Source organism: Panthera pardus, unplaced genomic scaffold (assembly GCF_024362965.1).
Source record: "Panthera pardus isolate Hobbes unplaced genomic scaffold, ASM2436296v1 HiC_scaffold_27, whole genome shotgun sequence".
NCBI lineage: Eukaryota > Metazoa > Chordata > Mammalia > Carnivora > Felidae > Panthera > Panthera pardus.
The window spans coordinates 2054123-2187838 of record NW_026526843.1 but is presented as its reverse complement, the minus strand read 5'-3'; the positions used below and the strand labels follow the sequence as shown (position 1 = coordinate 2187838).

Here is a 133716-nt window from a genome sequence, read left to right as displayed (position 1 = left end):
AGCAAAAATAATATAAAAAGAGGGAAGGGGACAAACCATAAGAGACTCTTAAATACAGAGAACAAACTGAGAGTGGCTGGAGGGGTTTTGGGTGGGGGGATGGGCTAGATAGGTGATGGGCATTAAGGAGGACACTTGTTGGGATGAGCACTGGGTGTTATATGTAAGTGATGAGTCACTAAATTCTACTCCTGAAATCAGTATTACACTAGATGTTAACTAACTTGGATTTAAGTTAAAAATACATTAAGTAATTAAATAAAGGATGTAGGCATAGAGTACTTAATGCTCCAGAATTTTTTTCTCTTGGGGGGACTAAGGGGCAGTCCTCTGGTTGGGGGCACGGCTCCTGGATTTGTCTTGAAGCTGCATTTGGTTAGTTTGCGCACAGATTTTACTTACATTGCAATGGCCCAATAAAAATAGCAAAGTTTTAAAAATACATTGTTCAAAAGTTCTAAAGGAAGTGGTCCAGAGGGAGTATTGCCCAAGAGCGCCTGGCAGGAGTGAACACAAATCCCCCATGCTGGGAAGCCCTCTAGGGCGGGCTGGGATGGCTAGAGAGGCTGGGCTTGGGTATTTGCCTTCTGTTAGCCTCTGGCACGACCCCAACAGCTGGCGCCATAGCTTGTCTCGAGGGCAGACCTTAGTAAGAAGGGTGTAGCACAAAATCTGGTGTATTTCAAAATGTCTACTTTCCCCCTCCCAGGACCAGAAGCATGACATTTTTCTCCAGTCTCCGCTGTGGGAACCTGGTAGGACTCCCGGAGATACAATTTATAGAAGTGTGGGAGCCTCCATAAGATGGCCCCACCCCTGGATTTGTTTTAACTCTCAGATATGTCCACACTGAGCCTGAAGCAATTCATCAATTCAAGTTCAGGTGTTCCTACCCCAGCACTCTTCTCACTCATGGGTTTTGGCTCCAGGAAGCGGTGGTTCTCTGTGTCTGTCTCTCCAGCGTTTGGAGAAATGGTTCACCCCGGGACCTCACTTCCCCGGTGGATCTAAGAAGAGTTGATGTTTCCGTTTTCTTCAGCTTTTTACTTGTTAATAGCAGGGAGTGGCGACTTCCAAGCTCCTTACATGCTGGACCAGAGGCTGGAACTCACCGGGGTCTGTTTTGATTGGCTGACTTTTATCATTATGGGTTACATCTTATGTTTTTTCTACTTGAGTCAGAAAGTCTGGTACCACAGGATCTTCACCAACTGTGGTCCCCCTTCTGGAAACAGTTGATGCATATATTTTGCCAGGTTTTCCAGTTATGTACGGTGGGAGGGTAATTCTGGACCCTCCCTCATGGCCATGTCAGTATTGAATCACTTGAAGCTTTGTTAGGATAAATATGCTTGCTAAATTTTCTAGAGTAACTAATAAAAGATTATAGAGCATACTACTTCCAAACTGGTAGAGGAAAAAAATCTCAAATAGTGAGAAAAATCTGAATCCAAAAGAGGTCAAGGAGGAAAATAAAGAAAAAATAAAGAAACAGGATATTGGAATAAGTAGAAAGTATCAAATAATAGTTTAGAAATTAATCCAAACACACTGAGGAATATAGACTAAATTGTCTAGTTAAAGACGGGATTTTTAAAAATCCAGCTATAAGCCATTTATAAGAGACACATCTAAATAATAGAACCAAAAAAAAAAAAAAAGATTGAAAGGGCAGGACTTCCAGCTATGGCCAAGTGATGATATCAAAAATAATCCCCAGGGGCGCCTGAGTGGCTCAGTCGGTTAAGCGTCTGACTTCAGCTCAGGTCACAATCTCATGGTTTGTGAATCCAAGCCCCGTGTTGGGCTCTGCATTGACTGCATGGAGCCTGCTTGGGATTCTCTCCCCCCTCTCTGCCCCTCCCCCTCTCTCTCTGAATCTCTCTCTCAAAATAAATAAATAAATAAATAAATAAATAAGAACTTAAAAAACATAAAATGTGTGTAATGAGATGCTTTGAAGAAGAGACAAAAGGGGGCAGAATACACATTTGAAGATATAATGGTAGAAATACCCAAAATTTTATGAGAAACATCAGTCAGACCCAAGAAGTCCAATGAACACCAAGTAAGATAAACACAAACAGAGCTAGTCGTAGGCACTTCATAGTCAAAGACAAAAGCCAAAGATAATCCATCCTGAAAGCCATAAGAGAAAAAAGACCCAGGCAGAATGGAACCACAATGAAATTAGCAGTTAATTTCTCACCCAAAACAACAGAGGCCAAAAGACAGTAGAATGACATAATCAAAGAACTGGGAAAATACCCTATCAATCAAAAATTCTATATCGAGTAAAAGTTTCCTTTAAAACTTGAAGGTTAGGGGCATCTGGGTGGCTCAGTTGGTTAAGCATCCAACTTCGGCTCAGGTCATGATCTCTCAGTTCAAGGGTTCGAGCCCCGCATCGGGTTCTGTGCTGTCAGCTCGGAGCCTGGAGCCTACTTCCAATTCTGTCTCTCCCTCTCTCTCTGCCCCTCCCCTGCTCATGTTCTGTCTCTCTCAAAAATAAATAAACATTAAAAAAAATTGTTGGGGCGCCTGGGTGGCTCAGTTGGTTACACGACTGACTTCGGCTCAGGTCATGATCTCGAAGTCTGTGAGTTCGAGCCTCGCATCAGGCTCTGTGCTGACAGCTCAGAGCCTGGAGCCTGCTTCAGATTCTGTGTCTCCCCCCTCTCTACCCCTCTCCTGATCACGCTCTGTGTCTCTCTGTCTCTCAATAATAAATAAATGTTAAAGAAAAAATTTTTAAAAAATTGTTAAGTTGAAGGTTAAATGGGGCGCCTGACTGTCTCAGTCAGTAGAGCATATGACCTTGATCTCAGGGTTGTGAGTTCAAGCCCCACGTTGGGTGTAGAGATTACTTAAAAACAAAATCTTAAAAATAATTAAAAGTTGGAGGTTAAAAAAAGAGACATTCCCAAATATACAAAGACTGAGAAAATCCACTGCTAGTATAGTTCTTTACAGGAAATACTAAAAGAAGTCCTTCAGGCTGACACCAGTTGGTAACTTAATTCACAGGAAGAAATGAGGAGCAGTGAAAATAATTAATATGTGTGCTAATATAAAAGTCTCAATATATTTTTCCTCAATTGTTAAAGGACATAAGATTGCATAAAGAAAGCAATAAACATTGCACTGTACTGTTGGGTTTATAACCTATATATGTAATACACATAACATTAACAGCACAAAAAGGAGGGAAGGAATGCAGCTATAATTGGAGCAAAGCCTCTACTTTTTAATAAAATTGAGTATTGATACAAAGTAGATTGTGATCAGTTAAGATGCATATTATAATGCAATTGTAATTCAAAAAATGTACAGTTAGGTGAGCCTGGGTGGCTCAGTTGGTTAAGCATCCAACTCTTGACCTCAGCTCAGGTCACCATCTCACGGTTCGTGGGTTCGAGCCCCACAGCAGGTTCTATGGTGCAGAGCCTGCTTGGGATTCTCGCTCTCCCTCTCTCTGTCTCTCCACTGCTCTCTCTCTCTCTCTCTCTCTCTCTCAAAAAATAAACTAAAAAATTCTTTAAAATATATAGTTAAAAAATCAACACAGAAAATAAAATGGTATACTAAAAAATATTTAACACAAGAGAAGGGAGTAAGAAGAGAGGAACAAAGAAGAACAGAGATATGTAGAAAACAAATAGCAAAATGGCAAATGTAAACCCAACTATATCAATCATTACATTAAATGTGCATGGTCCAAACACCCCAATCAAAAGTCAGAGATTCAAAAAAGCAAGATTCAACTAACTAGACGTTATTTTAAAAAGACAAATCTTAGATTCAAAGACGCAAATAGATTAAAAGTAAAAGGATAGAAAAAATATATCATGGGGCGCCTGGGTGGCTCAGAAGGCTGAGCATCTGACTCTTGATTTGGGCTCAGGTCATGATCTCTCAGTTCATGGGATGGAGCCCCGCGTTGGGCTCTGTGCTGACAGTGAGGAGACTGCTTGGGATTCTCTCTCTCCCTCTCTCTCTGTCCCTCCCCCCATCTCAAAATAAGTAAATAAACTTAAAAAAAAAGAAAAGTAGATCTCGCAAATAGAAACCATAAGAGAGCTGGAGTGGCTATATTAATATCGGATAAAATAGACTTTAAGACCAAAGCTATTATTAAAGAAAAAAGGGACATTCCATAGTGACAAAATGGTCAATGCATCACAAAGATATAACAATTATAAACATATACGCATCTAACAACACATAAAGCAAAAACTGGCAGAAAGGAGAAAGAGACAATTCAACTATGACAGTTGGAGATTCCAATACTCTGCTTTCAATAATTGATAAAACTAAAAAGAAAATCAGCAAGATGCAGAATATTTGAACAACGCTATCAGCAAATCTGATCTAGCTAAAATCTATGGAACACTCCACTCATCAAATGCATTGATTCACTCTTTTCAAATATGTACGGAACATTCTCTAGGACAGACTATAATGGAGACCATAAAATAACTTTCAACACATCTAAAAGGATTGAAATAGGGGTGCCTGGGTGGCGCAGTCGGTTAAGCGTCCGACTTCAGCCAGGTCACGATCTCGCGGTCCGTGAGTTCGAGCCCCGCGTCAGGCTCTGGGCTGATGACTCGGAGCCTGGAGCCTGTTTCCGATTCTGTGTCTCCCTCTCTCTCTGCCCCTCCCCCGTTCATGCTCTGTCTCTCTCTGTCCCAAAAATAAATAAAAAACGTTGAAAAAAAAATTAAAAAAAAAAATAAATAAATAAAAGGATTGAAATAATACAAAATATGTTCTGTGACCACAACAGAATTAAATTAGAAATCAAAAAAAGAAAGACATCTAGGAAATTCAAAAATATTTGGAAGTTGAACAAAGCACTGCTAACTAACCCCCACAAGTCAAAGAAAAAATTACAAGGGAAATTATAAAATACCTTGAACAGAATGAAAATGAAAATTCAACATATCAAAATTATGGGATACAGCTAAAGCAGTACTTAGAAGGAAGTTTATAGCTTTAAATGATTCTACCGGCAAAACAGAAATATCAAGTCAACAGCCTAGTGATCTACCTTAGTAGCCTAGAAAAAGAAAAGCAAACCAAATCTAAAGCAAGTCAACATAAGATTACTGTAGAAATGAATGAAATAGAAAACAGAAGAAAAATAGAGAAAATTGATGAAAACCAAAGTGTGTTCCTTGAAAAGATCAACTAAATTGATTTTACCTAAACGGATAAAGAAAAAAGATTACCACGACCAGTGAAAAGGGGGACATCACTACTGACCCTACAGAAATTTGAAGGATTCTACAGCAACGTTTTGACAAATGTATGGCAACAAATCAGACAATGCAGATGAAATGGACAAATTCTTAGAAAGACACAAATAACAAAAATTGACTTTAAAAAATAGAAAATCTGAATAGATATAATAAGCAAATAAATTGAATTAGTAATTTTAAATGTTTCCACAGCAGAAGACATGAACAGACACTTCTCCAAAGAAGACATCCAGATGGCCAACAGACACATGAAAAGATGCTCAACATCACTCATCATCAGGGAAATACACATCAAAACCACATTCAGATACCACCTCACACCGGTCAGAATGGCTAAGTCAACAACATAAGAAACAACAAGTGTTGGCGAGGATGTGGAGAAAAAGGAACCCTCATGTACTTTTGGTGGGAATGAAAACTGGTGCAGCCACTGTGGAAAAGAGTATGAAGGTTCCTCAAAAAGCTACAAATAGAACTACCCTACAATCCAGTAATTGCACCACTGGATATTTATCCAAAAAATACAAAAACACTAATTCAAAGGAACACATGCACCCCTATGTTTACAGCAGCATTATTGACAATAACCAAAGTATGGAAGCAGCCCAAGTCTCCATCAATAGATAAATGGATAAAGAAGAGGTGGTATATATACACGGTGGAATATTATTCAGCCATAAAAAAGAACAAAATTTGGGGGCGCCTGGGTGGCTCAGTCAGTTAAGCGGCCAACTTTGGCTCAGGTCACGATCTCACAGTTTGTGAGTTCGAGCCCCACGTCGGGCTCTGTGCTGACCGCTTGGAGCCTGGAACCTGCCTCGGATTCTGTGTCTCCCTCCCTCTCTGCTCCTCCACCGCTCGTACTCTGTATGTGTGTCTCTCTCTCTCAAAAATAAATAAACGTTAATTAAAAAAAAAAAAAGAACAAGATCTTGCCGTTTGCAACTATGTGGATGGAGCTAGAGAATACAATGCTAAACACTGCCAGGAATTTACCCAAGGGGTACAGGAGTGCTGATGCGTAGGGGCACTCGTACCCCAATGTTTATAGCAGCACTCTCAACAATAGCCAAATTATGGAAAGAGCCTAAATGTCCATCAACTGATGAATGGATAAAGCATTGTGGTTTATATACACAATGGAGTACTACGTGGCAATGAGAAAGAATGAAATATGGCCCTTTGTAGCAACGTGGATGGGACTGGAGAGGGTTATGCTGAGTGAAATAAGTCATACAGAGAAAGACAGATACCATATGGTTTCACTTTTATGTGGATCCTGAGAAACTTAACAGAAGACCATGGGGGAGAGGAAGGAAAAAAAAAGTTACAGAGAGGGAGGGAGGCAAACAATAAGAGACTCTTAAATACTGAGAATAAACTGAGGGTTGATGGGGGTGGGGAGAGAGGGGGGAGAGGAAAAGTGGGTGATGGGCAGGGAGGAGGGCACTTGTTGGGAGGAGCACCGGGTGTTGTATGGAAACCAATTTGACAATAAATTTCATATTTCTTTTTTTATGTTTATTTACTTTTGAGAGAGAGAGAGACAGAGCATGAGCAAGGGAGGGGCAGAGAGAGAGGGAGACACAGAATCCGAAGCAGGCTCCAGGCTCCGAGCTGTCAGCACAGAGCCCGACGCGGGGCTTGAACTCACGAACTGCGAGATCATGACCTGAGCCGAAGTCGGACGCTTAAGCGACAGAGCCAGCCGGGCGCCCCAATAAATTTCATATTTTAAAAAAATAAAGCTGTTATACACACACCAAAAAAGAATATAACGCTAAAGTGAAATAAGTCAGGCAGAGAAAGACAAGTACCACAAGATTTCAACTCACATGTGGAATTGAAGAAACAAAAACAAAACAAAACAAAAACCGAGCAAAATAAAAAGAGAGACACAAACCAAGAAACAGACGTTTAGCTATATCTGAGACTACACTGGTGGTGACCAGAGGGGAGGCAGGTGTAGGGATGGGTGAACTCGGTGATGGGGGATGAAGAGACACACTTGTGTTGAGCACTGGGTGGGATGCCGTTGTTGAATCACTGTATTGTACACCTGAAACTAATATAACGCTGTTAGCTGTGCTGGAATTAAAATAACTAATGTCTCCACAAAGAAAATCCAAGCGCGGAAGACTTCATAGGTGAATGCTATCAAATAACATAACTGAACACATATGTCCACACAAAAACTTGCATAGAAACGTTCACAGCGGCACCATTCACAATCGCCAAAAGGAGAGAACAACCCAAGTGTCCACGAACGGACGTGCGGATCAACAAAATGTGGCGTCTCCATATAGTGGGACATCACTCCGCTATAAAAAGCGAAGCGAAGTACTCTCGCAACGCCACGGTGTGGATGACCTCAAAAACGTTATGCTAAACATGAGGAGCCAGACACAAAGGGTCACGTATTGTACGATCGCATTTCCGTGGAATATCAGAATAGGCAAATCTGCAGAGACAGAATGTAGGTTAGTGGCTGCCGGGGGGCTTGGGGAGCGGGGGGTGTTGGGGAAAATGGGGAGTGACCGCTAACAGCGACAGGGGTGTTTTGGGGGGAGGGGGGTGACGAAAATGTCGCGGAGTTAGATCGTGGTTGACGGCTGCACACGTTTGTAAATACACTAAAAACCAATACGTCGTACATTTGAAAGGGTGAATTTTATGATACGTGAATAATAGCTCACTAAAACTAAAACGAATCCTAACTCTGAAAGGAAGAGGCTTAAACAAGATACACCAGACAAATATTAACCAAAAGGAAGTAATAGTTGCTATGTTACTATCAGGCGAAAGGACCATAGGGCAAAGCATGACAGTATTAAAGCATCAGATACTCAACTACCCTGAAACATAGAGCGATTCTAAATTCATCTGCGCTCAACGACCTAACTTAAAGGACATAAAGCAACAGTTGAAGGAACAAGGCTAAACTGAGAAGGAGCCATCGGGCCTCTACGCGGGGCGTCGTGGGAGGAGGCAAGCTGGGCTCCCTGGCGTGAGGACAGCTACCAAAATCCCCAGGAGGCCTGGAGACGAGATCTGCAGGCGAGGCTTTTGTACTGATCGCCAAGGGCCAGATAGGGTTGAAGAATACTGAAAACCTCTCTTCAAGCAAAAATCTAATCCCGTCGGCGCACTGCCTCCAAGTAGCCCTCCGATGGCTCCCCGGCGCCCTCTTGAGAGAGTTCCGTCTCCAGGCCCATCTCTAGCCACTTCTCGCCACTGCCCTCAATCAACCAAACCGGGCTACGTGCTCTCTCCGAATACTCCGCACTTCGTGTCTTGCCCACCTGGGCAAGGAGACGGGGATGGAGGCAGGACGGCCCGGACGGAGCTGAGATTAGGTGGAGAACGTGGCAGCCATGTGCCCGCGCAGCGGCTGGCAGGAGGGGCTGAGTCCCGACCGGCCCCTTCGTCTCCCGAACGGGCCTGCTTCTCCCCCGGGTTCGACTCCTTCGTACTCTCCCCTCCCATCCAGTCCCCTACAAGAGATCTCCATCTTTCCAGTCCCACGTGGCCCCCAGACAGGTGTCCCTGACACCAGTCCTGCCCCGAGTCCCCGCGTACACCCTCACGCTCCCGGCGAGCCCTCCTCCCTCGCACAGAGGCGGGCAGGAGGGCAAAGCACAAGGCCGTGTGGCCTTGGCTCAGTCACTCGGCCTCTCCGCCCGTTTCCCCACATGTAAAGTGAAGATGATACAGAGAGGTTGAGTTAATACATGTGAAGTTCTCTGAAACTGCCTGGCACGCAGCAGATGCTCAATATAAAGCTGGGCCCACAGTTGCAAAGAAGGATGAGAAACAGTCTCTTTGGCACCCCTTTGGGCACCTCAGATTACCATGTCCAAAACCAGTCTCGTCTCTCCCCCAAACCCAGCCGTCCAACCCCTCTCGGCGAATGGTCCCAAACGTATGGGCCAGCGGGGACGGCTCCTGCATTCCCCACCCCCAGCCTATCGCTGACCCCTGAAGGCCTCCCAGGTCCATCCCCACCCCCACCGGCGTCCCCACCGGGAGCGCGAACCCACAGGCTGAGCATCTCCAGAAACCCCGCCACCCACAGGTTTGCTCCAAGACAGAGCGCGCGGCCCGCCCTGTGCGGTCCGGAGCCTCTCATTTCTGGACTGGTCCCCCCGACACCTGGGCCCCATTCCCAGCTCACAGCGCCCCGCTTCTTCCAGCTGTCCAAGCTCAGCACCTGCTATCCCACCGGCGGCTCGCCACCACTCACAGACTAGGGCCCAGCCCTTACCCTGCCGGGCCTGGGCACCTGTTGCTACCCAAGGCTGAAACGCTCTCACAGAGCCCCCCAGGCTCCTCCACCCCCTCGCCCCCAGTTCTTGTCTTTGGCCGCACCAGCCCCTCCTGTCTCCCAGGCGGCCAGACTCATGGCCTAGGCACCCAGGAGACCCAAAACTTTCCTCTCACAAACTGCCCCCTCGGATGGGAAGGCCTGGGGGGGGGGGATGAAAGGATGCCGCCTCTGCTTGACCTGGGGGTCCCCCTATCTCCTGGCTCCCGGATGGGCGGCGCAGCACTTCTCTCCCGAGTGAGGAGTTTCCCAGAGCCCGATTTCGGGGTGCGGGTGCGGGATGGGGGGCACTGGAGGAGAGGAACGGTTTTGAGCAGCTGCCCCAGGTGGTGAAGAACAGGGAGGGGCTGATGGACGGTTTTTCGATGTAGCCATGGCGCCGCCTGCTGTTCGGAGGCCAAATCGCACCCCGGGTCAGGACGGGCGGAGCCGCAGCCCCAAGCGCAGCGATGATGTGGCCATCTCCGAAGCAGGGCGACCCCGGCAAGGCAGGCTCCGGCACTCGTGCTCGGGCTCCCTCAGCAGCCAGCACACTACTTGCCCAGCTCAGGTCTTTCTTATCATCTGAGTAAGCCCACCCCTCCATCACAGGGCCTCCATGAGGGCAGGTGCCTCGCACGGTGGGCCGAGAGGCTGGCACAAAGTAGAGGCCGAATCAGTATCTGATGCACAAAACAAGAACAGGTAGGCGTCACGAGAGTCCAGTGTGAGGATGTCAGAGGTGGCGGGACAGGGGATGACCGGGGCCCAAACGGGAGCTAAGCGGAGGCCAGACAGCTCATTGGAGGCGAGGAGACGGAGCCGTCGAGACCTGGCCGTGGCGCTGCCTGCCTCCGGTCCCCTGGAACGTGGGCAGAAAGAGCAGGCACGGGAGGACTGGATTATGTGACCCAAAAGCCTGGAGCGAAGGATGGCCTAGAAGTGGCCATGGGGACAGGAAAGGAAGCTGCCCACCCGCGCCCCCAGACCTGCCCTGGGCTCAGGGCCCCGTGGGGGCTGCGCATGGGGCACTACAGGGCAGGAAGGGGGCCGGAGGAGAAAGCTGCAGAGGGATTTGTGTGCCTGGGAATGAGCGGGCGGGCGTGCCCACCCCGGGCGGTGCCCGTCCCCGGCTACCTGGAGGCGCCCTGCACCTGGCCATTCTTCTCCGCGGAGGCCAGGCCCCTGGCTCCAACCCCAAAGGCTGCTTCAGGCCTCCCCCCTCTCCCCCCACCGCCGAGACCCAGGCCAGCGCTGGGGTCTAACTGCCCACGGGTCTAACGGCCTCCCTTCAGGTCCTAAAGGCTGACAAAGAGAAAGGTCTTCTCGGTCAGGCTCCGCAATGGGGGCTGACAGGGAGCCGCAGAGGAGGGGTGACCGGGGCGCCCAGAACTCTGAGAGCTCTTCCCCCCGTGGAGGAAGGAAGGAGGCATGCCTAGCAGGGCCAGGAGAGGCTTGGGGTCCTGGCCAGCAGGGCGCCGGAGCCCTGGCTCACCCACAGTGGGGTTGCAAGGGTCAGGGGCCGCAGAGGACCCGCCGCACAGGCGGCGGAGGACCGGCCGCCGCCCTTCGTGCCATGTGCCACAAGCCGTAACCAACCCAGCCTCCGTGTCCTGGGCTGTCTTCCCCTCCCCGTCGCCGCCCCCAGCGCAGGGGTTCCAAAGCCACAGTACAGTACAGACGTTGAGGCCTCAGTGGCGCCCTCTCCTGGCTAAGGAGCCCCGCCTCCACCTTCTGACCCCGGGGTTCCCCAGGCTTCCGCACAAGAAGGTGCCCGCTGGAACCCCTCTCTGTCTGGCCAGGGCCGCGGAAGAGTGGGGGAAGGAAGGGAGAGGCTGGAGGCCACAGCCCAGGGCTCTGGTCGTCCTCCAGCTACAGCGGGCCTCCACTTGCCCGTGAGCCCCTCCCAGTCTGTCCTGCAGCCCACCCCCAGGGGCCCAGAGACAGCGACCCCCATTTGGCCTCCCGCCACCGCCCTCGGCTGGCAGCCCGCCAGGCCTGAGCCGCCTCCGTTTTCTCCCAAGGAGCCACAGCCGCGTGCAGGCCGACTGCTGGGGTGGCGGAGCTGGCCAGCCAGGCCGCCTCTCGCCGGTGCTTTGGGGGGACCGGGACAGGAAATTCTTGAACAACTTGGGAGCTCGCCTGCCATGACGGGAGGGAGCAGAAGTTCAGGGGGCCGTGGGCGAGGTCGCGTGGCCGGGTCCCGCGGGCAGGGGGCCTGCCTCCTTGGTCTCCTTCCCACAGGTGACATCCATCCCCTCTGCCCTCGTCCCCCCATCCCTGTCCCTTACCCCTCCCTCCAGCTCACCACTGGCCCATCGCTCTGTCTGTCTTTATTGATTTGGGGAAAACTCGAGGGCCACGACACAAGCAGGACCACCACGGTCAGCAAAGCACAGAACAGCGTGCGGGAAGAGCTGCCCCCGGAAAGCCTCTTCGGCGTCTAGAGCGGGTGTGGCGGTGACAGTGGAGCGGGATCTCCGTGGACGCACCCCGCCAGCCCCCAGGCGAGGGCGGAGCCTGGGTGGCAGAGGGGGGAGACCCACTGCTGCCCCAGCGCCATGCGCCACACCCACACATCTCCAACTTTCCAGTAGAGGCCAGCCCGGGGTCCTGGGGCTGGGGAAAGGGGACTGAAAGGGCCCGCCCACGGGAAGGGAGTCCAGGAGTCAGGGCACTCGGCCTCAGCATCTGCCTGGGGGCAGCGGGGAGGAGAGAGGAGCACGGGGAAGGGGGCGGTCAGGAGGCTCCCCAGCCTGCCCCCGCCCCCCCCATCCCAGTCTCGGTTCTCAGCAGCAGTGCTCCCCGCCCCGCCCCGGGTCTTGCCATCAGGCTCCTCATGATCCCTGCAGCCACCCGCCCCCTCTGGCCTCCATCGTCTGCTTCTGCCAGAACCCCGGCTCCTTCCCTCCACCTCCACCTCCGGTCCTCAGTCCTCTGCTCTGCGAGGTGGCCACACAGAGCCCGCCCTCCTCTCGGTTCACTTGGGGGTCAGCTCCCAGTGGGTGCAGGGCCCACACCCGCACACCTGAGCGTCACCACTTTGGGGGCTGGCCGGACCCGAGGCCAGGGTGGCTGTGACGGGCCATCCTCCGCCCTGAGGCCTCCTCGCTCTCCGGGCTCTGCCCCAGCTTGCGGATGTGACGCAGGAAGGAAGTGGCATTGAATGCTCGCTGTGGGGAGAGAGGGCCATCAGGCCATGCCCCGGCAATGGCCCCAAGACTCTGAGGGCCACAGAGGCCACTGGCAACCAAGGCTGTCCCCTGAGAGGCGGGGACAGCCTCGAGCCAGGTCCACAGGCCCCTCTCCACACTGACCTTCCAGTGAGTCCGGGCAAAATTCTTCTGGATCTGCTCGCTGACTGAGCCCAGGATGTCCTTGTCAAAGGCTGCGTCCCCAGAGATCCTAGGGGGAGGCCACGGGTCAGTGGCGGGGGAGTGTCTGAGAGTGTGGGCCCTCTGGTCCCGGGAGAGCTTGGCAGGGGCCCCACTCACCAAAGATGCTGTAAAGCCTGCTGGCAGGTGAACCTCTTCTGTGGGTCTCGCTCCAGAAGGTGCCGGATGAAGTCTTTGGCTGGAGTGGGGACGCCAGGTCAGCCCACCCCGTCCCCGCTGCCCTCGTCACTGCCCCCTCCCTGAGCTCGGGGCCAGCTTCACGTTCACCTGATTCTGAGATGTCATCCCAAAAGGGAGAGTCAAACTCATAGCTGGCCCTCAGGATCTGGCTGAAGAGTTCAGGGTCGCTCTCGTCGTAGAAAGGGGGGTACCCACACAGCCTGGCACCCACACATGAATCACCCAGCTGCCGGGCCCTCCCCGACCCAGCAGGAGGCAGGCAGGCAGAAGAGGAGCCTTCCCAGCGGTCACTCACAAGATGTAGGAGATGACACCCAGGGCCCACACATCCACAGCCTTCCCATAGGGTTTCTGCTCCAAGAGCTCCGGGGCTGGGGGCCAGAGACAGACAGACACGCACCCGCACGCACACGCGCCGTGGCTTCAGTGCCGCCAGGCTCAGCCTGGTCGACCCCAGGGATGACCCACTGCCTACCCTTCCCCTGGCACCATGTCCCCCAGCCCCCTCAAGCCCCGGTGAGTCTCAGGGCGCGCCCCCCTCACTGACCCACATATCCTGGGGTCCCGCAGGCAGTGCCCAGCACGTTGCCAGTCTGGATTTTGGAGAGGCCAAAGTCGGAGACCATGATCTTGGAGTCCTCAAAGGGTGTAGCGTAGAGGAGGTTTTCCGGCTACGACACACGGGCGCCGGAGAAAGTGCCAGGTCAGCCCTGGCACGACCCCTGGGGCTGGGCACCCTCAAGTCCCCCAGACCCTCGGTGCACAGGGATGCCGGGCGTGGCCCCGGGCGGGCAAGCAGGAGGACGGGCACCTTGAGGTCTCGGTGCACGATGCCCAAGCTGTGCAGGTAGGAGACGGCGCCCAGGACCTGGCCCACTAGGTGGCTGGCGTCCTTCTCCGTGTAGGAGCCACGCTCCATGATGCGGTCAAACAGCTCGCCCCCCGTCACCCTGAGGGCAGCGGGGACTCGGCTAATTCAGGCCAGTCGGCCCCCACTCACCACCCAGCGGCAGCCCCAGCCGCCCCCCCCCCCCGCCCCAGCTTGCCCCTGCCCTCCTCACAGCTCCATGGCCAGGTAGAGGTGGGAAGGGCTCTCGTGGACGTCCTCCAGAGCCACAATGTTGGGGTGGCTGACCCTGCAATGGCAATAGAAAGGCCCGTATGGGCCACCGCAGCCCCCTCTGGGCCTCTCGGGGCCTCGGAGTGCTTCGTCCCGGGGCCCCAGGGAAGGCTCCCTCCCTCTTCTCTTCCTCTGGCCTCTGCCCCGCTTACCTAGCATAGGCCACCTCTGCCTGGTCCAGCAAGGCAGAGCCCCGGGGCCAGGCGGTCGTGGGGATGCACTGAAGGCACAGGCCTGGCCAGGGGCGAGCACGCACCTGCGGAGCACGGCGATTTCGTTCTCCACCAGGGCCTCCTTGCCTCGAAGGGCCTTCTTGGGGATGCACTTGAGGGCGACGAGGTGTGAGGAGCCCCGCTCCTGGGCCAACACCACCTCAGAGAAGGCGCCCCTGAGGCAGAGAGGGGGAGGCAGGCAGGGAGGGGGAGAGGCGAAGAGGAGGAAAGGAGGGGGCGGGGAGGGAAAGCAGAGGTGCGGAGGGGGAAGGGCCCTCCTAGCTGAAGAAGATGGGGAGGCCCTCCCAGTCCCAGGCCACCCATCCGGCCCCCCCACACACACTCACACATTCGCTGACACACACACACACACACACACACACACACACACACACACTCACGAGCCGAGCTTCTCCCGGATCTCATAGACGCTGCTGATGTCTTCCGTCTGTTTCTTGAGCAGCAGCATGTCTGTGGGGGGTCGGGGAGAGATGGAGAGAGGCCCCCTGCGTGAGGCCACCCTCAGTGGCAGCCCTGCTGAGAAACGCATAAATCGCCCCCAGCCCCAGGCCGGCAGCATTTCGCCCCTCCCCCACCGCCCAGGCCCGCACTCCCAGGTGGGCGACTCCCAGCGAGGCCACCGCAGACCTTCCTCCCCTCCCAGATACGAGGCCCCCATCCGGAGCCCCCACCCCACCCCGGCTCTGGCACCTCGACGGCGATCAGCGCCCAGACACCCCTTCTCTGCCTCCATACAACCATGGCAGCCGCGATCGGCCGGCTTCCAGAAGGCTCCGTGCACCCCCACCCCGTCCCCTCTGGGCCCACCCCCATCCACGGCGCCCACAGACGGCCCTCCCACACCCCCAGGCCTAGACCTGTCACCCAAGGCCCAGCGCTCACAGGCACTCGCGACTCAGGCCACCAACCCTCCCAAGATGCACCTGCGACCCCAGCGCCCAGCCGCCTGCCACGGCCACGGCCGCGGCCACCCACGCGGCCGCCCAAGTGCAGCCCGGCCCTCGGCGCCTCGGGGCGGGAGGGACTCTGCAGCCTGGGCCTCCCACGTCCCGAGCTGCGTGGGCCACGCCGGGCTTGACAGGTGTGCGCGGGGGCTGCGGCGGCCGTGGCCGGGACTCCCACGCGCCCCCGCCCGCGCGCGCCGGCGCCCGGGAGCGCCGGGTGCGGACCTGGAGCCGAAACTGCAGCGTCGCCTCGCGCAGTGGCCGCCGCGCCGAGCCCCCCGCCCGCGCCCCGCCGGACCCGCCCCCTCCGCGCGCGCCCCCGCCGGCCGCTGGCGACCGAGCGAACGTGCGGTGGCCGAGCGCCGCCGCGGCGCTGCAGGGCGCCTTGTAAGGCAATCGGCCGGCGCGCCGGCCCCCACCGCCTCCCTCCTCAGTCATTCGTGCCGGTTCCTGCCGGCTCCCGGTCCCTTGGCGGCCTGGCTGGGCCGGCCCCAGGGCCTTTGCACCACCGGCTTTTGCTGTCCGAAAGTCTCTTCACCCACATGTTGACATAGCTCGCTGCGTGCTCTCAGGTCTCTTCCCTCGCGCCAGCCCTGCCACTGCCATTTCTGCCACCCTGGCCTGAGCCACCATCCGCACTCAATTGGAGGACAGCAACAGTCTCCCCATTGGGGTCCCTTTGTCCTCGGACCCCACCCTTCGCCCCTCCTACCCACAGTCTCTTTCCCACCGAGCAGCCAGACCATCTCCTATATCTGGAGATCGTTTCACCGGACCTCCGGACCCTTCCACAGCCCTCCAGGCCATGAGGCAAAGCACAAGTGCTTACGGTGGCCTAAGGGCTCTGCATGATCGGTCCCCCTTCCCTATCGCTGCTCTGGCCCCTTTCCACCCAGTCTCCCGCTCGCTCAACTAGCTCTAGCCAGCTCCAACCACACTGGCTTCCTAACTGGCCCTCAAACACACCACACATGCACCTGCCCCAGGGCCTTTGCACTCGCTGCCTCTCTGCCTGGAATGCTCTTCACTCAGATACCTGCTTGGCTTGCTCCCTCACTCTGTCAGTCTCAGCTCAAATTTCACCTCCTCAAACAGGCCTCCGCTGCCCACCCACCCCAGTCTCTAGAACACCACCCTGCCCGCCCTGTCTTCAGGAGATCCACCACTGCAAAATCACCTTCTCTGTCTTGTCTTCCTCATCAAAGAATCCACTCCCAGAAAGTGTCTCTGCTGAACCAGCTCGGGAAATTAGTGCAACAGTCAATCCTTCATGCAACAATTAGTTGATTCCTCCCATCCGGTCCCATCTCGGTTCTGGCACTCCTCCTAGGGGGTCCAGGCCCTGCCAGGGATGGGGGGACAGCTGTTCTGGCTGTTGACAGGAGTACATCCATACAGGTCAGTGCTGCACAGGCTTCATGGAGGCACGGGAACTGCCTGCTGAATGCATCTTCACAGGGGTGTGTCTGTAGTCCTTGGCATGACACAAAGTCTCTTTTTTTTTTTTCTAAATTTTGTTTAATTTTTTTAAATTTATTTTTGAGACAGAGAGAGACAGAACATGAGCAGGGAAGGGGCAGAGAGAGAGGGAGACACAGAATGTGAAGCAGGCTCCAGGCTCCGAGCTGTCAGCACAGAGCCCGACACGGGGCTCAAACTCACGATCTGCAAGATCATGACGTGAGCTGAAAGTCGGACGCTTAACCGACTGAGCCACCCAGGCACCCAGTCTCTTCTTTTTCTAAAGTTTATTTATTTTGAAAGAGAGAGAGAGTGAGCATGAGCGGGGGGGGGGGGGGGGGGGGGGGGGGGGGGGCGGGGATGGGGAGACAGAAGGCTCTGTGCTGTCAGTACAGAGCCAGACACGGGGCTTGATCTCACCAACCATGAGATCACAACCTGAGCCGAAATCCAGAGTGAGACGCTTAACCTGCTGAGCCCCCCCCAGGCACCCCTGACAAAAAGCCTTTCAAGAGAGTCCATGGGGCCGACAGAGGTTTTTCAAAATCATCTTTCCAGAACTCAGCTCCCACCTGTCTCTGTCCAAAACGTGGTAAGTCTGAGATGATCCCTCCAGTTCCTGCTCCCCAGCCCTTTCCCAATCGTCCCCCCAGTTAACTCAAGAAGGTTCCAGGGGTCTCAGCCCTCGGCAGCATGTTCATTCCTAGGAATGGAACCGATACTGAGCCCCGTCCCACACCGACCGTATGTCCTCTTTGTTCCCCGGACACCTGAACTAATAATGGACGCACTGGAGACCCATGTTACTTGCTTGTTTAATGGTTACACGTCAGCAGGTCGGATCCAGGGCTGCTGTTCTGGTCAAGCCGGAAGGAATTTTACCAGAGCCCCGTGGTCACAGATTGGAACAAGAAGTGTAATTTATATACATTTGTGTTTCAGAGAAATACAAAGCATGAGGAATAAAAGCCCGGAGAAAGACAGCACAAGGGGATGTCTCTGAGGGGCAGCGGACAAAAAGTGGAGGCAGGAAGAAAAAGAACTAACTTCCAAAGGGAACATGGAAAGAGTTTGAGATGGACACTGGGATCAGTTCACCGGGTGATTTTAATGCCATTGGCCTCATGTCAAAAGTGGTATCACGGTTGTTGTGTTTTTTTTTTTAACAGTATTTACAAGACACCAGAAAACACACCCTTTGCAACTGTTTGAACATCCATTGAAATATCGTAGACGTCAACTTCAAAATGCACACGTGTGTTGAGTGGTTGGGATAAAGAGCTTTTCAAAATCCTTTCAGGGGACCCCTCAGAGAAAAATTAGCTCAGAGTTGACCACAGGCCTCAATGTAAAATACCAAACCTTTAGAAGAAAACAGAGGAGAAAAATCTGTCTTAGCGTGGGCTTGGCGATGAGTTTTTATTTACCTATCTATCTGCCTGTTTATTTATTTACTTACTTCCTTATTCTTAAGAAGGCTCTGCGCTAGGCATGGAACCCAACGCGTGGCTTGAACTCACAACTCTGAGATCAAGACCTGAGCTGAGATCAAGAGTGAGACACTTAACCAACGAGCCACCCGGGCGCCCTGAGTTTTTAGATATAATATGGAAAGCATGGCCCGTGAAAGAAAATGTGAGAAACTGGACTATCGAAATTTTCAATGTTTGCTCTGCAAACAACACCGTTAGAGAAAGAGAAGAAAAGCCACAGGCCGGGGGAAATGTCTGTAACAGACAAATCTGATAAAGGACTGGTATTCAAAATAAACAAGGAGCTCTTAAAACTCAACATAAGAAAGCAAACAGCTCGATTAAAAAATGGGCAAAAACAAAGAAATGCAAACAAGTAAGCATAGGAAGAGATGCTTGAGGTCGTATGTCCACAGGGAAGCGCAAAAAATATTTTTAATGTTTATTTATTTTTGAGAGAGAAAGAGTACGAGCAGGGGAGGGGCAGAGAGAGAGACGGGGACAGCAGAGAGCCCGATGTGGGGCTCCATCATGACCTGATCGTGACCTGAGCCCAGGTCTGACAGTTAACACTTAACCGAGCCCCGCAGGCACCTGGAAGTGCAAATTACAAAACTAAATGTACTCTTCCCAAATGAGGGAGCAATCGTGCTTCTATTTACCTAAAGGAGTTGAAAACTTACGTCTACACAAACAGCAGCACGGAAATGTTTAGAGCGGCTTTGTTCATCATCATGCCAACAGCGGAAGCCACCCTGATGTCCTCAGGTAGGTGAATGGATAAAGTAACTGCTCGGTGAAACAAGTCGGCCTGAAAACAGCAACATACTGTAAGATTCTCTTTATGTGACATTCCAGAAGAGGCAAAAACGGTAGAGACAGGGACCACATCAGGGGTTGCCAAGGGTTTGAGACAGGGGAGTCCCGGGTGGCTGGGGGAAGCCTAGATGTCTAGGGCTGGGAGGCCGGACACCCTGGGGAAGTCAAGACCCAGAGAAGCGGACAGCAGAAAGAGCGAAGCTTAACATACACAAATTTTAAAGTTTTTTTTTTTTAATGTTTATTTATTTTTGAGACAGAGAGAGACAGAGCATGAACAGGGAGGGGCAGAGAGAGAGGGAGACACAGAATTGGAAACAGGCTCCAGGCTCTGAGCTGTCAGCACAGAGCCCGATGCGGGGCTCGAACTCACGGACCGCGAGATCGTGACCTGAGCCGAAGTCGGACGCTCAAGTGACTGAGCCACCCAGGCGCCCAGAGAAGATCAGATGGGGAGGGACAGGGGAGATTTGTCCAGCGTGGCTGCTCGGGCTGAGAGGAGGAGGCCACTGTGGCCCGGGGCGGGGGGGGGGGGGGGGGGGGGGCATGGTTACCTGCTTGGGTGAGACTGGAGTGGCGGCGGGGGGCAGGGGGGGGGGAGGAAGGCGCAGCCCTGTCAAGTCTGGTCTGGGGGCCTGTTGCACCCCCCAGGTCATGGAGCGCCCCCCCAAGGAGGGTCTAGAGACACCCCATGAAGGCTCCCCCTGGAGGGGTGCCGGCTCGGGTCCTAGAGCCCCGGAGCTCCCCGGGCCCTTCTCAGCACTCACCTCCCCCTCGGGCCTCCCTGTGGCCCCTCTGGCCAAGCTGCCCCCCCTCCCAGCAGCCTCGGATCTCACGAATCTCACGGATCTCATCGGATCTCACGAATCTCACGGATCTCACGCAGGCAGCTCACTCACTGCTCAGCCACTGGCCTTTGAACCTGCCTCCCCTCCCAGGGGAGAGGAGACCCGCCCTTGGCTCCTTCAAAGGCCCTCCTCAGGTTCCCTAGGTCTTGCCGCCTTCACCCTCGGCCCTCCCTGCAGCGGCAGCCATTTCCCCAAGTGCCACCCGCTGGCCCACACCCCCTCCAGCCACTGCCTTCTCTCCCCGCCGCGCTCCTGGTACAAGCAAGATCTTAAATTCTCGAAAGGGTTGCCTGCACCCGGCCGAGTCCGCGCGTCCTCACTTCCCCCTGCTTGTCAGGGCGCTGTCTGACCTCTGCCCGAAGACCATGTCCATCACGGCTACCGCCCTCCCTTCCGCGGGCACCCCCGCCCCCCCCCCACCCGCCGGGACGAGATCTGTGGTTCACTGGGCTACTCGTCTTTCCCCCTCTGCCCTTGCTCCCCGGTGGCCCCCACTTCTCCACGACGCCTACATGTCACACACTTCTCGGTGGCCTCTGTCTGCAGACCAGCTTCAGTCTGACACCGGGCCAGAGAAAACTCCAGTTAGGGTCTTCCGATGAACAGAGCCGCCCTGCCACCTGGCGCATCCCCAAGCCTCACCCCGCTCCCCCGTGCCCTGACCCAACCTGAGCACAGGCCACCTGGCCAGGCTTCCACAAAGCCCCCGCCCCGGAGGCTACTCCAGCCATCCTGGGAGGAGGGCCTGCCCCTCCTCACCCAGCAGGCTCAATCTGGCTCGGGCCAGAACTGCTTTTCTTCTAAAAGCCGCCGGATGGCTGAGGGTTTAGCTTAACAGGATGAGCCATCTGGGACTGCAGCCTGGTGATCGCAGAGTCTGGGAGTGGTGGGGGGCGGGGGGCACCCTTCCCGTCCCCAGGCCGGGACAACGACCCTTTCCTTCCCCACCCCATGGCTGCTCTTCGCCCTGCAAAGTTCCCAACAGGCTGCTCGGCTGCGGGTCGGGAGGCCGCCGAACACCCTTGCTAAAGGGAGGCCTGAAGGTCCCTGGAGAGAGAAGCTGTGCAGGTGGGGGGGTGCTGGGCCTCCCAGCTGAGGCCTTCGGGGGAGGGTCTGTGCACCTGACAGGCACCAGGGGGCAGCCTTGCCCTATTCGTGCCTGAATCTCCTGCACATCTGGCAGGGGTGGGGGCAGCGAGGGTCCCTGCGACCCCTCCTTGGTGACAGTGTGTTGCTTTGCCAGGCAGGCTTGTCCTCGCCCACTTAGGAGACTCAGAGAGACTTCTCACCCCAAGAGCTGGGACGCTGACCTCAAGCTTCCAGGGTTTCGACGCTGAACGCCAGGAGGAGGCAGGGCGGTGCCTCTGGTAAAGTCCCCCCCCCCCCCCCCAGCACACCTGGAGACAGAGCCCCAGTCCAGCCTTTCCCTCGCCCACCAGCTCAGCCCCACTCCCTCGGGATGCAGAAGCAGCCGGCAGGCCTCTGGTGCGGAGCGCCAGGAAGCCCTAGGCCTTGGTACCCACCACTGGCCCAGGCCCTAGCTGGGACTCAGAGAAGGGCCAGAGGGATGGGACAGACTGGAAGGAGGTGGGGAGAAGAGGAAAGGAGGGCAAGGATGGCTGGAAGGCAGCCAGGGAAGTGGCTTTCCTAGAACCAGGAAGGGCAGGTTTAGGAGGGGCGATCTGGGAGGGAGCCAGGCCCAGATAAACTCGGGGTCAGGAGCGGCTCTGTCCCTGGGAAGGACGTGCTGGTCGGCGCCCCAGGTAGCAGCCATCCTGCTTCCCGCCGGAGTGGCGTCTCCTCTTCGGGAGGAGGGAAGGAGGAGGTGGGCGGAGTGACGGGGAGGGCGGGACGGCGGGGGGGAGGGGGACCAGCCCGGTCGTGGGGGTGGGGCGACAGTGACATCACCGGGAGTCGGTTCTTAAGCGGCAGCCGCTCGGACCGGGAAAGAGAGGGACGGTCGGAGCGCGGTGGCGAGTCGCTGAGCCCGCCGCGGCCCCGAGAGCGGCTGGAGCCGCCGCCGCCGGGAAGGAGGGGCGAGCGCGCCTCGGCCGTCGCCGTCGCCGCCGCCGCCGCCGCCGCCACCGCCACCGCCGCCGCCGCCGCCGCCGGAGCCGCGAGCGAGCCGGGCAGCCGCGCCGGCCCGGGCCGGGGCGGGGGGCGCGGGCCGCAGGCCCCTGCTCCGGCCGCCGCTTGCAGACCGTGGGCGCCCGATGCCGCCCGCGCCCCGCTAGGCTGAATTTCGGGCCGGGCGAGTCGCCGCCGCCACCGCCCGAGCCGCGGACAGGAGTCTCGGGAGCCACCGCCGCCGCCCGGCCGGGCCCCGCCGCCGCCCGCGCGCCCCCGGGCCCCCGACACACATGAGATTCTTCAGGCTCACTTTCAAGTGCTTCGTGGACTGCTTCTGACCGCGCCGCCCCGCCTCCCCGACCCCCGGCCCGGCCGCCCCCGGCCCCCCGGCGGGCCCGCGCCTTCGGGGCCCCCCAGCGCCACCGGCGCCCTCCGCCGCCCGTCCGCCCGCCCCCGCGAGGCGCCGCGCCCCCCGGCCCGGCCGCGCGGCCCGCCGGGGCCATGGCGAAGAAGAGCGCCGAGAACGGCATCTACAGCGTGTCCGGCGACGAGAAGAAGGGCCCCCTGATCGCGCCCGGGCCCGACGGGGCCCCGGCCAAGGGCGACGGCCCCGCGGGCCTGGGGGCGCCCGGCGGCCGCCTGGCCGTGCCGCCGCGTGAGACCTGGACGCGCCAGATGGACTTCATCATGTCGTGCGTGGGCTTCGCCGTGGGCCTGGGCAACGTGTGGCGCTTCCCCTACCTGTGCTACAAGAACGGCGGAGGTGAGCGCCCCCCGCCCCGCCGCGTCCCCGCTCCTCCTCGCCAGGGGCCCCCTCCCCCGCCCGCCCCACCGGGGCGCGGGGCCGAAGTCCGGGATAGGGGGTGCTGGAGACCGCCCCTCGCTGGCCGCTGCCGCTCGGTGGCTCAGCCCCGGCGGCCTCCACCCCCCAGCCGGTCATGTGCCTGGCAGTGTGTGGGGGGAGGGGGCCGGCGAGCCAACTGCCGAAGCCCCGGGACTGCCTCCCCCCCGGACTCCTGGCGCAGGGGCCCCGGAGTGATTGGCCATGAGGTGGGAAGGCGATGCCGGCCCCTGGGGGGCTCCCAGAGGTGAGGAGCCCAGGCTGCCCCCGCCGGTCAGGCACACAAGTGGCACATTGTGCGGGGCCCCCACGTGTGCACACACGAACACACACACACACAATGGACTACTCTGTCCCTCCCCCTGCCCCTCTCCTCCCCTCCCCTCCCCTCCCTTCCCCTCTCTTCTCTTCCCCTCACTCCCCTCTCCTCCCCTCCCCTCCCTTCCCCTCCTCCCTCCCTCCCCTCCCCTCCCCTCCCCTCTCCTCTCCCCTCCCCTCCCCTCCAGCCTGGGCCTGGAACACTGGGTGCCTGAGCCAGGCTTGGGTAGCCTGCGGCCTGGGCCGCCTGGCGCCGCCGCTGGACACACTGCACGCATACCCCATGCCCGCCTGCCCCGGGCCCAGCTTAGCAACAGCGATAGCCACCGGGTGTCCTGTGACTGCAAAGCAGCGCTGGGGCTGGGGGAAAGCCATGGTGACTGGATGATGGGTGGGAAACTGAGGCCCAGAGTGAAGGCCTTGGCCCAAGGTCACACACAAGAAGGATGCTTGGGACCAGCAGCCGGACAAGCTGCAGCCAAGCCTGACTTCTGAGTAACGCAGAGCTGAGCTGGGGCAACAGAAGGGGGCCTGGAGAGGACAGGAGAGCAGACGGGGAGCGGGGGGTGGGGGGGGGGAGGCTGCTGATGCCCAGCTCCCCTTACCTCCCACCTCTGGCCTGTGGTCTCTGGCCCGTTGCCTGCAGCCTCCAGAGCCAGGCTCACCAGAGTTTGTACTACCCCACCTTGACTCCCTCTGTCTTTGTTCACCGATACCTCGAGATCCCCCCCCCCACCGTGCCCCCTGGCAGAAGACTGCCACCCACCCTCTTCCCTGGACCTTCATGCTTGCAGGCCAGTGCCTGGGTGCAGGAAAACCCAGGCTTGCCCAAGCCAGACAGGCCCCCAGGCCGGAGTGCCAGCCATGGCGCACACACGCACGCACACGGACGCATCCACATGGCCTCACCGCTCTTTCCCGTGCTGCCTGGCCAACTGCGACACGAGGCCGTATGTGTCCTCCGTGCCTGTTAGGTCACCCTCGGTGACGGTGGGGCCAGAAGCCTTGTGAGCACAGGGCCCCCTACCCAAGAAACAGGGCTGTAAGCCTCGGGGGACAGCCACAGCCCTCCCGACATTCCAACCCCCTCCTCCCAGCAAGGCTGTTCACCTCGCAACTCTGAGTCAGTGGCCACCCCCTGCACTGATTCACCCACTGGGAAGTTAGGATGGGGCCGGGGAGGAGCCTGGAGCTGGCTCCTCCCTGGCCTCCCACGGCTTCCGAAAGCTGGGCTGGCCAGCCAGGGGCTAAGGGGCCGCCCTGGGCAAGTGCCCACCCTTGTGTTCTTCCTCCCCCAGGTGTATTCCTTATCCCCTATGTCTTGATCGCCCTGGTCGGAGGAATCCCCATTTTCTTCCTGGAGATCTCACTGGGCCAGTTCATGAAGGCCGGCAGCATCAACGTCTGGAACATCTGCCCCTTGTTCAAAGGTGAGCAGCCCCAGGCCGGTCCCGTTTGCCCTCTCCCTCAGCGACCCCTCCCCTTTCCCACTGCTAGGGCAAAACTGGCACCCACTTGAGAAATCTTGTCTCATCTGAGCACCAGGCCGGGGACCCGGTGCATACCCCCCCAAGTCACGAGTGGGAAGCCGGAGGATCTGGAGACCACCCAGTGACGTTAGGCATGCGGGGAATGGGAGTCGGGGACTGGCCTCTCTACCAGGGTGAGGGCGCCCAGGCCCAGCAGAGCCGGGAACAGACCCTGCCAAGCATTCTTGGCTCACCGGGGCTGAGCAGAGGGTGCGAGAACAGGAGATGATGTCAAGGGCCAGCTCTCCCAAGGCCAGAGGGCCAGCCTAAGGCGGTGGAGCAGCAGCTATGGAAGTTCAGGGAGGATCTGAAGGGAAGGACTATTGGCAAAAGTCACTTTAGAGCTCCTTCTGCGTGTGGGCAGTGTCCCTGTTATCTCTCAAGGCTTAGGAGGGACCCTGGGGAGGCCAGGGCTCAGAGAGGCAAAGTGACTGGCCCCGGTTGCCCGCCGAGAGAGTGACCATCTCCCACACCACCCCAGGTCACCAGGAAGCCCCCAGCTGCTGAGTACTGGAGGCCACTGGGGGGCCAGCTGGAGGCTTGGCCCTCCATCAACCGCCACGGTGGCAGTGGGACCCAGAAGGGGACCCGTGTGTGAGACTAGGGAATTCACAGGAGCTGAGGCTCCGACTGCAGCAGGAGCGGAGGGTTCAAGGGAGGAACCTTGAGCCAGCCCTCTAGTGTCGGGCTACTCGGACAAGTGAGGGTCCAGGGGCTCTCTGCATCTGCCCTCCCCACCATCCTCCCACCACATCTCAGTCGCGCTCCAAAGACTTCTCTGAGCTCGGTAGGGTACATAAGGGGGGCGGTGGGGAGCAGCCAGAGAAGAGCCCACGCAGAAACTCCTCTCCTTCCCAGGCCTGGGCTACGCCTCCATGGTGATCGTCTTCTACTGCAACACCTACTACATCATGGTGCTGGCCTGGGGCTTCTATTACCTGGTGAAGTCCTTCACCACCACGCTGCCCTGGGCCACATGTGGCCATACCTGGAACACTCCTGACTGTGTGGAGATCTTCCGCCATGAAGACTGTGCCAATGCCAGCCTGGCCAACCTCACATGTGACCAGCTTGCTGACCGCCGGTCCCCTGTCATCGAGTTCTGGGAGTGAGTCAGGCGCCTCTGGGCCAAGCCCTGCCTGTCCCTGTCTGTGGGCTCCCCATATGGCCCGGGTCTGCGTGTGCTGGGGCCCGGCCCCCTGGGGGGCGGGGGCGGGGCGGGATGCTGAGCAGGGGCCACTCCCAGGCCCTGCCTGTCCTCGGGGAGCCCCCACGCAGTCCCTACGGAAGCTGGAACGGACGGGCCTCACTCCCTCACCACTTCTCGGTCCCGGGCATCGTCAGTCCCCTTGTGCCTGCCAGCCTGGGGAGGGGAGACCACCGAGGGCACGACCAGCCTCTGGCCAGGGGCTCCCGGGCTCCTGCCTCCCGCACTGCAACGCCTCCGGGCTGTGGGCTTGGGCCGGGTGCCCGGGTGCCCAGGGGGCCCCAGCTGGACCCGAGGGCTGCGGCACGGGGGAGTACCGCCCCGGCGACAGCTCCCCGGTCGCTTTGCCCTCTGCTGCGGCAGCCCTGACGGGCTGTCCCTCCCCCAGGAACAAAGTCTTGCGGCTCTCGGGGGGACTGGACGTGCCAGGGGCCCTCAACTGGGAGGTGACCCTGTGTCTGCTGGCCTGCTGGGTGCTGGTCTACTTCTGTGTCTGGAAGGGGGTCAAGTCAACAGGAAAGGTACAGCTGGAGGCGGGCGGGTGGGGGGGGTGATGATGGCAGGGGTGGGGGCAGCATGGCCGGTGGGGAGAAGAGGCGTCTCCACTGGGGGCGGGGGGGACACCCCTTCCACGCGAGGTGACCAGGCCAGGGCCTGAGGAGGGGGCAGGAACTTGAATCCAGGCCACTGGATTTCCCACACATGCCTGCGTAGTCAGTCCTCCCCACCCTCGAAACTCCAGCCCAGCTGCCTTCCGTCCTGAGGGGACAGGCCCCAGGCGACAGCCAGCTGAACTTGCCTGTGTCGGGCATCCCCGCCCCGGTCTCCCTCTCTTCCTCACTCACTACTTCCTCACTCTCTGCTTTGCGGCCAGCCTGGGGGACCCAGTCCGTGGCCGTCCCTTGCCTACCTGTCCTGCTCTGCTGAGGGTGGGAGGGAGGCAGAGGTCTTCGCGGTCACCTCGCTGTCGCCTCTGTCTCCGGCCGGCCCAGTCCACTCCGGCCTGCCCAGGACCCTGCCTCTGTGCAGAGAACCACAGGAGGCATGGGACCTGCCTCCAGGCCGATGTCCTGCTCCCCACCCGGGGAAGGTCCTGCCTCCGCCCTCCCTCTACAGCTGACCTGTCATTGCAGGGGCGGCCGATGGCCAGCTGAGCACCCCGCTTCCTTCGGGAGGAGCCTAGGCTCTGAGGAGTAGAAGGGGGGGGGGCTGCAGGCTGGCCTCCCGCTTGACCTCGGAGCGGACCGTACCACAGTGGGGGGAGTGTGGCCCGCCTGCCCCCCTGCTGAGGCTGGGGGCCCCTAAGTGGGGAGGCGGGGGCCGCAGGGCCCCTTCTGAGCAGCGCCCACCTCCCCCCCCCCCAGATCGTGTACTTCACGGCTACATTCCCCTACGTGGTCCTCGTCGTGCTGTTGGTGCGGGGAGTGCTGCTGCCCGGCGCCCTGGATGGCATCATCTACTATCTCAAGCCTGACTGGTCGAAGCTGGGGTCCCCTCAGGTGAGGGGGCGGTGGGCTGGACGGGACGAGGGGCGGGCCAGGCCGGCAGGGCCCCTCACCTCCTCCCCGCCCTGGTCTATCTCCAGGTGTGGATAGATGCCGGGACCCAGATTTTCTTTTCTTACGCCATCGGCCTGGGCGCCCTCACGGCGCTAGGCAGCTACAACCGCTTCAACAACAACTGCTACAAGTAGGTGCCGCAGGCCGCCCCCCGCCCCCACCGCACGTCCGCGGGCAGCAGGCGGCCTGACCAGTCCCCGCGGCCCCTCTGCCCCTAGGGACGCCATCATCCTGGCCCTCATCAACAGCGGGACCAGCTTTTTCGCTGGCTTCGTGGTCTTCTCCATCCTGGGCTTCATGGCCGCAGAGCAAGGCGTGCCCATCTCCAAGGTGGCGGAATCGGGTGAGGACCCCGACCCCTGCGCCCGGCCTTCCGTCCTAACAGACCCCATCCGCGAACACACGTGCACACAGACGTTCTGGGAAACGAGAGACAGATTCACTTCGCTTGTCCCGTCACTCGGGGCCGAGGGAGGCCCGGCCGAGCAGCTGCGAGGCAACAGCTGTTCCGGTCGGCCCCGAGCCGGAGCCTCACGGGCCGGGCCCCGGGGGGGGCCTCGAGCTCTCGTCCCTCCGTCCGTGCATCCCTCCCCGGGGCCGTGGGCTGAGCCCCTCACATTCGGCCGAGTGTTGCAGAGGGAGAGGAGGGGCTTTCCGGGGCGAACGGTGACCGGTGACCACAAGGGCTGCCGGCCGGCAAGACCCGGAGCCTGAGCCAGACACCCCGCTCTCGCGGGCTCGGGCCCCCCGGCAACACCTTGACTCAAGGGGAAAGGCCCCCGGCCACAGCACGCCCCGGCGTCGTCCCTCAGTTTGGAAGCTCAGGGAAGGGGAGAAGGGGAGGGCGGCGGGCAGTGACGAGGACGGACGGAACGGAACGCGGGCGCGGGACACAGGTGTCGAGACCCTGCCGCTTCCCCCTTCAGGACCCGGCCTGGCCTTCATCGCCTACCCCCGGGCCGTCACGCTGATGCCTGTGGCCCCGCTCTGGGCTGCCCTGTTTTTCTTCATGCTGTTGCTGCTCGGCCTGGACAGCCAGGTTTGCGGGGGGGCGGGGGGGGGGGACAGGACGGAGGGTGCCGGGAGCGTGGGGGAGGCCCCGGGGTGAGGGGGGACGGCTGGCAGGTGGCCGCAGGGGCGTGGCCTGAGCGCCCGGCCACAGTTTGTAGGTGTGGAAGGCTTCATCACTGGCCTGCTCGACCTCCTCCCGGCCTCCTACTACTTCCGTTTCCAAAGGGAGATCTCCGTGGCCCTCTGCTGCGCCCTCTGCTTTGTCATCGACCTCTCCATGGTGACCGATGTGAGTGGGGGCGGGGTGGGGGCCGCCCCAGGCCTCCCGCTGCCTGCCACCTTCCCTGACCCGGCTCCGTCCCCAGGGCGGGATGTACGTCTTCCAGCTGTTTGACTACTACTCGGCCAGCGGCACGACCCTGCTGTGGCAGGCCTTCTGGGAGTGCGTGGTGGTCGCCTGGGTGTACGGTAGGCCCGGGCCCCGGGGCGAGCTGGGGGTGCGGGCCGGAGCAGGGGTGGTGGGGTGTCCGGCTCCAGCCCTCCCGCCTCGCTCGCCCCAGGAGCCGACCGCTTCATGGACGACGTCGCCTGCATGATCGGGTACCGCCCCTGCCCCTGGATGAAATGGTGCTGGTCCTTCTTCACCCCGCTGGTCTGCATGGTAAGGGCCGGGGGAGGCCCGAGCCGGGGGAGGGGTGCCGAGGGCCCGCCGCTGGCTGAGCGCGCGGCGGGGGGGGGTTCTCACCCGCAGGGCATCTTTATCTTCAACGTGGTGTACTACAAGCCGCTAGTCTACAACAACACCTACGTGTACCCGTGGTGGGGCGAGGCCATGGGCTGGGGCTTCGCGCTCTCCTCCATGCTGTGTGTGCCCCTCCACCTCCTGGGCTGCCTCCTCAGGGCCAAGGGGACCGTGGCTGAGGTCAGTCCCCTGCACCCCCTCTTCCCTGCACGACTCCCTCCTTCCCTCCCTCCCTCCCTCCAAGTGCCCCTTCTCCCACCCACTGCTAGGATGTAGCATCACGCTAGGAGTCTCTGGGCCAGAAGTCTCTGGGCCATCCCACAGGGGGGTGGATGGAAGGAACCCTGAGCCTCCAGGTCCCGAGGTCACGGCAGGGGGAGGAGAGAGAGGTCTGTCCCCAGCCCCTGCCCCGTTTCCCTAGGACAGAGTGTGGGGTGTGGTCAGTGCCTGTGGGAGGGGCCCCAGACCCCCAACCCGTGGCAGGTGGTGGGAAGTGGAGAGAGACCAAGGGGAAAAAGCGTGTGCGCCCCCTCCCCCCGCCCGGGGACTTGAACGTGTCCCTCTCTCCTGCAGCGCTGGCAGCACCTGACGCAGCCTATCTGGGGCCTCCACCACTTGGAGTATAGAGCTCAGGACTCCGATGTCAGGGGCCTGACCACCCTGACCCCAGTGTCCGAGAGCAGCAAAGTGGTGGTGGTAGAGAGCGTCATGTGACAGGCACCCCGGCTCACATCACCAGCTCACCCTCTTGTAGCCATAGCAGCCCCTGCTTCGGCCCCCAACCCCTCCCGGGGGCTTGCCTTTCCCTGACACTTTTGGGGGCCTGCCTGGGGAGGGGGGGGGGAAGCACCACGAGTGCTAACTAAAATAACTTTTTTTCCATTTTTAATAAAACGCCAAAAATATCACAACCCACCAAAAATAGATGCCTCCCCACCCCCCACCCAAGCTGGTACACACGCTGCTTCCCAGGCCCTGCCCACCGCCCTCCCCCTAGTGCCCGCCGCAGATGCGCCTCACTGGCCCCCAAGTGCGCCTGCCTCTCCGGGCTCTGCCCTGCACACCCCAGGGTGGCCCCTAGAGGAGGCAGCGGCGGCTGCTTGGGGGACAGGACAGGAGAGGGGAGGAGGGAGGTGGGGGAGGGGCTGCAGAACCAGGGCGAGTATTTCAGCCGGGCTAGACCCCCTCTCCCCTCTCCCCGTCCCAGTCCCTATCCTAGAAGCTTAGAGAGCCAGCCAGCAAGGGAACCTTCCGGTTCCCGCGCCAATTGCCACCAATATCAGTTGTGTGAGCTTGTGTACGAATGCATGTGTGCGTGAGTATGTAGGATAAACCTAGATCTCTTAGCAAAGGTGACTACCAGGTGTAAACTGTGCCTGTGGGCTAACGAGGCTTGTATTTTGCACATTTTATAAAAACTTGAGGAAAAGAGATTTCTGCTTGTATATTTCTAAAGAGAAAACTGCCCAGCATCCCTCTCCTTGCCGCTCCCTGCCCCTCTCAGCACCCCTTAAGTCCTCTGCCCCAGCCAAGGAGTGTGAATTTATAGATCTAATTTTCATAGGCAAAAGCTTCAAGCTGTTGAGCGCGAGTCTGTCGTGTGGGTGTGCATGTGTAGCGCCCGGCCCCAGACCGGGTGGAGGAGTGCATGGCCGCGGGGGGTGGGCGTGGGGGGGCCGGAGCATCCCCGCGCCCCCTCTGCCCGCGAGGCGAGGCGGCGGGGTGAGCGGAGGCGGCATCCTGACCCCTGGGGGATCTGGGGCTGCTCACCTGGAGCGCTCAGGCTCGCCCCCGCCCTGCCCCCTGGGCCGGGCGCCACTGCAGGGATCTGAGGTGGGCACCGGCCAGGGAAGGGACCCCGGGCACGGCTCCCACCTGTGAGCTTAAGGCTGATGCACTTTCCACGGCTCAAGTCTTCCATGTAGCAGCTTTAATTAACCCACGTGTGTGTCACGTCCGATTCCGAGACAGCCGAGCGGACCCTAGAAAGGCTTCCCCCACCCCGCGCCACCCCGACGTCGGTCGGAGGGGTGGGACTGGGTGAGGGCAGGGTCCGGCGGGGACATTCTTACTGTGCTAAAAAGCCACTGCAAACATAGCAATAAAACATGTCATTTTCCAAAGCCGGCTCTGGTTCCACCTCTGCTTGTCGCGAGGGGTAGTGGGGTCGGGTCAGGGGTGCTGGGGCTGCAAGCGGGGGGAGCCTTCCCACCTCGAGCTGCTTCCTCGGGCGAGTATTTGTTGTGAGGGTCTGCGCCCGGCGCTGTTCCAGGAATGGGGGTTGAGCAGGTGACAAAGCCGGGAGAAAGGGTAACTGGAGAGGAAGGCCAAGAGCAGGGAAGGTGGGTGGGAAGTGGCCAGCGCGGAGATTCTCCAAAACGGCCCAAACACACACTGCACCCAACAGAGCAGGTCACCTCCTGAGGGACAGGCGGGTGGGGCTGCTAGGAAGGAGGCTGGGGACAAGGCTGCAGCAGAGCCCAGGAAGCCGGACAGGGCACGAGCAGCATACTGGGGGCCTGTCTGCAAGGCCTGCGAGGCCGTCCGCAACAGGGCTGCGGGCGGTTGGGACGCAGGGTCGAGAGGAGCCAGGGAGACGCCGTGAGCCTGAGCACTTGAGCACCGGGAAGGGCAGCACTGCCAGGCCCTCCCTGCACCCAGGGAAACGCGGGAGAGAAGGTCTGGAGGTGGCGGTGGCCACTGACTGTGGGCCTACTGTGCCAGAGATGTCGCCTCAGTGGGAGTGTCTCATCAGCAGGTGGACAAGGAATCTGCAGTTCCAGAAAGAGTCTGGACTGGAGAGAGAACATTAGAGGCTCTCAGCACACAGAGATGGGCCAGAAAGCCCTGAAGCTGCACCAGCTCGCCAAGGGCGGCCGAGAGCCGTGTAGAGGGACAAGCGACCCACGCACCGAGCCCTGGGGTCCTGGGACACCCTAGAGGTGGCAGAGAAGAGAGGGAACTGGCAGCAGAGACTGAGGAGGGGTGGTGGCCAGGGGGGAGGGAGGGACTCCAAGCGCAGGGTGGCCTCCTGGATCAGGAGTCTCTCTCTCTCACACACACACACACACACACACACCCCTAGGGCGGGAGGTGATCAGCTCCCCGGGGTGCTGCTGATGGTCCAGGGCGATGAGGCCCTAGAATGCTCACTGCGTGAGACAGCATCCTGGAGATCTGCACAAGACAGGGTCGGGCATACAGGGACATGCAGAAGCCTGATTGGCGTCGGATTAAGAAAGAAGGGGCAGGGGGACACCTGGGTGGCTCAGTCCGTTAAGCATCTGACTTCAGCTCAGGTCAAGACCTCACAGCTCGTGAGTTCGAGCCCCGCATCGGGCTCTGTACTGACAGCTCAGAGCCTGGAGCCTACTTCGGGTTCTGTGTCTCCCTCTCTCTGCCCTTTCTCCGCTCACGCTGTCTCCCTCTCTCCGCCTCTCCCCTGCTCACATTCTCTCTCTCTCTCACAACTAAACATTAAAAACAAAAAAAGTAAGAAGGGTGGAAGCAACAACCCAAGTGTCCCCTGACGGGAGGAAATGGATGAACAAAATGTGGCCGTTCCATATAACAGAATATTATTCAGTCTTAAAAAAGAAAAGAAAATTGGGGCGCCTGGCTGGCTCAGTCAGAACAACATGCAACTATTGATCTCGGGGTCATGAGTTCAAGTCCCACATTGGGGGCAGAGATTACTTAGATAAATAAAAACTTTTAAAAAAGGTGAGAAGTCGATACCTGCTACAACGTGGCTGAACCTCGAAGACCTTATGCTGAGGGAGAGAAGCCAGACACAAAGACACTGCAGGAGACGGCTTCTGTGAGGTACACAGTCACGTTCACAGACAAAGTAGGATGGTGGGTCAAGGTTGGGGAGCCTGGTGCTCACGCCGGAGGCCGGCCTGCGGAGGGGCGGCGGCCCCTCAGAGTGAAGTACCGGCTTGCTCCCCGCCGCAGTCCCTCCCGGGCCGGTGCCTGCTCTTCAGCAAGGCACAGTCCCCTTACAGAGGAGGGGCTTTAGCGCTCAACTACACGGCCGGGGGGAAGGGGGCCTCTGGCTCATGATGCCGCCACCAGCCATGTTGCGGTGGTCACCGAGAACCTGGATGGGGCAGGTCCCCACAGAGCTCAGAGGGAGCACTGGCTGAGCAGGCCCGACTGCAACTCAACTCAGGCCTGTGCTGGCACGCGGAGGTGCCTGCCCGAGGGACTCGGCACGGCCCCGCGGCACGTGGGCCGTGTCCCAGGCCCTCCCACCACGCCCTGCCCTGTTGACTCCTCCATCGACAGTCTCTGCCTCCGCACCCACAGATTGGAGCCCGCAGCCTAGCGTCACCCTCAGGCCCGCTCTGCTCGCTACCCTGGGCTCACCCCAGCTCCTTACCATCTCCACTCCCCCCACCACGGCCAGGCCTCGGCCCAGGCTTCGGCACCTCTTCCCAAATGGTCTACGAGCCACCTGCCACAATGCCACCGAAGACTCCGGAAACATCGACATCATTCAAAAAGAAGTCCACGGAAGTCGGGACTGCTCGGCTAGGACCCTGAGAGCAGTGGGCAGTCCCCATTTACTCCGGAGTCTGCCTCTGCGGTAGAGGCTCAGGACACGGGGTCTGACAATCTAGTGGGAGGCAGGTAAGGGAAGGAATCAGCCCAGGACTGTGGTGCACCATGGCCTACCACAGCCAGAGGCAAGGGAGAGGACACCATGGGGCAAAGGGGCACACAGGCCTACCGGAGCAGAAGGCTGCTAGCAAAGTTTCCATGGTGGCCCTCCAGTCACGGCTGGTCTACCACCCCCAACACTGTCTCGTTCCCCGTCCCCCAGACAGGGTACTCTGAAAGCAGTCTGGTGCCGCTTTCGCCTCTGCCTGGTCCAGAGCCTGACACTGAGGGGGCCCGGGGGCTGCCCGAAGTTGGCCAGGGAAGAACCCACAGACACACTGCTTGGACTCTGGCCTCTAGAAGTTCGCAGGAGGGCGAGCTCAAGGGAGGGTAAAGTGGTCAGGGAACACTTCCTGGAAAAGCAGGCCTATCCCTCGGCCTCAGCACAGCAACCAGAGAGCCTCACCCATAGTCCCCGCCCCCAGCCCCCATCAGACACCACCTCACTGCTCATGAGAGCATGGGGAAGGGACACTGGAGAAGGCAGCCCAGGCCCAGGCCCAGGCCCAGGCCCGGCCAGGTCAGGAGCAGCGCGAGCACCAGCTAGCCACCAGCACTAACATCTCCAGGGGTGCCCCCAGTTCCGAAAGAAAACCCCTCCAGCCTGCTCCTCCTGCCCTCCTACCATCCTCAGGGCCAGCAGAGGATGAGCACCGCATGGGAGACAGGCCACAGCCGCCCCGCCACCCGTGCCCTGGGCCCTCAGGCTGCTCGAGTACCAGGCCCTGTTCAGCAGAGGGCACCTGCCGAAGCCAGTCAGGGGTGGGGGGAAACGCCAAGGTGGAGCCCACTGCGAGAGTGGGCTCTCAGAGCAGGTAAGCACACCCCACACGGGCCCAGGGTTGCAGGCAGCAGAGGGGGCACCCTCCCCACCACCTAGCTCTACCCTAGGCCAGTCATAGGTGACCGTCAAGGGCAAGTCTCCTGCCTTAACAGGCATTAGTCAGAGGTCATCCCGCAAACCTTCAGGAGGAAGTGGGGCAGGGAGCGACTTGTGGCACTCTGCCACGTTCCGTCTGTCCTACAATGTGATGGAACAGGCTCAGAGGAGGCGGGCAAGCCTGCCACCCGGAAGCCCCACCGGTTTACTGAGTCTCTCAAGCTTCCCTGGGCCCAGTGGCCAACCCAACAGGTCAGACGCACCCCAACCGGCCATAAAATAAGGCCTGCCTGGGGAGCAGGAGGCAGAGGGACACAGAGAGCAAGTGTGGGCCTGGGCGCAGCCTGGGAGGAGGGAGCCCTTAAGGAAGAAAATTTTTCTTCAGGAAGAAAATAACCTGAAGGCCTCCAGGACCAAAGCCTGGGGGTCTCTATCAGAGCCACCTGCTGCTACCTTCCTGGTCACTCCCATGAGGGGAGAAGGAGACGGCCTTCTGGTGGCCTCAGTCACACACATGAAGCGCAGTTGCATAACAACAACCTTTATTGCCCCCGAGAGAAAAATATACTCTGCCTGCTCCAACCACCCGCCTGCAGGACCAGAGACAAGGGGCCCCAAACAACATAAGACACAAAAGAGGCTCAACCCAGCGGGAAGCAATGCCTGCCTCGTGCCTGGCCGGCCAGGAGGTAGCAAACCCATCCTGAGCAGGCAGAACCGGGGTCCCCTGTGGTATGCCGGGACAGCGTGGAACTGTAAGCTGTGCAAGGGGATGGGAAGTGGTAGGGGGCGAACTGAAGTAACCAGTGAGGCCGGGCCGCAGGCGGCAGCAGCGGGCACCGGCCAGGTGGCAGGCAGGGAGGAGCGGCCTCACTCCTCCTTCTTGTCCGTGGGACCATCTACCGCTGCCTGGAAGGGACAGAAACCACAAGGCAAGGGGTCGGCAGGGTGCACCCCTCCCCTTCACCCTCTAGGCCCTCCACCCCAAAGGCCCAGCTTGCTGCCTTCTCCCCAAATGACAGGTACCAGGTGACCAAGGAACCCCACCCTTCAGTGCACTCCAAGTCCTGCCAGGGTGGGAGTGGCCCTGCTCTACCAAAAGCTGTGACCCTAATGCCAAGCAGACGGGTGCAGCTGGAAGCCTCTGTTGTCACTCTTCTCTGAGAGGGGCTGGACCCCACACCAACACCCCGTCTCGGGCCCATGGCAGACTCGGCATTCAAGTCCCCCCCAGGTCCCAGTTCAGGTCCTTCCCAATTCTGCACGCCTTTTACAGGTCCTGCTGGTGAGCATGCCCTACACTGGGGCCATCGGTCCTCCTCTGGGGCCTTCCTCATCACCCACTGTTGCGGCCCAACTCGGACGGCCAAGCAACACGGCAAACTGTCAGAACTCAGGGGTGTTTACTTGCCCCTCACGCCCAATTTCTGGGCCACCTGAGCTCCCGGATCGGATCATCTGAGGACTCAGAGAGGACCTGGGGTGGGGGGGTAGGTGGAGGGCCCTGTACAGGAGAGCTGCCAGTCCTGGACCTTCCCGGTAGAAGACTTGAACTAGAATCAGGGGCCCCACACCACAGACCAGGCGCACAAGTAAGAGGAGCTCCTCTCAAAGGAACTGACACCAGGCACGGGGCTGGGCCAGCCACAGTGCAGAGGACCCATGGCTGAGGCCACTTTAGCAAGTGGCTGCCATCTGCCAAGCCACACCCCTCTAGGCTGAAAACAGGTTCCAGCTGCTGGGCCCAGACTGGCACTGCTTTGGCAGGCTCTTCTCTAGACCCAGCCTCAGCAGCAATGGAGGAAGAGGGGGGCAGCGGGAGACAGAGCAGCCAGTCTGCCACCGGGGTCTCTCAAAGGCTCTGCCGGGCAGGCTAGGCCGGGGATGGGCCTGCTCTGGGCCTGCTCAGGGCGCGGGAGGTGTGGGGGGAGGCGGGAGGTTCTGATCCGACGCAACAGAGCAGACCAGCATGCTGACCTGTAACTTCGCGTGCTCCTCCAGCAGGCGGTCATACTCCTTGGTGAGGCCCTCAGACTGCTTCCGCATGGCCAGAGCCTCATTTTCAGCTTTTTCTAGTTCTGGCGGTGACGCAGGTAAGGAGGAAAGGGAAACAGAAAGACAGGGGATTAGGGAGTAAAAACCCACTTGCGGGAGACACCAGACACAGGCCGAAATCTGTCCTCACTGAGGTTGTCTAGGAGACGGCTCCTTTCAAGAAAGCTCCCTGCCGGCTGTCATGAGAGCCCCCAAAGTTGGGGGGGTGGGGGGTGGGATGGCCACCACGGCTGGGGGAAGCGGAGAAACACGAAGGACCCCCTAGCCCCTTTGATGGAGGGACTCCAAGTGGCTCTCAGCACGGCTGACTTCAGGGAGGCCGAGGGTGTGGGGCAAACAGTCTGAGAATGCTGAGGTGAGAGCAGGAGGCAGGGAGTAGAATCCCATCCTCAGAGCTGACAGCAAAAGGCGTGTCAGGTGGGGCCTTCAGGAAGGGAGCAGATGAGCTCACAGCAGGTTTTTCAGGAACGCTGCAAGCAGCTCTGGCATGGCTTCTTTCTATCCCCGCCCCAAGGACCCTGGGGATGCCACCGCCTGCACAGAGCACCCGTCCCCAGGCCTGGTGCTGGGTGAGGTGCTCCGGAGTCAGTCTACAAGCACCCCGGAGCTCCCCGGGCCCCCAGACGCACACTCTACCACCGAGCCCCGACAGCTGGGGCTGCGCCTGGCTGGTGGGGTTGGACAAGCAGGGTATCACTGGTCTGTTTTCACCCAGCTCCTGAGCCCAAGCGTGCGTTTGTTGTTAACACTTTGGCAAGAGGGGGACAGCCACCACGAGTGAAAGTTCTAGACTCTCAGGGGCCGGGGGACACCTGAGGACAATGCTCACTTTGCTTGCTGATGTCCAGCTCGTCCTTGAGTTTCTTCAGATCGGCCTTCAGGCTCCTGTTCTCTTCTTCCACCTTCTCCTCGGCATCCCTACCGTCCAACTTGACTCCGCCAGCAGCAGCTTCCTAGGAAGAACGCCAAAGGCACGGGTTACTTGGGAGGGAGGGAGGCAGGCAATCCAGCTCTGTCTTCCCCACTGAGTGTGATTCCTCAAGCTGTCCCAGGCACCTGCCCCTTCAGAAATGTCAGCACAGAACTGGGCCACTGCTTCTCCCCAGCCACCAGGCAGAGGGAAGGGCCAGCATGGCCACCTGCTGCACTCCACAGGCCATACACCCAACCTCTCTTTCTCAGCAGCTCTGCAGAGTTTACCTCCGTCCAGTGACTCAATCCGCTGTCATCCGTTTTTGCCAATCACCCCTAAGTGACCAATGCCCTCCCCGCCTCCTCCCAGGCTCCACGGCTCGCTCCGGCCATGGAGCCCCGAACTCATCCCTGCCCGTGCAATCCCATCCTGTCTATGAGCCCAAGTCCATCCATCCATCTCCTTCCCAGCTCCACAGACACCTCACTTCCTCAGACAAACCTTTTAAGACTGGCCGCCCCCCCCCCCATCCCTGCCTTGTCCCCAGCTGATACAGTCCTCCGGAGGCCACAGGCCTTACCGTGCATTCTTCTCTGTTAGCCTGCCCGTGGTTCACAGCATAGGGTTCAGCTCATTAGAGAGTCAGTGTTACCAGGAAAAAGTCTGGCCCGGATGTAGCACGTAGAGACGAGGGAGCAACAAGGGTGTCCCTCTCCCTGCGGAATCCCCCAGGCCCCTCCCATACACGCCCCCACTGAGAACCTTTCCCTTCCAGCCAACCCCTCAGCTTTGCCCACACCAGCACTGTCCCACGTTCCCCAGCCCAAGAGGCCAACAGTGACGCTGTGGCCCGTAAGGAATGTCACGTGACAGAGTCCAGCAGACAGAACTCACCTTTTTCAGCTGGTCGTTCTCTTCCATGTACTTCTTGGCCGCCTCACTAGCACTCTCTGCCTGTTTCTTAAAGGCTTCGTTGGAGGCCAGCAGTGTGGCCTGCTGGGAGATGAGAGTCACCAGGCGTCTCAGCAGGCTATAATTGAGAAAGAAAGGAGAAGTGAACAAAAGAAAGCAGGAAAAATGGCTGGCACGATCTTCTCTTGGTTGTTCCTGCCCCAAGCCTGCCTCCAGCCCAGACCTGTCCTCTTAGATTGCCAGGGCAGCCAAGCAAGATGCCGCCAGCCTGGATCTGGCCACACAAGGGAAAAGGTGGAGCTTGCGAGCTGTCTTCTGCCACCGGAATGATTAATACTGCCCCAAAATGGCTGCTTGAAGCTCTAAGGCCGTCCTTCGGTCCTGATGGTGTGGGAAGCAGCACAGTGACAGGGTACCTTAGGCCAGGCCTAGCTATGGCCGGAGGACCCTGAACCTGCCCCTTTCCGGTCGGCGCTCGGGTATTCCAGAGAAGCCACGGCACCATTTTCCTTGCCGTGAAGTCAGGCTCGTCGTGATAAACGATGAGAGCAGCTAGCATCTGGGGGCATTTCCAACTCATGGGCCAAATCCTCACACCCACCTGATACTGTAGCAGAATCACTGCCCCCGTTTCACAGAGGGGAAACTGGCTAAAGCAACCACTCGACGTCAAGAGCCAAAAACGGACACGGCAGAAATCCCCACTCCAGTCTCTCTGACCACAAGGTCCGAGCTTGGAACCACCACCCATTCTCCATTTGGAGGGAACTGCTCCCAAGCCAAATGAGAGAAACACAGAAAGGACTCCTGGGGCTAGGGAAGCAGAAAAGGAAGAATCAGGGCCCAGACACACACCTCAGGTCCAGACCCGCCAACGAATGGCAAATAGGTGGCAGCTGGGGGTCACGGGCTGCTGCATTTCCCCCGACGGCCACCCCTGCGCTTGCTGTGTTGCCTGATGGGAGGAGAGGGGAACTGGAAAAGGCACGGCTCCAACAGTAACAAAGGAGACGGGTCCCACACACCTGGGACACAGGCCCAGGCCGGCTACAGCTACGAGGAAGGCGCTTACGGGCACCCCTGGGGAACAGGGAAAGACTCCGCTTTGTGCAGGATGTTTCCACAACAAAGTGCTTGCTCAGAAGAGACAAGACAGCCTTGGATGCCTGCTCCCAGACCATCCTTTCCAAGCACCTGCCAGCCTTCGCAGGGTTCTCGTGGATACCTGCTACTCAGATGGCCCGAAGGGATGGGGACAGAAACCACGTGAGCTGCCCTGCTGGCGCTGGCCCCCAGAAGAGTCCCTGTCATGAACAAGCACTTGGGTAAGGGGTAGGGGAGGTGGGCACACAGGGGCCCTCATATGCCCCTCGTGCTTCCTGGTTTGCAGAGAGGCTCCAGGAGCCCCTGGCAGTATGGGGAAAGCCAGGCTGCTGGTTCCTGGCAGGAAGGGAGAGTTTCCAATGACATGTGCTCTCTAAAATTAGCAGCTGGGACCTCGTGGCCCAGGCTCAGGTTTCCCTGTCTCAGCCCCTGACTATACAGGGCTGGAACCCTGGAAGTAGAAGGAACTCCCAAGCACCCCAGAAGCCAGAGAAAAGCAACACACCTGACTCATGTCAGCAGGGCAGAAATCACTGGAAGGACCCAGAAAGAAAGGCAAGTCTGACTAAGCCCCAACCTCTTAAACCTCCCAGCAAGGAGTACTCAGGCAGCTCTGAGCAGATTCTGATGATGTGGAGGAAGCCCCTCCTCCCAGATGGACACGGCCTGGGGGGAGGGCACGTGTGCCACCTGGTGGACCCAGCAGGCAAAGATGGGGCAAGTAAGCCCAAGAGTGACACACCCCCTGTGTCACGACAAGGCCAGGCAGGGGGCTGACGTGAGAGGGACTCCAGCAGCGCTCTAAGTGACCGTGGCTACCACCCCCACCCCAGTCATCCAGGGAGGCTGGGTCCAGAGTGACTGTGGTGATGACGCTAGCGACACAGCAGGAGCCCAGCTCTCCTCAGCACCCTCCCAGCATGTCCCCAGCTATGGAGAAGCAGGGTTACTAACACAGGCCAGGGAAAAACCCCGAAACTAGCACAAGAGCAGTGCAAGGAGCTTCCCGAAACCTCAACCTGCTCCAGCCCCGCCCGAGCTCACCGCCCTTAGTGAGGATCACCCCATTCGGTGCGGGACAGAAACCACCAGGGCAGGCACCCTCCGGTACCCCCGCCCCAGCGCCTGATCTCTCATCCTCTGGCTCCCTGTCAGACCTGTTCCTCCAACCCTGCCCTGGTCGGTTCTGGTAATTCCTCCCTCCAGGAACCTGGCTCTCAAGGAGCTCTCCCTCCTGCTGGCCCAAGCCCCTCCTCCTCTTCTCCCTCCTTTCCTCCCTCCATTCGGCAGCCCACCAACCTAAGACCTGCCCTGGCCAACTCAGGGGCAGGACAGCTTCTGGCCTAACCACCAGATCAAAGGAGTGCCCTGGAATCCCTGGGGCGCTTATTCGTGGCACTCGGTGCAGCTGACAGGTTGCCTTCCTTGTGGGAGTCTCTCCCGCCTCGGACTCAAGCAACCCTCACCACCCACTGAACTCACCACCAACGGGGTTGATCTCACACTAAACCCCTACATCTAACTGCCTGCTAAAGGGCGGCTCCAGAGGGGCCCCGAAACATGCCCCGCTCAGCATGTCCCTGGGCGGGCCGTCCCTGCACCCCATTGTGCTGAAGGACATTGCCAATCTACCCACACTCTGCTTGCACAGCACCTTGCGCCCTTCTCCTTCCACCCCCAGCCCCCACCCAGTGCCATCCACGTCACCTCCAGACAATCTCCCAGTCGTCCCCACTGCCAACGGCGATGGTCTCAATACTCCTTTCCCCGGGTGATTTTAACAGCTCCTGAGAGCCTCCTCCCTATCCACGACCATCCGACTTTGCAATCCACACCCCAGAAGCAAACTAGAGTGGTCTTTCTCCAGGACAATCTGATCGTGTCACCCCTCTGCTTCAAGCCCTCTGATGCCAGACCCACCGTGGGCCCTCTCCCCTCACCACCCACGGAGGCTCTGCTCCAGTAACACCCAATGGCCGGGCATTCTTGGAACACGCCAGGTTCTCTCGCTCGCCTGCTCTCCATGCCACCGCACCCCAGCCTGCGGCAGCCTTTCCTCTTCTGTCTCAGAACGCCCACCGCCAAGTCACATCCAGCTCAACCACCACCTTCCCAAAAAGCCTTTCCTGACCCTCCTGGGTCTTCCTTTCCTGGTTCTCCCACAGAGCCTCTGCACACCCCCACGTGGCCGTGCTGTGTGGCCACGCTGCTGTCACTCTGTTCTCCCCCTTACCACCTCTCCAAGTCGTCATTTGTTCCCCGGGGCCCTGGCTCCCCCCCCCCCCCCCCCGCCCAACTCCACTGTCCCTCAACCCAGCCACACTGACAAGGACACAGGCACAGAACTTGCCACTCAGTCGAGCAACAGGGTGACGGGAAACAGTGGTGGAGAGATGCCATGTAAGACCGTGCTGATGAGCAAGCCAGGCTCGTGACTGCAGTGGTAGCTAAGAGGCAGGCGGAAAAACACTCATCACCAAAGCCGGGGGGCCCAGGGCCAAGCCAAGAGCAGTGAGCCCAGGAGCCGGCCTTCTGGAAGTGCCCCCGCATACTGGGCCCGAGTTCTTGCCTCCAACCTGCCCGTCAAGATCCAGCTGCGCCACTACCCCCGCGGCCCTTCACGGCACACCAATGTGCTCTTTTATGAGTTCCCTCAGTGCTCTGAGTCTCCATCAGGCCCCAGACCTAGGACAGAGCAGACACGGGAGAAGAGCTCAGCTTCAGAATCTCCAAATCTCAATAGCCTAAGAGATGCCAGGCAGGACAAAACACTGATGTACTCTTTTCTGTCTCCTGCCCCTTATCCTCCATCACACTCTGCTCCACTGCCCAAGAACTATGATGCAGGCACGTGACTGTTCTTAGCCATCCACGTCTGGACAACACACGAGAACCCAGGAGCCAAAGGGATTTCCCAAAGGCACAAGGCTGACAGGCCCAGCATCCGGAATAAATGCACTCAGCAACAGAGGGGAAAAGCTGGCACACAAACCTTAAGAAAATCCAGATGTCTCCTTGGCAGATAAACGTCATCCCCAAATACCTGAATTCAACTCAGCTTTCTTACAAAATGTTTTTGGACACTGAGCAGTGCTCTCGTGCTTTTATAAAAGGTTGAGTAAACAGGGAACGCGGGAGAAACAGACTCTCTGTGTGGACACTAAAGAAACAGTGCCAACCATATCAAGTGGGGAAGACATGGTTCTTACGTGCTTTGCACCAATCCTGTGTCCCTCTTCTGGGCAAATGGGGGAGGCAGACAGGGGCTTAACAGGAAGTGGGGTACAAGCAAGGGGAGGGTCCTCCCAAGGTCCAAATGGAATATTCCATGGTTGTGGCAACCCCCCCCCCCCCCCGCCCCCATGACCCTGTTGCTGATCCTGCCCACTTAGCATTTACCAGGCATCTCCTGGTGCCATGCCCTCGGGTGAGTTGCGTCACTGGGTCACCAGGACCCCACTATGGGGACAAGTAGGCAGGCAACTCCCCTTCACTCCGCTGCCCCTGTGCAAGTGGGCACAAGCTAGTGTCACAGTGCCACCTGTTGACTCTCCGGACTGACTGCAGCCTGGTGCCAGAAAGGAGCTCCACAGGGTGGATTCTGGGTGATCCCAGCCTGCCCACCTGTCCAGGAAAAAACATACAGGAGGAAAAGGCCATCATGGAGAGGAACCAAAAGCCAGGTGATGCCCTAGCAAAAGGCTTCGGGGAAAGTAGAATGAAAGTAACAGTGCAGAAGCGGCCCCAGGAAACTCACACCCCAAGAAGCCTGGAGTCATGAAAAGGCGGCCTAGAAAACAGCAGGAAGAGTTGACTCAAGATCCAAGGACAGTCTTTCCAGAGGGCCTACCCGAGAACACCCTTGCATACGTGCCTGACCTTCCTCTTAGCCCTCAAGCACAGAGGCTATAGAAAATGGGGAGGCGGGGCACAAGGGTCAGGGTAAATGCCAGCGCCTGTAGCAACAGCCAGGTGGTGCTCGCCCACCCTGAGGCCAGTGAAGCCAGCTAGAGGGGACCCGGGTGGAAGCATGTGGCTGTCCACCCCAGAGAACTAAAGAGAAGCAACGGACAGGAGCGAGCTGTGCTGCTGGGGGTGGGGGGGACTATCGTGTTGCCTTCTTGCAACCAGCTATCCGATAGGTTCTGTGTAACCTGGAGAACAGAGAGCAACCGAATGAGGGCAGACGGCCAGGACTCAAACATGCCGGTGGTCCACCTGGTGACCGCAGAAGTCAAAGGAGCGGGAGGGAGGGAGCCGTCAGCCCTGGATGTGCCCAGCACGGTAGTAACTAGAGTCCAAAGGAAACAAGGCAGTGCCTCCAGCAGGCAATGTGCCGCGCTGGGAGCGTGGGAAACATGCTTGGACCAGGGCATCAAATTAAAGGATGAGAAGTGGTTTCAGCTACACAGTCCTGTGCGAAGGCCACCAGCCACATGTCCTTTTCAGTTTAAATGAATTAGAATGACATTAAATGGCCAAGTCCAGCTCTTCAGTGCCACCAGCACGCTCTGGCAGCACGAGCAGTTCCGCCCTGCAGACAGCTGGTAGAGGGCAGTGCAGGGAGCCCTACTGGTCCCTTTCCATCCAGAACCCTGCTCCCGGCTCCCACACCCTCTGCCTCAGAAAGGGGCCCTCCTGGAAGGCCAGGCTTTCAATGACCTTGGAGCCCAGAAGGAGGAACCTCTGTGCACTTGGTGCTCTGCCTCAAAGAAGGAGATCATTCACCGTTTGCTTTTAGAGCACAAGGAAGGGAATTCTTCAGGCCAAATCAAGTAGCTGAGCAGACAATCTGGATTTTAAAAGTCCACGCTTGTTCCGCGAGGCTTTTTCCGAGGCGTGTCAGACGGTCCTGCTGGGACAGTGTGTGAAGAAGTCCCCGTCTCCTGCTTCAGCACAGCCCCCCCACCAGAGCCCCTCCTGGCCCAGCACCCGCAGGACACTGCATGCCCCTACAAGTGGGCGGAGTGGGCCTTGGAGGGGGCGCTTCCATAAGACTTCCTCGGTGTCCAGGTCTGCAGCGCTGTCCTGGTGTCCAGGCGTCCAGATCTGTTCGTACCCTCAGAAAAATGACCGCAGCCAATACAGCCACCGATAGAGCAGTGGGGCAAGAGGAACTGAGGACCAAAGCCGCGCCCGGACTTCTGTGACAAGGCCGCCACCTAAATCACTCCATCTTTCAGCAGGCCTGAGCATCAGGATTTTAAAAATCCCTTAGTTGCCTCACCTAGATACCAATTTAAACAAACTATAAAAAACCCCAACCGCGGGGCGCCTGGGTGGCTCCGTCGGTTGAGCGTCCGACTTCGGCTCAGGTCATGATCTCAGTCTGCGAGTTCAAGCCCCGCATCGGGCTCTGTGCTGACAGCTCGGAGCCCGGAGCCTGCTTCAGATTCTGTGTCTCCCTCTCTCTCTGCCCCTCCCCTGCTCATGCTCTGCCTCAAAAATAAATAAAAACATTAAAAAATTAAAAAAAAAAAAACCCAACCCCAAACCTACAAGGCAATCAAGGATACATGAATAGTCACTAACAAGATTACATGACAAAGCTGTTACCATAAAGTCCTTACTATTGCTTATGACTTTAAGTTCCTCTCTTTGCAAAGAGACAAACCTAAATTTTGCTTTGCCCATAAACATGAGATCTGGGATTTGCTTCAAAGTAATCCACGGCGAGGGGACCCTGGCGGTGGGGAGCGGCCACGAGGCACTCACTGCTGAAATCGCACTGGGGCGCTGGGGCGGGGGCACGGCCAGACTCCTAGTCCGCCTCTATAAACGGTCGAGAAAAAGAGCAGCAGCCGGTGCGGTGGCCCGGGCTGAGAGCCCCCGAGCACCACCTCACTGGGTGCCCTGAGGATGCCCTCCCCCGACCTTCTGCTCCGGCTGCAGTGCCTTTCCCGCTCCACTCCACCAGCCCCGTGCCCGACCAGGGTCACGAGGTCCCTGAGGACCAAGACTGGGCCTTCTCGTTGACTCTCCACCTGGGCTTGGCACAGCCTACCGCACAGTGAGGAAAAGCCCACAAGAGTCTAGCCCTCCTCGAGGTGATGCGGAGAACAGCTACTATTTACAAAATACTCCCTACGTGCCAGAAACGAGGCTGAGAACATCTCCTGAATCCCCTCAACCCCCACCCCAAGCACACAAGGAGTACCCTCATCCTCGCTCTACAGATCCAGGGAAAGGCTCAGGGAAGTTGCTTACATGACTTACCTGAGGTCACCGAACAGCCAGGAACAGACCCAGGTTTCCAAAGCCATATCCGATTCCCAAACCCACTATGGTCACAGCAGCCTGCCTCTCAGGGCCGCCATGGGTCATTACGGGGGGAAGGGGAAGCGGCCAACGGTCAGGGCAGGGCAGCAGAGCCCAGGCCGGACGCAGGCCCCTGCCCGGCACAGGCAGGCGGCTCGGCTCCCCTCACCTTCAGCACAAGCCCCGGTAGTCACGCAGGCAGCAACTGTCCGCAGAGCTAGAGGCTGGCGGTAAGCAGGGCTGGCCTGAAGGCAAAGCAGAGCCCTTGCCCGCCTCAGAGGGTCTGGATGAATTCTACCCTGGGGGTTAACAGGGACTCAATCAGCTTCAAACAAGCAACCCAGCCCCTAGGTCAGTGGCCATTAAGGAGAGAAACTTGGCAGAGAAGCAGAGGGGTAGCCCCATCTAGACTAAATGCAGCGACACAATCCAACCCAGAGGGGTACACAGAAGACAAGAGATCCCTGTGGACCAAATTCAGGTCGTTACACGTTGTGGGGTCCAGGGGTCCTGGGTCTGGATGGTGAGCACTACTTTGGTCCCGACCCGGACTGACATTTTAGCAAAAGCAGAGAAAAAAAAAAAAAAGTGTGGCCCTCTGAACACTCAAAACAGCCCAGCAGGAGCTGCTGTGCGGCCACAGTCCCAGCGACTCCAGAGGGATGATGGCCAGCTGCCAGTCTCAAGTGGGGAAGCAAGAACCGAGGAAAGGGGTGTGAGATACCAATAGACTGGACAGAGCCTGCAATTGCCCAAATCTTTACTAAGCAGCAACCTGCACGTATCCTTGCCACAGACCAGAGGACCCAAGTGTGGTGCCGGGGCCAACAGCCATCCGCATCTTCTGGGGGTCCACGCGCTGTTTTCATAACGCCCCTGGGGTCTCTACTGCGGGAGCTCGGAGACCGGAGAGCTGGGCTTCCAATCTAGAACGCCTGCCCAGACAGTCTGCCAGGTTCAACCCGGACAGAGGTCTAAAACTGTCCTCACCTGCCCACAACGCCTTATTCAGTCCCTAGTGGTTTAAGCAGCCCGTGGTGTGCACCCAGCCCCTCGGCACAGAGCTGATCAGCCTGCAGCGGACGAGCCCAGGTTCCCGTGCCACACCTCACAGGCTGCCCGGGGCCTTGGAGGACAGCCTTCAAGGCCAGCGAACGGTGCGGAGCAGGCCTCACAGAGCAGAGTCGGGAGAGAAGCTTCAGGAAAGCATGAAGAGGCAGCAGGCGTTAGCTGGGCCATCAGGGGAGAGTGGGGAGGGGGGCTTCCAAGCAGATGCCACAGAAACACTTGGGAAAGGGGAACCACAGAGCCAGCTCATGACATATAGAGGCCAAGGCAGAGACTGTAGAAGGCTGCAAAGGAGGGGTCACGTCCCGAAGGAGCTGGCTGTCAAGCCTCTACACCAAAGGTGCTGTGGAGGGACGGACTGAAAGGAGGGGGTGGTGGGATCAATCCTCCGTGTCGGGCAGATCACTTGTCTGGGGCTACGGGGGCACAAATGGCATCAGGAAGCCCAGCTGGGATGAGAGCAGTGCCGCCATGGCAGTGGTTCCAAAGATGAGGAAGGCAGGCTCGGGAGGTGGGATCCCTAGGCCATCGAAGGGGGACGGTCTCAGTTCTGTAAGGTGAAGAGTTCTGGAAGGTGGCTGTACGACAGTGTGTATGGACTCAACAGTACTGCACCGTACGCTTCAAAATGGTTCCAACGGTTAACGTTATGTGTACTTTACCAGGATTAAAAAAAAAACAAACCCACAGAGACAGATCACACGGGACAAGGAAAAATGGCAGAGCACCTTCAGGCTTCTGGGTTGGGACAGCAGTTCTCAACTCTGTGGCCCAGCCCAAAGAGAAAGGAGCACGAGGACCCGGGAAGGGAAGCAGCTGCCCACATCAGCGCCGCCATGCAGCAGAGAGGGGACCCATGCAGCAGAGAGGGGACGAAAGCCCAGACCCCGCTCCCACCCCCTGCAGCCCACTGCTGGAGGGAAGAGCAGGCTTGTTTAAGGATGTGATGCTTTCTTTAAGCCCAAGGCCCTTTTCCCCGATTATAAGGAGTGCTCAACCCAATTCCAGCCACCCAACGTGCTCCTGACCCTGCTCGGAGCCAGTGCCATGAGCAGCCTCTCTTCTGAGCATCGCTCTCTTCCTCCGTGGTCCCCACATCCACTAACCTGCACTGCAGTCTCTGGGTCTCTATCCTGGTCTTACCTCTCCTGGCATCTGTTTCCATTTCACTGCATCTCAATCCCAGGGAGCGGCCACCCTGCCGGCACTTCCCTCTACCCATCCGTCAACCCCTCCACGAAGCCGCCCACGGCCCATCCTGCTGACCGGCCGCCCTTTGCCTCCTTGAGCCTGGTCCTCATTCCTTCCAGCGAGCCCTGCCAGCTCCCTTCCTTCCAACGCATGGGTCTTCTGGCACCGCCACTCTGCAAGCGCCCCCAGCACAACCGCCAGCCCCTCAGCCTCAGAAACCCTGCTGGCTCCTCCCCTTCTCACCTGCACCTCTCCGACCTCCCTCAGCACCCCTGCTACTGTGCCCTGCCTCAGGCCACCGGCAGCTCGCTCTCCCACAAACTCCAACTCGGTCTCCCTCCATCTGGACTCTCCCACCCACTCCAACCTTTGCACCGTTGTCAAACACGGACACGCGACTCTGGCCAAGATGCAGTGCCCTCTACCACACAGAGGTCAGGTGCAAACTCAGGAAGCAGCGTTCAAAGCCCCCTACCCTAGCTCTCACCACACCTGACCCATGCACCCCACACTCAGCCGAACTTCCTCGGGTTCAGGGGCCGAGCCGGCACCTGACAGTGCAACATGTGCAAACACGGAACGAAAGAGGCAGAGGCTTCAAACAGGATCAGGAGACCCACAGCACCTGGCCTGAGGTGCGTGCAAAATGGCAACTGAGGGGTGTTTTCACGGTTTATGACCAGAAAAATGGGGCAAGATGGGCTTGATGCTCAACAGTGGATAACTGGTTAGACACGCAATAATGCTGGAGAGGCAGATCAGTTGTTCTAGAACGATGCTCATGATAAACTTGGTAGAAAGAAAATGCAAGTTCCCACATGGCAGCTACTGGTTGAGCCCGCCTTTTAAAGAAAAGTTTTTTAATGTTTATTTTTGAGAGAGAGAGAGAGACCGTGTGAGCGGGGGAGGGGCAGAGAGAGAGGGAGACCCAGAATCCGAAGCAGGCTCCAGGCTCTGAGCTGGCAGTACAGAGCATGACACGGGGCTCAAACTCACAAACCGTGAGAACATGACCTGAGCCGAAGTTGGACGCTTAACCAACTGAGCCACCCAGGCGCCCCAGAGCCTGCCTCTTTTTTTTAAAAAATGTTTATTTAGAGAGAGAGAGAGAGAGAGAGAGAGAACGCACCCACATGTAAGTAAGCAGGAGAGGGGCAGAGAGACAGAGAGAACCCCAAACAGGCTCCTGTCAGCTCAGAGCCTGACGTGGGGCTCAAACTCACAAACGGTGAAATCACGACCTGAGCCAAAATTAAGTCTGATGCTCAACCAACTGAACCCTCCAGGCACCCCTGCTTGGGTGTGGTATATAGAATGCTTAGCAAGTGGTAGCTGCTATCAGGTGTAAAAAACTCTTAGGAAGATACACAGCAAAGGTATAGGTCAACAGCGGTTACGGGAATAATAACATTTCAAAAAATTTATTTTATGTATTTAAAGCCTCATCTTCCTCCAAGGACTATGTGTTACCAGATGGCAATAATCTTCAGCTGTATGAAAGGGACGGAGAGAGTCGTCAGACTCGTGAAAGCAACACTAACAAGGAGGACATGCAGGAAGGTAGATTTTAGCTTATAAACGGCACAGGAGCCTTTCTACCAAAAGCTGGGCAATAACTACTTGGGGGAAAAAACCAGCCCACCATCTGGTCTACAGTCAGAGGCGGGCTGAAAACCGACAATCTGATATTGACAGCTCCCACCAATGCAGATGAGCGGCTATCTGAGCAGAGGATCAGACTAGGTGTGAGCTTGGGCTCGGGCCACTTAGAACTTGTGCGACTCGGGCCACTTGTCTCTTCACTGATAAGGCCCACAGAACAAAGCCGATTATTAAAGTTCTTCCTGGGTTTGAACGGAACCAGAACCCTAATGAGCCACACAAACAGCTCACACACAGAGGTGAGGTCACAGGGCCACACAGTCTTAGAGACAAGCCCTCATTTTAACAGATGAGAACACGGAGTGCCAAGAGGGGAGGAGCCTATCCAAAGCCACACCCTGACCTGGGGGATCCAGTCTCCTGACTTCCCAATGTTGAGTCCTTCTTCAGACGCTGCGACTCTAAGTGTGGATCTGTACGGCGTGGCACCCCAGGCACCCTCTCCAGCCATAACTCCAACAAAGAGCAGGAAGGGCTACTCATGTGCAGGCCTCCCCCAACTGCCTGTCGTCTTCTCCTTTCCGTGGCAACAACCCGGCACTGTCTCGTGGCAAGTAATGCTCACGTGTCCGCTGAGCGACGACTGTGAGTGGGAACACACAAAGCAACTGCCATAATATAACGAAACCCGACCCTGCAGAGAGAGATCTCTCTTGCTCATTCTTTTGGAGGTTTGCATACAGCTGACAGGAGTTAAGTGGTTCCGGGGCGCCACGATGAGTCAGCTGGGAGAACACGCAACTCTTGATCTCGAGGTCATGAGTTCGAGCCCCACCTTGGGTACAGAGATTACTTAAAAAGAAAAGAAAATTCTTAGGGGCGCCTGGGTGGCTCAGTCTGTTGAACGTCTAACTCTTGATTTGGGCTCAGGTCATGACCTCGTGGTTGTGATCAAGCCTAGCATCGGGCTCTGTGCTGGGTGTGGAGCCTGCTTGGAATTTTCTCCTCCCCACCCACCCATTTGTGTATGTGTGCACTCTCTCTAAAAAAATAATTTTGAAGTAAAAAAATAAAAAATGAATTTAAAAATATTAAAACAACATGCTCAGGGGGCCCACAGACAAAAACACGTAGAACAAAACAATACAAGGAGGCAGCCCTCCACGTAGGGCACACAGTAGGTGCTAACAGACGAGACAGCCGTTCTTCAAAGGGGAAAGTGCTTCAAACGTCACAGGGCAGACACAGCATGGTTTCTGAACCAAGCAGATAAACGAGGAGAGCAAGAGAGCTCTCCAAGTGTTTTAAATGCCTTCGACTGTGTCCAGACACAGAGGACTCCTATCCCAGGTAGTGAAACTGCACAACATGGCCACAACTGCCATCCGCTGGTGACCTCTGGGGTACTGCGCCTGGGTAGATGTGCCAGAGCGGTGCCGTCCAAGCACTAATGTGCACGGGGCGGGGAGCAGCCGGGAGCTTGCTCAAGCGCAGGCCCTCACCAGAAGGCCGGGGGCAGGTCTGGGGATCTGCGTTTCCAATAAGCTCCCGCTGGGCTATAGGCGGTCAGAGCAGCGAGGCGCCAGGGGGAACAGGACACCACGGATCCATTTCCAACGACTCGAGAGAGTTCAGAGGCAAAAAGGAACACAGTGCCTGGGAGGACTGACGTGGGAAAGTGGTTTCTAATACTAAATATTTCAAACCAGCTCACGTATCTGGGAGCAGGGAACTGGTTAAACGCACAATGGTCCCCTCACATGACTGACTACACGACCGTTAAAAACAAGAGAAGTCTGCATGAGTCATTTGGAAAAATCACGAAGATAGATCATTGAGTGAAAAGGGCAAGTCAGAGCAGAGCAAAAGAACCCACGGCACTCGTAAGAGAAAAGTTACACGTTACGTAAAACGCTATTTTAAAACTCTGGAAACATCCCAATTATTACCCATCTCTGGGGATGAGACAAGGCACTCCCTCCTGTGCCTGACATTTTTTTTTAAAGATTTTATTTTTAAGTAACCTCTCTACCCGACATGGGGTTTGAACTCACAATCCCAAGCAAGATCAAGAGTCACATGCTCCACCGACTGAGCCAGCCAGGCGCCCCAGGTGCCTGACACTTCTAGATTATTTGGGGGCCTTTATTTTGTGATGAACAGGTATAACTTTATAATAAAAGTAACAAAGATGACAGTTTTGTTTTTATTGAAAGAGTTTCCTGCAAGCCACGTATACGGGTCATGTGGATGTCAAGTCTACACAAGTCACTTCTATGGTTTATGTGCAAAGAGAGAAGTTCCTCAAGGACCACAGCCACCATATAAGACCTCACCCCTAGATTAGGGAAGAGTATGTCTTTCTGGAAAATTTTAGAAACAATTAAACAGACTATTTGTGGGCAACTGGGGAATCCACACTGATCCCTGGGGTTACCGTTTCCTCTTCTAAGAAGCTGTACAAGACCAACCTCACATCTTTTTTAGATCAGCTACTGGACAGGGACATGGGAGGGTGCAGCAGGGGCGGTGAAGCATCTTCTAGCTACAATGGAGAGGTAGGAGGTCCGTGGCTGCCGGAACAACCATGCCCGAGAAGCTACCACAGTCTCTTGTCCGGGCTGACTAGTTTAAAAGGGAACTAGATCAAGTGTTCGGTGCTTGTAAAATGGACAGGTCACGGCAAAGTGGGGGAGATGGCTCATAGGGCAGAGAATAAGAGCAGACCGGAATGGCAGGCTCAAATTTCACTCCATCCTCCTAACTTCTGTGCATCCTTCTGGGAACAGCCTAGCATGTAAACGAGGAGTGCTCTTCTCTGAAGCCGCCCCCTAAGGTTACAAAGGAATCTGCCAACTTCTCTGTATCCCGATGATGATGCTGTTACCGGACTCGGCATTTACCAAAACATCCCCAGAAGCAGACTCGAGTGTGTACTGTCCATGTCAACAAGTCAACTGCAGGAATGACGCTGGAGCACCTAGGTGCGCAGCGCTGCAGAGAGAGGGGACTGAGCCAAGCACATGCTCACTCGCCTGGCACTCTTGGCTACCCACTGCCCCTGGCCCAGCCACACAGCCCTGTCCCGGAGGGTCCCTCTGGAAGAGACTGTGAAAGCAGAACCGTCAGGAGAGTAACTTCAAAGACACAGAACGTGGAGAATAAGCACCACTCTATCCTCCACGGTGACCACCTCTGAATTCTAATCTCGTTAGTTTAGATATGCAAATCTGCAGTTTGCCAGCGTCTAGCAAGAGGTGGGGTCCCAAATGCAACCCTCCAGGTAGCACCAGCCGACACAGGTCAACGAGGCTGGCACCTCCCTCCTGGCAGCCCCAGCCTTCACGCAGGGGGCTAAGAGCTCCTCTTCTTCTGCCACTACCTGCCACTAGGCTGCAAGAAGCCACAACCCCAGGTCCGTAGGAGATCCTGACTGGCCTCTGCCGCCCTTTGTGAACCTACACAGTCGTTTACAAATGTGTCCCCCACTAAAAACTCGAGTCGCAGGGCACCTGGGTGGCTCATGGGTTAAGTGTCCGACTTCAGCTCCAGTCATGATCTCACGGTTCATGGGTTCAAGCCCCGCATCGGGCTCTGTGCTGACAGCTCAGAGCCTGGAACCTGCTTTGGATTCTGTGTCTCCCTCGCTCTCTGCCCCGCCCCTCCCCTGCTTGAGCTGTCTCTCTCTCAAAAACAAATAAAGAGTAAAAAAAAGTTGAAAAACAAAAACAAAACAAAAACCTCGAGTCTTGTTAGACTCGGCCCCATTAGTGAACCCATCTAGACAGCTGTGGATTCCCAGTGGCAGCTAACTTACCTGCTGTTCAAGCCCTCCCAGCTCCCATCTCTCCCAGCACCTGCTCACCGTGACAAGCCCCAAGTGTCCTCCGCAGAGAAATGCTGAGCAGGCTGAGAGTGGAGCCTGTCCCCAAATGGAGCAGGTCCCTGCAGCAGCTACTCATGGGAGTTAGGATCCCATCTGACTGCATACTGTTATGCCAGCACCCTGACCACACTTCGGCATCTGGTCCCTAGGAATCCAAAGACAGCCTGGCAAACACCGTGCTGAGAAAGTCCAGACACACTAAATGGATGGAGGGCAGCTGAGACTGACAGAACTCATGCTCTCTGAGTTCATAGTCACCAATGATCTCGCTCTCTCTTGTCTGAGAGCATACAGGCTATTACTCTTTCTAAAACACGAACTGAGATCGAAGTCAGGCCTGCACACTCTAGTCAGTTCTTCACTAGCCCTCTCCCTCGGCTGGAAACTGGGGTGTTTGTGTGGAGTCTCCCAGCACCTCTCCTACCCCATGGCTCCTCAAGGACCAGCAACTTCATCTGCAGAAGGCCTCAAAGAGCCTCTGGACGGGATTCCGTTAGTCTGAGCAGAAGTTAAGCCTCTCATCACCTGGGATTTCCATTCTCTCGTTCCAAGGCTTCCTTTACCCTTGGCTTTCTGCCCGCCCTTTCCTTACCTTACATAAAAAGGTCAAAGTAACTACCTTTGCCTCAGGTCTTTCTGCGTTTCACCATCCAGCTCACTGCAGGCTTTCGCCTTCCTGACGACACTTTTCTTACAGCTCTGTGTGCTCTCTTGGTGCGGTCCTTAGTTTTCTTTCTGTCCTTCCTATCTTCCACAGAAAACGTAAGCTGGCCTGGGAGTCCCTCCCCACACCCCAAGGCCTCTGTGTGCTCTTTAGACACAGTCAACTCTTCCTCCTCCCAGGGGCTCACCTACAGTTAGACTCAATCTCCCAGGACCTTCTTCCCTTTCAGTCTCAAACCGCAAGATCACGCCTCTTTTTCGGAGCATCCCAAAACCCTCCAACTCCAGGGTACGTATCCTCCCAGCCTTCTCGCTGCTGGACTCTCCAGTTTGAAGACAGCATGCCTGCAGACCCCTTCAGTGATCCAACAGACCACTTGAAAAAGCTCTGCCCTTTCCAGCTCCAACCCTACCACTTTCCAACTTCGACCTGAAGTGGTTAAGGTCACCTGAACAAAGAACTTTTCTTTTGCAAACCTGAAACCCAAGCAGGTAGTCATTCTAATGCCCAGTGAAGAAGGATATCCAGCTCACTAGAGGCAGAAAAGCCCTGCTAAAGAATTCACACGCTACCCTGCTAACCTCTGGAAGCCCTTGGCCAGAGTGCAAGGTTTACTCCCAGCCAGTTAGCATGCCCAAGGGCAGCCAGGCCTTTCTGATGGGAAATCTTAAGAGCAGAAGGCAGCAAACTGGCCTCCAGACTCAAACAGGTACTTTATTATCAGTTTGGTCTTACCCAACTAGCCACCCCCTCAGCCCTGACTGAGGCACTCGGTCTCGCCAACAAAACAACAAAAAAACAAAAACCACCAGAAACACACAGGCTGCTGTGGAGCACAATATTCTCCTGTAACAGATCTACACTGGGGAAGGTGCTGGGCATAAGCATGGTCTCAGCCCCTTCCTGACATTTCTGCCCACTCTTCTCAGGTCAGGTGCCCATGCCCAAAAGGCTCCTATTCAATTAGCCCCTTTAAGTTGGCCTCCAAAGATACTCTCCCAGAGTACGACGCCTCTTCACTTACTCCAACCCATATGCAGAGAGCAAGCTGGGCATGTTTCGCCCTAAAAGAGCATGTAGCAAGTTATGGCAGAGACAGAACACAAGTCTTCTGACCTTCCAGTCACTGATCTCCCACCACCACACTGCCTCTGAAGGTCAGAAGGAAAGCTGGAGGCTCTGGGGAAATCTGGTGGCTTCCAGAACACAGACAAGGCCTCCGGTTCAAGACCAAAGACTGAAGAAGTCAAGGTCACAGGCTAGCCCAGGGCTCCCTTTCCAACCCCTAGCCCCTTGTTCCTCCTCACTCACAAGGACAGCAGCAAGGAAAAGCCAGCAATATAGAGATTCCTCTGGGCACGGAAAAGCTTCATGTGGAAGTGTTCCATGGCCCCGGGATTATTCTGCAGGTTCACCTTCTCTGTCACATCATCATACTTCCGGATCTCACGCACAGCATCTGCAGCAGAGAAGAGACGTGAGGGCATTTAACTCCTACTGACATTGGGGTGTCCAGGGGAGAGGCAGCAGGACTCAAGGTGACCTCACTTCCGTCACACCCGCCACCCCAGTTATCCCCCGTTCTACACACACCTTGGGGGACACCTTCTCAAGAGCTCTGCTCTCAGACCCATTCTCTCCTTTGGTTTTTCTCAGGTCACTCCCTGACCCCAGCCTACACAGACCACAAACCTGCTCATATCAAGGTGCTAACCAAGTCTGAAGTGTTGCTGGCAATGGCCATGGTGCCCCCAACATGTGATTCTGCTTAGCTCAAGTCGGACTGGCCATCAGGTGCCCCAGTGATAAACCAGGGTAATCCCCCACTGAGGAGGTACCAGTGTCCTAGGAGTCAAGACCCTGAGGGCGCCTGCCTGCTAAAGACTTGGGCTTTGGGGCACATGGGGGCTCAGTCGGTTGAGCATCTGACTTCGGCTCAGGTCATGATCTCACAGTCCGTGAGTTCAAGCCCTGCGTTGGGTTCTGTGCTGACAGCTCAAGCTTGGAGCCTGCTTCGAATTCTGTGTCTCCTCTCTCTCTCTGCCCCTACCCTGCTTGTATGTGCACGTGTGCTCTCTCTCTCAAAAAATAAACATTACAAAAAAAGACTCAAGCTTTTCATTCCTAAATTTCGTAATGGGTTTTATTATATAAACAATATTACCCTAAAAATAAATATCGTTAAGATGTCTACATTACCCAAAGCAATCGGCAGATTCCATGCAATCCCTATCAAAGTACCAACAAACAGCATTTTTCACAGAACTAGAACACACACTTCTAAAATGTGTATGGAACCACGAAAGACCTGGAACAGCCAAAGCAATCTTGAAAAAGAAAAACAAAACAGGAGGTATCACAATTCCAGATTCTAAATTATATTACAATGCAGTAGTAATTAAAACCATATGGTACTGGCATAAAAATAGACACACAGATCAACAAAACAGAATAGAAAATCTAGGGAAAAAACCCACAGCTGTATGGTCAATCTTCCACAAAGAAGAAAAGTATATCCGATGGGAAAAGCACAGTCTCTTCAATAAATGGTGTCAGGAAATTCTTCATGCAAAAGAATGAAACTGGACCACTTTCCTTCACCATACACAAAAATAAACTCAAAAATGCATTAAAGACCTAAATGTGACACCTGAATCCATAAAAATCCTTGGACAGAGCACAAGCAATAATTTCTCTGACATCAGCCACAGCAACATTTTTCTAGATATGTCTCCTGAGGCAAATAAAACAAAAGCAAAAGTAAACTATTGGGACCACAGCAAAATACAAAGCTTCTGCACAGCAAAGGAAACAATCGACAAAAACTAAAAGGCAACCTATGGAATGAGAAAAGATAAAAAAAAAACTTGAAAGAAAAAACAAAATGTCTTATTCTGATTACAAAATGAATGCAAACACATCAAAAATTCAAATACAACCTGTATACCTGAAATGTGTAAAAAGAAAGAATCCCATGACGTAATCACCACCAGTAAGCATAATACATTGGTCATCTTACCTAAAGCAGTCACTGTCAGCCACGTTACCCTATTTCCTCTGTAACACACACCCTAATCTAATATTATCCTAATTACAGCTTTATTGTCCATCTCCCCTGAATCAGACTACAAACTCCACTAAGGAAGAAATCTTTTCTTCTACATCCAGGCCCTAGCACAGCTCTGGGTGCACAGGGGGCATGCAAATAACTACTGAATGGCCAATAGCCTCTGCTCCTGGGCGGCACTGTTAGACGTAGAGTGCTCCAGTTTACAAATATACTTATATCTGTTTGCCTGTTATTGTAGAAATGGAATAACCTACTGCTTTTTCCTCCCTTACCCCTGAGACATCTTTTTAAAAGCTGGCACATAAAGGTCTACCTAGAAAGGTCTGTTAACGGACACCCATGGGAGAGGAGCAAGTTAACACTATATGGACATTGTTTGGTTCTTAATGTCTGGTTTGAGACTGCTTGTTTTTTTTTTTTTTCCCAATTAAAAAAAAATTTTTTTAACGTTTATTTTTGAGAGAGAGTGTGCAAGTGAGAGAGAGCACAAGCGGGGGAGGGGGAAAGAGAGAGGGGAAGACAGAGATCACAAGCACTGCAGCACAGAATCCAATGTGGAGCTGGAACTCACAAAACTGTGAGATCATGACCTGAGCTAAAACCAAGAGGTGGATGCTTAACCAACTGAGCCACCCAGGCACCCCGAGTCTGCTGGTTTTTAAGCCGACTTCACATTATAAGAAATATGCTCTTTACTGGCATTGCACCCTTGTGCTAAATCTGGAACATGAAACAAGCATTCTCCAACACTGAGCAGGAGTTACAACCAGGACAACAACATACCCATTTGTTATGAACTGTGTGTTCCTGTTCCCCCCCCCCACCATTCCTATATAACCCCCCATTCCTATAACCCCCAATGGACTGGTATTAGGACGTGGAGCCTTTGAGAAGGGTTAGGTCATGAAAGAGGGGCCCTCATGAATGAAGTTAGTGCCCTTATAAATGAGACCCCCCGAGCGCTCTCATCCTTTTTGCCATGTGAGAACAAAATGAGAAGGTTTTATGAACAAGGAACAGGGCCCTCACCAGACATCAAATCTGCCGGTACCTTGATCTTAGACTTCCAGCCTCCAGAACTGTGAAAAATACATGTCTGTTGTTTAAGCCACACAGTCTATGACATTTTTGTTATAGCAGCCCAATCTAAGACATAAAACTTAAAATGTTCATACCCTTGGGGGTGCCTGGATGGCTCAGTTAAGTATCTGACTCTTGATCTCGTTTTAGGTCATGATCTCAGTTTGTGAGATCCAGCCCTGCCTCAGGCTCTGTGCTGATAGCGCAGACCCTGCTTGGGATTCTCTCTCTCACACTTTCTGCCCCTCCCCTGCTTGCAATCTCTCTCTAAATAAACTTAAAAAAATGTTCATACCCTCAGATTCACCTATTCCATCTCTATGAATTTATCCTACATGAACATTTGCATAAACGTGTAATGATACAAGTGCGACTATAAAGAAAGAATTGAATTACAGCAAAACCATGTGTTAGAATACCACACAATCTTTAAAAAGGATGAGATTGCTGTAAAAAGATATCTAAGACAACACGGAAAACACACAACCAATCCAGAATAGCGTGTACTATAATCTGAACCCAATCCCAAGTGGTACGTAATATACGTATATATTTTTGCTGTTTGTTTATTTTTGAGAGAGACAGCACTAGCTGGGGAGGGGCAGAGAGAGAGGGAGACACAGAATCCGAAGCGGGCTCCAGGCTCTGAGCTGTCAGCACAGAGCCCAATGTGCAGCTCGAACTCACGAACCGTGTGATCACGTCCTGAGCCGAAGTCAGACACTTCACCAACTAAGCCACCCAAGACACCCCTGGTACTTGATGTTTTAACAAAGATGTCAGCATGAAAAAATGCTGTGGAGGGGCACTTGGGTGGCTCAGTCATCCAACTCTTGATTTTGGCTCAAGTCATGATCTCACAGCTCATGTGATTTAGCCCTGCATCAGGCTCTGCACTGACAGTGCAGAGCCTGCTTGGGATTCTCTCTTGCTCCTCCACCACTCATGGCTAGTGCGCATGCGCGCGCTCTCTCTCTCTCAAAAATGTTTTAAAAAAAAGGCAGTTCAACAGCTTAGAAAAAGAGAACGAAAAATGCCTGTCGAAACATACAACAAAATACCAACAACGGTTTTCTGTGAGACATGGAATACTAGGGAAGGGGGAGAATTCCACTTTCTGGGTTAAACTTCTGGATTTTTAAGAACGTGTTATTTTGTGATTTAAATAACACACATTGGAGCTCCTGGGTGACTCAGTCGATTAAGTGTCTGACTCTTGATTTTGGCTCAGATCATGATCTCACAGTTCGTGGGACCAAGCCCCGCATCGGGCTCTGGGCTGACAGCTCAGATTTTCTCTCTCTCTCTCTCCCTCCGCCTCTCCCGTGCGCACTCGTGCGTTCTCTCAAAATAAACTTTTAAAACAAACACACTTTTCTACACCACCATTTGCATCCAGGAACCCCACCGCCCTAAGGACCACCATAGCCAATGGCAGGGAACAGATGGGATGGAGTGTTAGGCCACACTAGCCCAAGTCACAAAACAGAGTGCTGCCCTCCCTGTATCAGGCCCCTGGACCAGGGCAGCTGACCCTGGAAGTTCATCAAGCCCACCCCCAGCCCCAGCCCTGCCCCAGACCCCTCCCAGATAAGGCTAGAGTCCAGCCAGGGCTGAAGCTATAGCTAGTTATGCCCATCACGTTCCACTAGGATTTCCTGTTAACTGACGTTTATATTTTTAGAAGCCTCCACAGACCTATGTTACACTTCTTACCGTTAGAGTAGAAAGCAGCCAGTCATCATAGCTAGTGTCTCTCTACAACTTCCAAGCAGTTCCCTGACCTCAAAAAAGAATAGCACCTTTGCCAACTACTGGATTCTGCAAAGGGCCTCCCTGGCCCATCAGCGATGCTAGAAAAGAGAGCACTCGTGGAGCCTGGTGCAGAGGGGCAAGGCCCTAAGGGAGCACCCCAGCATAGCCCCTGCCACTCCCATTCTTGCCCCTACCCTACACCCAAAGCAAAAGCACACACACTCGGTTCCAATCTAAAGTCCAGCTTTTTTTTTAAGTTTATTTATTTTTGAGAGAGAAGAAAGAGAAAGAGAGAATGAATGAATCCCAAGCAGGCCCCACACTATCAGCACTGTCACACAGAGCCCAACACGGGGCCAGAACTCACGAAGCATGAGATCGTGACCTGAGCCAAAATCAGTAGTCAAATGCTTAAAAGACTGAGCCACTCAAGCACCCCTACAGTCCAGCTTTTTAATGCGCAAAGGCTAACGCAGGTATTCCCTACCCACTCCGTGCTCACAGAACACTCAGGGAAAGAACCTCGATTGGAAAGAGCTACCTCCCGGGCCCCTGCCAAGTATTTCAAGAACAGCACGGTTGCATAGGAGGGCAGCTGGTACCCACCCTACACCGCTGGGAAAGGTAGGCCGCACCTGGCCTGTTCAGAGGAAGTCCTGCCTGAACATATCCCTTCAGGCCCCAAGACATTAGGAAGGAAATGCCTAATGCTCAGCTAGTGGGTGGAACCTTGCACATTCTCCCTGAACTACGGCCCCCTGCCCTTCCACCCACTACCACATTTCTGCCAGAAACTAAGGGAAAGAAGAGCGTTGTGAGTCTAAGCAGGTCACACTCTGGAAACGGGACCGCTGTCTGCAGCAGAGCCCAGCCAATGCTTTCAAAGTCTAAATAGGGGGACGTACTGATCACTTACCACGGCGAAACGCACGTTTCACGGCCGGGTGAGAACTATACTGATTCCTCTGGTCTCTGAACAATCACACCGCCACCACATCACAAGATGCCTGCCTTCCATCTTAATACCACAAGGCCCCAGGCCCCATCCCCGAGCATGCTCTGGAACCAGCTTATCTTTCAAGCCCTGCTGGTGTGCACCTCGATGTGTTTATAGAACTTCACGGCCAGAAGGACCCAGAGAGACCTGGCCTGACCCATCCAGAGAGATCTGGGATATACTGCCAGACCTCTCAGTGCCCCCCCCCCAAGCCACAGGACGTGGCAGCTTCCTCCCCAGCCCCACTCCCTTTTGGTAGCTCAGTTCCTTATTCACAGCCTGTCTGTGGGACTCAAGAGCAGTACTGCTTAAACCAAGGTCAACAAGGACCAGCCAGTTTCTCTTGGTTTCAGTTCTGGAATGACCTCAGGAGCCGCCCCAGAAAAGTGAGGTGGCCGTCATAAAGTGCGTAAAGGCTGCTGGTCAGAATAAAGGCCCTGCCGGCAGTCAGCAGCACCCTCTTCCCAAGGGAAAGACAGAGGCACCGAAGTGGTCTCCTCTGAGAAGCTCAACCTGCAGGCTGCCCGTGGCACGGAGCCTTGCAGCAGAGGCCATGCCATGGCGAAGGGTCTGGGCAGGTGGCCGCCCTCAGCCACGGCTCACTCACCGATGACCAGCAGCACAAGGATGACGATGAGAACTACGAAGAAGGTGTTGCCGTACATCACCACCAGCTCCACCAGGCGGGACTTGAAAATCTTCTGCCATCTGTGAAGACAAAAAGGCTGAAGAAACAAACACACTTGGGACTCAGGCCCCAGGAACAGAGCCAGTCCCGCACTCTTCTCCAATGGCTGAGTATCTTGAAAAGACTCGGCCTCAGTGGCCTGCAGTGCTCCAATTTAGGACAGCTGTTCAAGAGCGCAAAGGGGAAAAAAAAAAAAAAAAAAGGCCTGTGCGCATATAAAAAAATTCTAAAAAAGCACAATCTTAAACGCTAGTCATCTCTAGGGGAAGAAACAAAATCTTTGTTTGATTACTAAGGTATAATTAACACACGACATACTACCAGTTTCAGGGGCAGGAGAAGCGAAAACCGAACCTTTTGTTGCGTTCCTCTACGTGATATTCAAAACGGTGGCCACACGCACACTTCTTCAAACAGCTTCTCCACGTGACCCAAGTGCGTTCATCTAGACTCCCACCACCCTAGGTTATTGTGAAGCAGACCCAAGACCCTTCTTCGTTTCCTTCCATAAGTACTTAAGGATGTAACTCTCACGAAAGCACCTTTGGAAATGGCTAATGCAATCACAATGCCATCGCCAGACCTCAAGAAAATTAACAAGAATCCCTCGTTATCAGAGCCAGAGTCCCAAAGTCCAATTGCTGCATTTCTTTTTAAAGCTTGGTTTGTTTGAATCTGAACTGATGAGGTTGTGACTCTGCATTTAGTTGGTATTTTCAATTTCTCCTCACCCTCTTCTGTCTTCCTTCCCAGACCACTTTTTGCAGAAACCAGGTTGGTTATCTTACAAAGCTGCCCAGGTCACAGCTCCAAAAGGGCCTCTGTCTCTGCATCTCCCCCCTGAACTGTATGAAGTGTGAAGAGACTCAGATCTGGCTTTGGCAAAAACATTTCTTAGACAAGGTTGAACACTTTTTATCCCATCAGCGGTCCGTATCTTTCAATTAAAAAGTTTTTTAAGGGGCGCCTGGGTGGCTCAGTCGGTTGAGCGTCCGACTTCAGCCCAGGTCATGATCTCGCAGTCCATGGGTTCGAGCCCCGCATCGGGCTCTGTGCTGACAGCTCGGAGCCCGGAGCCTGTTTCAGATTCTGTGTCTCCCTCTCTCTCTGACCCTCCCCTGTTCATGCTCTGTCCCTCTCTGTCTTAAAAATAAACATTAAAAAAAAATTTTTTTTTAAAGTTTTTTAAAATACCTGTGAAGAATTAGCCATCTTTGTAATTTTCTAATTAAAATCAGAATGTGTTCACATATTACCTGCAATTAAAAATTAATCTCCAATTAACTCCGAACAGGCCCTCCATTCTTTAAAAGGAATATGGCTTCACTTCTCACTGGCTGAGTAATGCTCATGAGGCTCCTACACAATGCCAGCGGGACTAGTGAGGAGGACAAGAGTCACCAAATCAACTACAACGTGACCCCATGGTGTGTGTCTTCCAGATGCCACACTGCCATCCCCTGAACCCTTGGGGATCAAGGGAAGGCAGAGGGCAGCGTTCCCAGAAACATAACTAGAGACAGCTCTTCCTCCTTTTGGGGCATTCTGAAGGCCAGAAGGCAGGGTGCCCAAGGAGGGAATTCAGCAAGACGTGACAAAGCAAAACCGTGTAGAAGGCCGGCAATAGTTAACACAGCCCCTGCCACCCCAACCCCACCCGGGTTCTACCTGTTTCCATGTGGCCCCGATGCCGGGGTCTTCCCAGCTTTCCGTACACAAGCTATGGGGCTCGGCGCAGTCACCCTCTTGCTCGCCCGCTTGCTCCACGGGCCTTACCTTTTGGGAGAAATGAAGGGAATGCAGAGCAGCAGCACAGCAAAGACCTCTGCGTAGAGGAAGGTGGCGACTGCAGTCCACTGCAGACTCATCCTGTTGCTAGAAGGTTTCCAGCAGTGAGATGTGAGTTTGTTTCCTGGCAGGACAGAAAAGGGACAGAAGTCGTGAGAGCTGAGCGGCCACTCCTGACCCTCTACCCCAGCATTCCACTCGTTTTTCAAACCACTGGCTGAAACTGGGCACGACTCGGCAGGGACACTTGGCCAACGGCGCCCAAAGGCCTGACAAACTCCCGTTCGCCAGGGCGGAGGTACTTGCTGCCTCCTAGCACGCGCATTAAAAGCCACCCTTCTGGAGAATTCCTTTCCCGGTTGAGTTGGGCAAACTCCTTAGGCCTGCCTAGCCGAGAAAGCGTTTTGAATTATGATTATGCAGACGAGACAAAATTCTCGACCTCCATCGGGCCCTCTCCCTTCCCAGCCAGCCCCGGGGCGGCCGCGTCTCGATAACGCACTTTTCCCCAGAGCCGCGGCGTCCCCGCCCCCCAGGGAAACCGGAAGACCCTTCCCTGCCTAGCCTCTGAGCCTTCCCAAACAGGGCCGAAAGAGAACCTGCAGCCTCCCTCCGGGGCGCGAGCAGGGGCTAAAAATGGCCTTCCGACGCCGCATCTGCCTCCCACGAGGTGGGAGAACTCGAGGTACCTCAGAGAGCCCCGAAGAGCGACTCCTACCGGGCGGGAGTCAGGGCCAAAAACAAACGCAGATCCCGACTAAGCGCCTCATGGCCCCGTCCAAAGAAAGTTCTAGAAAAAGCGGTCTTTTCGGAAACCGGAAGAGCCCCTCTCCTCAGCCCTGGTCAGCCCCAGCCCCCACGCGGCTCGAGACCCGCCCTCCTCCGCGCGCCACGCACGCGACCCCCCCGCGACGCGGCCCTAGCCCGCCACGCCCCCCACAGGCCCCACCCCGGCGGCCCCTCCCCAGGGGCTTCGCCACCGCCCCTCCCCCCCGCGGCGGCCCTCAAGCCCCCGGAGCCCAACTGCAGCCGCCGCCCCGACTTCCCTCCCCAGCCCCGTCCCCGCACTCCCGGCTCGGCCGTCGGCCCCACGCCCCGCGGCCCCTCCGCACTACCCGCCGCTGCCCCTCGTCGAAGGCCCGGAAGCCCACGCTCACCGAGCTTCCCACGGCCGACGCACACGCCCCGCCGCCGTCACCGAACGCTCCCACCGCAGCCCTGGCCCCGCCCCTTCCCCCGCGGCCGGAAACCGGAAGCACCCGCCGCGTCCCGCCCCGCTCCCGACCGCACCCAGGCCCCGGCGACTCCGCCCACGGCCGGTTTTCGCCCCGCCCCCGAGCCGTGGCTCCGACGCCCAGGACTGGAAGAGAAGGGGCGCCTCGAGGGTGGGCGGTGGCGCCTCGAGAGCGCGCCGGGAGGAGGGGCGGGGCCTTGGCGGGAAAGCCAGGGGCCGCTTCTCTGGCCCGCGCGGTCCTCCCACGTCTCACTGGTCCGGGGAAGGGGCGGGGCCCAGCCGTGGGGCGAGAACGGGGTGGGGCTCGCTGCGCCCGGGCTCCGCCTTCCGCCCCTCCTCCGCCTCCTCCCCTTCCCTCGACTCGCCCCTGGGGAGGGGTAGGGTGGGTGGGGATTCTGGGCGGGTGGCGGAGTCACTGTCGGCTTCAGCCGGGCTGCGGAACGGACGGACGCGCCTAGTGCCCCGGGGAGGGGAGCCACCAGGAGTGGAGGTAGAGGAGGAGGTGTAGAGGAAGAGACGCCCTCTCTGCCGGGACGCCTCCCCGCCCCCCGAGGCTCTGACCCCAGGGGCTAGGGGCCTGACAAGTTTCTCCACCTTGGCTGCCTGAAGAGGCCGCTACCCTGGAGGGCCCTGAGCCCACCGCACCAGGGGCCCCAGCACCGCCCCGGTGGTCTAACGCGACAGTTTCAGGGACCACTGCAAGGTTTCCAGTGGCCTAGACCAGGAGCCCGGGGTCAGAGCAACAACCCTTCCGGCCACCTGCCTCGACTTCTGCCTCAGGCACCAGTCCCAGCCCCGTGCATCCAGCCCAGGTGACATGCCGGTACTCTCCACGCCCAGGCCCTCTCGGGTGACCACGCTGAAGCGCACAGCTCTGGTCCTGGCCCTCACCGCCTATGGAGCCCACAAAATCTACCCCCTGGTGCGGCAGTACCTAGCTGCAAGCAGGGGCCCTCAGGTACCGGCAGGGGAGTCCACGCAGGACGTCTCTGGGGCCACGGCAGCCAAGGCCAGCGTGAACAGGGTGTTCTTGCGGCGGCTCTTGGGGCTCCTGCGGCTGCTCTTCCCCAGGACCCTGTGCCGGGAAACGGGGCTGCTGGCGCTGCATTCGGCCTCCCTGGTGAGCCGGACTTTCCTGTCCGTGTATGTGGCCCGCCTGGACGGCCGGCTGGCCCGCTGCATCGTGCGCAAGGACCCGCGGGCCTTCAGCTGGCAGCTCCTACAGTGGCTCCTCATCGCTCTCCCTGCCACCTTCATCAACAGTGCCATCCGGTACCTCGAGGGCCAGCTGGCCCTGTCTTTCCGCAGCCGTCTAGTGGCCCATGCCTACAGCCTCTACTTCTCCCAGCAGACTTACTACAGAGTCAGCAATATGGACGGGCGCCTTCGCAACCCTGACCAGTCCTTGACGGAGGACGTGGTGGCCTTTGCCGCTTCGGTGGCCCACCTCTACTCCAACCTCACCAAGCCACTCCTGGACGTCGCCGTGACGGCCTACACTCTGGTTCGAGCGGCCCGCTCCCGTGGGGCCGGCACGGCCTGGCCCTCGGCCATCGCCGGCCTTGTCCTGTTCCTCACAGCCAATGTGCTGCGAGCTTTCTCACCTAAGTTTGGCGAGCTGGTGGCAGAGGAGGCACGGCGGAAGGGAGAGCTGCGCTACATGCACTCTCGAGTGGTGGCCAACTCAGAGGAGATCGCCTTCTATGGGGGCCACGAGGTGGGGCAGGTTGGGGTGCTGGGCACAGAGGAAAGCTCACAGCTGGGAGGCTAGGGGGCAGGCAGCCATGGACAGCGTGGAAAGCTCGGGTCTGGCTGGGGCTCATGCCAGAGGTGTGGGTAGGTCATAGAAGACGAAGACTGGGGATGACAGGGCCTTGGGCGGCCCAGGCTTAGGCACGGAAATGGAGAAGCAGGAAGGCTGGGCCGGGGCTGCCCACATGCTCCAGGCCACTTCTGCTTCCTCTCCTCGGTGTGGTTGGCCTGGGCTAGGAGCTGTGGATCCTAGCGGTTTCAGATGGTAGAGCTCCCTGCTTGCTCCACTCCTACAGCCAGCCAGGAGGAGGCTCCCGACCCTCCGCCAGCAGGGACTGTGGGACTCGGCCTGCTGCCTGGCCCCTCCTGGGCCGCCCCCCCCCCCCCCGCCCCGGGCCCTTTGAAGGCCGGCATCTGGCCAAGCTGGTGGGTCAGGCAGGCTGGCATTATGGGCATGACTCAGCCCAAGCGGGGGTTAACGAGCAGCACCCAGCGCGGTGGCAGCGCTGGGCACTCGGGGTCAAAGCTTCCCCCGCCTTAGCCCCCAGGCTGGCCCCGGCTACCAGCTCGGCTGCCTCCCCAGGCCCCAGGCCAGGGATGCCCGGCCCAGGCCGCCACCGCGGCGGGACGCACTTCCTGCCCGCCCGGCGGCCACCCTGCCCCCCCCCCCCCCCCCCCCCCCCGCATGGCCGCCCTTCCGCCTGGGTCCCAGGCCTGCCGGGAGCCCAGCGCTGGGAAAGGTTACTCGGGGCCAATGCTCCCTTTATCTCGCCTCGGCCCCTCCCCTTCCTCGTGCCTGGGGCTGCAGCTGCCTCCGGCCCTGCTCTCTGCTACTCTGGTTTCAGTTCCCGAGGGCTTCTCCGGGGAGGGGCACAATGGTATCCACCTCCTGAAGGCCTGTGTGTCCTTCCTAAGTGAGGTGGGCTCTTGTCCCTGGGGCTTGTCTCATTGGCTGCATGTGGGGCGGAGGCTGTGATTTAAAAAAAAAAAAAAAGGGTTTGTCCCTGAACTCTGCAGAGGGGGCAGCCCGGGTGTAGGCCGGGCTCCAGATTAAGAGAAAATGCCTGGTCGGCAGCCACAACCCATCTCTCCCGCACGCTGGGCCGCAGGGCCTTGGCAGGCAGCCACGGCCTTGGATAAGGCGCTTGGCACGTTACCCGCAGCTACATTGTCGGCCCCGGCTGGCACGCCTGCCAGCTCCCAGCACGAGCCTGGATCACCAGGGTGCTCCCTTCAGGAACCAGGATTGGGCTGGATGCAAAGCCAAGCGATGTGGCAGACGTGGATGGTGGGGGCAGGAGAGCCCCAGCGTGTGTCCACAGCTTACGTCTTTAGGCTGGACAGCAGTGTGGGGTGACGAGCCCTCACGGGTGGGTTGGTTGCCTTTGCTGTGCGGGCATGTGGCTCACCCCAGTCTCAGCTGCTGATGCCCCTAGGGATGCTGGCCCAGGCTGGGGCACAGGTGACTGGCCGGCTGGAGGGCAGACATCACAGTATTCTGCTCTCTTTGGGATTTCATTGAGGAGGCCGATCTAGATTTCACTCAGGAGGTGGGAGCCTGTACACGCACACACGCACGCACACGCGTGCACAGACTCTTGCTGGCTTGACGACAAGGTAAACCCCTTAGTAAGTCAAAGCATCATTTATGAGAATCTGGTTCTCTTTTAACGGCTCTGCCAGCATGGTCCAAATTCCCCACCTTTTGCTCCCTCCAAGCTGCGCGAGCTCACGCACATCACTTTGCCACTTTGGGCTGGGGCATCCTACGGTACAACGGACGTGAGAATACACGTTCGACAGCACGCGATGATTATCAAGTGGAGAGTCGGGTGTGAAGCACTTGGCAAAGGAAATGGTGCCAGGCTGGGCAGCTGTGGTCAGCCGGGGTGGGAGGGCAGGGCTGCGGCACACACCCCTGTACTGAGCCAAGGAATCTGCAACCTAATGGCCACCTTGCTGTGACCGGTTCCTGACACCCCTGGTTCCCCCTTCCTTCCCTCTCCTGCTCTCTTCTCCAGACCCTGCACGGTCCCCTTTCCCCCAGCGGTCCCCGTCTTGAGGTAGCCGGTGGTGGCCAGTGCAGGAACGGGGAGGGCAGGGCAGGGCTGGCTTGGGAGCCCACCGCCCTGGTTTCTGTAGGAGGACACAGCAGAGGGCCCTTGTCCAGAAGAACTTCAGGCAGGTCGGGGAGGCGGGGCCTCAGTAGGTAGACGCTCTCTAAGCAAGTTCCTCCACACCAAGTACTGCCTTTTACTTTCCTGTGCTGCCCTTTGCTTAGTTCAGGGTGGCACTCGCCAGCAGTTGCCCAAAGATGTCCCAAAGCCGCGCAGGGCAAAGAGAGGGGCACGGTAAGTGTCCCAACTAGACGGGTGGAAAGAATGGGCCTCCGAAGGTGGGGGCAGCAAGTCCCTTCTCTTCCTTGCCACTGTACTCCCGTACTATGACGTCAAGCAGTCCCAAAGTTTGAAAACTGTCCCCTATAAACGTGGCCCAGTTGTAACCCCCAGCCCCTGACCTTGTCATGGCCATCAAATGGCAGGGCATGTATGAGCAGTGCTGGGAGACTTGTTGCCCCCCACGGTGGTCACGGGAAGGCCTCTCTCTCTCTCTCTCTCTCTCTCTCTCTCTCTCTCTGTCTGTCTCTCTGTCGCCCCTCCCCCACAGGTGGAGCTAGCCCTGTTGCGGCACTCCTACCAGGACCTTGCTTCGCAGATTAACCTCATCCTGCTGGAACGCCTTTGGTACATCATGCTGGAACAGTTCCTCATGAAATACGTGTGGAGCGCCTCCGGCTTACTCATGGTGGCCGTCCCCATCATCACTGCCACCGGCTACTCCGAGTCAGGTAGGAGCCAGCTCTGGGGGGCGGGGGGGAGGCAGGGACCCTGTCCTGTCCTCCTGGATCACTGAGTGCTAGGCTTGGAAGGACCAAGAGCTCAGCCGACCCACCTGCCCCTTCTGCTAGGGCCGTGAGGCCCACCTGGCATCCTCGATGGCAACCAAGGTCCCACGGCTCCTGGCTGCCTTCTGCTCTGCGTGTGTCTCCGCTTCCCGGCATTTCACGCTCCTGGGTAGCACTCAGCTGAGCCCGGGGACTGTGAGTCAGGGACAACGCATGTCCCTTTCTCAGGCCCGTGCACCCTTACCCACCTGGCCCTGTCTTCGGCTCACTGCAGCCTGCAAGTAGAGCGGCTTTCTGTGGGCCACCTCAGCGCTCGGGCCTTGGGTTTCCCGTGCCTACAACAACTCTTGTAGGTTGCAGCAGTGGGTGTAGACCTCTGCCCTGTGGTCTGGGGTGGGGGTGGGGGACAGGAAGGCCTCCTTGCTTTTCACCTTAACTACGGGATCATCAGGATTCCCACTTTGTTCCTCTAACTGCCAGTCTTTTCGTGGTTACCAGGCGCACGGGAGAAGAGTAGCCCCTCCCCGCCCCCAGCCTTTAGAACATTCTAACTCAGGGAGGGATCAGCCGCACTGATGTTTGAGGTAGCCCTGTGTCAAGTTTGCTTTCCTCTTGTTTTTATGCTCGGCTATTGCTTTTATCGGGTCGATGTGGATTTAAATTCATCCCTGTTTACCGATTTCTATGTCTTCTAAAAGTTCTTTCTGCAAGGCTTTCATCATGGGAGCTTTGAGATTATTTTGTTGTTTCTTTCCCCCAAAGTTTGGTTGGGTGTGGGAGTCAAGGCGGACTGTCATTTTCTCTCAGCCCCTTGAGAATCTTCCATTTTCTCCAATGGAAAATCTATCAGCTTAACCGCCCCTAGAAGCCTGCATTGTCTCTCGGGTTACTTGGAAACTTCCTTCTTTGCCATCTTCCAGGTTCCCTACGAAGTGTTTACCTGTAGGTTTCTGTTTCTCCATACTTGTATGGCCTTTGTATGTTCACATTTTTTGATCATTCTGGAAAATTCTCAGTTGTTATCTTTCCATATGTTGCCTGGTCTCGTTCTTTTACTCTTTCCTTCTGGAACTTCTGCTAGACATGCAGACCTTTGCTCTCCCCCACCTAGCACTGTGCTGAATCTGGAAGATTTCCTCTGACCTCTGTGCTCACTCACCCATCACTTCGCTTTTCAGCTGCGTCTGATTTGAAGTTTTTTTAGTATATGTGTTGCCGAAGTGAGCGCTGATTTGAAGTTTTTTTAAATTTCAATGACTTTCTTTTTTTTTAATAATTTTTTAAGTTTATTTATTGATTTTGAGAGAGAGAGAGAGAGAGAGAGAGAGAGAGGCACACACAGGAGGAGCAGAGAAAGAGACAGAGAGCGAGAGGGAGAGAAGAGAATCCCAAGCAGGCTTTGCACTGCTTCTCACGAAACACGAGATCATGACCTGAGCTGAATGCTTAACCGACTGAACCACCCAGGCACCCCTGAGTGACTATTTGTATAAGTTCTATTTGATTCTCTTTCACACAGAAATTTGAAAACAGAAATTTTCCTTTTTTTCTTCTTTCCTTCTTCCTTTCTTTCTTTTAGAGAGAGAGAGAGAGTACACATAGGCAGGCAGAGATGGGCAGAAAGAGACAGAATCTTTTTTTAAATTTTTTTAAATGTTTATATCCATTTTGGAGACAGAGACAGAGGATGAGTGGGGGAGGGGCAGAGAGAGAGGGAGACACAGAATCCGAAGCAGGTTCCAGGCTCTGAGCCATCAGCCCAGAGCCCGACGCGGGGCTCGAACCCACGAACTGTGAGATCATGACCTGAGCCGAAGTCGGACGCTCAACCAACTGAGTCACCCAGGCAGCCCGAGTGAGAGAGAGAGAGGGAGAGAGAGAATCTTAAAAGAGGCTCCATGTTCAGCATGGAGCCCAACACGGGGCTCGATCCCACGACCCTGGGATCATTACCCAAGGTGAAATCAAGAAACCGACTGAGCCACCCAGGCGTGCTGAACTTTTTCTTTTCAAATATGAATTCGAAACCGTTTCTAGAAGTGTCCGATTTTCTCGTCTTTTGGACTGCTCCTTTTACGCTCCACGGTCTCTATCCAACTATTTGATTATCTGAATTCTTGGGGCTCTAACTCGTAGTGTATTGTTTTCCCGTGGGCTTTGCAACCAGACTTCCGTGGGAACCCCGAGTGGTCTCACTGGAGGGGTAGTTGTCCAGTGCAGTGTGTGTGTGCTTTTGTTTGGGCCTGCACACCTGGCTAATTGACCATTTGGAGGCCATTTCACGTTAGCTTCTCAGCTCGGGGAGGAGGGGTTTCTGAACTTGGAGGCAGTATTAATTTGAACTGCACACACACAATTACAGATTCTTAGAAGAGACCTTTTGTTCGGTGCATCTAGAGCCCCAGCTGCACAGAAGAAGCTTCCCTGTCTTCTCCCATCTCTGGAGATTTCACAGGAGTACCTGGCTGCTGGCCCCTCTTTGTGCTCCTGGGAATTTCTCTTGTTTTCCTTGGAGCACAGCTCTGCTTTAAAAGGTGTAATGCTGGGGCTCCTAAGTGGTTCAGTCGGTTGAGCATCCGACTCTTTTTTTTTTTTTTAATTTATTTATTATTGAGAGACAGAGCGTGAACAGGGGAGGGGCAGAGAGAGACACACACACACAGAATCGGAAGCAGGCTCCAGGCTCCGAGCTGTCAGCACAGAGCCCGACGAGGGGCTCGAACTCACAAACCGCGAGATCGTGACCTGAGCCGAAGTCGGACACCCAACCGACCGAGCCACCCAGGCGCCCCGAGTGTCCAACTCTTGATTTCAGCTCAGGTCATGATCCCGGGGTCATGGGACCGAGCCCCACGTTGGGCTCCATGCTGAGCATGGGGCTGGCTTGGGATTCTCTCTCTCTCTCTGCCCTTCTCCCCTGCTCACACTCGCTCTCACTCTCTCTCTAAAAAATGAATGAATGAATGAAATAGTTCTACTTTGGGGTGCCTGACTGGCTCAGTCGGTAGAGCATGCAACTCTCGATCTCAGGGTCATGAGTTCAAGCCCCACAATGGGCATGGAGCCTACTTAAAAGAAAGCTTTTTTTTAATGTAAATAAAAGGTGTCGTATTTTGGAGCACCTGGCTGGCTCACTCGGTGGCGTATGCGACTCTTGATTTTGGGGTTGTGTATTGGAGCCCCACGTTGGGTGTGAGTAGAACTTACTTAAAAAAATAAATAAAATGTGGGTGCCGGGGTGGCTTAGTCGGTCAAGTGTCCAACTCTTGATTTTGGCTGAGGTCACGATCTGACAGTGGGCTCTGCACTGGGTGCAGAGCCTGCTTGAGATTCTCTCTCCCTCTCCCTCTGCCCCTCCCCCCACTTGCGTTTTCTCTCTCGCTCAAAAAAAGAAATAAAATACATTTTAAAATTTCTGAACGTAAAAGGTGTCATGTGTTGTGCAGTTCCATAGTAAGAGAATTTTCAGTTATATGTAAAGAGAGGGAGGGGAGCCTGGGTGGCTCAGTCGGTTAAGTGACTGGCTCTTCATTTGAGCTCAGGTCACGATCTTGAGGTTCATGAGTTCAAGGCCCACATCAGGCTCCGAGCTGACAGTGCGGAGCCTGCTTGAGATTCTCTCTCTCTCCCTCTCTGCCCCTCCTGTGCGCACTTGCGTTCTCTCTCAAAATAAGTAAAATTAACTTTAAAAATTTTTTAAAGAGAGAGAGAGAGGCTGACTTGTTTCAGAACCAGAAGCCTCTCTGATTCTCTCCCTATTTGTGTCTCTGCCTTGGGGCTTCTAAACCCTCCACTGTCTGTCCCCCTCTGGGTAACCCCCAAGAGGAAGGATCTATTGGAGGGGGGTTACTGCTTTCTGCCGCAAAGGCCATACGGAAAGGGCGGCCTTGATTTAGACACAGGTGCCAGACCCGGTCAGCACCCCTGGCCTGGAGCACGGGGACCCGCCCACGAGGTGACCTGTGGTTTCCGTGAAGAAGCGCCTGCAGCTACTTTCCTCTATAGCTGGCCGTGGGGCCTGTCTGGTCCCGAGGCTTCTCCCTCCTGTGAAAGCCTAGGACTTTTTGGAGCCCCTGCTACACTAGGCTTTGTGAGCAATTCAAAGAAGAGTGAGCTCTTGTCCCTGGCCTCACGGCACCTGTGAAAACAAAATACTCCTGCCCCCCTGTTCCCTCTACTTCTGACTCACAGCCCCCTTGTTATTCCTCTGAAGCAATGCTTGTGCCTCAGGGCCTTTGCAGGTGACTGCTCTAATGTGCTTCCCTCTGATGACAGCACCCACCCCCCCACCGTCCTCTTCCCCTTCCCCGCCTCACTGCTGTCCTGACACTGAACACCCTGTCTACTCTACTTCTCTATTTGCTTTATTGTCACTCTGCCACTTTAGGCTGTGTGCTCAGTGGGGTTAGGGGTTTTTGTCCGTTTTGTCCTTGCTGCGTCCCCAGTCCCCGGTGGCTAAGTGAGGGCTCTAGGTGCTTCGAGGAGGCTGAGAGCACTGGGGACCAATGGGAGGAGACAGATACTTCCCAATTGTCAAGTGGGGAAAATTTGGATACCTTTGCCCTTCTGGCCTGGAGCTGCAAGCCTGGAGGGCCCAGAGGAGGAGTGGCCTTGCTGTGAACAGCAGCCTGTGTTCCGCTCCGGGGCCCTGGTCTTAGCTGCCTGAGTCTCTGCAGTAACCTATGGAGAGGTCGGTTAGTTCTGCCTCCAAGGAGGTGCCAGCTATTGCCAGGATGCCCCTGGCAGCTGCACACCATTTCCCTGTGTGTGCAGTCACTGCCCAGCTCTTGGGACCTGTGAGGAGGAAGGCTTATGGCCCCCCTGCCTGTTGGGGGCTATGTCCCCCCGGGCACGATGGGAAGTTAGGCCCGGGACCATACGCTATCAGGATTAACAGTCCCGTCCCCTGGATTCCTGGGCCAGGCCCAAGAAAAGGCAACGCAAGGCTCTCAGGCCATCCGTCCCATCCATTTTTCACCGTGTGCTGTTCTGGAGGCCGTCTGCCCTGAACCCGCCTCCCGCCCCTTCCCACCCCACCCCCGCCCATCATAACCCTAGAGTCCCCGGGCTCTTTACAGAATCTTCCTTCCCACCACTTCAGCCCGGGAGCCTCTGCTTCCCCTGGATACCCCCAGCGGGCACTGTTCACTCTCCCACACCCCAGGACCCTCAGACTCGGCCTCCCCCCTTGCTCCCCATCACCATTTCCAGAGCATTCCTTGTGTAAAAGCCCTGCCCCCCTGAGAGCTCTAAGGATCAAGGGAGTCAAGTGCACTGACAGGAGAGGACCAAAGTGCACAACCGTGGGCTCTAGACTGAAACAGACAAGCAAGTCAAGACAGAAACGGGCTCCTGGGGAGAAACAGAGGCATCAAGGATGGCCACGCTCACGGAGGCCAAAGAATGCAGCCTCGTGGGGAGAGATGAGGGAGAGATGGGGGGTGGTGATGGAGGTCCAAAAGGGACGCTCATGTTGGAGAGGCCCCGGGGTACACAGCTCTGGGCGTCTGTAGGTGTGGCCCTGAGAGGGGCTGCTGCCATCAGCGCAGGACACGGAAGGAGGGCAGTTTCGAGGGAAGGAGCGGACTGTGCCACAGAAGAAGGCCAAATGCCCCGTGGCTCATTTTCTCGCCCCCGTTATTGAGATGTAATTAACATACCGTACAATTCAGCCTTTTAAAGGGTACAATTCAGCGGTTTTTAATATATTTGCAAAATGGTGCAACCGTCGCCACTAAGTCCAAAACGTTGTCATCGCCACAGAAAGAAACCCTGGACTCCCCATCCCTCCCCCCACCCAGCCCCTGGCACCTACACCTCTTTCTGTTCCTGTAGATGTGCCTCTGGGGGACATTTCTCATAAACGGAATCATTCAGCATGTGGCCTTTTGTGTCTGGCCTCTTTCGCTCAGCATAGCACTTTCGAGGTTCAGCCACATTGTGGGATGAGTCAGTGCCTCACTGCCTTTCGTGACTGAATAATATTCATATGCATATGTACGTACGTACGTACATACACGGCAGTTTCTTTCCTACCCCTCCGCTGATGGACGTTTGGGTTGTTTGCACCCTTTGGTGATTGTGAATAACGTTGCCGCGATCATTTGTATACAGGTTTCCGTGTGAACGGATACTTTTGTTTCTCCTGGATACATGCCCAGGCATGGGATTGCTGAGTTTTCTGGTAACTCTATGTTGAACTTTTTGAGGAAGCGCCGAACTGTCTTCCAGGCCGGGCCATTTTACAGCCCTCACAGCGGTGTGTGAGCCCATCTTTTCTCTTCCTCACCAACACCTGTTATCATTTCTTTCTAATTCTAGCCGTCCTAGGGCATGTGAAGTGGTATCTCACTGTGGTTTTATTTTTTTTTATTTTTTTTTATTTTTGAGAGAGACAGAGCGTGAGCGGGGGAGGAGCAGAGAGAGGGGAAAGGAGAGAGTATCCCGAGCAGGCCCCACGCTGTCAGCACGGAGCCCAATGCAGGGCCCGAACCCACAAACCCGTGAGATCATGACTTCAGCCGAAACCAAGACGAAGCCAGCCAGGCGCCCTTAGCTGTGCTTTTGATTTCTATTTCTCTGGTGACTAATCCCGTTGAGCATCTTTTCACATGCTTATTGGCCTTTTGTAGATCAAAGAAATACAGTAGAAATGCCAATTCAGATCTTTTGCCCATTGTCTAACTGGGTTCTCTTTGTTTTTGAATTTAAAAAGTCCTTTGCAGGGGCGCCTGGGTGGCTCAGTCGGTTAAGCATCCGACTTCGGCTCAGGTCATGATCTCACAGTCCTTGGGTTCGAGCCCCGCGTTGGGCTCTGTGCTGACAGCTCAGAGCCCGGAGCCTGCTTCGGATTCTGTGTCTCCCTCTCTCTCTGCCCCTCCCCTGCTCACACTCTGTCTCTCTCAAAAATAAATACAACATTAAAAAATACATTAAAAAAAAGAAAAAGTTCTTTACATATTCTGGATATGAGACCCTTATCAGATACGTGATTTGTGAATATGTTCTCTCAGTCTATAGGTTGTCTCTGCACTTTTTTTATGTTTTTTTTCAGTGCCCAAAAGGTTTTAATTTTGATGAAGCTCATTTATCTGTTTTCCTTTTGTTGTCTGTATTTTTGGTGTCATATTTAAGGAGCCAGACCTAATCCCAGGTCACAAAGACTTAACACCTGCTTTCTCCTGAGAGTTTTACAGTCTCAGCACATACGCGCAGGCCAGTGCTCCACTTTAAGTTAGTTTTTGTGTGTGGTGCAAAGCAGGGGTCATTCTCTGGCGAGTGGGTACCCGCCTGTCCCACACCGTCTGCCGGGGAGACTTGTCTTTCCCCTAGTGGGTCAGTTTTGATTCTCCACTGTCCCCTCCCTTCTTCCCACTGTGCTCCATAGACTCAGAGGCAGTGAAGAAGGCCGCCTTGGAGATGCGGGAAGGGGAGCTCGTGAGCGAACGCACAGAAGCCTTCACCATTGCCCGCAACCTCCTCACCGCTGCCGCGGATGCCATCGAGCGGATCATGTCGTCCTACAAGGAGGTACCCCCCCATCCCAGCCGCGGGCCCCTCTCCGCTGTGCCGCCCACCCCACCCCCCAGCTGGCAGGGTCTGAGCCAGCGTCACCCTCCCCACAGGTGACAGAGCTGGCTGGCTACACGGCCCGAGTACACGAGATGTTCCAGGTATTCGAAGATGTCCAACACTGCCGTTTCAAGAGGCCTGGCGAGCTGGAGAGCACTCAGGCAGGAGCCGGGGCTGTGGGGCGCTCTGGTGTCCGTGTAGAGGGGCCCCTGCAGATCCGAGGTAAGGGCACCCTCCCCGCAGACACCCCCCCCCCCCACCCAGAGGGCAGCATCTTCGAGCTGCGCCCCAGGGAGGGACTTCCCCCGGACTGCTGTGGCCCCCTGCAGCCTTCTTTCCCAGAGCAGTAACCGCTGGCCAACCCCTTGCTTGCCGGCTCCTTCCCGGTGCCCTGGCTGAGATTTCTGTTATTTCTCTTTGCAAAAGAGGGGGACGTGGTCCCCGAGTAGAGGGGACCACTCCCCCGTGTGGGCAGCAAGAGAAAGTTCAAGACTACAGCAGAGGCCACGATGCTGTGGAAGAGGGGCCCAAGCGTTGAAGCCGCCATTAAAATGGTAGCAAGATCAGAGGGTTTTATGGAACAAGGCTAGACTCCGTGCCTCAGGTTCCAGAAGCCACAGAACTGACTTCGCCCCTCCCCTGCCCAGAGCTCGGCACCAGACACTGGTTGGGGGTGGACTTCCGGAAGACCCAGCATATTCCCAAGGGGGCCCCGGACCACACACTGGCATGCTGTGAGCGGGTTGGGGGGCACATGGAATCCACCAGAAGTCAGAGGGAGTGCTACTGCTCTCTCCATTCCTTCGTTGCGTTCTCTCTCCAGGCCAAGTGGTAGATGTGGAACAGGGAATTATTTGTGAGAACATCCCCATCATCACGCCCACGGGAGAGGTGGTGGTGTCCAGCCTCAACATCAGGGTAAGTCACGTGGGGGACAGGTGGGGGGATGCCTGGCCCAGAAGTGTGGGCTGGGCTGGGCTGAGCTACCCTGGGCCTGGCCTTCTGCATCTATGAGCCCCCAGTCCTTGGTGTCTGGCCTGCCGGCCTGCATATGTTGTCAGTCCCCGGATGTACTTAGCAGGCAGGCTAAGGTCAAGTTGAGAGGCCAGCGTGTCCCTGACTATTGGCTCTGGCGCAGTGGAGTCAGAGCTCATCAAAGCGACTAGCGACTACTAGGAGTGGCCGAAGGTCACCCGAGGGCTCCTGGCCCCATCCTTGCCACCCTCCCCGGTTCCATCCCTGAGAAGCCTGGGACTTGGGGACTCTGGCTCAAGTCCAACTATGGTAGAATAGATTGCTCCAGTGACCTGGGCTTGGGGTCCCCCCATCTGCTTCGAGAAGCCCCCAGTGCAGGTGTGTGCGGACTTCAGCCTGGCCCGCTGGGAGGGCTCTCAGCCACTACAGAGGCTGTCTGATGGCCAACATCCACCAGTCACCTTGTCGCTAGCCAGAGCTTTGGACAGGGTCAGGGAATGATAGGATGAAGGAGAGACCTGTTGGCAGGGGTGGGGGCAGGGGGTCAGGGTGAGAAGTGAGAGGGAGTCTTTCATTCATTCATTCATTCATTCATTCATTTTTTCATTCGTTCAACCAATATTCCCTAAGCCCTGGGCTGGGCACTGGGAACTAGAAGTAAATTGGAGGGGCCCTGCCCTCTGGGAGGCCCCACTCTGGGGCCCCAAAAGTATTACAAAGGTCCCCAGTTAGCTGCCCAGATCCCGTGCGGGCCACAGTAAGGGTAGTCCCGTCCCTGTGGTGCACGGAGGTCACCTGAAGCTTCACCCAGGAGCCTCGGGACAGGTGGGCTGCATGATGAAGACCTCCCCCTAGGGCAGGCAGAAAGAAGGCCATGAAGTGGCAGGAGCACAGAGCTAAGGGACCTCGGGGCCGGGTCCCGTAGAGGCCTCGTGCACCTGGCCGCAGAGCCGGCTCGGCAGGAGCCGTGGCCGGGCCGGGGGTAAGTGAAAAGAGGCAAGTGCCTGGGGCTCCTTTCCTTGGCCTGCCGGGAGGACCTTGAGAGCCAGTTGGAGGCGGGCACATTTCGTCACCCCAGGCAACACAGGACCGTGGTGTGATCCCCATCGCCCCTGCCTGTGGTCACTCTTGCGGCATGGCAGGAAGCCACCGATGATTGGTTTGCCCAAGGCGAACGATTTCCAGGCAGGCCCAGTGACAGCCAAGTAGGCCAAGACTGGGGGCCCTGGCGAGCCAGGGCGCAGCTGGTTAGAGAGCGTGGCCAGGCGAGAAGGGGTGACCGTGGCAGGCGGGGGGAAGAGCAGGGGTGGGTGGCTAAGCAGAAGCTGGGCTCCGGGACTAGGAGACGTTGGGGGAGAGAAGGAAGCGGTTCCCAGTCGTGATCGCCCAGGCGCAGAAGTGGGACAGGGGCGGGGAAGGGAACCAGAGAGGCAGCCTGGCGCTGGCTGGGGGCTGGGCCGGGCCTGCCGGACTGCTGGGTGCACACTGATGGTCCCAGGCCCCGCTAGAGAGACTTTATAGTGTAACAGAGGACCACAGAGTGAGGGGCTCAAACTACAGGAGTGGATTCTGGAGGCCGGAAGTCCAGATCAGGGTGTCTGGTAGGTGAGGGAGAGTCTGTCTATCCCAGGCCATCGGCAGTGTTCCCGGCCTTGGCTTCACGTCAAACTGTGCCTTCATCTTGACGTGGTGTTCTTCCTGTGTGCACGTCTCTGCGTCCGAATGTCCCCGTGTGATAAGGATACCAGTCACGTGGGATGAGGGGCCCACCCCACTCCAGGATGACCTCATCTAAATTTAATTAATTATATTTGCAAAGACTCTGTTTCCAAATAAGGTCACATTCTGAGTGAGGTCTTGGGGGGTAGGACTCCAACATGTGCATCTGGAGGGACCCCGCTCAACCCACAACGCCGGCGCACTCAGGCCACCTAGGGACTTACGTGGGTCAGCAGGAGAGCGGTGCCACCATCAGTCACGCTCTGAGAGAGTGGAAGTTAACGTGGCCTCGGGCGGGGGGTGGGGGGGTTGTAGGTTGGGAGCTGTGCCCGGGTGCCCTGGCTTCATGCCCCGTACTCTCCCCTGCCTCCCGAGGACGGTGGTCTCCCTGCCATTTGACCCCCTCTTTCCTGCATACGCACCCCCAGGCTACCCCCCCCCAGCCCGCAGCAGGCATTTCTATAAGACCAGCAGGCATCATGGAATCCGGTGACCGGGGAGCCTGAGGCCTTGACACTGAGGCCGGGGGTCACAGAGGCATCTTCCCAGCACCCTAGGACCTGCAGGGACAGTGAGAGGGCCACGGAGGCAGGAGGACTGGCCAGGCATGAGGAACAGAGTTGGGAGTTTGTACCGTCCACCTAGAACTCGAAGGAAACTGCTTTTCTCAGGACAGTCCCTCACGGGAAAGCGAGGGACAGCGACCCTACTAGGACAGCGAGCACATGGGGACTCCTAGCGAGGCGGGACGGCATGGCAGAGAGGGCGACGTGGACTTTCTGAGGCTGGCCCCATGCTCTCCGGAACACGAAAGGGGCTTAGGGGACAGGCCGGGACCCAAAACAGGCGTCAGGTTAGGGCTCTGGGCGCTGGACCTCATGCCTCGGGCCCTTGGCTGGGGGAGCCCCTGAGTGTGGGCCACGGTCAGAGGAGGGAGGGCCCCCGCGGCCCTGCCTCTGCCGGGGCCCCACGCCGCACCGCTGCCCCCACAGGTGGAAGAAGGCATGCACCTGCTCATCACGGGCCCCAACGGCTGCGGCAAGAGTTCTCTGTTCCGGATCCTCGGCGGGCTGTGGCCCGCATACGGCGGCGTGCTGTACAAGCCCCCGCCCCAGCGCATGTTCTACATCCCTCAGAGGTGAGGGGGAAGGGGGCCCGGCGTCCAGCTCTGCCCCTGCGCCCCCCTCCTGTGGGACCCACCGCCCAGGAGCCAGCAGAGCTTGGGGCATCGGGAGAGGACGGCAACATTCTGCCCCGGAGTCCAAGGGCCACAGCGCCTCCACCCACTGCCCCGCCCTCGCCTACCCGCCGGGCGACTCCACCGCATGTGACTGTGTGCACACAGAAGGGGGGGGACCGTGTGTCTGTGCGCGAGTGGGTGTGTGTCTGTGCACGTGCACGAGCGTGCCAGACGTGTGAGCACGCACTTATGCATGCGGGGGGACTGTGCACAGCGCGTGGTGCGCGTGCACGGGGGGGGGGCACGGTGTGAGCACTGCCTGGATCAGTTTGTGGAAGGGCCTGTGGGCTTCGAGTCAGCCCCGAGCCCAGCAGCCAGCGCCCTTGACAGGCCGTCGGTGGGGGTGGGGGCAGAGCCCACTCGGGCACAGGCTGTTGGTGGGGGGAGGGGGTGACAGGACCCACTAGGGCACAGGCCGTCGGTGGGAGGGGGCGGGGAACAGGGTCAACCCTGCCCTTAGCGGACGTGAAGCTTCCCCGCAGGCCCTACATGTCCGTGGGCTCCTTGCGAGACCAGGTGATCTACCCAGACTCTGTGGAAGACATGCGAAGGAAAGGCTATTCGGAGCAGCACCTGGAGGCCATTCTGGACATCGTGCACCTGAACCACATACTGCAGCGGGAAGGGGGTAAGGGAGGGGGTGGCCCGTCCCACCTATCGGCGCCAGGGAGTGAGCCACCTATCAATTGCCCTTTGGCCCAAGACTCAGCCCGGGGACCGGCTGCCACCCCCACCCCTGCCTCCCTCTCGCCCCTGAGGGATAAAGATAGTCCCTGCATCCGAGAGTCCAAAGTGCTAGCGCCCTGGAATGCCCCAGCTGGTGGGCGGAAGTCATGAGGGCAGCCAGGCACAGCGGGAAGCGTGCGATGGGGGTGCTCACTTTTGGCCCGGGACACCTTGTTCAGGCCATCGGGCTCAGGGGCAGGGAGGCTCCTGTGGGCCAGGCAGGGGGCCCAGGCTTTCCCTGACAGTGAAGGAAGCCTTTGGCAGGCCCGAGGCAGGGAAGTGACAGGTCTAGCGAGAGGACGGAGCACGGGTGGAACGTGTGCCCAGGGTGTCCGTGCAGAGCGCCTCTAGCACAGGGAGCAGGACACAGCCAGAGGGGACGCTTGCGTTTCCGTCTTGAGCCTGGGAGGCGCCATCCCCTGGGAAGGAGGCGGCAGAAGTGGAGGGACAAGCTGGTAGCCCAGGGCTGCGGAGCTGCTGGAGGAAAGGGAGGTGGGGCTGGGCTCAATTTTCTTCCTGAAATTTGAGAGCCTGGGCTGCGCTTCCTGCCTCGTCACTTGGGGACAGCTTGGCCGTAAGCAGCGACCTCACCTCTCGAGACTCTTCCCCTGCAAAAGGGGACAGCTCCCTTAGCACCAGCCTGACACAAAATCCGTCTTGTAAGGACTCATAGCGGGTGTTCAGGGCACAGCAGATGATTCATGAGGCTTCTTCCCAGATGTCGTCGCCTGTGTCACAAAGGGGGCTGGGGGTGGTGGATTTGGGGGGGCGGCTCCTCCTGGGCCTACCCTGGTGGCTGTGGTCCCCCCAGGCTTCATCCCCGGCTTCCCTGTGTGCTGGTCAGCCCTTTTCTGTTCCAGCGGCCCCGCGCTGGGGGTGCACCCCTCCTCCTGTCTTCTCTGGCACCCCTGAGTGCGCTGGGCCCTTGAGGCCTGCCATCACAACCTATTAGCACTGAGTTCAGCTGTGAGCAGCAGAACCCCCTTCCCCGAATGAACGTCGGCAAGATCGTTCACAAGTTTATCTTACCGTGACATAAGAGTCCTGAGGAAAGCAGGCCACCACTGATGGAGGCAGCCCTGCGCTGTGAAAGGCCCCTCAGGTCGCTCAGCTATGTTAGCCTCTGCCACTGAAGCCACCTCGTGGTCCAAGATGGCTGCTCCGGCTACCACATAACATCCCAGGCCGTGGCTTGGAGAAGGGGGGGAGGGCCAAGGGCACATGCCATGTGTCTTTTAAAGAAAGTTCCAGAAGCTGCCACACGTGTAACGCACTTACACGCGTCGGCCAGAAATCAGTCACGCGGTCGCCCCTCACCTCCGGGCAAGCTACGGCCTCAAGGCAAGGTGTGGAGTAGAGGCTTTCTTGTGGCCGGGCGTGCGCCCTGACAAAACTTCAAGTCCCGAGGGAGGACCGAGTGGAGGTAGTTGCTTCTGCTCAGACTCGCTAAGGCACTGGCGACAGGCAGTGACAAACACCCAGTCCCCGCGGGTGAGGACCCTCCAGGAGACGCTGCTGCAGTCATCCGTGGGGCTGTGCCACGACTGTCTGCACAATTCTGATCACGTCTTTTTGGGCTATTAAAGTCTTACCTCCAGGTAGGTAAGTAGGCAGGACACGCGTACCCAGCGGCCAGCCTTCTCCAAAGTCAAACGTGCCACCGTATTCCACTCTCACTAGCCTCTCCAGCCCCTCCCGCGTCCCCCGGGTCTGGGCCCCTGCTGATGCCCAGCCCTTGCTGAATCCGACAGAACCCCCTTGTGCCCCGCCCAGGTTGGGAAGCCGTGTGTGACTGGAAGGATGTGCTGTCGGGGGGTGAGAAGCAGAGAATCGGGATGGCGCGCATGTTCTACCACAGGTGAGCTGGGCTGTCCGCGGCGCTCGGGCTCCCTCCCGCACCGAGCCAGCGGCAGAGCCGACAGGGCAGCCTGGGTGATCCCAGCGCGCTGGGTGGGACAGCCAGGTGCCCCGGGACCATTCGGAGGCCTCGCCCCGGGCTCGGATTGGCCCCAAAAAGCAGAATTGGGGTTTGCACTGGGGCGGGGGGCGGGGGGGGGCAGGCCAAGGCTTCTGCGAAGGAGGATCCACAGCCTAGCACGTTGGGCCCTGCCCCCAGGCCCAAGTACGCTCTCCTGGATGAATGCACCAGCGCCGTGAGCATCGATGTGGAAGGCAAGATCTTCCAGGCGGCCAAGGACGCTGGCATTGCGCTGCTCTCCATCACCCACCGGCCCTCCCTGTGGTAGGTGCCCTCCCTTCCCGCCTGCATTCGGCACCCCCCGGGGACATGGCAGTGGGGCGGGAGGAGGGTGCCAAGTGTCTCCTGCCGAACAGCCTCTGCCCCTCCGCCCCCGTCCCTCTCCCGGCCTAGGAAGTACCACACGCACTTGCTGCAGTTCGATGGGGAGGGTGGCTGGAAGTTTGAGAAGCTAGACTCCGCCGCTCGCCTGAGCCTGACCGAGGAGAAGCAGCGGCTTGAGCAGCAGCTGGCCGGCATTCCCAAGATGCAGCGGCGCCTCCAGGAGCTCTGCCAGATCCTGGGCCAGGGCTCTGGGGTCCTCCAGGGTGCCGCCTCTCCCTGAGCCCCGGGACCACGTGGAGGAAACAGCAGCACCCGGCCGCTCACCCCTCCAGCCAGCCCTGCCACAGGCCCACCCCGCATGCCTTTCCCTCCCGGGCCTCCTGGCCGCCAGCGAAAGCACGCACCTGTCCCTGCGCCCCCTTCCCCGGGCCGGGCGGGTGGTCCTTTCTTCTCTTCCAGGAGGGGGTGGGGGTGGAGGTGACACCCCCAGCTCGCACTGCCGGCCAGACTGTGCAGAGCCTGGCATTTGTGGGGCCCTGCCCTCCTGACACCGTGGTCCCCCTTATTCCCTCCTCTTCAGTCCCTCGGAGACCCCACGAGGTCCCCCCGGATGGCCCACCGAGGCTCCCATCCCACGGGATGCCCTTCCTGCCATAGGAACGGGCGAATGGGGCCCACAGCCAGAAGGGGCCCCCAGTGTGAACCCCTTCTCCCCACCAGTTGTTTCCAGGAGCCCTTGGGAGGAAGCGCACAGTATTTCTTAGCAAGCGATGACAAGAATGTGGTCCCTGTCCTCCTCGGCCCCTAGCCTTCTTTCCTTCTACAAGCTAATTTATTGGATCCCTGTTTGTAGCCATCTCGATTGCCAACATGAGCACCCTGCCAGCAGCGGAGGTGGCCCGGGCCACGGTCCTTCCGCAGGTGGCCTAGCCATTGAGCCAGCCCCCAGAGGCCCTGTGCCCCACCAGCCCACACTGCCGGCCACCTCCGGGGGGGTGGGGGTTGCAGACCAACTGAATGGGGGATGACTGCTGGGGCTGCCGGGCATGAGGGCACCTCTGTGCCCAGCTCAGTGCCAAAGAGGGGTCAGCCAGGGGAGCTGTCTCTGCAAAGCCAGCACCCACCCAAGAGGGAGACCCCACCACAGCCACCACCGCATGTGCCTTTCCAGGCCCTCAGCCCTCTGGCCGGGGAGCCTCCCTCAATCCCTCAGTAAAAGCCTCCCACAGAAAGTGCAGTGGTGTCGCCTAGCCTCTTTGTGCGGCAGGGCTTGGGGGAGAGGCGGAGTGGGCATCAGGTCGCCTGGGCTCGAAGAATAAACTTGACCCCCACCCAAATGCACAGCTCGGCGTAGTCTCCTGGGGACATGCCGAGGAGGGAGATTTAGCAACATCTCCCAGACATAATGGCTGAGCGCCAACCGGAGTGCGGTGCAATCCCGGCCTCACAGCGCTGGGGTGGAGGGGAGGGGACTGACGCCCAGTCCCTGCAAAGTGGGCAGAGGGAGGGGGCCACAGAGGAGAAAGCGTCCCGACGCTGCTGGCCTCCGGGCGGCAGGGAAAAGATGGTTCCAGACCTTCTAGGAAGAGGGAAGGCTTGTGCAAAACCCAGAGGTGAATCAGGAGCCAGACGCGGGACGTCAACGTGATGCGGAGGGCAGAGGGAGGGAGGGGCTGGGGCCACGCTGGGGAGCCTGGACTTACCTCGGAGGCTACGACGAGAAGAAGCCAGCAAAGGGTTTTCAGCAGGAGAGAGGGAGGCGGCCCGCAGCTCCGCTTATGGCAGGTGTGTGGAGGGCTGTTTGGAAGGAGACAAGAGGGCGCAGCTTGGTCCCCGTCCCCTGCGGGCAGCAAGGGAAATGGGGCTCCCATACCACCCAGCACGTCCACTCCTGGCTTAAACCCAAGCCAACTGAAAACAGATGTTCAATCAAACACTTAGATGTGAACGTTCATAGCAGTGGTGTTGATGATAATCTGCAAGCAGAAACAACCCAGAAGCCCATCAACATGAACGGACACACAGAATGCGGTCCGTCCGGGCGACGGTGGCGACTCGGCCGGAACGAGGAATGCGGTTCTGACCCCTCCCACAACAGGACCTGCCACAACAGGACCTGGAGGGCGGGGTGGAGTGAGAGCAGCCGGACGCAGAAGCCCGCATGGTGCGTGATTTCACGGACGGGAAATGTCCAGGACGGGCAAATCCGCGGAGGCCGAACGCCGACGGGTGGGTGCCAGCGGCCGGGGAGGTAGGAAATGGAGGGACTGCGTAAGGAACATGGGCTTTCCTTTTGGGGTGGGGTTCTGGAACTGTAGAGGTGATGGTCACTGTACCGAGTGCCACTGTACTGTGCCCTTTAAAAGGGTGAATTGTAGGTCATGTGAATTTCACCTCAGAAAATAGATCTGTAGATAATACGTGATAGATACATTGATTGATGATAGCTGGATGATGCATGATCGATAGGTAATAGAGAGATGATATATACAGAGAGATGATGGATGATAGATAAAGGTAAAAGCCCTTAAAGCACCACTTTAAGCAGCCCAGGCAAGATGTGCTGACGCTTCAGATCCTGGATATATAAGAGCGAGATTAGAAGAAAGTCAAGAAGCATGGGGGTTGGGGATCAGACTCGGGGGGAGGTAGACAGGGATAGTCAAGATGACCCTTGGGCTCTGGCTGACGTGGCCAGGTGGGTGATGGCAGCCTTCGCTGAAGGAGGGCAGGTGGCGGGTGAAGATACGAGGAGCCTGGGGAGGAGGTACTCCTCACTATGCTTGGTAGCTCAAAGAGACAAAACTTGTGGGACTAGGGGTGCCTGAGTGGCTCAGTCCACCAAGCTCTGACTTCGGCTCAGGTCATGATCTCGCGGTTCATGGGTTCTAGCCCCACATCAGGCTCTGTGCTGTTGGCACGGAGTCTGCTTCGGATTCTCTGTCCCCCTCTCTCTGTCTCTTTCCATCTCTCTCTCTCTCTCTCTCTCTCTCTCTCTCTCAAAAATAAACAAACATTAAAGAAAGAAAGAACTTGTAACGCTATAGGAAAAATTGAACACGCTTCATTAATGGACATCGCAAAACTAGAGACTACACATTCTTTTCAAGTTCACCTTGAACATTTACTAAAACTCATCATGTCCCAGGCCGCAAAACGAGCTGCAACAAATACTAAAAGAATTGGTATTGTACAAATGACGTTCTCAAACTGTGAGAGAATAAAATCCTAAGTCCGTAACACAACTAAGTCCTCTCATATATTTGGAAATTTTAATGTACAAATGTAAATTTTAAAATACACTTCCACCTAACTGGCGCAAGAAGAATTATAATGAAATTCTAAAAACGGAAGTGAGCAACTGTGAAAACACTACGTATGAAAACTTACGGGATGTATAGCTCGAGCAGTGCTTAGGAGGAAATGTATAGCCTTAAAGAGCTTAAGATGAGCACAACTCAGGAAGCTAGAAAAACCACGGTAGAATAAACGCTAAGAAAGCAGACCAAAGGAAATCACGGAGACAGCAGAAATTAATGAAATGGAAAAAAGAAAGATCAATAAAACGCAAAGTGTGTTCTCTGAAACTCGTAAAATAAACAAGTCTCCGGCCAGAACGGAAGGAGAGAAGTTACGAGGGAGCGTGAGCACCTGGGGAGTCCCGGCTCGACAAATCTGGTGCAAATGACACTAAGGGGATGACCAAGGTGGAAAGGAATGAACTCACCACAGAAATGGGATGGGTGCCTACCAAGGATGTTTTAGAAGCTGGAGGACAGGTGGGGGAGTAACAGGTGATTCAGGAGACCAGAGCAAAGTTTTAAAACTGCAGGAAGAGGCAGCCAGGAGCAGGGGCTGGTTTGCACAAGACCTGGAGGCATGAGATCTCTCAGAAGAAAATATGTGTGCATGCTCGGTCAGGGGTGGGGGGGGGGGATTGATAGAAAATCTGTATAGGAAGCTGCTTGATCTTAAACACACTCTCACATACACACACACACACACACACACACACACACACATATAAAGAAGCAGCAGGGGCCTGGGTGTCTCAGTCGGTTAAGCGTCAGCCTCTTGATTTCGGCTCAGTCCTTGATCTTGTGGATGGTGAGATCGAGCCCCAAGTTGGGCTCTGCACTGACAGCACCAGGCTTGCTTCGGATTCTCTCTCTCTCTCTCTCTCTCTCTCTCTCTCTCAATAAATAAATATTTTTTTTAAATAAAATAAAATAAAGAGGCACCTGGGTGGCGCAGTCAGTTAAGCATCTGACTTCGGCTCAGGTCATGATCTCACTGTTCCAGGGTTCCAGCCCCACCTCGGGATCTCTGCTGTCAATGCAGACCCCGCTTCGTACCTTTTGTCTCCCACTCTCTCTGCCCCTCCCCTGCTCATGCTCTCCCTCCGTCTCTCTCAAGATGGAATACACATAAAATGAAATAAAATGAAATAAAATATTAAAAAAAATAAAGAAACTGCTAGACACTCACATCCTTGCCCCACCTCTTGCAGAAGACCGGACTTCACCCTTGATGTAGTTAGGACAGAAGGCCCGTGCAAATGCAAGCTAAAGTCACGGTGAAATATCCCTGTATTCCCACTGATTGGCAGAAATTAGAAAGCGTGACCGCCCTGGGCACTGGCGATGCTATGGGGCAGCAGGAACTCTTACACTGCGGAGCGGAGGGTGCTATGTGAAAACGATCTGTCCTTATCCAGTAGACTTAAAGATGTACATACGTATGACCTAAGGATGTCACCCCTGGGCACATCCTGGAGAGGCTCTTTTACAAATAAACCAGATGGTTTACAAATAAACCATCTTATAACAAGCCAAAGCCAGAAACGAGCCAAGCGTCCAGTAGCAGGAGAATAAACACGGTATGTTAGAGTCATAGGACAGGAAACTATTCGGCAATAAGAGTGCCATCCTTGCTCAGGGACCATGCTAATCTCTGTATCGCGCCAATTTCAGCGTATGTGCTGCCGCAGCGAGCCCTCGGCAATAAGAGTGAGGAAACCGCAGCCCCGCGCAGCAGTCTGGACTCTGTCACAAGTGTGATATGGGATTAAAGCGACAAGTTACAGAAAATTGCATCTGGTACGATTCCATTTATATAAAGTGCAGAATATACAAAACTAAATCATACTGTTTCGGGATAATTCTTATTTGGGATAAGTATAAAGAAGAACAAGGAAGGGCGCCTGGGTGGCTCAGTCGGTTAGGTGTCTGACTTTGGCTCAGGTCATCATCTCACGGATCATGAGTTCGAGCCCCGCGTCGGGCTCTGTGCTGACAGCTCAGAGCCTGGAGCCTGCTTCGGATTCTGTGTCTCCCTCTCTCTCTCTTTGCCCCTCCCCCGCTCATGCTCTGTCTCTCTCTCTCTCAAAAACAAATAAACATAAAAAAAAAGAAAAACATGGAGGGATCGTGGTTACCTCCATTGAGTGAGGAGGAGGGTACTTGGGGGCTTCAGAGGCTTTGGGAGTGCAGTCCTCCAGGGGATGGCGGGGATGTAGGCATAGTGCTTTATCGTCATTCTCTACACAGTCCACAGAACTGGTGTGTTCTCTTGTGTATGTATTACATCGGATAAGATGAAGCTGCCATTTTTACAAGCCAAAGATAGCTGGATATTAAGCAATTCCATCTGCTTTTGACCTACCAAATTTCGTAATAATAAAACCAAAAGACTTTATCCTAACAAATGCAAAATTGTGACGAAAGGGACATGCTCCTAATAAAATACGTTTATCAAAAACTAAGTCGAAGTAGAAAAACTCATGCAAAAGTTCACATGGACTCTCAAGGGACCCCAAACAGCCAAAACAATTCTGAAAAAGAAGCACAAAGTTGGAGGAGTCACACTTCCTGATTTCAAAACATGCTACAGGAACCGAAATCGTGTGGTGTGGCATGAAGACAGACAGACAAACCGACAGGACAGAGCACAGACCCCAGAATAAATCCTGACAGAGAAGGTCAGACGATCTTCGAAAGGGTGCCGAGACCACTCAGTGGGGGAAAGGATGATCTCTTCAACAGACAGAGCTGGGAAACCGGACATCCACGTGCAGAAGAATGAAGTTGGACCCTTACCTTACATCGTGCACACACACCCATCCAACATGGCTTAAAGGCCTAAATGTAAGACCTAAGACTATAAAACTCCCGGGGCGCCTGGGTGGCTCAATCGGTTTAGCGTCCGACCCCTGATTTTGGCTCAGTTCGTGATCTCAGGGAGCCTGGGTGGTTCTGTCTGCTAAGTGACCCACTCTTGACTCGGCTTTTTGACTCACGATCTCACGGTCCATGGGTTCGAGCCCAGTGTCGGGCTTGGTGCTGACAGCATGGAGCCTGCTTGGGATTCTCTCTCTCCCTCTCTCTCTCTGCCCCCTCCCTGCTCTCTCTCTTTCTCTTTGCCTCTCTCTCTCTCAAAATATAATGAATAAACTTGAAAAAGAACGGAAAATATCAGGTGTTGGCAGGGATGTGAAGAAATTGGAAACGTGTGCACTGTTGGGAGTTATAAAATGGTGCAAGCGCCATGGAAAACAGTATGAAGGTTCCTGAAAGAATTTAAACTAGAACCACTACGTGATCCCGCAATCCTACTTCTGGATATATATCCAAAGGAGTTGAAAGCAGAGATTTTTGTACGTCCATGATCATGGCGGCATTATTCACGATGGCCAACCTCAGCAGCCACCAGCTGATGAATGGATGAACAAAATGTGGTCTATCCATGCAACACTACTTTCCTAAAACAGGAAGGAAATCCTGTCATAGGCTACTGCACGCATGAACCTTGAGGACATTATGCCAAGTGAAATAAGCCAGGCACAAATGACAAATACTGTATGATTCCACTTCTACAAGGAATCTAAAGGGATCAAATTCATAAAAATGGAAAATAAGATGATAGGTGCCAAGGGCTGGAGAGGGGGGCAAAAGGAGAGTTGTTAATGGGTATAGAGTTTCAGCTTTGCAAGATGAAAGTTCTGGAGATCTGTTTCATAACAATGTAAGTGTACTTAACATACTGAACTGTATACCTAGAATGGTTCGGATGGTAAACTTTATGAATTTTCTATCACAATAAAATATTGACTCAAGAAAAAGCAGAAAACCTGAACAGTCCCATAATTATTAAAGAAATTGGATAGGTAGTTTAAAATGTACGGATGGGGGCGTCCAGGTGGCTCAGTTGGTTAGGCATCTGACTCTTAATGGCGGCTCATGAGAGTTCATGATCTCACTGGTTTGTGAGATCGAGCCCCAGATGGGCTCTGCACTAACAGTCCAGAGCCTGCTTAGGATTCTCTGTCTCCCTCTCTCTGCCCCTCCCCTGCCCATTCTCTCTCTCTCTCTCTCTCTCTCTCTCTCTCTCTCAAAAATAAACATTTCTTAAGGTTAAAATGTATGGAAAGAGGGGCAAAAGACTGCAAAAACAAGGTTTATAGATGAATTCTATCAAATCTTCAAGAAACTAATAACTCTCTCTCTCTCAGATCACTAGTCCCAAGGAACAGAAAAGGCAAAATGCTCTCCCAACACATTTTATGATGCCTCTATATCAAAACTCAACAAGGATAATACAAGACGGGAGAAAGAAAGAAAGAAAGAAAGAAAGAAAGAAAGAAAGAAAGAAAGAAAGAAAGAGGAAGAAAGGAAAGAAGGAACACAGGCAGGAAGGGAGAGAGAGAGAAAGGGAGGAAGGAAGAAAGGCCAATCCCGAACTATATATGAAGAGAATACACCATGACAAGGTTGAGTTTAGCCCAGAAAACGTAAAAGTGGTTTAACATTAGAGAATCAATTACTGTAACTCACCATATTAACAGGTGAGAGGAAGAAACTCCTGTTACCATCTCAATACACTGAGAAAAAGCATTCGATAAGAATTGAACACATAGCAAACTAGGACTGAAAGCGAGTCTCCTTACTCTCATAAAGGCGTCTAGCAAACACCGCCTGCAAACATCCTACTTAACGGTTAAACTGAGAACATTCTTTCTGCTTTGATTCCATGTTGTACTATCCAGGGAAGGAAGCGAAAGAAAAGAAACTACAGTTAAAAGGACTGGAAAATGGGAGAAGATATTTGCAAATGACATTAGATAAAGGGTTAGTCTCCAAAATCTATAAAGAACTTATCCAACTCAACATCCCCCCGCAAAAAAAAAAATAATAATAATAATAATAATAATAATCCAGTGAAGAAATGGGCAGAAGACATGAATAGGCACTTTTCCAAAGAAGACATCCGGATGGCCAACAGACACATGAAAAGATGCTCGACTTCACTCATCATCAGGGAAATACGAATCAAAGCCACACTGAGATACCACTTCATGCAGGTCAGAGTGGCTAAAGTTAACAACTCAGGAAACAAGAGATGTTGGCAAGGATGTGGAGAAAGGGGAACCGTCGCGCACCGTTGGTGGGAATGAAAACTGGTACAGCCACTCTGGAAAACAGTACAGAGGCTCCTCAAAAAGTTACAAATAGGACTACCCTACGACCCAACAATTGCACCACTAGGCATTTATCCACGGGATACAGGGGTGCTGTTTCGAAGGGACACACGCACCCCCATGTTTATAGCAGCACTATCAACAATAGCCAAAGTATGGAAAGAGCCCAGATGTCCATCGACGGATGAATGGATAAAGGAGATGTGGTTCATATAGACAATGAAATGAAATGTTACTCAGCCACCAGAAAGAATGAAATCTTGCCATTTGCAATGACATGGATGGAGCTAGAGAGTATAACGCTAAGCTAAATAAGTCAGTCAGAGAAAGACAAATACCATATGATTTCACTCATATGTGGAATTTAAGAAACAAAACAGGTGAACATATGGGAAGGGAGGAAAAAGAGAGGGAAACAAACCATAAGAGACTCAACGATAGGGAACAAACTGAGGGTTGATTGCAGGGAGGGGGCGGGGGGGGAGGGGAAAATGGGTGATGGGATTGACGAGGGCACTTGTTGGGATGAGCACTGGGTATTGTATGTAAGTGATGAATCATTGAGTTCTACTCCTGAAACCAACATGACACTATAGGTTAACTAACTAGAGTTCAAATTAACATTTTGAGAAAAAAAAAAAGGACTGCAAAAGAAGAAACAAAGTAGTCACTAGGCAGATGACATGATTGTATAAATAGAAAACAAACAGAATCCACAAAAGGATTCCAAAAAGCATTACTAGACGTAACACCAGCAGCACAATCAGAAGGTAAATTAAAAAGAAGACAGCATTTATCATGGTATGAGACATCTAACAAATGATGCGCATGTCCTTTGGGGAAATATGTATTTAAAGGACCTTATTAAATAGAGATACGCTATGTTCATAGATGGGGAAACAAAATTTTAGAGGTAGCTAGTCTCCAAAGGGTTTCAAAATGGAACAAAATCTCTACTTACCCCTTCGAAAAAATCCCAACAGAGTTTTTCCTGGAACTTGACAAACTGCTTCTTAAACTTAAAAAAAAAAATTTTTTTTAATGTTTATTTTTGAGAGAGACAGAGTGCAAGCGGGGCAGGGGCAGAGAAAGAGGGAGACACAGAATCCGAAGCGGGCTCCAGGCTCCGAGCCGTCAGCCCAGAGCCCGACGCGGAGCTCGAACCCACAAACTGTGAGACCATGACCTGAGCCGAAGTCGGACGCTCAACCGACTGAGCCACCCAGACGCCCCTGTTTCTTAAACTTTTAAGGAAAACTAAAGGGTCTAGTATAGGCAAGATAATTTTGAAAGATGATGAGAAGAAGGAGCAGCCAACTGAGGGGGAGAGCGAAGGAGAAGAAAAAGGAGGAAGAGAAGAAAAAGAAGCTTTCAAGCTTTAGTAAGTTTAACAGAGGTAGAGAAATCAACCAAAAGGACAGAAGAGAGAGCCACGGCCACATAGGCTTGGGACAGTCAGTGGAGCTGGGTGGGCTGAACACGGGGGCAAGGAGGACAGCCCCCCATGTGGAAAAGGAGAAGGTACATGCAAACAAACCCATTCCGGAGGGACGGAAGGATACCTGAGTAGGAAATTACGGCGGTGGCACATGGCCTGTGACCCGGCGAGCCTCCCGCCAGCGTCTGGAGAGTCTGGCAATGGGAAAGCAGTCAGCGCCAGGACGCCGGGCACGGCACCACCGGGCGCTTGGACCAGCGACGGCCGCCTCCCCACCCCTCGAGGGGACGCTGATAAATGCGCCATCGGCAAGGATCAGCACAAACACATCTCCCCAGGGCCGTGGTGAGGGGAAGGGGTCGTCGGCAGAAGGAAGCCCACCACACGGCTCCCTTTCTAGGAGATTTCAAGCGCACAAAACCTGGAAACATCCTCCATGCTTGCCACCAAATTCAGGCTCGGGGCCGCCACCTGCTCCGGATGGCCTTGCAGGCCATATGCGCGCAAAGCTATTCAAAATCGTGTTGCGCAGGGCGCAGACATGGCTCAGTCGGTTGAGCGTCCGACTTCGGCTCAGGTCATGATCTCACGGTTGGCGGGTTCGGGGCCCCGGGTCGGGCTCTCTGCTGTGGGCAGGGAGCCAGCTTCGGATCCTCTGTGCCCCTCTGTCTCTGCCCCTCCCCTGGTTGTGGTCTCTCTCTGTCTCTCTCAAAAATAAATAAACTTACAAAAAGCGGTGCCGTGCGACTACAGGTTTATTTTCTTCTGTGGAAAGGGAGGAAAAACGTTGCCATTGCCGAGATGGAAGATGTCTTTCCCGAGGTCAGTCAGGACATACGTGTGTGTGAGGTGCAGAGGCGGAGGGGTGGATAGGGTTGGGAGGTTGGGGGGCCGGCTGGCTCCGGGGCTGCGGGGGGACGGTCTTTCCAGTCTTACTGTTCAGAGCCCTGCCCTTGTGTCCCCCCCACACACACTGTCCCTCCCCAACAGCCCGGCCCTCCTGGGGCTCCTAGATCCCTCCCCGGCCCCCTGTGGGCACCTCGTCTTCCCCCTGGGAGGGCGCGGAGAGGGAGGCAGTAACATATTGAGCACCTGTGCTCCACATCCGCGGGCCCTCGGCCTCAGGGTCACTCACCTGCCTGGACGCCCCTGGTCTTGCTTCCAAGTCCCCTCTAGCGACACACATCCATCCCAGTGCCCCAGTCCCCTTGAGCCGAGCTTCTCACACTAACACCCCAACAACTCCTTCGGCCATCTCTCACCTCATAGGCCCTTCAGTCCTCTCGTCCTACCCTGCACCGCCCACCCCTCCACCCGCACCTCTGCCCTGCAGGGAGCCACTTTCCCGCAGAAAGGGCCCAGGGGTCCCCCGGATTCTCCTGCCCGCACTGCCTACACCCCATGGAACACCAGGTCTCCAGGACTCTGCCCCCTCTGGCACACTTGGAGCATACCCACCTCTCCACGTGCCCATGGCCCCCACTGGTCCACATTCTCCCACGCCCTCCACCCAGGGCCACCAGCGTACACTTGTCCAAATTCCGAGCTGTTTACAAGGTCATGGTGACTTTTGCCGTAAGTCTAAGTTCTCCCCGGTTGGCTGACCTCTGCATCCCGTTCGACGAAAACTGTGCTCCAGGCACGGGGAGGCACGTGCGCCTATGTCACCTGCAGGCCTGGCATCGGGCAGTCCCCATCTCCCCTGCTGCCCAATGCCTGCCTCGGTTCATAGTTCAGGGCCACGTGGCCTGCTGGTTAAGTGCAGGGGCCCTACAGTTGACTCTTAGCCTTGCCATTAACTAGCCCTGCAACTTTGTGCAAGTTTCCTAACCTCTCATGCCTCAGTTTCCCCACCTGTGAACTGTAGAAAATCAGGGTACCCCTTCTGGGGTCATGGTAAGGGGTGAATGAGTTCACACACGCAGAACACTTAGAGCGGCCCTGATGGTCAGGAGGACATCAGAAGTAGCAGAGATGTGTGGTTCAAGGTCAGCTTAAATCTCACTTCCTCTGTGAAGCTCTCCCTGATGCCCTGAGCCCCCGTAGACTTGCCTCCTCTCCCTCCCACACGAGGTGTCCTCCAGAGATGAGCTGTTCCAGCAGTGGAGCCTCATCGGTGGGCACGTAGTTCTGCCCCCCACCCCCCAGGCCCGGGACAGACACCCTTGGATCAGGTGGCAGTGGGCTTTGTCTCTGAACGGCGCCACTGTGAGGCCCAAGACCGGCACCTGGTAGGCGCTACGGAATGCCTGCCTGCCCACCCAACGGGAGGGCACTGCCCGCTCTCACCTGCTCCAGCCAGGTGCCCACCGAGGCCAGCAGAGGGCAGCAACGCCCTGCCCTGCACCGGCAGGCACAGGGGCGGGCGGGGAGGGGCCGGGCGGCCCAGGCAGGCCCCGCCAGGAGAAGTGGGGTTGGGCGCGATTGCGTTGTGGGGAGGGAGGCCAGGGCTGTGCTGGGGACGCACTTCGGGCACTGCCAGCTGCTCTTCAACCCCTGCCAGCGGCCCACCCAGGTAGGCAGGAACTGGGGCTGGCGAGGACGCGGGGTGCAAGGGACGTTGGGTCGTGGGGTGCTGCCTTGGGGCGTGCTGGGTCTGGGAGAAGCCGGGGGTCTGCAGGGCCCGCTCGCCGGAGAGGGCAAAGGCCATCAGGCGCCCCGATCCAACACCTCCTGAGGCCTTAGGGGCACGGCACCCCCTGAGGGGGGCGCCCTGGAGCTGGGAGGTGGGACCCCAGGCTTCTACCCCCCAAATGGGAAAGCTGGCGGGGCTGGGGGCAGGGGGCAGGGTAGAGAGGAGGCCCGCCTGGCTCCCCACCCCCACAGCCACCCAACCGGCCCGACCGGGTGGCAGTGAGCCCCGCTGCCACCACCTTGCCCCGAAGCTGCTGCTGTGGTGCACGGTGGAGAAAGTGGGCACCCCACCCCGCGTGCACCTGCCCCCGCGCCACATCCCAGGACCCCTGCTCTGCCAGCCTGGGATGCAGACGGTGCCCTGTGAGGTTGGCCAGAGAGCCAGCTGCCGGTCGCCACTCCCTTCCCACCCCCTCCTGCGCCCCACACGCAGAGGGGACCTCTAGGCCCATCTCGGGCCCGTGTTTCCCCGGGCGAGGGAAACCAGTTGCCACGACTGAGGCTAAGTACTGGGTTCCTGGGGGCCATGCCCCCGCCCCCTCGTGCGCATCCTCTCTGCCTCAGCACCCCCCCCCACAGCACCCCCCCCACGGGCACCGCCCCCTACCATCATGCTGCACCTGGCACGACTTTCCCAGTCCCCCGGGGCGGGGCTGGATGGACACAGGTCGCTTGCTCTCTGGACAGTCTTATTCCGGGCCAAGGGGGTGGGGGGGGGGTGCAAGGTCTCCCGGACGGGCTGCCTTTGTCAGCATCTCCCGGCCCCCAGCCTGGACAAAGGCAGGCATTGAGGGCCAGGACTGGCACTTCGACCGGGCACCAAGGCTACCAAGGCTGAGGCTGGCATCGCAGGGGCTCAGCGCCCTGACCTTCCCGTGGGGGCCCAGTGGCCTACCCTGTGCCCTTCACAGGGACCCGGGGGGCGGGACACAGAGGCACACGCTGGCTGGCACAGGGCGGGAGTGGGCCGGGGCCGGCCGTGTGGGTCTCATTTTGCTGGCTCGAAGAAACCCTGTCCTTTGTCCCCAGGTCCCGGGGGGTGTCTCTCTGGGGGTGGGGCGTGGCGGGGAGCCCCCCAGCCCGAACAGCCCGGGTGGGGGTGAGAGCACCAGACAGTGAGTCCCTGGCCCGGGCCCGCGGACAGAGGGGACATTGTTGGGGTGGAGGCAGGGCTGCCTTGGCCCGGCCACTATTCACAAAGCTGCCAGCTGCGGTGGAGCCCAGCCGCCGGGCCCTTGGCCCCCCTGGCCTCCCTCCTCCCCCGGGGCCGAGGCTCCAGTGTCTCCCTCCCACTCAGGACAATGCCCCCCACAGCCGCCTCGTGCCCGTCGCCGCCGCCCTGGGCCGGCCGAACTGAGGAGATGGGCCTCACTCGGCGCCACGCTGCCCAGGAGACCCCTCTGTCGCTCCCCTTCGAGGCGGTAAGCGCCTGGGTCCCCCGTCCACAGACGTGGTGCCAGGGGTGGGGGGCGGGGGTGCGAGGCAGGGCAGGCACAGTGGTCCAGGGGAGCCCGGGCGCGGGGCTCCCGTGCACCGCGTCTGTTCCCCTCACCCACACAGCCCGGGCCTGGCCGCCGAGATCCCGGGTCCACAGGAAACGCCCCTGTCCCCAGGCCGGGCCTGGCCTTCCTGTCTGTGTCCCTGAGATAAGGGGCTCCGGGGCCTTCCTCGGGGCTCTGCCTCCAGCCGGCACACCCGCCAGGGCCCGGGCTGGCGACTCCGCCGCCAAGCCGCAGGGCACCCAGGGACAGCGGGCCATGCCCAGCTGCGCAGGACCCCAGCCCAACTTAGGACCTGGACTCTGTCCCCTTCTCTGCGGCTCTGCGCCCAGGGGCTCTGCGTGGTGAGCCGGCACTTCCTGTTGCCTCGTCACCTGGCAGCCGTGGGGACCCGAGGTTGTGGAGCAGGGGCCAGGACGCGGGGCGGCCTCCTCTGGAGGCTCGGGGCCCCCACAGGCCCAAGGGAGATAGCTTTAGCGTGAGCTCCGAATGGCTCCACATGGGTGGGGTTGGGGGTGCCCAAGCCTGGCTTCGCCCCTGAGTGCCCTCTCCTCAGGCAGGCTCACCCTTCTCTCTCTCTCTCTCTCTGTCTCTCTCTGTCTCTCTCTCACGCCTGCACGTCAGCACCCCGGGGCTGGGGCCCCCGCTCTACCCCTGCACCCGGTGTCGTCTCTCGGTGCTTCCCCACGGCCTCCCCAAGTGCCCACTCTGGCTGGCTCCCAGGTGTCCCCCAGTCCCCACTCTGACCCCCTCCCAGCCCTCTCCTCTGCCCTGCCTCCATTGCCACGTGATCGGGGAAGGGACAGAGAGACAGAGAGGGAGACTCAGAATCTGAGGCAGGCTCCAGGCTCCAAGCTGTCAGCGCAGAGCCCAACGCGGGGCTTGAACCCGCAAACCTCGAGATCGCGACCTGAGCCAAAGTCGGACGCTCAGCTGGCTGAGCCACCCAGGCACCCTGGAGAGGGTCCCTCTTTACATCTGGCCCTGCCTGCCCAGGGCGAGGTTTCTCTCCACGCCGTCGCCGTCTCTCTCTCTCTCTCGTGCTGTGGCTGTCCCCCACCTTGCATGGTGGCCCGGCTCCCCTTGCCCCCAGGCTGACAACTGCCACCAGCCTTTGTTCTACGTCCCTGTCCTCTTCCTTGTCTTTCCCTCCCCTTCCCGCTTGCCTGGCTGCCGCAGCCTCTCTGCCTCCCCTGGTGTCTCCCCATCAGCACCTCCCGCTTCTCCCCTGCCCCTCCCTCCTCTCCCGCCCTTTCCCCTCTCTCACTGCCCCTCCGTAGCTCAGAGTCCTTCTGTTTTGTTCTTGTGCCTTTTCAGGACCCCCCCGTCCTTCAACAATGTAGATGCTTAAGACGTAGGAGATGAGAGAAATTCTTCCCTCGGGCACACGTGTGTGTGCCCCCCAGCCCACCCTCTCCCCATCTCGTGGATACTGTCTCTGTGCCTCTCTCTGTCTCTCTCTCTGCCCCTTTTCTCCCTGTCTCCCTCTGTCTCTCTGTCCTCTGCCTCCCTTCCTATCTGTCTCCCTTCTGGATCCTCCTCTTCCTCTGGTGCCCTCTCCACCCCTCTTCGTCGGTGTCTTTCGCTGCCCTGACATGTGCGTGCGGGCGTGGGGTGTGGAGGCTGGTGCTCTCCCCCCCCGCCCCCCCCCCCGACCAGGCCTCGCTTGGCTCCGCTCTCCCCCCAGGTACCTGTGATGGCTCCCCGGCCTCCCCTTGGGCCCCACCTCCTGCTCGTGCTGCTGCTGTGCCCGCCGCCGCCCCTGGCCGAGGCCCGTCACTTCTCCGCACCCAACACCACCTTCAACCACTTGGCCCTGGCCCCTGGCCGCGGCACCCTCTATGTGGGCGCCGTGAACCGCCTCTTCCAGCTCAGCCCCGAGCTGCAGCTGGAGGCCGTGGCTGTCACCGGCCCTGTGTTCGACAGTCCCGACTGCGTGCCCTTCCGTGACCCGGCGGACTGCCCGCAGGCCCGGCTCACCGACAACGCCAACCAGCTGCTGCTGGTGAGCGGCCGGGCCGGGGAGCTCGTGGCCTGCGGGCAGGTGCGGCAGGGCGTGTGTGAGAAGCGGCGCCTTGACGATGTGGCCCAGGTGCTGTACCAGGCCGAGGACCCTGGCGACGGGCAGTTCGTGGCCGCCAACGCCCCGGGGGTGGCCACGGTGGGCCTGGTGGTGCCTACGCCAGGCCGGGACCTCCTGCTGGTGGCCAGAGGCCTGGCGGGCAAGCTGTCGGGAGGGGTGCCGCCCCTGACCGTGCGCCAGCTGGCCGGGCCGCAGCCCTTCTCCAGCGAGGGCCTGGGCCGCCTGGTGGTGGGCGACTTCTCGGACTACAACAACAGCTACGTGGGGGCCTTTGCCAACGCCCGCTCCGCCTACTTCGTCTTCCGCCGCCGGGGCGCACGGGCGCAGGCCGAGTACCGCTCCTACGTGGCCCGGCTCTGTCTCGGGGATGCCAACCTTTACTCCTACGTGGAGGTGCCCCTCACCTGCCAGGGCCAGGGCCTCATCCAGGCTGCCTTCCTCGCCCCGACCACCTTGCTGGGGGCATTTGCCGCAGGCCCCAGCGGGGCGCAGGCGGCCCTGTGCGCCTTTCCCCTGTCTGAGCTGGACGGGAGCATGGACCGGGCCCGGCGCCTTTGCTACACGGCGGGTGGCCGGGGCCCCAGCGGCACGGAGGAGGCCTCCGTGGAGTATGGAGTCACGTCTCGCTGTGTCGCCCTGCCCCCCGTGAGTGCCCCTTGTCACCGCGGGCTTCGTGTGCCGCCTTCGTGAGGCGGCCCCGTCTTGCCTGGCCTGCCTCTCCGTCCCTGTCGCTCCGCGGTGTCTCTCGGCCCAAGGCGGGGACCGCCACACGTAGTCCCAGGCTGTGGGTGGCTGGATGCTGTCAGGTGACAACCAGCCGCTTAGAGGATGTCCAGGAGGGCCGGGCTCCTAGCTGCTCTTGGCCTGTGTCCCTCTGCTGTGTGAGCTTGTCCTGACACGGGGCAGGGGGTCTGACCACTCTGTCCCGGGTCCCCCAGGGTTCCCTGGCCTCGCCCTCCAGCCTTGACTAGCTCTGGGCCCGGGGTAAGGCACTTCCTGCCTCTTCCAGGAATCTGATCCCCTCCCTGTCCACCCAGGACTCCCCCGAGTCATACCCCTGCGGTGACGAGCACACGCCCAGCCCCATTGCTGGCCGCCAGCCCCTGGAGGCCAGGCCGCTGCTGCAGCTCCGGCAGCCCATCAGCGCCGTGACAGGCCTCCAGGCAGATGGGCACACGATAGCTGTCCTGGGGGACACCCAGGGGCAGCTGCATAAGGTGAGGCCCTGACGGAGGAGGGGCTACCTGAGCCCTGGGCCCTGGGCGCCAAAGGCCTCCACGCTGCCCGGCAAGGCCTGGCCTCGCTGGCTTGACTGGGGGTGCCCCTGCCCTGCTCGGGGAAGCCCCAGGTCCCTCATGCCTCTCGGGCCGCGTCCCGCTGGCAGGTCGGAGGGCCACGCCACACACCGATGGCTGGCTGGGTGCCGCCTCCTGGGACGCCTAGGTGCGTGACTTGGGACGACTTCCCAGGAACCTCCTGGGCAGTCCCCGTTGCTCCAGATCGTAGCGGGAGCCAGCGGTCAAGGCGGGCAGGATTGCCACGGGAATGGGGTGGGCAGTGCCCGGTCCCCAGAGTCAGCCTGGCCCCGGAGGTCTCTGCGAGGCAGACTCTGGCCTCCTCGTGACCTGCTCACCTCCCTGCCGCTGCCCTCCTGCCCCTGGCTCCCAAGGCCCTTAGCCGGGGTGGCCGGGTGATGCCCAAAGGGGGAGGTGATGCCGGCAGAACAGGGCGCCCGTGGACCCGCCCCACTCCCACACACGGCCCATGGCCCGGCCACCCCGGTCTGGCAGGAAGAAGAGCCGGCTCTACGGGAAAGGGTGCCTCCTGGGAGCCCCAACCGAGAGGAGAGCACGTGCCCTGGGTGGCCGGCCCGTGGCCATCTCAGGAGCAGGCCTTGTCGTCCCTCCAGGTCTTTGTCAACGGCTCCCGAGGCCAGGTGTACCACTCCCAGCAAGTGGGGCTTCTGGGCTCAGCTATCAGCCCAGACCTGCTGGTGGACGGCAGGGGCAGCCACCTCTACGTCCTGACTGCCCAGCGGGTGAGGCTTGTCCCGGGGCAGGGAGGGCACACGCACCCCGAGTCCCCGCACCCACCGCCCCTGGCCCTTGCCGCCCCCGCAGGTGGACCGGGTGCCCGTGGCAGCGTGCCCCCAGTTCCCTGACTGTGCCAGCTGCCTCCAGGCCCGGGACCCGCTGTGTGGCTGGTGCGTCCTCCAGGGCAGGTGAGCGTGGCTGACAGGTGGTGTGTGCCCGAGGGCGCCCCAGGGGCACTGCCTCCACCCTGCCCCTGGAGGCCCAGCCTGCTTCCTCCTCCTTTGCCAGCCCCGCCCCCAGCCAGGCCTCCGCCGGGGGCAAGCCTTCCCTGTGCGGCAGTGGCCCCCAAAGCCTGCGCACTGACCGGGAAGCCCTGTCTGCTTGGCCCCTTCCTCTTTTTTTTTTTTTTTTAATGTTTTATATATATATATATATATATATATATATATATATATATTTAACGTTTCATTTATTTTTGAGAGACAGAGAGGGAGGGAGGGAGGGAGACAGATGGAGAACGAGCAGGGCAGGGGCAGAGAGAGAGGGAGACCCAGAACCCGAAGCAGGCTCCAGGCTCCGAGCTGTCGGCACAGGGCCCGACGCGGGGCTCGAACCCATGAAACGCGAGATCATGACCTGAGCCGAAGTCCGACACTCAAGTGACTGAGACACCCAGGCGCCCCCTTGGCCCCTTCCTCTTGAGCGTAGTCCCTTTCACTCCCCCTGAGACCCACGTGGCGGGCCAACGGGCCCCTGTCCCACAGGTGTACCCGCAAGGGCCAATGCGACCGAGCAGCCCAGGCCAACCAGTGGCTGTGGAGCTACGAGGACAGCCACTGCCCGCATGTGCAGACCTTGCTGCCGGCCCACCGCCCGCGCCAGGAGCAGGGCGTGGTAAGATGCCTGCCGCTAGCTGCCTGCGGGGGTGGGGGTGGGGGGCTGCCCCCAGGCCTCCCCGGCCTCCTGTCCTGCTGTCTCTGCTCCCACCCCGCTCCGCCCTCACCCCTGCTCTGCCCTAGCAGCATCTCCTTTCCTGAGACACCCCCCCCCCCAACGAGAAGCCCCTGCCTGCTCTGTTTTCCTTGCGTGTGTCCCAGGTCACCTTGTCTGTCCCTCGGCTGCCCACCCTGGCCATGGATGAATACTTCCATTGCGCCTTTGGGGACTACGACAGTTTGGCTCACGTGGAAGGGCCCCACGTAGCCTGCATCACTCCTCCCCAAGATCAGCTGCCTCTGAACCCTCCAGGCACAGGTGAGGGGCCCCTGGGGCGGGGAGGTTGGGGACCGGGGCGAGAGCTGCAGGGGCAGGAGCCGCATGACCTACCACCATCCCCTCCCAGACCACGTCACCTTGCCCCTGGCTTTGATGTTTGAGGACGTGGCCGTGGCTGCCACCAACTTCTCCTTCTACGACTGCAGCGCCGTCCAGGCCTTGGAGGCGGCCGCTCCGTGAGTGCTGGGCCTGGCTGCTGGGCAGGGGTGGCAGCCCCCGACGGAGCCCAGCCTGAGCAGCCACCGCCCCCCCCCCCCCGCCCCTCCAGGTGCCGCGCTTGTGTGGGCAGCCTCTGGCGGTGCCACTGGTGCCCACGGAGCAGCCGCTGTGTGTACGGGGAGCACTGCCCAGAGGGGGAGGTGACCGTCTACAGCGCCCAGGAGGTGGGTGGGCCCAGCCCCCCGACCCACGCTATGCCCTGCCCGGGCCCCTCAACTTCCGAAGGGCTAAAGGGTCTCCTTTCCGCAGGCGGATGTCCGGGTGCGTGGCCCAGGGGCCTGTCCCCGGGTGGAGGGCCCAGCGGGTCCCCTCCTGGTGCCTGTCGGTTGGGAGAGCCGTTTGGCCCTGCGCGTGCGGAACCTTCAGCATTTCGGAGTGAGTGGGGGATGAGGACGGTGGGGGTGGGGTGGCTGACCGTGTCCAGGGTCCTGACGACGTCCCCTCCCAGAGCCTGCCCGCCTCGTACCACTGCTGGCTGGAGCTGCCCGGAGAACTTCGAAGGCTGCCGGCCTCTCTGGAAGAGACGGCCGGGGACGTGGGCCTCATCTACTGCCAGTCCCAGCAGGTGTGTGGCCGCCCCACAGCCTCACCTGCCACCACACACTTTCTGTAGCCCTCGGGGGCCCCGCACGGCCCTTGCCTCGCAGACCCTTCCGGGCCATCGGTGTCCTGTCGCCATCCCGCTGCCTGCTCTGCGTAGGCCCGGGGCGTGCAGCGGGAACATGGCACCCACAGCCTCTGCCCCAGGCTCGCAGTCTGCCGGGAGACGTGGGCACGGAAGCGAGGCACCCATTCTGGGAGGAGGGTCCTGGAGGAGACGGGGGCCAGGGGCGTCCTGAGTCGGGCCCAGCCTGACCCCACCCTCCACCCACAGTTCTACCCCTCCATGGCCCAGCAGGAGCTCCCGGTGCCCATCTATATCACCCGGGGCAAGGGGCAACGGCTGGACAATGCCCACACTCTTCATGGTGAGCTTGGGGACGGCAGGGCGGGTGGCACAAGGCGCGTGGCAGACGGGATGCGCCTCAGTGCACCGCCTGGCCTTCCCTAGTGACCCTGTACGACTGTGCCGTGGGCCACCCCGACTGCAGCCGCTGCCAGGCGGCCAACGGAAGCCTGGGCTGTCTGTGGTGCAGCCACGGGCAGCCCGCCTGTCGCTACGGTCCTCTATGCCCCCCCGGGGCCGTGGAGCTGCTGTGTCCCACGCCCAGCATCGACGCAGTGAGCCCCCAGCCCCTCTGCCGCCCCCCATCCCACGGCCTACCCTTCCACCCCCTCCCCATCCGCCCTGCCGCGCTCTCCACTCTCCTGACCTCACCCAGGTCAGACCAGCCTGCGCTCAGGCCCCCGAGCCCTAGCGGCTCTGTCCTGCCTCAGGCTGGTCAGCTGGCTGGGCACCCCTACTGCAGGTCGGATGTGGGATCCGAACACTCCATCGTCCCCCTTCCCTGCTGCAGATCGAGCCCCTGACCGGGCCCCCCGAGGGCGGCTTGGCCCTCACCATCTGGGGCTCCGACCTGGGCCGGGACTTCGCTGAGGTGCGAGACGCCGTGAATGTGGCTGGCCGGCCCTGCAGCCCTGAGCCCTCCCTCTACCGCACCTCTGCCCGGTGAGGCATCCTAGCCCCCCGGGGGGTGGGGGCGGGGGAGGAGTGCCCTCCCGGGGAGGCCCTCAGAGAAGGGAGGCCTGGAGCCAAGGAACGTGGGCCCGGGCCAGATGCGCCAAAGGAAGATGAGCCAGGGGAGGGAAGGAGAGGGGAGCTGGCAGCGAGAGGGCGCAGGTCCTGGGCAGTGGCCGGTGAGCGGCCCACGGCTCCTGCTGAGCGAGGGCCTGACCAGCCACCGGGTCTCCATTCCCCAGGATTGTGTGCGTGACATCCCCTGCTCCCAACGGCACCACAGGGCCAGTCCAAGTGGCCATTAAGAATCGGCCACCAGGCGTCTCGACCCAGCATTTCACCTACCAGGTCAGTGCCCACGCCTGGGTGGTCCCCGAGCAGAGGGACAGTAGGAGGGAGGGGCCGGAGGGCATGGACATCTAGGTGAGGCTTTCAAAGTTGGCCTGGGAGGTCGCACGAAGGGCCGCCACTTGTCCAGGAGCGAAGCCACGGATCTGACTGTTCATTCAGGCCCCTGAGCCGAGGACAGTGGTGGCATCTGTCCCGGTGCGGGGGAGAGGGCAGTGAGGGACTGGAGCTTCCTGCCGGCACAGCTCGGGAGTGAGGGAGAGCGGGGACGCCTCCAGACACTAGCTTGAGTCCCCGCCACCCACTGGGGCTAATTCTGAAGCCAGGAAGCCCAGGGCGGGAGCGGGGGGAAGCAGGGCCCAGTTAGTATCGGGAGTTCTGCGGCGCCCAAAGGTGGTGATTGGATCTCAGGGTTTAGAGCTGGGGTGGGGTGGGGGGGCTGGGAGGTGGAAGCCGTGGCAGAGGAGGCCATCCCGAGGGGCAGAGACGCAGCGAGGAGAGAAGAGCCCCCTCCGAGGGCAGGGCAGCTAGAAGGAGAGCCGCGGGGCTGCAGAAGCCCTGACACAGGGGTTCCAGAAGGAGGGTGTGGTGGGCGGTGGCCCGGGTGACGAAGCACAAGTGCCTCGGGGACCAGAGCCAAGGCGGGTGAGTGCCAGGCCAGGCTGCCATGGCTGCCCCAGGCTGCTCTGTCCCCCAGGACCCCGTCCTGCTGAGCCTGAGCCCCCAGTGGGGCCCCCAGGCAGGGGGTACCCAGCTCACCATCCACGGGCAGCACCTGCAGACAGGAGGCAACGTCAGCGTCTTTGTGGGTGGACAACCCTGTCCTATGTGAGTGTCTCTCCTCCTGGCCCCAAGCTGGCTGCTGTCAGCTCGGGGCATTCTCTGCAGGCCTCACTGTCCCCTCATGTACTGGGGGCAGTGGAGTCAGGGCTCCCTAAAAGCCCCCATCAAAGTGCAACAGAAATGGCCACTGTGCCCATCCCTAGTACCCTGTGCCCTCACTGAGGGAGGCGACGTTGGGTCTCTGGTGGGGTGGCCAGGCCCAGGCTAGAGTGCAAGATGCCAGACCCCTCCCCACCCTGCAGCCGGGAGCCGGTGTGTCCCGAGGCCATTGTGTGCCACACCATGGCCCAGGCCAGCCCAGGAGAAGCTGTGGTTCGAGTGGTGTTTGGCCACGCCCAGCGCACGCTGCCCACCAGCCCGTTCCACTACACCGCCAACCCCCAGCTTGTGGCGGCAGAGCCCAGCGTCAGCTTCCGGGGGTGAGGACCCAGTCCGCTCGCTCGGGGTCGCCGCCGCACCTGGCCGGGGAGGCGGGGCGGGGGCGGGGCCTCCCGCCCGCGCCCCGCCCCTGCTGACTGCCGCCCCGGCACAGGGGCGGACGGCTGATCCGAGCCAGGGGCACGGGCCTGGACGTGGTGCGGCAGCCCCTGCTGTCCGTGTGGCTGGAGGCCCCGGCGGAGATGCAGGTCGCAGGGGCCCGGCCCCCGTCCTCAACCCCGACGAGGAGCTGCGGGACCCCCGCTGCAGCCCCCCAGGCTTGTATCCAGCTCGAGGGAGGCCTGCTGCAGGTGAGCGCCCCACCGGCCGGCGGCGGGGCCGGTCGTGCCCGCGGAGGGAGGACGGGGGCCCGGGGTCCACCTGGCCCCCGGGGAGCGAGCGAGGGAGCCCCAGCTCACCCCACCTGGTCCTGCCCCCGGCTGCCTCCTAGTGCTCCACCGTCTGTTCCGTCAACTCGTCCAGCCTCCTCCTGTGCCAGAGCCCTGCCGTGCCAGATGGGGCGCACCCGCAGCGGGTCTTTTTCACCCTAGACAACGTGCACGTAGACTTCGCCAGCGCCAGCGGGGGCCAGGACTTCCTGTACCAGCCCAACCCCCGCCTGGCCCCCCTCAGCCGCGAGGAGCCCGCCCGCCCCTACCGCCTCAAGCCGGGCAACGTCCTGGACGTGGAGGTGAGGGCTTCTGCCAGCCGGCTCCGTGCGGGAAGCGCGCGCCTAGGCTGGCTGTCCTGGCTCGAGCCCCCCGCCCCCCCCCCCCCCCCCCCCCCGCGTGTGTCTCCCAGGGCCAGGGCCTCAACCTGGGGATCAGCAAGGAGGAGGTGGCCGTGCACATCGGTGACGGCGAGTGCCTGGTGAAGACCCTCACGCTTACCCACCTCTACTGCGAGCCGCCGTCGCGGGCCCCCCAGCCCGCCAACGGCTCCAGTAGCCTGCCGCAGTTCGTGGTGAGGCGGGGCTCCGGGTGCCGAGGCGGCTGGGCGGGCGGAGCCCTGAAGGCCGGCACTCAGGAGCCCCGTCCCCCCAGGTTCAGATGGGCAACGTGCGCCTGGCCCTGGGCCCCGTCCAGTACGAGACTGAGCCCCCTCTGTCCGCCTTCCCTGTGGAGGCCCAGGTGGGCCTGGGCATGGGCGCGGCGGTTCTCATTGCCGCTGTACTCCTCCTCACCCTCATGTACAGGTGAGAGCGCCCCGCAACCCCCTGAGCGAGCTTCCCCCCTTCACTGGTGGAGAGGCGCCCCCCTGCCCCTGGCAGGCCTCCAGGCAGCTGGCTACCCTGGCTCGGTGACCTCGGCCCCCCCAGGCTCGGGCCCGCGGCTGGACACCTGGTCCCTGGGCTGCAGGCACAAGAGCAAGCAGGCCCTGCGGGACTATCAGAAGGTTCTGGTGCAGCTGGAGAACCTGGAGATTGGCGTGGGTGACCAGTGCCGCAAGGAGTTCACAGGTGGGGTGGGGGCCGTGGGGAGGGGGTGGTGGCAGAGGGCCCGGCTGGGCCCGAGCCCACGCCTGGGTGACTCCCGGCCCGCAGACCTGATGACCGAGATGACCGACCTCAGCAGCGACCTGGAGGCCAGCGGGATCCCCTTCCTGGACTACCACACGTATGCCGAGCGAGTCTTTCTTCCCAGGGCGCGGCGGCTGCCCACTGCAGCCCGCACCCGAGGGGCCTGGCGAAGAGGGCCGCCGCGCCCCCGTGCGCCAGGGCCTGACGCAGCTCTCCAACCTGCTCAACAGCAAGCTCTTCCTCGTCACGGTGAGGACTACGTGGCCGGGCAGGGCGCCCGGGGGCGGGGGTGCGGCGGGGCTGGGCAGCCGGTGGGGGCACAAAGGTGGGAGAATACGCGGGGCTCCCCTAAGTCCCTAAGTACCGCCCCCCCCCCCCCCGCAGCTCATCCACACCCTGGAGGAGCAGCCCGGCTTCTCCCAGCGGGACCGCTGCCACGTGGCTTCTCTGCTGTCTCTGGCGCTGCACGGCAAGCTTGAGTACCTGACTGACATCATGAGGACTCTGCTAAGTGACCTGGCCGCCCATTACGTGCACAAGAACCCCAAGCTCATGCTGCGCAGGTTGGCTCTGGCCCGACCACAGGGCCCGGGAGCAGGGGTGGGGGGCTCCCCGCTGAGCTGCCCACCCGCCCGCCCTGCCCCTTCCTGGGGCCGGGCAGGGCCGGGAACCCCAGGGAGGCAGGCCAGGACAGAAGGCACCGGTAGGGAGGTAGATGGGCATCCTTCCCGGGGGCCCGGGCAAAGGGGACCGACAGGCAGCAGAGCCCTGGCTTCCCTCCTTTACCCACCTCGGCCCGGGGACGGGGTGGCCCCGCAGCACCACCCCCTCTGACCTGGGGCCTGCTCCCCCCAGGACAGAGACCATGGTAGAGAAACTGCTTACCAACTGGCTGTCCATCTGTCTCTACGCCTTCCTGAAGGTGAGAGGCGCCCCAGGTGACACCTCATCCCCTCGCTTCGCGCGCGGGCTGCTGCATGTGGCCTCGCGGACCTGGCCCCGGTTCCCCCCGGGGCCTCAGGCTACGAGGGCTTGGAAAGGGGGAAGGCGTGGGGCGGAGGCGTCTCCCCTCGGAGCTGACACGGGCCTGTCCCGATGCTTGCAGGAGGTGGCCGGTGAGCCGCTGTACATGCTCCTCCGGGCCATCCAGTACCAGGTGGACAAGGGCCCCGTGGACGCCGTGACCGGCAAGGCAAAACGGACCCTGAATGACAGCCGCCTGCTTCGGGAGGATGTGGACTTCCGGCCCCTGACGCTGATGGTGTTGGTGGGCCCCAGGGCCGGCGGGGGCCGCGGGGAGCGGTGCGGCACAGCGCGTGCCTGCCCGGGTGCTCGACACAGACACAATCACCCAGGTCAAAGAGAAGGTGTTGGACCAAGTCTACAAGGGCACCCCCTTCTCCCAAAGGCCCTCAGTGCACGCCCTAGACCTCGGTGAGAGAGCCCACCCACCCGTCCCCACATGGGCCTGTTCCCACCTGTAGATGCTCAGCCGGGCCTTGCTTCAAATGGCAGGCTTGGGGGATGGGCTGCAGGCTAATCGGCCTCCCCGCGTGCCCCCAGAGTGGCGTTCGGGCCTCGCTGGTCATCTGACCCTGTCAGATGAGGACCTGACCTCGGTGACCCAGAACCACTGGAAGAGACTCAACACCCTACAGCACTACAAGGTAACCGGCGGGCAGGTGCTGGGGGGAGGCAGGCCCCCATCTCTGGATCAGCCAGGGAGGAAGCCCAGCCTCTGCTCATCGCCCCACCAGGTCCCAGACGGAGCCACAGTGAGGCTCATCCCCCAGCTGCACAAGGGAGGCGCCGTCTCCCAGAGCCTGGCCCAGAGCTGCCTCTTGGGGGAGAGTGAGTCCCGCGGCCCCCATGTGCCCATCTGTGCCCCAGAGCTGAAGTGGGCAGGCAGGAGCCCTGGACTTGCCGTCTGCCTTGCCTGGGTGTCCCCCACACCGCGCCAGTGGGCAAGCGAACGCTCTAGACTGGGCCGAGGGCCTGGGGCGGACGAGGGCGCCAGCTCGTCCTGGTTGGGGAGCTCTGGGACAACGGGGTGTTGGGCTGAGCGAGCCCCTCGGCTGCCACCCTCTCTGCCTCTCTTTTCCCAGGCTGGGCATCCCCGGCCGGTGGTGTGGGAGAGCAGGCAGGGGCACAGGACTGAGGCCGGGCTTCTGCGCCCTCAGACACCCCTATGCTGGAGGATGGCGAGGAGGGCGGGGTCCACCTCTGGCACCTGGTGAAAGCCACCGAAGAGCCGGAAGGGGCTAAGGCCCGGCGCAGCAGCCTGAGAGAGCGAGAACGGGAGCGGGCGGCGCGGCGAAGGCAATTCCAGAAATCTACCTCACCCGCCTGCTCTCCATGAAGGTCGGTGCGGCTGCGGAGCTGGGGGGAGGAGCCACAAGGCTGGGAAGGCTCCCGGAGCGGGGCCCTGACTGGGCGGTGGAGAGGGCGTGGTCCCGCGAGGTAGAGGGGCCCCACCCACTGACGGAGCCCGCCCCGGCCTCCCGCACGGCCCCTCCCATGCCTTCTAGGGCACGCTGCAGAAGTTTGTGGACGACACGTTCCAGGCCATCCTCAGCGTGAACAGGCCCGTGCCCATAGCCGTCAAGTACCTGTTCGACTTCCTGGACGAGCTGGCAGAGAAGCATGGCATTGAGGACCCGGAGACCTTGCACATCTGGAAGACTAACAGGTGCCTCGCCTACTGTCCCCGCCCCCATGCGGTCGAGACATGGAGTCCCAGAGGGATAAGGACATTGCCCGGGGTGGGGTCCACAGGGCCAGGACGCGAACCTACGTGTGGTGTCACGCACCCTGGATTTCTGGCCGCCCCCGACACGGACTCGTAAGACAGCTCCCTGCGGAACTCTGGTCCGAGGCCCGGGCTGACGATGCCTGTGGCCGACCCTTGTCCCCAGCCTGCTGTTGCGATTCTGGGTGAACGCCCTGAAGAACCCACAGCTCATCTTTGACGTGCGCGTGTCAGACAACGTGGACGCCATCCTGGCGGTCATCGCCCAAACCTTCATCGACTCCTGCACTATCTCGGAGCATAAAGTGGGCCGGGTAAAGGCAGAGCCGGCCCTGGTAGCTTCCAGAGGGGTGACGAGGAAAGGCTCAGGGCACACGCCACGGAGGCTCAGTACCCAGCCCTGAGTGGGCCTGGCGGTGGGGGTGGGGCGGTGGCGCCTAACGGGCCGGGAGGCCCGGGGGTGGGGGGAGGGCACCGGTGATGCATTCAGGGTGACAGGGCCGGAGCTCCCCCGCCTCCCCGCTCAGGCCCACCCCTACCCGGAGCAGGACTCCCCAGTGAACAAACTGCTGTATGCCCGGGAGATCCCTCGCTACAAGCAGATGGTGGAGAGGTAGGTGTCGGGCCACGGCGGGGGGGGGGGGGGGGGGGGGCTGGGGGGGGGGCTGCCCGCGCCTAACCGTGTCTCCCCTGCCAGATACTACTCCGACATCCGCCAGAGCTCCCCGGCCAGCTATCAGGAGATGAACTCGGCTCTGGCCGAGCTCTCCGGGGTGAGGCGCAGCCCAGGGGGCTCACTCCTCCATGTTCGGGTGGGGGGCGGGGTGGAGGGGGGAGGTTTGGGGTTTAAGGTCCAGGCCAGGGCTCACCCCTCCACGTGCCGCCCCCAGAACTACACATCAGCCCCCCACTGCCTGGAAGCTTTGCAAGAGCTCTACAACCACATCCACAGGTATTACGACCAGGTGAGGCCTGCCGCGCTCCAGTGGGGGGAGGGGCGCTCGAGGCGGGGGGGGGGGGGGGGGGAGGAGGGGCACGGCCCCAGAGCCCAGAGCCAGGCCCCGAGGATCCTCCCTGCCGGTGGGAGCAGGTGTCTGGGCCAATCTGGGCAGGGGGGAGGGAGGGCCCAGGTTGGGGAAGGAGCGTGGCTTCTGTCCAGATTCCTCGGGGAGGCCTGGGGCAGCTCCTGCTGGACTCCCCCCCAGGCTGGCACGGCCCTGGGTAACAGGCAGAGCACGGAGGCCTCAGGCAGGGCACCCTCTTCTGCCCTGGCAGATCATCGGTGCCCTGGAGGAGGATCCCATGGGCCAGAAGATGCAGCTGGCCTGCCGCCTGCAGCAGGTAGCAGCCCTGGTGGAGAACAAAGTGACGGACCTGTGAGCTGGTCACCTGAGGCCCAGCGGCCTGGAGAGGAGCAGCACTGCCCGGATGGAGCCAGCAGCCGAGGAGGGGCCGGCGGAAGGGGGTCGTGCCCGCCAGGGGGCTCCCTGCCACCTCTCCCACCACCCGCCCTTCCTTCCCCTACCCCGGCTTCTTTCTAATTTATCGTAATCCTTACCTCTTTCCCCCGCCTCCCCCACTATATTTATTTGCTTGCTGGAGAATCACATCTGGAAATAAAATAGAAATACATCTTTTTAGAAAAAACCCCAGCCTGTGCCTGTCCCTGTGAGAGTTTACTCAGTGCCTCCCTTCTTGGTCCTCCCCTCGGCCCCACGGCTGTGACTTCTGCCCGAGGAAAAAGGGCCATCCGGCACACCCCCCCCCCCCCCCGCCGTGCCTTCCTCTCTTCTGTCCCCTCACCGCCTCCCTTGGCCCACCCGCCCCCACCTACGGCCACCCCACCCTACCCCTACCAATTCGTTCCTGGCCCAGGGACAGCAGGACCAAGCATCTCCCATCTTGGCCTCACCACGGTCACTGCCGAGCCCCCACTGCTTCTTTCTGACTGTCCGACAGTCCCCAGCTGGCCTCCCCGCTCCACACCGGCCCCCTCCGCTCCCTCCTGGGAGCAGCCAGAGTGATGTTTCCAAAGAGCAAAAGTGCCCGTCAGCCTCTGCGAGGATCTCACACAAACGCCCACGGGTTCCGTGAGGACCCTTGGCCGCCCAGGGCCTCCCTGCCTCTCCCCACTCCCGACCCCTCTGTGGCCAAAGAGGCCCCCGGCCTATCCTGCTGCAGACCTCACCCCAGCCGGGTCCTGCACCGCCCTGGAAGCTTGCCCACCCACCCCTTGCTGGGCAACCGACTCTTCCTGGTCTGGTCCCTCGGATGCAGCCCCGAAGTCACAGGCTCCAGAGGGCTCTGCCTGACCTGGAGGTCCCTCTGTCACCGGCCTGTTAGAGCTGGGGGCTTGTCTGGGCCCCACCGGAGGAGGACCCCTGAGGGCAGGGCCAGGGTAGATGGGTCCCTGTGCCCCCCACGTGGGCACGTGGCACATGCTGGTGGACGCAGGGAGGAAGGCAGGGATGGCCGGGCGCTGAGGAGCTGGAGGGGAGACCACACTGCGTCAGGGCTGGGGTCCTCAGTAGGCGGGTTCCCGGGCTTCGACACCGTCCCAGCACCTCTGGTGGGAGCCGCCAGTTGCCTTCAGCTCATGCCCCTGATTCCATCATCCGGGATCCCCAGCGACACCACATTCAGGGAGAGGGGGGCGCCTGCCTAAGGGGTCAATGAGCCACAGGAAAAGCGGGAACCCCACTGAGAGCGGGCAGGGAACAGGGCACCCATGGGAAGGGGGAGGGCCTCCTTCGCGAAGGCTACCAGAGGCCCAGCAGGAAGCCAGAGAATGTTCGGAAAGTGTCACGGCGCCCTAGGGTATGTGGGGTGTGTAGTAGCGCCCGACCTGAGGACTGGGCTGTCCTGTCCACCGCCCCGCCTCAGCTGGCTCCAGCTCCGGAGCGCAGGGACTCCGCCTGGGAAGCAGGTTGCCGGCAGTCCCCACTCAGTGGGCCCCCTCGGCCACCCCTGGGGCAGGGCGGGGGCGGGGGGTGGCTGGGCCCGGGGACCGGGCTTTCCCGGGCGGCCCGTGGCCGCACCGCCTCCTCCCGCCGCATACCTTGCCCACAGCCGAGCAGCTGGGAGGCTATTTATAAAGGCGGGTGAGATCAGCGGCCGAGGCTATAAATGCGCGGGCCGCCGCCGGGCCCCACAGGAGCAGCCGCCCGGGGCGCGGGAGCTGCGGGCCGCGCGGCCGGGATGAGCGCCAGCGCCGGTGGCGGCGGCGGGGACAGCGGCGGCGGCAGCAGCAGCAGGTAGGGTTCGGCCGGGGCGCCCTGGGCCCCCCGCCCCCGCCATGCCCGGCGCCTCGAGTGCTCACTGGCCGCCCCCCAACCTGCAGCTCGCAGGCCTCCTGCGGGCCCGAGTCTTCGGGCTCCGAACTCGCCCCCGCCACACCGGCGCCGCGGATGCTGCAGGGGCTGCTGGGCTCCGATGACGAGGAGCAGGAGGACCCCAAGGACTACTGCAAGGGTGAGGCCTGGCCTCGGCGCAGGCGGCCAGGTGGCTGCCGCGGGACACAGGGCAGCTGGGGAGGAGGAGGGTGCCGAGGCCGGCCCACGTGGGCCAGGGGGCCGGCGGGGCTGGATCGTCCTGGCCCCCCCACCCCCCCACCCCCGCCCCAGGAAGGCGCCACCACCCACCACGCTCTACGGACTCCTTCCCCAGGCGGCTACTACCCCGTGAAGATCGGCGACCTGTTCAATGGGCGGTACCACGTGGTGCGCAAGCTGGGCTGGGGCCACTTCTCCACCGTCTGGCTCTGCTGGGATATCCAGTAAGTGCCCCCTCCGCCCACCCACCCCCCCGGGGCCCAGTGCCAGCCAGGAGCCCACCCCTGGGCTCCGTTGGGGCCACCACGATGCCCCCACGGGTCTGGCCGGGCCGGCGGCCGACGCGGAGCTCGGTGTTGCAGGCGCAAGCGCTTCGTGGCCCTGAAAGTGGTGAAGAGCGCGGGGCATTACACGGAGACCGCCGTGGATGAGATCAAGCTCCTGAAATGTGTGAGGCGCCACCCTCCCCGCTCCCGGCTCCCAGGCAGGGCGGAGTTCCCAGAGGGGCAGGCTCCAGCTGGCTCTGCCTGGGAGGACCTGCGGGAGCAGGCCAGGGAGCCGCAGCCGCAGCCGAGGCCGGAGGTGCGCGGGGGGCGCAGCAGGGAGCAGCCGGTGAGGGCCAGGGTGGAGCCGTTCGTTCGTGGTCGCTTTGCTCCAGGTCCGGGACAGTGACCCCAGTGACCCCAAAAGAGAGACCATTGTCCAGCTCATCGATGACTTCAGGATCTCAGGGGTTAACGGAGTCCGTATCCTTTGCAGGACGAGCAAAGCGGCGTGGCGGCAGCAGTGCCCGCTCCCGCCATCCCAGCTGCCGGGGCCTCGGTTTACTGATCTGCACAATGGGGGCTTATCCCTTCTAGTGACACTAGTCTGCAAAATAGCCCCACCGCTTCGGGGGTTGTGTTTGCGCGGGGGCCAGCGGATGACCGGGCGGGCATCGGTTATCCACGGGCATTGCCGAGTTACCCCCAAATGGCAGTGCCGTCCACTGAGGAGCTGCTCCAGAGGCTCTCTGGCAAATACTTGGGCACGGGAGTGCGGCTGGCCTGACAGGCCTCCGTGTCTGCTCCCCCGGTGCCCTGCCCCCGGGACGAGCACCCAAGGTATCTCCCAAGTGGCACACCCGAGAGTGGCAGGGACACCATAACGACACCGGGCAGGTGGTGACTCTGCACCGCCAGACCCGTTGCTCCCCAGCTGCGGGTGGGCGGGGCCCGTGCCCCGCTGCCGTGGGCCCGCCGGCCACCCTTCACTCCCAGCCCCAGATGTGTGCATGGTGCTGGAAGTCCTGGGCCACCAGCTCCTCAAGTGGATCATCAAGTCCAACTACCAGGGCCTGCCCGTGCCCTGCGTCAAGAGCATCGTGAGGCAGGTGAGCATCACGAGTGCTCTGGGAGTGTGGCAAGGCGGCCGGGGCGGGGCTGCGAAAGTTCCGGAGTGGCTCTCCCCAGGTGCTGCACGGCCTGGACTACCTCCACACCAAGTGCAAGATCATCCACACAGACATCAAGCCCGAGAACATCCTGCTGTGTGTGGGCGACGCCTACATCAGGCGCCTGGCCACCGAGGCCACAGAGTGGCAGCAGTCAGGGGCCCCGCCCCCATCCCGCTCCACAGGTACCAGCGCGAGCCCGCGCGGGCCCAGGGAGGGGCCCGTGGGCCTCAGCCCCCACCTGAGTCTTTGCTCCTTTCTCTCCCCCGATGCCCCGACTGCCCCCCCTCAGTCAGCACTGCCCCCCAGGAGGTCTTGGTAAGTTGGGGTGCTCCTCTTTGCCTGGGCCTCATCTCCCCATCTCCTCAGAGCTCCCTCCTCGGCCTCTCTGGCCCCATCCCCTCCCCACGTCCCTACCCTCCCCAGGGATGAGGGTGAGACACAGGGTGGGTCGCACACGTGGGCGGTCGCTTGGGCGCCACTGCCTCCGTGGGCGGACGGTGCGTCCAGGGCCACGAGGGGCCCAAGCTGCCCCACCCCCCCCCCCAGGTGAGGCGGGCTCCGAGCTAGACGAAGGCCCATCAGCTGCCCCCAAAAGTCTAGCTTCGGGCAGCGAAGGACTGGCGCCGAGGTGTGGGCCACAGCGGGGTGGCCCGGCGTTTACGTCCACGGTGGCCCTAGGGCCCAGAGGCCCCGTCCCCCATGAGCATGCAGGCCGCAGGGAGAGGCGTGGGTGCTCAGGGGCTGGGCGGTGGGAACCCTGGGGTGACCCGGGCTCTGATGGCAGCCCGGGAAGCTGTCGAAGAACAAGAGGAAGAAGATGCGGCGCAAGCGGAAACTGCAGAAGCGGCTGCTGGAGGAGCGCCTGCGGGACCTGCAGAGGCTGGAAGCCATGGAGGCGGCGGCCCAGGCCGAGGGTGAGGGGCCGCGGCGCGCGCCCGGCAAGCGCAGGCCACCGGGGTGCCGGCTCACACCCCGCCTCTGCCCCTCTCCCCAGACGCTGGCTCGAGGCTCGAGGGGGGCAGCGGCTCCACCTCCTCTTCCGGCTGCCACCCCGGGGGCGGGGCCGGGGCCGGCCCCTCCCCCGCCTCCTCCTCCCCCGCCACCGGGGGCGAGCGCAGCCTCAGCCCGGGCTCCCAGACGTCAGGCTTCTCGGGCTCCCTTTTCTCTCCCGCCTCGTGCTCCATCCTCTCAGGCTCCTCCAACCAGCGGGAGACCGGGGGCCTCCTGTCGCCCAGCAGTAAGTTGGGCCGGGCCTGCGGGTGGGCTCGGTGGGGGCTGGACAGGCGGGGGCCCAGCCGGCTCAGCCTCTCCCCCTTCTCTTCCTTCTCCAGCACCGTTTGGTGCCTCGAACCTCCTGGTGAACCCCCTAGAGCCCCAAAACGCAGACAAGATCAAGATCAAGATCGCAGACCTGGGCAACGCCTGCTGGGTGGTATGAGCCGGTCTGGAGAGCAGAGCCGGCACCCGGCTGCGAGGGCAGGGGCACAGGCCGGCCTCCTCCGAGCCCCACGGGCCCCGAACCGCCACTCATCCAGACCCCGGGCTCTGCCTCCTGACACAGACCCGGGACCGAGCCCAGACCAGCGTCTGTCCCATCCAGTCACCAGAACTGGACCCACTGCAAGGGGCGGGGACCCCTGGGAAGAGGCCAGTCCCTCTCGGGACCTCTGGGGACCCTGAGGCTCAGAGGGAGCCCCACTGAGCTCCTTGGTTGCCCGGCCCAGAGGTGGGAGATGGTGGGGGCCGCTGGGGGCGGGCCAGCCGCGGCCCCGGCTCCTCCCCAGGGCTCCCCTTGCCTCCAGCACAAGCACTTCACCGAGGACATCCAGACACGCCAGTACCGGGCCGTGGAAGTGCTGATCGGAGCCGAGTACGGCCCCCCCGCCGACATCTGGAGCACGGCGTGCATGGTACGCCCCAGCTGCCCTGGCCTAGGGCACGTTCCCCCCCCCCCCCCCGCCCCCGCCGGCAGCCTCACCTTCTCCCCCTTCCAGGCCTTCGAGCTGGCCACCGGAGACTACCTATTCGAGCCTCACTCTGGAGAAGACTACAGTCGTGATGAGGGTAGGGGGAGGCCGGCCCTGGGCTCAGCCTGGGGGCCTCCCGGCCGCCCAGCCGCCGCCCAGCCTCCTCTCTGTCCACAGACCACATCGCCCACATCGTGGAGCTTCTGGGAGACATCCCCCCAGCCTTCGCCCTCTCGGGCCGCTATTCCCGGGAGTTCTTCAACCGGAGAGGTAGGGCCGAGCGGGCTCGGGCCCCCTGGATGTGGGGGGTAGGGCAGGGAGCACGGGCTCCAGAACGGGGGGAGGGGGGCACGGGGTCCAGAGGCCCCCTTCCTGGCAGAGCCTAACCTCCGGCCCGCTGGCCGGCCCCCAGGAGAGCTGCGGCACATCCACAACCTCAAGCACTGGGGCCTGTACGAGGTGCTCATGGAGAAGTACGAGTGGCCCCTGGAGCAGGCCACGCAGTTCAGCGCCTTCCTGCTGCCCATGATGGAGTACATCCCCGAGAAGCGGGCCAGCGCGGCCGACTGCCTCCGGCACCCTTGGCTCAACCCCTAGGCCCCACAGGCACTCTGCGCAGCTTGAGGCGTGCCCGCCCCCCCACCCCCTCCCAGTGCCTTCAGGGAAAGCCGGACGGCTCCCGCCACCCTGCGAGCCACCCTTCGGGAGCTGCCCTCCTCCGCCCGGCAGCGTACGAGCTCTCTCCCGCCCCGCGCCAGGGCGGAGAGATGCTGGAGCCAGGCCCGCCATTCAGCGTTCGTTCTGTCCCCAGCCCTCACAGAGGGGCCCCGGATGGGAAGTGTGCGTGTTTCTTTTCTTAATAAAGTGTGAACTGAAACGTCAGCGTCCCGGAGTGACAGAAACACAGGAGCGGAGACCCGGGCCCCGGGACGGAAGCTGATTTACTCTGGGTCCGCCCACCAAGCTGGGGCGCCGGGAGCGGGAGGGAGTGAGCTGAGGCAGGCCCAGGGACAGCCTACGCCTCCACAGCCCGGCCATTGATGATGCGGATGTGGCGGATGATGTCCTGGATGGCTTCCGACGTAGTGCCCTGGCCCCCGATGTCCGGGGTGTGCATCTGCGGGAGACGTGCGAACTTGAGCGCACACCTGAGCCCTGAGCCCTGACCCCTACCCGGGCCGCCCGTGGTCTCCCGTGGCTTGCAGGGGCGGGGCCTGCCAGCGGGAGGGCGGTGGTACCAGCTAAGGCCAAGAGAGCCCTACCCTGGCCGGTACCGCCCTCCCCGTGGGGACAGCAGGAAGTGCCAGGTCATCACCTCGGCCCCTCAGGTAGCACACCAGCTCAACCCCCCGCTGGGGGGGGGGGGTTGGGGGAAGGCGGGGAAAGAGGAGCCTCACGTTTTCGTTGTCCATGGACGCCAACACGGCCTTACGGATGGAGGCGGCATAGGAGTGGAGCCTAAGGAAGGAGGGAAGCTTTCGGTGCTTGGGGCCTGGGGGCTGGCCGGGGGGGCTAGCAGCTGGGGGTCACGGAGCTGCTTACTTGAGGTGGTCGAGCATCATGCAACTTGCCAGCAGCGTGGCGGTGGGGTTGGCGATGTTCTTATTGGCAATACTCTTGCCCGTGTTCCTCGTAGCCTCGAGAGGGCAAGACAGGAAAGGGGATGGTAAGAAAGCAGGGTCGGACACCCGGGAGGCTCAGTCGACTGAGTGTCCCAAGTTCGGCTCAGATCTCACGGTTCGTGAGTTCGAGCCTCGCATCGGGCTCTGCGCTGACAGCTCGGAGCCTGGAGCCCGCTTCTGTGTCTCCCTCTCTCTCTGCCCCTCCCCTGCTCATGAGCTGTGTGTGTGTGTCTGTCTGTCTCTCTCGCAAAAATAGACATTAAAAAAATTTTTTTTAATGGTTTCACAGTGTTATGTGAATTTTACCTCATAAAAAAAAAAAGACCTAAAAATAGAAGCTAAGAGACCAACAAAACGTGGTCTCTCTGTACAATACGATATTATTCAGCCACCGTAAGAAATGTTGTTGGGGCATAGAGCCATGCCACAGTGTGGACAGGCCTTAAAAATACTACGTTAACGGGGCGCCTGGTTGGTTCAGTCGGTTGAGCCTCGCACTCTTGATTTCAGCTCAGGTCATGATCCTAGAGTTGTGTGATTGAGCCCCACGTCGGGCTCCACGCTGAGCATAACTGCTTAGGATTCTCTCTCTCCCTCTGCCCCACTCCCCTGCTCACACACTCTTTCTCTAAAATTAAGGAAAACAAAATACTGTGCTAAGGGAGAGAAGCCAATCATAGAAGGCCACACGGTATATGACTCCGTGTAGGAGATGGCCAGAAAAGGCAAAGCCAGAGGGACAAGAAAGCAGATGAGTGGTGGCCAGGGGCTGGGCAGGGGGTGCGAGTAACAACCAACAAGCACAGGGTTTCTTCTTTTTTTTAAAGATTATGTATTTACTTTGAGAGAGAAAGAGAGTACAGGTGGGGTAGGGGCAAAGAGAGAGGGAGAGAGAGAATCCCAAGCAGGCTCCACGCTGTTAGCACGGAGCCCAGTGCAGGGCTCGAACTCACAAACCGTGAGATCATGACCTGAGCAGAAATCAAGAGTCAGTTGCTCAACCGACTGAGCCCCCCAGGTGCCCCCAATACTGGGGGGACGACAACATTCTGGGACGAGACAGTGGCGATGGCCACACCGTATCCTATACTTTCGGCGAACTGGATGAGATGCGAGCTCTCTAGCACAGAAAGGCCAGCGGCCCTGGCGACACTCACCGTCTCAAACACGGCGTACACGTGGCCGTAGTTGGCCCCAGCCACGAGGCCGGGACCCCCGACCAGTCCTGCGCAGACATTGTTGACGATGTTTCCGTAGAGATTAGGCATCACCATGACATCAAACTGCTGGGGCCGGGACACCAGCTGCAGGGCAAGGGGGGACAGGCAGAAAAGCTAGAGCGCACGGGAAGCCCACCGCACCGGAGGCAGGTTGCCGTGGAACCCGGCAGGCCACCTACCTGCATGGTGGTGTTGTCCACGATCATGTTCTCAAAGGTGATCTGGGGGTAGCGGGCTGCCACCTCCTTGCAGCACTGGAGGAAGAGCCCGTCGCCCAGTTTCCTAGGAGGGGGGCACAAGACGCCAGCTTGGCCACTGGAACAGTCAGCCGGAGGCACGGGGTGTACAGATGGCCAGAGAAGCTGGGTTCTGACCCCTGACCAGTCCCCCGCCTGTACGACGGGCACGATCCTGCTCTACCTGCCCAAAGTATGCGCTGTGGTGACGCCGCGGCTGGGAAAGGGGCAAGAGGGCACGCCCCCTTGGGGGGCAGCGGGGCCCGGGCCCCAAGTCCCTAACAGCAGGGCAGAGGAGAGTGTTCAATTCAGCCGTTTCACAACTGCTTGCAGAACGGGCAGGGACACGGCAGGGGTGGGACATACATGATGTTGGCCTTGTGCACGGCTGTCACTTTCTTGCGCCCGCTCTCCTGGGCCAGTTTGAAGGCATATTCGGCGATGCGCAGGGACTTGGCCTTGGTGATGATCTTCAGGCTCTCCACCACTCCAGCCACACTCTGGGACAGACGGGAAGAAGAGTCCCTCCAGCACAAGCTTCTCCTTGGGCCTGGCCAGGCTTGTCCCCAGCCCCCACGACCCAAGACAATAAGGGGACAGCCTGGGTCCCACCCACCTCGTGTTCTAGGCTGCTGTACTCGCCCTCTGTGTTTTCCCGGACAATGAGGATATCTATGTCCCTGTGCCGGGTCACCACTCCTGGCAGGCTCTTACAGTGGATGACATTGGCATAGAGGTCCAGGCTGGTACTGGGAACACAGAGAGGAGAGCAGCCGGCCAGTGCCACGACCGTCTGCTGCCACACTCCGCCCCTGCCGAGCCCCCACCCTGTGCACTGGGCTCTCACCGAAGGATGTTGTTTCGGGATTTGTGGGACGGTGGCAGGTTATGGTTTGTTTCAATATTACCTGCGGGACGGAAAAAAGACAGGCTGGAGAGGGGGCCCCTGGGCTCAGCGATGCCACCACATTCCCCATCCTGAGCAAGGGAACGCGTGCCCAAGGCAGCATCAAGCAGAGGAGGTGGCTTTACCGGCAGAGGTACCTCGCAGAGCGCCAGGGTGGTCTCTCACGTAAGCCCCATGAGGGCAGAGAGTGCGTGCGGTTCACTGAGGGGTTCTGAGGGCCTAGAGAGGGACTGGCACGCAGCGGGCACTCGATAAATACTTAATGAATGAACAGATGAATGAACAAGGGTTGGCAGCTGGCTAGGAGACCTTGCCAGACCCCGGGCAGGAAATGGCAAGATCGGGGTCTGGCTGGAGAGAAAGTGACCACTCCTGCTCACTAACCGGCTGGCTAGCCAGCCTGGCGCCAGCAATGTGACCTTGGCTGGCGTCACCGTCAGGCCCTGCATCGAGGCGCCACATGAGCCCCAGTTCAGGGGCAGGTGGTGGCTGCCTGGAAAAGACTATAGTTTGGGCCGGGGCGGACCCGGGCAAAAAGAACGGGCGCAAGAGGGGGTCAGCAGCCTCCAAGAAAAGGCGGTCAGAGGGTGCCTCGAAGAGCAGGCTTTTCTCAGGGCCCACTGGGGCCACCGCCCCCTCCAAGTCACGCCCTGCCCACACCGCCTTTGCCCACAATGCCTCAGGCACCCTTCAGTTGCCACGCTGGCCCCTCTGCTTGACTGCCAGGGGCTGGGGCTCCACCCGGGTTCAGCTCTGCTCACACAGAGCAGGTGATGGACTATAGCTTACAGAACGAGTAATGCAAGCATTTTAAGAACATGTACCAAACCCAGGCAAACAGAGGAAGGGCTAGAATTCCTGTCTGTAACATCCACAGCTGTGCCAGCTACGGGCAAGGCGGCGGGAGAGGGTTAAAACCGCATCCCTGTGACATACGGTTCGTGAGAAAAAGACCCCGAGGGTCAAAGCTGACCCCGGCAGAGAGGGCTGCGCCCCAGGAGAGAAGGGGGTGGGGGAAGCCCTTTACTGAACAGGCTCCTGTCCAGCCTAGTTCCACAAGCTCTCAGAATCGCGGCACAGACCCCAAAAGTTTCTGTCCACTCTCCAAGCCCAAGGGTCCTCCCCAGCCAGAAAAACCCTAAAGTCCAAGTCGTGCGGCCCCAGGGACAAGTGTGTGTCGGCTTGGAAATGAGAGGGATCGTGCACGGTGCCCCGCCCTGGCCTCCGCACTCACCCTTCAGGGCCACACGGTTCCGGCGGATGGCCATGATGGCATTGCGGATGTCCTCTTCGTCAGCGTTGGAGCTCACGTGCACCTCTTCGAAGTCCACCGGCACACATGCGTGCCTGGGGCAGAACTGGGTCAAGGTGGCGAGCCCCAGGCCTCCCCCACGCCTCTTCTAGGAAGCCCGCCTGGACTACTGGGCGCAGAGGCCTGGCCACCACCGCTGTCCACCCTGACCTGGCTCTGCCTGAGGGGAGACGGGGTCGACCTGCGCCAACTGACGGGGAGATACTTGAACTCTACAACACAGTTAGCAGCAGGACCGCTGCCACCTTCCTCGTGCCCGGGATCACAGGCACTGGGACAAAAGGCCTGGGCTTTCAGCCCTCCTGCCGCTGCCTCAAGGGGCGCTGGGGCGGAGCCCTGGCCAGTGGGCTTCTGGGCTGACGGTCCCTCTTGGCACAGTTCTCAAGCCCCGCCCCCCCCCCCGCCGGGGTATAAGCTCCCCTAGGGGTACGGGTCAAGGGGAGGTAGGCCCAAGGGCCGTGTACCTGAACACAGACTTGACATGCAACATGAGCTCTGGCCCGATGCCATCCCCCGGGATCATGGTCACCGTGTGCCGCCCACCATACTTAGCCGACGGAGGCTGGAGAGACGGGAAGGTGAGGGTGGGCCCGGTGGGCCGGCCAGTCATGAGGTTCCAGCTCGGGGTTACCTGACCCCGCCACCCCAGCCCAGACAAGTTAATCACGGTGGGGGGGGGGGAGGGGTTCCTTGGTCGGGAGAGTGGCGGCAGAAGCAGTCCCCACCCCCGCCTGGACTTGGCTCAATCCCAGAGCAACTAAAAGCCCCAAAACTTAACAGGCAGATGAGAGGAATACTCACAATTGTCTGTTGCTAGAGGAGGGACAGAAAGGAAGAAGACATGAATCAGCCAGGGTTGGAGGAACGAGGCTGTGCCCAGGGAACGGGGATACTGTGTAGTGCGCTTTGGGTGAGGAGGGGTGGGTGACCTCTGAGACTGTGCCTCAGAGAGAAGGACCCGGAGCGCCAGGGAACAAACAGGCAGGCACAGCACACATACGTGCATGCACGCACACACCTACGCACGCACAGACAGGTGCATATGTGCATAAACACTAGCGTTCTCGGGCGCACACACATACACACGCGCGTACACGCTCTGGCAGGTACTTACGGAGAAGCTCCTCCGGGGGGCCTCGTGGGCACCTAGAACCTGGCGAAGAGAACCAGATGCCAGTGGTTGTTGTCCGGCCCAGAAAGTCGATTCGGTAAAGGCCAGCTGAACTCTTGGCAGGGAAGAGGAACCGTCCCCACCATGCCCAGCCAGGTCCCACGCGTCATCCCTCCGCCTCACCCCTGCACCATCATGTGGTGAACGGCATGTGGTACGCACCCAAATGGCCCGAGAGCCTCCATTTCCCAAGGACCAGCCAGTCAAATCATCATGGAGGGTCGTGGCGACCCTCTATGCTTCCGTCAGCTCCGCAATCAGCTGTTAATCAACTTAAGAAATGTTTCTCTCTTGTGTTGTCTGATTCTTTATTAGCCAATAATTAGTCCTGCCCAGTGATGTTTGTTGTCTATAACGTGGAAAAGTTGGCACACTGCACGTGGCAAACCCTGGGGCGGCCACAACAATCATTTTGTCATTTTAAGAATCTTTTTTCCTTATGGGGCGCCTGGGTGGCTCAGTCGGTTAAGCATCCGACTCTTGATTTTGGCTCAGGTCATGATCTCACGGTTCGTGGAATCGAGCCCCACGTCGGGCTCTGTGCTGACAGTGCGGAGCCTGCTTGGGGTTCTCCCTCTCTCTCCGTCTCAAAATAAATGAGCGAAACTTAAAAATGTATAAATAAATCTTGTTCCTTATTACAAAAACAACACACAGTCCTAACACGGAGATCAGAACAAAAAGACAGCACCCAGTCCCCTGTCCACCCAGAGACAGCCACTGTTGGCATCGTGGGAACGGCCCTCCGGAATCACAAGTCCAAAGCAAACGCGCCAGGGAAAATCTAACCATTTTTAGAAGAATAACAGACGCCAATCTCTCAGAGGGCTTTCACAAAGGACTGCAAAACTGCTCTGTGGCCTACGTGGAAGATGAATGTCCCCAACCCCCCGACTCAGAAACAGCCATGTTTGGCCACCCCAATGCCACGTCTGACAGCTTCAGAGTAAAAGCCATCCGAGTCAAAGGGGACAGCTGTTGAGCAGTGATCCATCTAGGGTCCCCGCACAGTCCTGGAGGTAGACACCTGTCTGCCACGTGCCACTGCGGAGGGCCTAGGCATCCTCACTCTGCTCCTCCTGCTCCCCACCTGGGAACACACCCGGTGTCTCTCAATCCAAAGAGGCAGGGGCAGAGCCAAGGTCCTTTTTGTCACTTGGAGATGCTCTGCCAATTTCCCACTGGGGCAGCATCAGAGTATTCCAGCCAACGGCAGGGTCACCGTGGCCATCTTGCAAAGAGCCATACCTTCCTGCTAGAAGTCTAGAAAGCTCAGACAGAGGCTGATCATCCCCTCTGGGTTTCCCACGCTGGTATTCACAAGGCGGCCACTCGCACAGGCTCTGGCGGCATAGGTGTGCCACTCACTCAGCCAAGCCAGGGGCCAGGAGGGGGGTGACTACTAGGACAAAAGGCTTCGGGGTATCTGCTCATCCATGTGGCCCCTGGATCTGCAGCCACAGGCACACTCGGGGCTTTCCAATTTTCCTTTCTAGCACTTGTCAGTATCTGGACTCATCTTTTTTTTTTTTTTTTTTTGAGAGAGAGAGAGAGAGAGAGAGAGAGAGAGAAGGCACACAAGCAGGGGAGGAGCAGAGGGAGAGGAAGAGAATCCTAAGCAGGCTCCACACTCAGTGTGGAGCCCAACCCATGAATTCACGACTGCAGACGAAATCAAGAGTCTGATGCTTAACCACCCAGGCACCCCTGGATTCACCTTACTTGTAGGCTCTCGATATGACTTGTGGAAGGAGGCTTCCACCGCCTTTCTTCCAGGAAGCCTTCTCTGATGCCCTAAGGCTGCCAAGTTGTTGGTCCCCCTTGGCTGACACAACCAGTCTCAGGGCAAGGCACTGCCCAGCTCCAACCATTCACTGTCCCCCCCCTCCACCCCACCAACCACAATATCCTTAGGTTGTCCCTAGCAACTGCCTCGGTCCCTCCCCAACCCCGAAGTCCTTGAGGGTGGAAGCCATATTGGTCCAATTTCCTACTGTCATCCCAAGACCGAACAGAATGCCCGGTCCAGAGCTCAGACATAAGAAACATTTCCTGAATCAATGAACGCGCCAGAAAATGAAGGAAGAGATGGTGGGCTTGGGGGTCAGGGAGGCCTCGGTCTAAACCCACCATCTCTTGGTAGCAAACAGTTTAACCTTGCTGAGCTTCCTGTCTAAAACCCACGGAACAGAGGCACCCACTTCACGTGGCTGCTGGGAGGACGCAGCAAGCCATTTGGTCCCCAGCAGGGCAGGCCCACTCCTTCACTACACCAGCCCCTTAGGCCGGTTTTCATGGCTGATGTCCAGCGGTGGGGGCGGCATGCGGTGGACCCCTACAGCTCCCAGCAGTAAATCCTCCTGGGAGTCCGCTGGTGCTACGCAGGTAACTCGGCCACGGTGGTGAGCTGCCCCTTCACCTAGCTCTGTATCTGGGCCACCACCCCCACCACCCACCTTGGATCACATCACCACCTGGGCTAAACCTCTCCCTCACCTGGTCCCGATGCTAGATGTTTCCTTCAGGCTTTAGCCAAAGCCCCAGAGAGCTCTCAAGATAGACTTACTCCCCTGACCTTGCTCAGGACAGATACAGGCACCTTCCCTCGAGGGCTTACACAGGTTCTACCTCACACCTATGCCACCCTGTGACGTTACCCATCAGAGACGCCCAGTTGAAGGCAGGATGGGACATATGCGCAGGCCTGCCGCTCACTCGTTAAGCAGGGAGGTGGACCGTCAGCCATGCTGTGATGGCGCCACAGAAAGAAAGGGGTCCCGGGTGGTATGTGTTCCTGACAAAGGATTCCCATGCTCCACATCTTAGCGAGGCTCCTTTCCTTGGCATGTTTATGTTACATCAAGTGCCGATGGTGGCTGCATGTTTTCCCACAAGGTCCCAATCAGTCGGACCAAAGATCTACGGTTCATCTCTAAAGCTTCCCATACCCAGGACAACCAGTCTCAGGGCAAGGCACTGCCCAGCTACCAACCATTCACTGCCCTCCCCCCACCCTAACGTGGACACAAGCACACATAGAAGGGGAGGTCAGGGAGGGCACAAAAGTCTTCACCAAGACACCAAGGGAGCCCAGCTGCCAGAGCCGTCAGGGCCTCTGGCAAGTCCCTCATCAGCAAGTTAAGAGAAATGAGAATTTCATAAAGCATAAACTGTCAAAGGGTAGTCTTCCCGAGGGGTCAGAAGGCAGAGGCATAGCACATGCATCCGAGTGTCAGCAAAGTCACAGGATTCTGGAAGGTCAGGGTGGGCTAGATCCTTTGAGACGGGGGAAATTGGAACCCAGAGACAGGAGGGTGGCCACACTGTAGGTTAGTTGGGGGGAGCCAGGCCGGGAGGTCATACCTCTTGTCCCCTAAAATCAGTCTTGGCTCGCTGATGCTTCGGATGGCTTCTGACCCACCCAGGGACTAAGTTATCCTCATTTAAGTGTGTAAAGAGAGAGGAATGAGACTTGAGTGAATAACCAAGGTCCTAAACGGAGAACTGCGGAAACAAAGCCCCCACGGCCACCCCACCTCACCAGTGTCAGAAAATCTAACTCCCTCCCATTCCGGACGCCTGGGGGATGAAAAAGCATCTGGAACTATAAAAATGTCGGGGGGGGGGTGATGCACTTGGCAAAATTCGGTTCTCCAACTCCACTGGGACAAGTGACAAAAAGGTCCGCAACAGAAAAACCCGAGGAGGTACTGGGGCTAGGAACAGGATTCCTGAGGCCGCAAGAGGAAGGCGGGCCGGGACACGTGACCGCTTCGGCAGGGCTCCCACAGTATACTAGGGAGTTGACACTCTGCCGGCCGCTGCCCGCTCTCCCCGCCCCTCCGGGGCTCCCCCCGCCCAAGACCGAGACCCCTGGGAAAGCCCAACAAAGGGCCCACTTGATCCAATCCCCTCACTGACAGCGGAGGCAGCCAATCAACTCCGGCGCGTAGCCCTCACCCCGCCCCTCACGGGGCCCACAGCCAATCGGGCTCCAAGACGCTCCGCAAGCCAGCCGCCCTCGGCCCGGCCCAGCGAGCGCTGAGGCTGTCCCCGCGGACCGCTGCCCCTTCTCACCTCCCAAGGACGGCAGAGGAGGGCCGGTCTGAGCACCGCTTTCGCAGCGCCACCGATGACTGCCGCCACCTTCAGCGCCATGACGGAAAGTGAGAACCGCCGCACGTCCAGACACGTAGACACCGCTCTCGCGAGAGCTTGGCAGGGCGCGAAGTGCCGGGAGCCGGCATGGACCCAGTAGTGCGCACGCGCGCTGACGCGCCGGTTCTCACGCCCCCTTCCGGCGCAGAGAGCGCCGCCGCCTCCGCCGCCGCCGCCGCCGCCGCCGCCGCTGCCGCCGCCCGTCGCCGTCGCCATCTTGATGGGGCGGCCACCGAGGCCTCTGGTCTGGGGAGGGGACACGTCAGTGCCGCCTGTGGCGTCACTGGCCCGCCGGCGCCTGATTGGCTGCCCCCGCTGCTTACGCGTCGCGCTTCCTCGTCTGCCCCTCGTGTTCAGGGGAGTCTCTCCCTTTTTCCCTCGGCAGAGAAGAGGCGATGGCGGCGCTGGCATCTCTCGGCGCCCTGGCGCTACTCCTGCTGTCCAGCCTCTCCTGCTGCTCAGGTAGCGGCCTGGCCGGAGCCCCTTTCTGGCGAGCCTCTCTCCCACGACTGGTGGTGCGTGGGGGGAGGAGGGGTGCGGGCGAAGCGGGGTTCTGGGCCTTCTTCCTCCGAGAGGCAGGTGGCCCCGGGGCGCGGCGACCGAGGCCACCACACGCTCCTGCACCACACACGTTTACCCAGCAGCCAGGCTGCTGGAAGAAACAGCCAAAACTTCCCAACCCCCCCCCCCCCCACCGTCCGCCCCTCCGAGGAAGAGTACCAGAGTCTGTCTCGTTCCCAGCTCCAGCAGGGAAAATGACATACGTCCCTGCTCCCACCGGAGTTCCCAGTCCTGGAGGGGGTGGGGGTGGGGGTGGTCGGACAAGAGCAAAACTCGGCAGCGCAGGGCTATCCGAGTGAAAGACTAGGCTAGTGGGAGAGGAGCCACCTGACCCGGTGCAGTGGGGCCAGGCCTCCCCAGGAAGGGAGCTGTAAGTGAAGAGAGGAAGCGGGGATGGGGCCCGGCAGAAGGACCATGAACGTGGGCAAGTTAGATTGGAAAAGAGGGAAGGAAGGGGAAAAGGGTGGGGGAAGGCTTGAGTGCCGGGCCAGACCCTTGACTTTTTCTCTGAGGCCCTGGTGTATTCTTACAGGGCTTTTCAGCAGAGTTGAGCCACGGTCAGATCTACATGTACATTCTTGAGAGATTCTTAACACCTGGTGGCGGGGTTGAACTCAGGAACTGGAGTCCAGAAGCGTGTTGAGGAGGAGGTCCTTGCAGGAGCCAGCGCTAAGTCTGGGGGGCCTGAGTCAGGGGTACTTCGTACACATTCACTTTACCTATGCGCCACACCACGCTGCCACTTGGGCCAGTGCCTTTGGTGCCTGGAGGGTTTCATCAGCCTAACTGGCTTCCCTACTCGCGCCCTTCTCACCTGCCCCTCAGGAATTACCCATGGTGTAGCCAGTGGTGTCTGGAAGGGACAAACCTGACTGTAAAACCCTGTGGTGCTCCACAAGGTCCTTGGGAAAAAAGCCAAGCTTAGCGGGGCACAGATGTGGCCCCTGAGAACCAGCCCCCACTAACATTCCCAGGCATCTTCCTCCTGTTGCCCAGCTGCAAAGCTTCTCTGTCTGCCTCATGCGTGGCTGTGCCAGGACACATTCAGAGAGCAGCTGGCTGAGAACTTTCCCACTGGTAGCATCTGCTTGGCACCCTGTGATTTAGGCAGTGTCCTTCCTTCCCTGCAGCCTCGAGCAGCGTGATGATGGCTGAGGCAGCCTCCTTTCTCTCAGGGCAGCCCTGTTAAAGGGTACAAGCTGTGCCCGTTTTCTTCCCTCGGAGACACTGGGGCCAGTCTTGGCCTTCTGCCAGCCGTGGGTGGGGGCAGAGACCCTTGCATCTCAAGCCCTCACGGGTTGCAAGCTGCACCATGCTTGGTGTCTGTGGAGGGTGCCTTCAATAAACCGGCCAGGGCTGTGCACGGCTCTGAATCGAGGTCCGGCTGCAACCCCAAGCCCTCGCATGGCTTCCGTGTCCATAGGTCCAGCCACAGGCCCCGGTTGTGCAGTGAGTCTGTCCTGCTGCTGCCGCCTCCACCCCCTCTCACGTGCGTGCTCGCTCACCTGCTCTTCTTTTGCCCTTACGTTGAGGTTCCGCCTGTACAAAGCCTTCGCAGCCCTGGCCTTCCTTCAAGGCCATCCCACCCTACCCCTTCCACCGCCACTGCACTTCTGACTGAGTGTTCGGATCTGTCTCTCACATCCCACCTGACAGGTTCCAAAGGGCCCCGTGTGTCAGCCGACAAGGTCTGGGAAGTGGGTCTGGGCGGTCCCTTCTGCCCCCCAGCCCAGCACCCACCAGTTGGGCCTTACGTAAGCACGTCTGCCTCCTCCCCACAGCAGAGGCCTGCGTGGAGCCCCAGATCACCCCTTCCTACTACACCACCTCGGATGCCGTCATTTCCACCGAGACCGTTTTCATCGTGGAGATCTCCCTGACGTGCAAGAACAGGGTCCAGGTGAGGCAGGGTCCAGGGGGGATTCAGCCAGAGCCAGAGGTCCACAGGGAGCCTGGGACCTTGGGCATCAGGTCCTCACGGGCAGTTGATGGGATCAGACCCAGGGACCCATGTAGACAGAGGGAGATTGAGAATTTTGACTTAACGGGTGGAGGAGAGAGGGTAGGGCACAACCAGGCCAGACTGTGTGAAGCAGGTGTTAAGAGAACATTTTCCTAGTCTGCCTCGGTGTGGAAACGTAGGTAGACGTCTTGCTGTGCCTTGTAAGGGTACTGGGAAATGAGAAACAGCAGAGGTTTGGCCCCTGAGCGCCCATAGCCCGGAGCCCTTTCCTGGTTGCTGTTTGCCTAGGTGGTCTTTTCTGAGTACAACACTCCTTGGGTGGCTCGGGGGCACCCCCTGACCCCAACACCCTCTCCCAGGCTCAGAGGAATGAGTACACTTCAGTTACCCCACCCGTGTTCACAGTTAACAGGCTTGCCGTGGGTTAGGGAGGTCGGGCCATAGCGGGGATGAGTCCCCCTCATAGGTAGGTGTGCAGAGGCAGTAACAGCATCAACGGGGGTCGGCTTCCTGGCATCGCTCCGGTTGCGGCAGGCCTAACTCCATGGCTCTTACGTGGTGCCCCCTGCCAGACACAGTGTGGTCCCCTAGTGTGCCCAGCCTCCCTGCCCACAGGCCACGAGTGCTGCTGTGAACAGCACAGTGGGGTTTCTGCTGACGGGGGGGGGGGGGGGGGAGTAGGGGGGGAGGAGAAGGTGACTCTCTTCTTTGTCCCGTCCCAGAATATGGCTCTTTATGCTGATGTCAGTGGAAAACAATTTCCCGTGACCCGGGGCCAGGACGTGGGACGTTATCAGGTAAGGGATGCTGATGCCGCGGTTGTCATTTGGGGGGAGGCCACCTGCCCACCGGCATGACTTTGAAGCCCTAGGGATGGCCCAGTGGAGCAGGATTGCGGTTGTTTGACTCAGGCTGCGGGTGGTGGTACTGTGTCAGTGCTGCCGGGGGGCCTGGATGTGTCCACTGTGCCCACCTCGGTCAAACCTACCCAACCCAGGTGTCCTGGAGCCTAGACCACAAGAGTGCCCATGCAGGCACCTATGAGGTCAGATTCTTTGACGAGGAGTCCTACAGTCTGCTGAGGAAGGTGAGTATCAGCGACCCGGAGCCCCGCCCAGGCCTACAGGAGGGAGGGTGCACCTCACTTCCACGGCCACCTTCGCCCTGTAGTGCCTCTTACCCGAGCTCCGGGCCACTAGGGACCTTGCCTTCACAGAGAAGGCTGACCCAGGGTCGGGGTGGGGGGGTGGCACGCCTTCCTGACCGCCTGCCACGCCTGTGCTCGCACCTTCAGTGTTTCTCTCTTGCCCGGCTCTTCTGTCTTCCGTGGCTTGGGCCAATGTTCCCGCTCGTCCAACCTCTCCCCACCCTGCCTGGCGGCACCCCTGACCCCAGCATCTCTTGCAGGCTCAGAGAAATAATGAGGACATTTCTATCATCCCACCCCTGTTCACAGTCAGTGTGGACCATCGGGTAAGCGTGAAGAGGCCGGCCGGTCTCAGGGGAAGCAGGGAGCATGCCGCAAGCCTTGCCCTTTTTGAGGGGTGGGGACGGGCCGGGAGAGGGTCGGTGTGCCTTTGGGCCCTAGAGGGCAGGTGGCCGGGGCTGGCTGGTTCCTCGCCCTTCTCTCCCCTGAGGTGGCTTTGGTCTCCTTTCTTGCAGGGCACCTGGAATGGACCCTGGGTCTCTACCGAGGTACTGGCTGCAGCCATCGGCCTGGTGATCTACTACCTGGCCTTCAGTGCCAAGAGTCACATCCAGGCTTGAAGGTGGCACCGAGGGGCCCTCCTTGCTACTTTCAATAAACAGTTGCTGGCTGTCACCGGTATTCAGGACGTGGGCTCCCGACTTGCGTTGTCGTGCCTTCTGCACATGCGCAGAGCTGGGCCACCGGTCCCCTTAGCCACCTGGATGGCGCAGGCACTGGCTGGGGCCTCACTCTGCTGTCACAGGCTGTCCTTCCTTGGCCCCAGTTAGGCCTTCCCTGCCCGGTGCCCACGGTGTCTGCCTTCTGCCTCTCCCAGCTACCCGCATAGGTTTGGGCAGGCCGTGGGGTTGCGCTTCTACCCAGCACCTGCTGTCTTCTGGCAGAGGGGACGGCCTCGTTCTCTCCCGCCCTCACCTGGCCGCTGCACGGCAGGGTCT

The 133716-nt window shown here is 58.7% G+C and overlaps 8 protein-coding genes and 1 non-coding gene across 25 annotated transcripts; 5 read left to right on the top strand and 4 right to left on the bottom strand.

Annotated features, from left to right (window-relative positions):
- Window positions 1-11885: 11885 nt before the first annotated feature.
- On the bottom strand, window positions 11886-19357 carry PNCK (pregnancy up-regulated nonubiquitous CaM kinase). 9 transcript variants are annotated; one of them, XM_019437699.2, is made up of 13 exons: window positions 19056-19357; window positions 16617-16781; window positions 14876-14945; window positions 14519-14650; window positions 14204-14278; window positions 13954-14113; window positions 13690-13813; window positions 13438-13513; window positions 13230-13342; window positions 13062-13140; window positions 12885-12972; window positions 12596-12740; window positions 11886-12262 (listed from the first exon to the last, which is right to left on the bottom strand). In XM_019437699.2, exons 3-12 carry the CDS (start codon window positions 14941-14943, stop codon window positions 12603-12605), a joined length of 1053 nt encoding a protein of 350 aa, XP_019293244.1. In that variant the 5' UTR covers window positions 14944-14945; window positions 16617-16781; window positions 19056-19357; the 3' UTR covers window positions 11886-12262; window positions 12596-12602. The 9 variants fall into 9 exon arrangements, with proteins under 9 accessions (XP_019293244.1, XP_019293246.1, XP_019293242.2 ...); XM_019437701.2 differs by lacking the exon at window positions 16617-16781; XM_019437697.2 differs by lacking the exons at window positions 16617-16781; window positions 19056-19357 and adding an exon at window positions 15982-16008 and having other exon boundaries at window positions 11886-12258.
- Window positions 19358-21982: 2625 nt separating this feature from the next.
- On the top strand, window positions 21983-31439 carry SLC6A8 (solute carrier family 6 member 8). 2 transcript variants are annotated; one of them, XM_053891286.1, is made up of 13 exons: window positions 21983-22872; window positions 24567-24698; window positions 25656-25905; window positions 26393-26525; window positions 27369-27503; window positions 27590-27693; window positions 27782-27906; window positions 28490-28602; window positions 28726-28854; window positions 28940-29042; window positions 29135-29235; window positions 29326-29496; window positions 29890-31439. In XM_053891286.1, the coding sequence occupies exons 1-13, from the start codon at window positions 22611-22613 to the stop codon at window positions 30028-30030; spliced, it is 1899 nt and encodes a 632-aa protein (XP_053747261.1). In that variant the 5' UTR covers window positions 21983-22610; the 3' UTR covers window positions 30031-31439. The 2 variants fall into 2 exon arrangements, with proteins under 2 accessions (XP_053747261.1, XP_053747260.1); XM_053891285.1 differs by having other exon boundaries at window positions 28726-28863.
- Window positions 31440-35386: 3947 nt separating this feature from the next.
- BCAP31 (B cell receptor associated protein 31) lies at window positions 35387-65179 on the bottom strand. 3 transcript variants are annotated; one of them, XM_019437703.2, is made up of 8 exons: window positions 65050-65179; window positions 63881-64016; window positions 62024-62124; window positions 55826-55973; window positions 38724-38859; window positions 37746-37869; window positions 36839-36939; window positions 35387-35770 (listed from the first exon to the last, which is right to left on the bottom strand). In XM_019437703.2, the coding sequence occupies exons 2-8, from the start codon at window positions 63970-63972 to the stop codon at window positions 35732-35734; spliced, it is 741 nt and encodes a 246-aa protein (XP_019293248.1). In that variant the 5' UTR covers window positions 63973-64016; window positions 65050-65179; the 3' UTR covers window positions 35387-35731. The 3 variants fall into 3 exon arrangements, with proteins under 3 accessions (XP_019293248.1, XP_019293250.1, XP_019293249.1); XM_019437705.2 differs by lacking the exon at window positions 65050-65179 and adding an exon at window positions 65008-65032; XM_019437704.2 differs by lacking the exon at window positions 65050-65179 and adding an exon at window positions 64582-64606.
- Window positions 65180-65520: 341 nt separating this feature from the next.
- Window positions 65521-85554, top strand: ABCD1 (ATP binding cassette subfamily D member 1). The gene is made up of 10 exons (XM_019437706.2): window positions 65521-66843; window positions 69546-69726; window positions 77171-77313; window positions 77409-77577; window positions 78179-78273; window positions 81042-81187; window positions 81772-81917; window positions 83789-83873; window positions 84132-84257; window positions 84387-85554. Exons 1-10 carry the CDS (start codon window positions 65944-65946, stop codon window positions 84595-84597), a joined length of 2202 nt encoding a protein of 733 aa, XP_019293251.1. The 5' UTR covers window positions 65521-65943; the 3' UTR covers window positions 84598-85554.
- Window positions 85555-89210: 3656 nt separating this feature from the next.
- LOC128773986 (U6 spliceosomal RNA) lies at window positions 89211-89314 on the bottom strand. The gene has a single exon (XR_008418470.1). It is a non-coding gene; the product is annotated as a U6 spliceosomal RNA (small nuclear RNA).
- A 7341-nt stretch (window positions 89315-96655) lies between these two features.
- Window positions 96656-113120, top strand: PLXNB3 (plexin B3). The gene is given in 39 exon segments (XM_053892135.1): window positions 96656-96746; window positions 98180-98286; window positions 100052-101092; window positions 101485-101664; window positions 102357-102485; window positions 102568-102668; window positions 103245-103374; window positions 103578-103734; window positions 103823-103931; window positions 104024-104138; window positions 104224-104349; window positions 104423-104539; window positions 104849-104942; window positions 105026-105195; window positions 105432-105583; window positions 105835-105940; window positions 106638-106768; window positions 107026-107202; window positions 107316-107511; window positions 107652-107891; window positions 108002-108163; window positions 108244-108395; window positions 108559-108659; window positions 108744-108829; window positions 108831-108968; window positions 109104-109282; window positions 109575-109641; window positions 109825-110004; window positions 110006-110153; window positions 110283-110386; window positions 110477-110570; window positions 110900-111030; window positions 111033-111080; window positions 111248-111408; window positions 111635-111782; window positions 112017-112081; window positions 112166-112241; window positions 112359-112433; window positions 112744-113120. Coding segments are annotated over 38 exon segments (5751 nt in total). The 5' UTR covers window positions 96656-96746; window positions 98180-98226; the 3' UTR covers window positions 112849-113120.
- Window positions 113121-114587: 1467 nt separating this feature from the next.
- On the top strand, window positions 114588-119298 carry SRPK3 (SRSF protein kinase 3). Of its 3 annotated transcripts, XM_053892137.1 has the most exons (15): window positions 114588-114722; window positions 114809-114939; window positions 115135-115243; window positions 115382-115469; window positions 115678-115765; window positions 116285-116391; window positions 116471-116636; window positions 116744-116769; window positions 117239-117368; window positions 117449-117691; window positions 117786-117886; window positions 118257-118364; window positions 118449-118518; window positions 118599-118691; window positions 118834-119298. In XM_053892137.1, exons 1-15 carry the CDS (start codon window positions 114595-114597, stop codon window positions 119016-119018), a joined length of 1773 nt encoding a protein of 590 aa, XP_053748112.1. In that variant the 5' UTR covers window positions 114588-114594; the 3' UTR covers window positions 119019-119298. The 3 variants fall into 3 exon arrangements, with proteins under 3 accessions (XP_053748112.1, XP_053748113.1, XP_053748111.1); XM_053892138.1 differs by lacking the exon at window positions 118449-118518; XM_053892136.1 differs by having other exon boundaries at window positions 118449-118691.
- Window positions 119299-119345: 47 nt separating this feature from the next.
- On the bottom strand, window positions 119346-129114 carry IDH3G (isocitrate dehydrogenase (NAD(+)) 3 non-catalytic subunit gamma). Of its 3 annotated transcripts, XM_019437721.2 has the most exons (13): window positions 128967-129114; window positions 124833-124871; window positions 124520-124531; window positions 124183-124280; window positions 123641-123753; window positions 122347-122407; window positions 122116-122248; window positions 121866-121999; window positions 121443-121545; window positions 121201-121347; window positions 119964-120058; window positions 119819-119879; window positions 119346-119538 (listed from the first exon to the last, which is right to left on the bottom strand). In XM_019437721.2, the coding sequence occupies exons 1-13, from the start codon at window positions 129045-129047 to the stop codon at window positions 119437-119439; spliced, it is 1179 nt and encodes a 392-aa protein (XP_019293266.1). In that variant the 5' UTR covers window positions 129048-129114; the 3' UTR covers window positions 119346-119436. The 3 variants fall into 3 exon arrangements, with proteins under 3 accessions (XP_019293266.1, XP_053748115.1, XP_053748114.1); XM_053892140.1 differs by lacking the exon at window positions 124520-124531; XM_053892139.1 differs by lacking the exon at window positions 124520-124531 and having other exon boundaries at window positions 124183-124296; window positions 124837-124871.
- A 161-nt stretch (window positions 129115-129275) lies between these two features.
- SSR4 (signal sequence receptor subunit 4) lies at window positions 129276-133399 on the top strand. Of its 2 annotated transcripts, none has more exons than XM_019437724.2 (6): window positions 129276-129509; window positions 131393-131508; window positions 132294-132368; window positions 132569-132658; window positions 132979-133044; window positions 133234-133399. In XM_019437724.2, the coding sequence occupies exons 1-6, from the start codon at window positions 129443-129445 to the stop codon at window positions 133336-133338; spliced, it is 519 nt and encodes a 172-aa protein (XP_019293269.1). In that variant the 5' UTR covers window positions 129276-129442; the 3' UTR covers window positions 133339-133399. The 2 variants fall into 2 exon arrangements, with proteins under 2 accessions (XP_019293269.1, XP_019293268.1); XM_019437723.2 differs by having other exon boundaries at window positions 129285-129509; window positions 131390-131508.
- Window positions 133400-133716: the final 317 nt, after the last annotated feature.

Coding starts and splice junctions, on each gene's coding strand:
- IDH3G (XM_019437721.2), bottom strand. CDS start 129,047: ATGGCGCTGAAGGTGGCGGCAGTCATCGGTGGCGCTGCGAAAGCGGTG. Junction 122,408..123,640: donor GAACCGTGTGGCCCTGAAGG/GTGAGTGCGGAG, acceptor TCCGTCCCGCAG/GTAATATTGAAACAAACCAT. Junction 122,249..122,346: donor TCCCGAAACAACATCCTTCG/GTGAGAGCCCAG, acceptor CTGTGTTCCCAG/TACCAGCCTGGACCTCTATG.
- SRPK3 (XM_053892136.1), top strand. CDS start 114,595: ATGCGCGGGCCGCCGCCGGGCCCCACAGGAGCAGCCGCCCGGGGCGCG. Junction 117,369..117,448: donor GGCGGCGGCCCAGGCCGAGG/GTGAGGGGCCGC, acceptor CCCTCTCCCCAG/ACGCTGGCTCGAGGCTCGAG. Junction 118,365..118,448: donor TCTGGAGCACGGCGTGCATG/GTACGCCCCAGC, acceptor TCCCCCTTCCAG/GCCTTCGAGCTGGCCACCGG.
- ABCD1 (XM_019437706.2), top strand. CDS start 65,944: ATGCCGGTACTCTCCACGCCCAGGCCCTCTCGGGTGACCACGCTGAAG. Junction 77,578..78,178: donor GGGGCCCCTGCAGATCCGAG/GTAAGGGCACCC, acceptor TTCTCTCTCCAG/GCCAAGTGGTAGATGTGGAA. Junction 81,188..81,771: donor ATGTTCTACATCCCTCAGAG/GTGAGGGGGAAG, acceptor GCTTCCCCGCAG/GCCCTACATGTCCGTGGGCT.
- BCAP31 (XM_019437703.2), bottom strand. CDS start 63,972: ATGAGTCTGCAGTGGACTGCAGTCGCCACCTTCCTCTACGCAGAGGTC. Junction 62,125..63,880: donor CCCTTCATTTCTCCCAAAAG/GTAAGGCCCGTG, acceptor TTGTCTTCACAG/ATGGCAGAAGATTTTCAAGT. Junction 38,860..55,825: donor TTTTCCTTGCTGCTGTCCTT/GTGAGTGAGGAG, acceptor TCTCAATTATAG/CCTGCTGAGACGCCTGGTGA.
- PNCK (XM_053891809.1), bottom strand. CDS start 15,228: ATGGAGGCAGAGAAGGGGTGTCTGGGCGCTGATCGCCGTCGAG. Junction 14,946..15,185: donor GGGCGCTGATCGCCGTCGAG/GTGCCAGAGCCG, acceptor GACCCCCCACAG/ACATGCTGCTGCTCAAGAAA. Junction 13,514..13,689: donor CGGGACCCCAGGATATGTGG/GTCAGTGAGGGG, acceptor TCTGGCCCCCAG/CCCCGGAGCTCTTGGAGCAG.
- SLC6A8 (XM_053891285.1), top strand. CDS start 22,611: ATGGCGAAGAAGAGCGCCGAGAACGGCATCTACAGCGTGTCCGGCGAC. Junction 29,236..29,325: donor TCACCCCGCTGGTCTGCATG/GTAAGGGCCGGG, acceptor TCTCACCCGCAG/GGCATCTTTATCTTCAACGT. Junction 29,497..29,889: donor CCAAGGGGACCGTGGCTGAG/GTCAGTCCCCTG, acceptor TCTCTCCTGCAG/CGCTGGCAGCACCTGACGCA.
- SSR4 (XM_019437723.2), top strand. CDS start 129,443: ATGGCGGCGCTGGCATCTCTCGGCGCCCTGGCGCTACTCCTGCTGTCC. Junction 132,659..132,978: donor CCTACAGTCTGCTGAGGAAG/GTGAGTATCAGC, acceptor CATCTCTTGCAG/GCTCAGAGAAATAATGAGGA. Junction 133,045..133,233: donor CAGTCAGTGTGGACCATCGG/GTAAGCGTGAAG, acceptor CCTTTCTTGCAG/GGCACCTGGAATGGACCCTG.